The sequence below is a fragment of the Triticum aestivum genome, chromosome 5D (genome assembly GCF_018294505.1).
Source record: "Triticum aestivum cultivar Chinese Spring chromosome 5D, IWGSC CS RefSeq v2.1, whole genome shotgun sequence".
Lineage (NCBI taxonomy): Eukaryota > Viridiplantae > Streptophyta > Magnoliopsida > Poales > Poaceae > Triticum > Triticum aestivum.
The window spans coordinates 348,750,812-348,894,990 of NC_057808.1; the positions used below are offsets into that span (position 1 = coordinate 348,750,812).

General features: G+C 47.4%; 1 protein-coding gene across 1 annotated transcript; it reads right to left on the minus strand.

The window, feature by feature from the left end:
* Positions 1–109,973: 109,973 nt before the first annotated feature.
* LOC123121672 (transcription factor bHLH30) lies at positions 109,974–112,619 on the minus strand. The gene is made up of 2 exons (XM_044541686.1): positions 112,011–112,619; positions 109,974–110,760 (listed from the first exon to the last, which is right to left on the minus strand). The coding sequence occupies exons 1-2, from the start codon at positions 112,452–112,454 to the stop codon at positions 110,191–110,193; spliced, it is 1,014 nt and encodes a 337-aa protein (XP_044397621.1). The 5' UTR covers positions 112,455–112,619; the 3' UTR covers positions 109,974–110,190.
* Between the last annotated feature and the right edge of the window lie 31,560 nt (positions 112,620–144,179).

A 144,179-nucleotide genomic window follows, 5' to 3' on the forward strand; every position in this document is an offset into this window, starting at 1 on the left:
GAAAAGCTCGAACCCAAATCAGAAAAATGCGTCTTCATAGGATACCCTAAGGAAACTATTGGGTATACCTTCTACCTCAGATCCGAAGGCAAGATCTTCGTTGCCAAGAACGGGTCCTTTCTAGAGAAGGAGTTTCTCTCGAAAGAATTGAGTGGGAGGAAAGTGGAACTTGATGAGGTGATAGTCACCCCTTCCGAACCGGAAAGTAGCGCAGCGCGGGAAAATGTTCCTGTGGTGCCTACACCGACTGGGGAGGAAGTTAATGATGATGATCATGAAGCTTCAGATCAAGTTACTGAACTTCGTAGGTCCACAAGGACACGTTCCGCACCAGAGTGGTACGGCAACCCTGTCTTGGAAATCATGTTGTTAGACAACGGTGAACCTTCGAACTATGAAGAAGCGATGGCGGGCCCGGATTCCGACAAATGGCTAGAAGCCATGAAATCCGAGATAGAATCCATGTATGAAAGCAAAGTATGGACTTTGACTGACTTGCCCGATGAGCGGCGAGCCATAGAAAACAAATGGATCTTTAAGAAGAAGACGGACGCAGATGGTAATGTGACCATCTACAAAGCTCAACTTGTCGCTAAGGGTTATCGACAAGTTCAAGGGGTTGACTACGATGAGACTTTCTCACCCGTAGCGAAGCTGAAGTCCGTCCGAATCATGTTAGCAATTGCCGCATACTATGATTATGAGATATGGCAGATGGACGTCAAAACGGCATTCCTTAACGGCTTCCTTAAGGAAGAGTTGTATATGATGCAGCCGGAAGGTTTTGTCGATCCTAAGAATGCTAACAAAGTATGCAAGCTCCAGCGCTCAATCTATGGGCTGGTGCAAGCATCTCGGAGTTGGAACATTCGCTTTGATGAGATGATCAAAGCGTTTGGGTTTACACAGACTTATGGAGAAGCGTGTGTTTACAAGAAAGTGAGTGGGAGCTCTGTAGCATTTCTCATATTATATGTGGATGACATATTATTGATGGGAAATGATATAGAATTCTTGGAAAGTATAAAGGCCTATTTGAATAAGTGTTTTTCAATGAAGGACCTTGGAGAAGCTGCTTATATATTAGGCATCAAGATCTATAGAGATAGATCAAGACGCCTCATTGGTCTTTCACAGAGTACATACCTTGACAAGATATTGAAGAAGTTCAGTATGGATCAGTCCAAGAAGGGGTTCTTGCCTGTATTGCAAGGTGTGCAATTGAGCACGGCTCAATGCCCGACCACGGCAGAAGATATAGAAGAGATGAGTGTCATCCCCTATGCCTCGGCCATAGGGTCTATTATGTATGCCATGCTGTGTACCAGACCTGATGTAAACCTTGCCGTAAGTTTGGTAGGAAGGTACCAAAGTAATCCCGGCAAGGAAAACTGGACAGCGGTCAAGAATATCCTGAAGTACCTGAAGAGGACTAAGGATATGTTTCTCGTTTATGGAGGTGACGAAGAGCTCGTCGTAAAGGGTTACGTCGACGCTAGCTTCGACACAGATCTGGATGACTCGACGTCGTGGCGGGATCTACATGTGAAGCGGAGTACATGGCAGCCTCGGAGGCAGCACAGGAAGCAGTCTGGATGAAGGAGTTCATTACCGACCTTGGGGTGATTCCCAATGCGTCGGGCCCAATGACTCTCTTCTGTGACAACACTGGAGCTATTGCCCTTGCGAAGGAGCCCAGGTTTCACAGGAAGACCAAGCATATCAAGCATCGCTTAAACTCCATTCGTGAAAGTGTTCAAAATGGAGACATAGATATTTGTAAAGTACACACGGACCTGAATGTAGCAGATCCGTTGACTAAACCTCTCCCTAGGGTAAAACATGATCAACACCAGGACGCAATGGGTGTTCGATTCATCACAATGTAACTAGATTATTGACTCTAGTGCAAGTGGGAGACTGTTGGAAATATGCCCTAGAGGCAATAATAAATGGTTATTATTATATTTCTTTGTTCATGGTAATTGTCTATTATTCATGCTATAATTGTATTGTCCGGAAATCGTAATACATGTGTGAATACATAGACCACAAAGTGTCCCTAGTAAGCCTCTAGTTGACTAGCTCGTTGATCAACAGATAGTCATGGTTTCCTGACTATGGACATTGGATGTCATTGATAACGGGATCACATCATTAGGAGAATGATGTGATGGACAAGACCCAATCCTAAGCATAGCATAAAAGATCGTGTAGTTTCGTTTGCTAGAGCTTTTCCAATGTCAAGTATCTTTTCCTTAGACCATGAGATCGTGCAACTCCCGGATACCGTAGGAGTGCTTTGGGTGTGCCAAACGTCACAACGTAACTGGGTGACTATAAAGGTGCATTACGGGTATCTCCGAAAGTGTCTGTTTGGTTGGCACGGATCGAGACTGGGATTTGTCACTCCGTGTGACGGAGAGGTATCTCTGGGCCCACTCGGTAATGCATCATCATAATGAGCTCAATGTGACTAAGGCGTTAGTCACGGGATCATGCATTGCGGTACGAGTAAAGAGACTTGCCGGTAACGAGATTGAACAAGGTATTGGGGTACCGACGATCGAATCTCGGGCAAGTAACATACCGATTGACAAAGGGAATTGCATACGGATTGATTGAATCCTCGACACCGTGGTTCATCCGATGAGATCATCGTGGAACATGTGGGAGCCAACATGGGTATCCAGATCCCGCTGTTGGTTATTGACCGGAGAGGCGTCTCGGTCATGTCTGCATGTCTCCCGAACCCATAGGGTCTACACACTTAAGGTCCGGTGACGCTAGGGTTGTAGAGATATATGTATGCGGAAACCCGAAAGTTGTTCGGAGTCCCGGATGAGATCCCGAATGTAACGAGAGGTTCCGGAATGGTCCGGAGGTGAAGAATTATATATAGGAAGTCAAGTTTCGGCGACCGGGAAAGTTTTGGGGGTTACCGGTATTGTACGGGGACCACCGGAAGGGTCCCGGGGGTCCACCGGGTGGGGCCACCTATCCCGAAGGGCCCCGTGGGCTGAAAGTGGAAGGGAACCAGCCCTTAGTGGGCTGGGGCGCCCCCCTTGGGCCTCCCCCCATGCGCCTAGGGTTGGGAACCCTAGGGGGGAGCTTCCCCCTTGCCTTGGGGGGCAAGGCAACCCCTTCCCCCCTTGGCCGCCGCCCCCCCTTGGAGATCCCATCTCCCAGGGCTGGCGCACCCCCCCAGGGGCCTATATAAAGGGGGGGAGGGAGGGCAAGAACCTACAGCCATGGGCTCCTCCCTCCTCCCCTGCAACACCTCTCTCTCTCTCGCAGAAGCTCGGCGAAGCCCTGCCGGAGAACCGCTACATCCACCACCACGCCGTCGTGCTGTTGGATCTCCATCAACCTCTCCTTCCCCCTTGCTGGATCAAGAAGGAGGAGACATCACTGCACCGTACGTGTGTTGAACGCGGAGGTGCCGTCCGTTCGGCACTCGATCATCGGTGATTTGGATCACGGCGAGTACGACTCCGTCATCCACGTTCATTGGAACGCTTCCGCTCGCGATCTACAAGGGTATGTAGATGCACTCCTTTCCCCTAGTTGCTAGTAGACTCCATAGATGCATCTTGGTGAGCGTAGGAAAATTTTAAAATTATGCTACGATACCCCAACACCTAGTGCATCGGGTCCTATGAAAATCTTTTGTGACAATACTGGTGCAATTGCCTTGGCAAAGGAATCCAGATTTCACAAGAGAACCAAGCACATCAAGAGACGCTTCAACTCCATCCGGGATCTAGTCCAGGTGGGAGACATAGAAATTTGGAAGATACATACGGATCTGAATGTTGCAGACCCGTTGACTCAGCCTCTTCCACGAGCAAAACATGATCAGCACGAAGGCTCCATGGGTGTTAGAATCATTACTATGTAATCTAGATTATTGACTCTAGTGCAAGTGGGAGACTGAAGGAAATATGCCCTAGAGGCAATAATAAAGTTATTATTTATTTCCTTATATCATGATAAATGTTTATTATTCATGCTAGAATCGTATTAACCGGAAACATAATACTTGTGTGAATACATAGACAAACAGAGTGTCACTAGTATGCCTCTACTTGACTAGCTCGTTAATCAAAGATGGTTATGTTTCCTAGCTATTGACATGAGTTGTCATTTGATTAACGGGATCACATCATTAGGAGAATGATGTGATTGACTTGACCCATTCCATTAGCTTAGCACTTGATCGTTTAGTATGTTGCTATTGCTTTCTTCATGACTTATACATGTTCCTATGACTATGAGATTATGCAACTCCCGTTTACCTGAGGAACACTTTGTGTGCTACCAAACGTCACAACGTAACTGGGTGATTATAAAGGTGCTCTACAGGTGTCTCCGAAGGTACTTGTTGGGTTGGCGTATTTCGAGATTAGAATTTGTCACTCCGATTGTCGGAGAGGTATCTCTGTGCCCACTCGGTAATGCACATCACTATAAGCCTTGCAAGCATTGCAACTAATGAGTTAGTTGCGGGATGATGTATTACAGAACGAGTAAAGAGACTTGCCGGTAACGAGATTGAACTAGGTATTGAGATACCGACGATCGAATCTCGGGCAAGTAACATACGGATGACAAAGGGAACAACGTATGTTGTTATGCGGTCTGACCGATAAAGATCTTCGTAGAATATGTAGGAGCCAATATGGGCATCCAGGTCCCGCTATTGGTTATTGACCAGAGAGGTGTCTCGGTCATGTCTACATAGTTCTCGAACACATAGGGTCCGCACGCTTAACGTTCGTTGACAATATAGTACTATGAGTTATGTATGTTGGTGACTGAATGTTGTTCAGAGTTTTGGATGAGATCACGGATATGACGAGGAACTCCGGAATGGTCCGGAAGTAAATATTGATATGTGGATAGTAGTGTTTGATCTCCGCAAAGGTTCCGGAATCCATCGGAAGGGGCTCCGGATGTTTCCCGAAATGTTTGGGCACAAGAACACTTTATCTGGGCCAAAGGGGAAAGCCCACGAGGTTTTTGGAAAGCGCAAAAGGAAGTTTTGCGGAGTCCAGGGGCCAGACGCCAGGGTCCCTGGTGTCTGGGTCCAGACGCTGGGAACCCTGGCGTCTGGCCCTGGAGTCCGAGAAGGACTCTTGCCTTTCGGGTGAAACCGACTTTGTGGAGGCTTTTACTCCAAGTTTCGACCCAAAGGCTCAACATATAAATAGAGGGGTAGGGCTAGCACCCAAGACACATCAAGAAACACCAAGCCGTGTGCCAGCAAATCCGTCTCCTCTAGTTTATCCTCCGTCATAGCTTTCGTAGTGCTTAGCCGAAGCCTTGCAAAGATTGTTCTTCACCAACACCGTCACCACGCCGTTGTGCTGCCGGAACTCATCTACTACTTCGCCCCTCTTGCTGGATCGAGAAGGCGAGGATGTGACCGAGCCGAACGTGTGCAGAACTCGGAGGTGCTGTGCTTTCGGTACTTGGATCGGTTGGATCGTGAAGACGTACGACTACATCAACCGCGTTGATATAACGCTTCCGCTTACGGTCTACGAGGGTACGTAGACAACACTCTCCCCTCTCGTTGCTATGCATCACCATGATCTTGCGTGTGCGTAGGAATTTTTTTGAAATTACTACGTTCCCCAACAAGAAGGGGTGTAGCTGGTTCTCTGTCCAACTAGGTAGGGGTACAATCTGCGAGAGTCTGGGTTATGTGTGGTAGGGCTGGTTCTTGGGCATGTACAACCGTGGTTCTATCTGCATCAACTGGTAGCACTATCTTTTCTGAAGACCGTGTTGTTACTCCCTTAGATACTGCGATCACCCTCTCCAATTCAAATGGCTGATAAACAAGAAAAGTAATTGAATGTACAGACATTGTATGATAGACAGGTGCAATGGATAGTGGGGAATAAAAGAGGGCATGAAATAATTCACATTTATGTTGTCTAACCAAACAGGATATCATGACACAATTTCACATATATGATGGCTAACTAAACAAGATAGCATGGCACAATTTCACATATATGATGGCTAACTAAAAAAGATGGAAAGACATAGTTCAAAATATGATGACTATGTAAACAGGATGACATGATATAACTATATAATGTGTTTATTAAATAGGTTGGCATGCCATAATTCAAATACATGCCGCCTGTGGAAACATGATAGCATGATATAATTCACGGATAGAATGACATAATTCAAAATATGATGATTGTAAACACTAAACAGGATGAGATGATATAACTATATGATGTCTTTATTAAATGGGTTGGCATGCCATAACTCAGATAGATGCTGTCTATGTAAACATGATGGCATGATATAATTCAAATATATGTTTTATATAGTAAGCAAGTAAGCAGATGGCAATCGCATATATGATGTAAAAACTAAGCAATGCAAGACAACATGCATGCCATGGGTAATATAACCCTGCCAAGTTTGAGCATAGACCTCGGGTGGGAAATTGGACTGGTCATCAGTCTCTGAATCCTCCTTTGAGGAGCTATCTGTAACCAGCAAGATGTCTGCTTCAGCAGGTAGCAATGTCTGTTCTGAATACCTTGTTTTCACTCTAGATACTTCCATCACCGCATCAAATGGCTGATGCACAGGAAGAGTAGTTGAACATACAAACATTGTCGACAAATGGAACACGTAATACAAAAAAAGGATAGCATGATATAATTCACATATATGATGATTGGCTAAACAACATGGCATTGCATAATTCACATATATAATGCCTTGCAACAAGATATCATTGCATAATTCACATATATAATGTCTTGCAACAAGATGGCATTGCATAATTCACATATATGGTAATTAGACACTCAACAGGTGGCATTCACACAAAGCATGTCTAAACTAATCAAATGACATAGCAATGCAAGACACCATACGCACGATATGAGCAACATAACCTTGCCAAGTTAGAGCATACACCTCGGGGGGGGGGGGAATAGGACTGGTCATCTGTCTCTGAATCCTCCTCTGAGGAGCTATCCGTAACCAGCGAGATATGCGCTTCGTCAGATAGCATAGTCTGCTCTGAAGACCTTGTTTTCACTCCAGAATTTTCCATCACCGTGTCAAATGGCTGATGCACACGAAGAGTAGTTGAATGTACTAACATTGTTGACAAATGTAACACATAATGAAAAAAAAGGATGGCCTGATATAATTCACATATAAGATGACTGGCTAAGCAGGATGGCATTGCAAAATTCACATATATGATGCCTGGCTAAACAAGATGGCGTTGCATAATTCACATATACGATGAAGAAACTAAACAGATGGCATTCACACAAAGCATGTCTAAACTAAGCGGATGACATATTTGATGTATAAAGTAAGCAATGCAAGGCACCATATGCATGATATTACCAACATCAGCATGCCAAGTTAGAGCAAAGACCTCAAGGGGTAAATAGGAGTTGTCTTCTCCTTCTGAATCCCCCTTAGAACAATTATCTTCCTCTTGATTACAATCCGAAATGGGTGGAGGGGAGCTGCCTTTGCGCCTACCATGGAGCGACGTCTGCATGAAATTTTATTGCCACGCAAGGCTCGTCTCTTTTGCTCTACATGTTCAGTTCCATTGTGTACAATAACTGACATGCATAGGAATAAAACGTAGTGAGATTCTGTAAGGAGTGCATGCAGAAATCCAGAGTGATGGTAGCAACCTATGGATAGACCCAAAACCATTGATAACAGGCAGATAATGGCTTCAGTTAAAAAATACAGATAATGGCTTCTTTACTGTTTGTTTCCCACCCAACATGAAACTCATAGTAGACACCAGAGATTAACCAGATAGTAGATAGATACTATTGATTGCGGCCCCGATATCTACCACACAACCATTTAAAAACTCAAGTTTGACCATTAGTTTGGAGCTGACTCAGAGTCTAATCGGTGAACAGGATGATAAATTAGCATGTAATATTAAGCGATGCATAACGTAAGCAGACACGAAAGAGTGCGACCTCTCTTGCGGACCCGTGTAGTCCTCGAGGTCATCTGCTCGGTTGATGATGGTAATGCAGTTGTCGTGACTGCCGGCGGCAGGGAAGAAGATCTGAGGCGGCGAATGACAGTCTGGAGGCCGGATCCCTACTGTGCTGGACCCTTCTGTCGTTGGAGCAGCTGAGCTGGGGTGGACGACGACACAGCAGGAGCGGGACAAACCACACAAGGTTTTCTTTGACAACTATCTGTGAGAGAAGTAATTCTGTAAGGGCTCATTTGAATTGTAGGATTCTAACAACGCAGGGATTGGAAATACACAGTAATAGGATAGGAATGCACGTGCAAAATAGAGAAGTTAAAAACACAGGATTTCTGCCAATCTGGGTGTTTGGTTCACAAGAATTGGAAGATCACAGGATGCAAAGAAGCATGGTGAGATTAAGTCAAACCACAAGAAAATGTACGGTTATAATGCTATTATGCTACTATCTCTTAGTCTTGTGCTTCATGAATAGGAATTTGAAAAGGAGGACAAGTGGATATTAAAATTCCTATGGTTTTTCTTTCAAGGAGACACTAAAGGAACCAATGCTACAGTTTTCCTTTGCTCCATTCCTTTGTCCAAATGCATGAATAGTAGTACCATAGAAAACTTTCCAATTCCTATGTTTTTCCTTCGGTTTTCCTTTCAAGCACTGGCGTTTCTGGTAGGCAGGCATGAGCAGGGAAAAGCCTACACTCGAAAAATGTTTCTATGCTACTTCTACTACTTTGGACCCAGGCCACTGCCCTACTAGCTCAACTCCCAGGCCCATCTACAAATGCACAGCTCAAACGCGCAGAGATAAATAATGATGGCATTCAAGAGAGTCCATCACGGATAGCTAAGTTGCCTGGTACCTCACTGCTTGTCATATAGTAGGAGAAACTAATCGTATTTCACGTTATTACATGTGCTGAGTGGACAATATATATATAACACATAGAGTAAAAAGCGATGCAACAAGTGTACAACCTCTTTGGTGAAGCCATGTCGATCTCAGCGTGATTGGGTTGGTCGGTGAGGATGCTCCGGCTGATTTGGCTGTTGGAGGAGGGGAAGAAGATGTTAGGCATTTGGAGATGGAGCCCGGGGTACTGCTCCACTGTGATGGAGGGTTTCGTTGTTGGAGCAGCTCCGGTGAGTTGTACGACGGCGAGGCTGAAGTAGGACAAGAGAGACAACGTTAACCTGAGTGGAATTCTAATAGCATCTCCAATAGATGACGTAAAATACATAACCACAAAGTGCTAGATGTAAAATACATCAGCCGCTCATCTCTGAACTTAACTGTCGAAACTAAATTTAACTGTCGAAACTGAATTTTGCTGTTGAAACTGAATTTTACTATCAAAACTGAACGCACTAGTAGCAGAAAAGCAGTAGCAGCAGTAGCGCCCGGTGCAGCAGCGCGTGCAAGAGTAGGGGCAGCTAGTCGTGTCGCAGCATCTTGGGTAGCAGCTGCAGGGGCTCTAGGGAGAGCAAGATCTGCTGCTCGTGCAGCAGCAGCGCGCGCAAGAGTAGAGCAGCAGCGCAAGCAAGAGCAAGAGCGAGAGCAGCAGCGCGAGCAAGAGCAAGAGCAGATCAGGCAGGGGACTGAGAGCAAGAGCAGAGCAGCAGCGCGAGCGAGAGCCAAAGCAGCAGCAGCTCCTACTGATGTGGACGTCGCCACCGAGGGAGCGACGTCGTGGAGGAAGTGGCTAGCGACGCCGCCGTGGATGGAGCCGCGCCATGTCGGCTCGGGACCGAGCGCCGGCAGCACCGTGAGATCGAATCAAGAAGAAAATGCGGCGATTAGGGTAACAACCTCTTTGGTGGCGCCGATTAGGCCTCAGCTTCATCCGAGGAAACGGTGATGATGCTCCTCTTCCGGTGGTGCAGGTGAAGACGGCGGTGTGGGAATGGAGGTGGCGCGAAAGACGAGGGGAACGTCGGGGCAGCTCCTTGGAGGTGGAGGACGGGGTGGCTGAACCGGCGGGAGGACGAGATCGATGACGGATCCTCATCCGGTATGGTGGATGAGGGACGTCGAGGTGTTGCTGTGGACGACGTCGTCGGGGAAGAGGCTCCGGCTAGGTGACGGACGAAGGAGGGTCTGGGGCTTCGTGGCTTTTCGCGGCCTCGGTGTACGAATGGGTGGGCGGATGGGATGGGAGGGGGGAACCATGGCTTAGGGACGCGCTTGCCCGAAATGTGGGGTAAGTTATGAAAGTACCCCCACCGGTTTGAGCTAGGCGATTCTTTTGGTTCAGGGGTATCACGGGCATTTTCCGTGTCGGGATTTCGCAGGAGGTGGGAGTTTTCGCGCGTGTTGTAATTTTGGGATAGCAAGGCGCGGGTTGAGATGGAGGGACTTTTCGGAGCACAACGAGACAAAGATATATCTTAAATATTTCGGGGTAACAAGGCGCGGGTTGAAATTTCTGGACAAGCCTAACGTGTACTGTACCAAATCTATTCGCATTTCCGTCGATGAAAAACAAAAAGAATTCAATTCGCACCACAGAAGAGAGTCTAGTCCCGCGTACTGTACCAAATCAATTCGCACTACAAATGCCATTCAAAACTTTGAATTCATGTTATGTTCAATTAAAATATTTTGCTACGTGTATAATGCATGCCAACCTGCTACTCAAATGAACGTTTTAGTGCATTCCAAACGTATATACTACCGCTTCAACATGAACTAAATTTGAATTCGTTTCTCTACTTGAATAAGATCTACAATCATGATTGTTGTGAAGTTAAACCATTCGAATTTGTTTCTCTATTTTAATAAGATCTACAATCATCATTATTGTAAAGTTAAACCATCCTTTGTGTATTATCTTCACAGCACACCACATGATTACTGGCGAGTTACATATGAACTTTGTGTACTATATGAACTCGAACTCGATTTTTGGAATCAACTTTATGTTGATTTGAAATCATAGTACATTTCAAGCTCTGGCTAGATCTTCATAATCTAAACCATGTCTCATCTGTATAATGTGTTTATCACATAATGTATGGTGCCCCGCCCCCTACGCCTACAAGTATTTAGATGTGAGTTGCAAACATCGCACATTACCAGTAATTCAAATAAAATGTGAGATTGTTTGATATATAGTATGGTTTAGATTGTTCGATATTTAGTTGTGAGCTACAAACGCCACACATTATCACAAATTCAAATAAAATGTGAGATTGTTCGATGTATAGTATGGTTTAGATTGTTCGATATTTAGCTGTGAGTTGCAAACACCACGCATTATCACATTATGGTATAACATGTTGTCACGGGATATCCGCGGCCACCTATGGGACCGGGTGGCCCCTTGCTAGTTCGGCAGGGGGACGTCGCGTTGCACAAAGAGCAGACCAGTGCACGGCAGCACGACAGAGAGCACACAAGCAATTTACCCAGGTTCGGGTCGCCGCGAGGCGTAAGACCCTACTCCTGCTTTGGTGGATTGATGGTGGAATGAGCGTGGTGGTGCGTAGTACAACTTCCCGGCAGGATTTGCCTCGGGGCTGTTGCGACTACGCGCGTATGATGGCTTGGGTTCATCAACTTTCCAACCCCTCCTACGAGTGCCATGGACCTCCTTTCATAGATTAAGGGGTCACCACAATGTGAAAGTGGTCATTATCCACTGATATGATAGCGAACAGGGCTATCATACCTAACTCTGCGGCCTGACAGGGTGCATTAAATGCACCGCTTAGTGTCACATCACTGGTCGCCCGGCAAGGCTTGTCGGGCTATCTTGCCAGCTCCGCGCCTGTCCCCTTGACACGTCGCAGGACGGGTGTCATCTGTGGGTTTCTTCTATAGGAAATGGCTGCCATGTGGCGAATGGCTGGCACTTAATCATCTTGCGGCTTGACACCGCACTGATTGACGACGTGGGTCGTGCTTGAGTGGTTGGTGGGGTGGTTCTGCCCCCGCGAGCCCCGGCAGACCTTGCCGGGGGGCCTTGGTTGCCTGCCTCTGGCAGTGCCCTGCCCCTTGCCGGGCTCGCCTGCCCGGCAAGGGAGGTCCTTCTCTTGCCAATATCTTGCTCCCCTGTCTTGACCTTGGTCTCTCTGGACGCCGTGTTGGTTCTTCAAATCTCTTGGTCCTTCAATCTCTGACTTCGGTTGGTGCTTCAATCTTGTCCTTGTTCCTGTGCATAGTCTGGGCAACAGACCCAGGGTTTGTTGCACCGACAGAAGCCCCCGGGGCTGCCCCGAACGCGCTGCTGAGCATCGTCGGGGTAGGGCCCAATAAGTGCACACACTGAAGGGGTTGGACCCTTGAGTTTTCCATTGCTGCTTCATTAGCCTTGATTCCGGGCCAGTTTCTGGTTTCCCCGCGCGTGGAGTAAAGCCAACAATGGTAGGACCGCTCCAGTGGTGGCCCGTGAATGGCTTTAACGCACGGGGTGGAAACTGCCAATTTATTCTTCCCACAGCGCGCCCTTATCCTTGGCCACGTACACCGCATGCATCGTGCGGGGTCACGTGGCACGGGAGAGTATCTTCGAAAGGGCCCGCCCATCTTGAATTGGCGGAGGAGGGCGGTGGTCACCCGTTGATGGAGCAGCGGCCCTTCCTCGCCCGGCCTATAAAAGGGAGGGGCAGAGGAGGGCAGAGTCATCCATTTTTGCATTCTCCGTCTTCTCCCCTTGTTCTCTGTTTCCGCCGGTGATGCTGAACAGAAGAGCCTGGGGCCAGCCCCCGGGCTCTTGCTTGGGGCTATTGTTGCCTCATGTTGGCACAGATGCTTGGGGAGTGAGTCTGGTCCTTGGTGTGGCGAGTCCTTTGGTTTCTTCGAGGCTCGACCGGGAGGCGGGGCTGGAGATCGTTGGTAATCTCAGCATCGCCTCTCCTAGAGGCCTTGGGGCTGTTGTCGATGAGACGCGCGCCTTCCTGCCTGCCAAGGCGGGGTGCGGCGCGCCTCGGGCCTCCTGGCTGTCCTGGCTGCTTGTTGTTCCTTCGCTGGGGGCATTGGACCGGGGCCCCATTGCTTTATGGGAGTAGCGGTGGTGAGGAGAAAGTGAGGGAAGACGGAGAAGGCGGGTGGCAGGAGGTCAGGTCGGAGTATGATGGCGTGGATGCCTTCACCTCCGACCGTCATCCTACCGCCCCGTCTTTCCGCTCTTCCCGTCCCTCCCCGGCACCATCGTCACCAGCCTCTTCGGGTGGTAGCCGGGGAGGGATGTTCTCTTGGTGCCTTCTCCTCGCTTCCAGTATTCTTTCGGGTGAGTCTTGGTGGATGAACCCACTAACACTCAGCCGGGGCTTCTTGCTGGTTCTGGAGGTGGCGACCAGGAGGCGTCACCCCGTCCTCCGCAATCCTCCTTCGCAGCCTCGCCACTCCCGGTCTTGTCAGGCCGCACCTAACGAGCCCTGACGGGATCGGGGTGGGCTCCTGCTTGAGTGCTCTTTTTCTCGTTTTTTCCTCCTTCCACCACAGTGCCTGAAGGAGGGAAAACGAAAAGAGGGGATCACAGGGCAATTATCTTTTTTCAATCTTAAATCTGCAGGCAATCGCCAAATTTTAATTCAAATAATGTAAAGCATTCATGCATGCTTGTGTTCTGTAATGCTTGTACGTGTATCTGCATGTCAATGAAAAAGATAAACCTTGCCGGGAATCCGTGCATGTATATGTCCATGCAGAGGTGGAATGCCTCTTTATTGTAATTAAACGAGCTTTCCCCGGCAGGATATCCTGCCGGCACCCTTTTCGTCTACCAGAGAACCATGTCTGCCGGGGAACAGACTGAAGCGCCAGCCCCCTGCCCATTCTCTTTTCACCAAGGGCCACTGTGACCATTCAATCCGAAGCAGCGTTCGAGCCAATGATGGGAGCACCCTGGTTCCAAGAGAGGGGCGAGGTTTCTCTATGCACAAGTTATAGCTTACAAAGCACTAATGGATAAAAGGTAGAACTTATCTGTTTTGGCTCGCCGGGGATTGCTGCGCCGTGCAATCTTCTCGTCCCTTGTCGGAGTCAAGTGCACAGCAGGAACCTGCAACTCCATGTAGATGAGAATGAATGCAGGATGCAATCCTATCTATATGCATATGCGAATGCTCATGAAATGTTTATGCAGTGATCTGGGTGTGCTCGTGCATGCATGCAATCTTGATCAGGGGCCCCCCACAGCGATTCTTTATTTTCTCTTGCACGGGGTCATCGCCCCGGCTTTGTACAAGGGGTTACATGCAGCTGAGGCAAGGCCTATACAAAAGGGTGGCTGCCGAGCAGTGCCTGGCAGCCTTGCACCTTACGGGTAGTACTTACGAAGATGCTCAATATTCCATGAGTTTTGCAACTGAGTGCCATCCCCGGTCTCCAGACGGACTGCGCCAGATCTGGTGACTCGTACCACCCGGTAAGGGCCTTCCCACTTCGGTGGCAGCTTGTTTGTACCCTTGACAGACTGAACGCACCTAAGGACAAGGTCACCTTCCTCAAAACACCGGGCATGAACCCTGCGGCTATGATAGCGACGCAGGGCTTGCTGGTAGCGTGCAGCACGCGTAGCAGCCCGGAGATAGTTTTCCTCGAGTAGCACGGCGTCATCACGCCGGTGCTGATCTTGCGCTACTTCATCGTAGGCAAGCACTCAAGGGGACCCGTAAATGAGTTCCATGGGGATAACTGCTTCTGCCCCGTAGACCAGGGAGAAGGGAGTCTGCCCGGTAGCTTGGTTAGGTGTCGTTCTGCGGGACCAAAGAACTACCGGCAGCTCCTCGATCCACCGCCTGCTGTGCTTCTGTAGCGTATCAAAAGTTCGTGTCTTGAGTCCACGAAGCACTTAAGTGTTCGCCCTCTCAGCTTTTCTATTGCTCCGGGGGTGTGCCACAGAAGCGAATGAGATCTTGCATCCGAGGGTATGAACATATTGCATGAAGGCGTGGCTCGTGAACTGGGTGCCGTTGTCAGTGATGATCCTTGCCAGAACTCCGAAATGACACACCAATTCTTTCAAGAACTTGATAGCTGACCGAGTAGTCACCTTTCTCACGACAGTCACTTCCGGCCACTTTGTAAACTTGTCGATGGCAACGAACAAGAATTCAAAGCCCCCGATTGCTCGGGGGAAGGGGCCGAGGATATCGAGCCCCCAGATCGAAAATGGCCATGATAAAGGGATTGTCTGAAGGGCTTCGGCAGGCAGGTGTATTCTCTTGGAATGGAACTGGCAGGCTTCACATGTCGTGATGTAACAGCCTGGTTTTTGGCCCTTTCCTTTTTCTTTTGATTTATTTGGTTTTTGCTCTGTTTTTCTTTTTGGAGTGGTTCTGTGGCCTTGTCACCTACGAAATCATCTTCATTTCTTCTCCCAAGTGACTCATCATCCTCCAATCTACTCCAAGATCATGCCACTTCACTGCTTGACCAAACCCTAAATTCTTTTTCTCAGGAATATTCCTTTTCCTATTTGGGGAATAACCCTGTCTGCCCTAGGTCGTGAAGCAACCTATATTTCTGTCCATCCAAAAATCCCCAAATAATTCTCATAATTCCTTTGGGTCATATTTTGCTCAAATATGCCCAAACTTTCCTGTCCTAGCCCAAGAATAATTCCCCAATAATTATTCTTCATTTCTGTCCAGAGTGGCATTTTGTGAAGGAAGTGCCACCTATCCAATCTTGTTTCTTCCCAAACTTGTTGGGCACTGTTTTATGTCCAAATAATTGCCTCATGCCAAAATTCAACTTTATTTTCCTAGCCAATCTTCCTCAGTGATTTTTCAAAGTTTCTGTCAGACAGAAGCCATTGTGAAGGAAGTACTAGCTAGGGATATTCAAATGAGTTGAAATTTTGCACACTCCTTCATGGGCTCATATAATTACCTTCCTCCAAATTGCAGCCCCATCTAATCATCTATGTGAGCACAGGACCAAATCTTTGATTCTGGCAATATTTTCAGGTTGTGAAGCAAGTGCATTTTATATTGCTTCAAAAATCCTGATAAATTACCAGATTGTGCTTCTACCCTTGTAACATCTCTCCACCAATTTGGCAGCATTTCACTTAGCCAATATTTCGCTAAAATTATTTCAAGTTTCTGGTCAGCAAGGATGTTTGTGAAGCAAGTACCATTTTGGTTAATCCAAATGGTATGAAATTTTTACAGCATCATTGTATGATCAAATCCCTAAGCCTGGCCAAATTTGAGCTCAAGTTGATGCTTCATGAGAGTGCACCATCTTGATGTAGTTTCTGACCAGATTTGGCAGTTGCAAAGCAACTATATTAAATCTTGGTCCAAATCTTCTCAAAGTTACCAGGATGAAAGTCCTTCTTAACCTAAACCTCGCAGACAACTCCATTGCTCCCAATCACTTCCCTGTTGATCAGCAGTACACGACCAAGTTTATTGCAGTAAACTTCAGAGGTTGATTACCATTTAACCACTTCGTCTTTAACCAAGTTACCACCTCAGTTGCAACCTACCCAGGAAGGACTAAACCCCAGACATCGTTTGGCCGACTGTGTGGCACTGTGTGCACCAGTGCACGCGGTGATCACGAGCTTTGGCATGCAATGCGCGCGCTCTGCTGGCGTTGGCCGCGTCCAGGACGTCTTCTAGCTCGGGCCCCTTCCCCTCTCATCGTCTTTGCGCTCATGAGCATGTCTAACAGGTTTACCGAGTCCTCGCCGTCCTCCTGGAGCTATCTTCCCCCTCCGTAAGCCCTCCGTCAGCGCTCGTCGCCGCGCGCCCACGGGCGAGCTGTAGCCGACTGGCTCTGTTCGCACCGCGGCCTCTTCCTCCTCTTGTCACCGAGCTCCGCTCGTCCCTGTGCATCTCTGTAGCTCATCTGTGTTGGAAATATGCCCTAGAGGCAATAATAAATTGGTTATTATTATATTTCCTTATTCATGATAATCGTTTATTATCCATGCTAGAATTGTATTGATAGGAAACTCAGATACATGTGTGGATACATAGACAACACCATGTCCCTAGTAAGCTTCTAGTTGACTAGCTCGTTGATCAATAGATGGTTATGGTTTCCTGACCATGGACATTGGATGTCATTGATAACGGGATCACATCATTAGGAGAATGATGTGATGGACAAGACCCAATCCTAAGCCTAGCACAAGATCGTGTAGTTCGTTTGCTAAGAGCTTTTCTAATGTCAAGTATCATTTCCTTAGACCATGAGATTGTGCAACTCCCGGATATCGTAGGAATGCTTTGGGTGTACCAAATGTCACAACATAACTGGGTGTCTATAAAGGTGCACTACAGGTATCTCCGAAAGTGTCTGTTGGGTTGGCACGAATTGAGACTGGGATTTGTCACTCCGTGTAAACGGAGAGGTATCTCTGGGCCCACTCGATAGGACATCCTCATAATGTGCACAATGTGAACAAGGAGTTGATCACGGGATGATGTGTTACGGAACGAGTAAAGAGACTTGCCGGTAACGAGATTGAACAAGGTATCGGGATACCGACGATCGAATCTCGGGCAAGTAACATACCGATTGACAAAGGGAATTGTATACGGGATTGATTGAATCCCCGACATCGTGGTTCATCCGATGAGATCATCGTGGAACATGTGGGAGCCAACATGGGTATCCAGATCCCGCTGTTGGTTATTGACCGGAGAACGTCTCGGTCATGTCTGCATGGTTCCCGAACCCGTAGGGTCTACACACTTAAGGTTCGATGACGCTAGGGTTACTGAATGTTGTTCGGAGTCACGGATGAGATCCCGGACGTCACGAGGAGTTCCGGAATGGTCCGGAGGTAAAGATTTATATATGGGAAGTCCTATTTTGGTCACCAGAAAAGTTTCGGGTGCTATCGGTAACGTACCGGGACCACCGGGAGGGTCCCGGGGGTCCACCAGGTGGGACCACCAGCCCCAGAGGCCTACATGGGACAATAGTGGGAAGGGACCTGCCCCTAGGTGGGCTGGGGCGCCTCCCACCAAGGCCCAAGGCGCCCTCAAGAGGAGAGGGGGCAAACCCTAGGAGCAGATGGGCCCTAAGGCCCACCCTAGGTGCGCCCCCCCTCTCTCCCCCTTGGCCGCCACCCAAATGGGATCTGGGGGCTGCCGCCACCCCTGGGGAGGGAACCCTAGGTGGGGGCTCAGCCCCTCCTCTTCCCCTATATATACTTGAGGTATGGGGGCCGCCCAACACATGATTTGCTCTCCCTATTGGCGCAGCCCTACCTCCCTCCCTCCTCGTCTCTCGTAGTGCTTGGCGAAGCCCTGCTGGAGTACCGCGCTCCTCCACCACCACCACGCCGTCGTGCTGCTGCTGGACGGAGTCTTCCCCAACCTCTCCCTCTCTCCTTGTTGGATCAAGGCGTGGGAGACATCACCGGGCTGCACGTGTGTTGAACGTGGAGGCGCCGTGGTTCGGCGCTTAGATCGGAATCAACCGCGATCTGAATCGCTACGAGTACGACTCCTTCATCCGCGTTGTTGCAACGCTTCCGCATCGTGATCTACAAGGGTATGTAGATGCACTCCCCTTCCCCTCGTTGCTAGATTACTCCATAGATTAATCTTGGTGTTGCGTAGAAAATTTTGAATTTCTGCTACGTTCCCCAACAGTGGCATCATGAGCTAGGTCTATGCGTAGTTTCTATGCATGAGTAGAACACAAAGTAGTTGTGGGCGTCGATTTTGTCAATTTACTTGCCGTTACTAGTCTTATCTTGATTCGGCGGCATCATGGGATGAAGCGGCCCGGACCGACCTTACACGTACACTTACGTGAGACAGGTTCCACCGACTGACATGCACTAGTTGCATAAGGTGGCTAGCGGGTGTCTGTCTCTCCCACTTTAGTCGGATCGGATTCAATGAAAAGGGTCCTTATGAAGGGTAAATAGAAATTGGCATATCACGTTGTGGTTTTTGCGTAGGTAAGAAACGTTCTTGCTAGAAACCCATAGTAGCCACGTAAAACATGCAACAACAATTAGAGGACGTCTAACTTGTTTTTGCAGGGTATGCTATGTGATGTGATATGGCCAAAAGGATGTGATGAATGATATACGTGATGTATGAGATTGATCATGTTCTTGTAATAGGAATCACGACTTGCATGTCGATGAGTATGACAACCGGCAGGAGCCATAGGAGTTGTCTTAATTTATTGTATGACCTGCGTGTCAATGAAAAACGCCATGTAATTACTTTACTTTATTGCTAACTGTTAGCCATAGTAGTAGAAGTAATAGTTGGCGAGACAACTTCATGAAGACACGATGATGGAGATCATGATGATGGAGATCATGGTGTCATGCCGGTGACGAAGGTGATCATGCCGCGCCTCGAAGATGGAGATCAAAGGCGCAAGATGATATTGGCCATATCACGTCACTTTATGATTTGCATGTGATGTTTATCATGTTTACATCTTATTTTCTTAGAACGACGATAGCATAAATAAGATGATCCCTCACTAAAATTTCAAGAGACGTGTTCCCCCTAACTGTGCACCGTTGCGAAGGTTCATTGTTTCGATGCACCACGTGATGATCGGGTGTGATAGATTCTAACGTTCGAATACAACGGGTGTTGACGAGCCTAGCATGTACAGACATGGCCTCGGAACACATGCGAAACACTTAGGTTGACTTGACGAGCCTAGCATCTACAGACATGGCCTCGGAACACAAGTGATCGAAAGGTCGAACATGAGTCGTATAGTAGATGCGATCAACATGGAGATGTTCACCGATGATGACTAGTCCGTCTCACGTGATGATCGGACACGGCCTAGTTTGACTCGGATCATGTATCACTTAGATGACTAGAGGGATGTCTATCTGAGTGGGAGTTCATTAAATAATCAGATGAACTTAATTATCATGAACATAGTCAAAAGGTCTTTGCAAATTATGTCATAGCTTACGCTTTAGTTCTACTGTTTAAGATATGTTCCTAGAGAAAATTTAGTTGAAAGTTGATAGTAGCAATTATGCGGACTGGATCCGTAAACTGAGGATTGTCCTCATTGCTGCACAGAAGGCTTATGTCCTTAATGCACCGCTCGATGTGCTGAACCTCGAGCGTCGTCTGTAGATCTTACGAAACATCTGACATACACGTTTTTATGACTACGTGATAGTTCAGTGTGTGATGCTAACGGTTTAAAATTGTGGCGACAAGACGTTTTTGAAACGTCGCAGAACATATGAGATGTTCCAAAGACTGAAATTGGGATTTCAGACTAATGCCCACGTCAAGAGGTATGAGACCTCTGACAAGTTTCTTAAGCCTGCAAACAAAGGGAGAAAAGCTCAATCGTTGAGCATGTGCTCAGATTGTCTGAGTACTACAATCACTTGAATCGAGTGGGAGTTAATCTTCCAGATGAGATAGTGATGGTTCTCCATAGTCACTGCCACCAAGCTATTAGAGCTTCGTGATGAACTATAACATATCAGGGATAGACATGATGATCCTTGAGCAACTCGCGATGTTTGACACCGCGAAAGTAGAAATCAAGAAGGAGCATCAATTGTTGATGGTTAGTAAAACCACTAGTTTCTAGAAGGGAAAGGGCAAAAGGGATACTTCATGAAACAACAAATCATTTGCTGCTCTAGTGAAGAATACCAAGGTTGAACCCAAACCCGAGACTAAGTGCTTCTGTAATGAGGGGAACGGTCATTGAAGCAGAACTACCCTAGATACTTGGTAGATGAGAAGGCAGGCAAGGTCGACAGAAGTATATTGGATATACATTATATGAATGTGTACTTTACTAGTACTCCTAGCAGCACCAGGGTATTAGATACCGGTTCGGTTGCTAAGTGTTAGTAACTCGAAATAAAGCTGCGGAACAAACGGAGACTAGCTAAAGGTGAGATGACGATAAGTGTTGGAAGTGTTTCCAAGGTTGATGTGATCAAGCATCGCATGCTCCCTCTACCATCGAGATTGGTGTTAAACCCAAATAATTGTTATTTGGTGTTTGCGTTGAGCATAAACATGATTGGATTATGATTATCGCAATACGGTTATTCATTTAAGGAGAATAATGGTTACTCTGGTTATTTGAATAATACCTTGAATGGTCTTGCACCTAAAATGAATCTCGATCGTAGTAATACACATGTTCGTGCCAAAAGATACAAAATAGTAATGATAGTACCACATACTTGTGGCACTGCCATTTGAGTCATATTGGTATAGAACGCATGAAGAAGCTCCATGTAGATGGATCTTTGGACTCACTCATTTTTCAAAAGATTGAGACATGCGAACCATGTCTATTGGTATATATGCATGAAGAAACTCCATGAAGATGGATCATTTGGACTCACTTGATTTTGAATCACTTGAGACATGCAAATCATACCACATGGGCAAGATGACTGAAAGGCCTCGTTTTCAGTAAGATGGAACAAGAGAGCAACTTGTTGGAAGTAATACATTTGATGCGTGCAGTCCAATGAGTGCTGAGGCACGCAGTGGATATCGATATGTTCTTACTTCACAGATGATTTGAGTAGATGCTGAGAATATTTACTTGATGAAACACAAGTCTGAATTATTGAAAGGTTCAAGTAATTTCAGAGTGAAGTTGAAGATCGTCGTGACAAGAGGATAAAATGTCTATGATATGATCATAGAGATATCTGAGTTACGAGTTTGGCACACAATTAAGACATTGTGGAAAGTGTTTCACAATTAATACCGCCTGAAACACCACAGTGTGATGGTGTGTCCGAACATCATGACTGCACCCTATTGGATATGGTGCATACCATGATGTCTCTTATCGAATTACCACTATCGTTTATGGGTTAGGCATTAGAGACAACCGCATTCACTTTAAAAAGGGCACCACACAATTATGTTGAGGCGACACCGTTTAGAGAAACCTAAGTGGCCGTTTCTTAAAAGTCTGGGGCTGGGATGCTTATGTGAAAAAGTTTCAGGCTAATAAGCTCGAACCCAAAGCGGATAAATGCATCTTCATAGAATACCCAAAACAGTTGGGTATACCTCCTATTTCAGATCTGGAAGCAAAAGTAATTGCTTCTAGAAACGAGTCCTTTCTCGAGGAAAAGTTTCTCTCGAAAGAATTGAGTGGGAGGATGGTGGAGACTTGATAAGGTTATTGAACCATCACTTCAACTAGTGTGTAGCAGGGCACAGGAAGTTGTTCCTGTGGCACCTACACCAATTGAAGTGGAAGCTTATGATAGTGATCATGAAACTTCGGATCAAGTCACTACCAAACCTCGTAGGTCGACAAGGATATGTACTACTCCTGAGTGGTACGGTAATCCTGTCTTAGATATCATGTTGTTAGACAATACTGAACCTGCGAGCTATGGAGAAGCGATGGTGGGCCCATATTCCGACAAATGGTTAGAAGCCATGAAATCCGAGATAGGATCCATGTATCAGAACAAAGCATGGACTTTGGTGAACTTGCCCGATGGTCGGCAAGCCATTGAGATAAATGGATCTTTAAGAAGAAGACGGACGTGGACGGTAATGTTACCGTCTATGAAGCTCGACTTGTGGCAAAGAGTATTTTCACAAGTTCAAGGAGTTGACTACGATGAGATTTTCTCATCCGTAGCGATGCTTTGGTCCGTCGGAATCATGTTAGCATTAGCTGCATTTATGAAATCTGGCAGATGGATGTCAAAACAAGTTTCCTTACCAGTTTTCATAAGGAAAGGTTGTATGTGATACAATCAGAAAGGTTTTGTCGATCCTAAGGATGCTAAAAGGTATGCTAGCTCCAGCGATCCTTCCATGGACTAGAGCAAGCATCTCGGAGTCAGAATATACGCTTTGATGGAGTGATCAAAGTTTTTGGGTTTATACAAAGTTTGTTAGAAACTTGTATTTACAATAAAGTGAGTGGGAGCGCTACAACATTTCTGATAAGTATATGTGAATGACATATTGTTGATCCGAAATGATGTAGAATTTCTGGAAAGCATAAAAGGTTGTTTGAAAGGAATTTTTCAAAGGAAGACCTGGATAAAGCTGCTTACATATTGGGCATCAAGATCTATAGAGATAGATCAAGACGCCTGATGATACTTTCAAAGAACGCACACCTTGACATGATTTTGAAAGAGTTCAAAATAGATCAGCAAAGAAGGAGTTCTTGGCTGTGTTACAAGGTGTGAGTATTGAGTAAGACTCATGACCTGACCACAGCAGAAGAGAGAGAAAGGACGAAGGTCGTCCCCTATGCTTTAGACGTAGGCTCTACAGTATGCTATGTTGTGTACCGCACATGAAGTGTGCCTGGCCATGAGTTGGTCAAGGGGTACAATGGTGATCCGGGAAAGGATCACATGACAGCGGTCGAACTTATCCTTAGTATCTAGTGGACTAAGGAATTTTCTTGATTATGGAGGTGAAAAGGAGTTCGTCGTAAAGGGTTACGTCGATGCGAACTTTGACACTAATCCGGATGACTCTGAGTAGTAAACCGGATTCGTATAGTAGAGCAGTTATTTGAAATGGCTCCAAGTAGCGCGTGGTAGCATCCACAAGATGACATAGATATTCGTAAAGCACACACGGATCTGAAAGGTTCAGACCCGTTGACTAATAACCTCTCTCACAAGCATAACATGATCAAACCAGAACTCATTGAGTGTTAATCACATAGTGATGTGAACTAGATTGTTGACTCTAGTAAACTCTTTGGATGTTGGTCACATGGTGATGTGACCTGTGAGTGTTAATCACATGGTGATGTGAACTAGATTATTGACTCTAGTGCAAGTGGGAGACTGTTGGAAATATGCCCTAGAGGCAATAATAAATTGGTTATTATTATATTTCCTTGTTCATGATAATCTTTTATTATCCATGCTAGAATTGTATTGATAGGAAACTCAGATACATGTGTGGATACATAGACAACACCATGTCCCTAGTAAGCCTCTAGTTGACTAGCTCGTTGATCAATAGATGGTTATGGTTTCCTGACCATGGACATTGGATGTCATTGATAACGGGATCACATCATTAGGAGAATGATGTGATGGACAAGACCCAATCCTAAGCCTAGCACAAGATCGTGTAGTTCGTTTGCTAAGAGCTTTTCTAATGTCAAGTATCATTTCCTTAGACCATGAGATTGTGCAACTCCCTGATACCGTAGGAATGCTTTGGGTGTACCAAACGTCACAACGTAACTGGGTGGCTATAAAGGTGCACTACAGGTATCTCCAAAAGTGTCTGTTGGGTTGGCACGAATTGAGACTGGGATTTGTCACTCCGTGTAAACGGAGAGGTATCTCTGGGCCCACTCGGTAGGACATCATCATAATGTGCACAATGAGACCAAGGAGTTGATCACGGGATGATGTGTTACGGAACGAGTAAAGAGACTTGCCGGTAACGAGATTGAACAGGGTACCGGGATACCGACGATCGAATCTCGGGCAAGTAACATACCAATTGACAAAGGGAATTGTATACGGGATTGATTGAATCCCCGACATCGTGGTTCATCCGATGAGATCATCGTGGAACATGTGGGAGCCAACATGGGTATCCAGATCCCGCTGTTGGTTATTGACCGGAGAACGTCTCGGCCATGTCTGCATGGTTCCCGAACCCGTAGGGTCTACACACTTAAGGTTCGATGACGCTAGGGTTATAGGGAATAGATATACGTGGTTACCGAATGTTGTTCGGAGTCCCGGATGAGATCCCGGACGTCACGAGGAGTTCCGAAATGGTCCGAAGGTAAAGATTTATATATGGGAAGTCCTGTTTTGGTCACCAGAAAACTTTCGGGTGCTATCGGTAACGTACCGGGACCACCGGGAGGGTCCCGGGGGTCCACCAGGTGGGGCCACCAGCCCCAGAGGCCTACATGGGCCAATAGTGGGAAGGGACCAGCCCCTAGGTGGGCTGGGGCGCCTCCCACCAAGGCCCAAGGCGCCCTCAAGAGGAGAGGGGGCAAACCCTAGGAGCAGATGGGCCCTAAGGCCCACCCTAGGTGCGCCCCCCTCTCTCCCCCTTGGCCGCCACCCAGATGGGATCTGGGGGCTGCCGCCACCCCTGGGGAGGGAACCCTAGGTGGGGGCGCAGCCCCTCCTCTTCCCCTATATATACTTGAGGTATGGGGGCTGCCCAACACATGATTTGCTCTCCCTCTTGGCGCAGCCCTACCTCCTCGTCTCTCGTAGTGCTTGGCGAAGCCCTGCTGGAGTACCGCGCTCCTCCACCACCACCACGCCGTCGTGCTGCTGCTTGACGGAGTCTTCCCCAACCTCTCCTTCTCTCCTTGCTAGATCAAGGCGTGGGAGACGTCACTGGGCTGCACGTGTGTTGAACGCGGAGGCGCCGTGGTTCGGCGCTTAGATCGGAATCAACCGTGATCTGAATCGCAACGAGTACGACTCCTTCATCCGCGTTCTTGCAACGCTTCCGCGTCGCGATCTACAAGGGTATGTAGATGCACTCCCCTTCCCCTCGTTGCTAGATTACTCCATAGATTAATCTTGGTGTTGCGTTGAAAATTTTGAATTTCTGCTACGTTCCCCAACAGTCTGCACCTCCCTCGTCGCCTTCTCGTGCCACCCCGTGATCGCTGCCGTCGCCAGGGCCTCGGCCGGACGTGCCAGGCGGCATCCGAGCCGTGCCTCTCGCCCCAGCTATATATAGCCCCCCTGAGCCATTCGACCTCACCACCAGCCTTGCCTCGCTCCACTACCCCTCCCCAGCCTCTCAAACGAGCTCGAGAAGCTCTCCTGCCCCTCCAATGGCCGAAGCCTCGCCGCAGTGCTCCGCTCAAATTCGGTCGACCCGAGCCACCCCTCCACTCCCTGACCTCACCAAAGTCTTCCCCGTGCTCCGTTGACCCTCCCCAGCCCCTCCGTTCTTTGCCGGAGTCTGTGTGGCCGCGACTCCAAGGATCGGCCGAGCCGCCCGAGGCCCCTGCTTCGCGAGCCGCCTGAGGCCCGTCCCCTCTCCGGCGCTGTTGCTGCTTCAGGCGGGAGCGGCGCACTGCCCCACGTCCTCCGGTGGCCTCTGCCTAGCCAGAGCCAGCCGGAGCAGGCCGGCCCGTCGCCGGTAGCGCCCTCCCCTGCTCCCTCCTCTGTTTCCATCGGGGGCGAGGCGAGAAGGAAGAAGACAGGGCCAGGCGGGCCCCGCTCCTCTTCCCTGACCCCACCCGTCAGCCGCACAAACCCCGGTCCCGCCTCTGCGCGCGTTGACCCGGTCGGCCGACATGGATAAGTGATGGGCCCCACCCCGCGGGACCCGCACGTCAGCGACCCCAAGCCCGGCCCCGCCACTGTCCACGTGGATAAGTGGAAGCGTACTTCAGAAAGTACGTTTTCACGTGAAGTAAGCGTATTCCGCCTCTGCTTTATCCAAAAAAGTGCTTTCTCTGTTCTGAAGACGTATTTTCTGAGAATACATTTCCTGTTTTTCAGCTCAGCGGCCTGTTTGTAGAGATTCTTTTTACAGATTGGTCCCTGAACTTCGTCGGGCTATAACTTTTTGCTCGCAACTCCGTTTGAGGTGAATCCAAAGCCCACGTCTTTGTTTCGTCGAGCCCGTTCTGTTGGTATCATTTTCACCATGTTTTGATATTCTGAAAATGACCACTTTGCCCTTGCCCGTAAACAGCCCCCTTAGAGAGAGAACTGTTTCCGGTGATTCTTTCCGCGAGCTTCTCGCACGTCTTCCCGGTGATTTCTTCCACCCTAGGCAAGCCACAGCCACCATTTGCATGATAGCCATGCAGTAGCTTTGGTTTTCAACTTGAATCTTTAATAACTATATGATTGTTTTGCTACTTTTGTCGTTGTTTCGGTTATGCTTATGGATCGGTGACTACCCTCATGCTATGATTATTGCACTCTATTATCATGTTCTACATGCTAGTATTACTTTCATATTGGTCATGCTTGATAGTAGTACATGTTGGGTTGGTCATGTTCTTCGGTGCATGGCTAACGTCGGTTACCGAGTACCGTTTAATATGCATGGTTCCTTTGTTGTTAGTTGGATAAGTGTTTACTCGGTAATGTTATTGATGTGTTCTTGCATGGTATTCATTGTTGATGCTAGTGATCATGTTATGCTATGAGTAGTGTTATACTTGTGATATTCATGCTCATCATTATGCCATGCTCAGTTGGATATGATTCATTGTTGATATGGTTGATAGTTATGTTGTACCCTCATGCTTATGTTGATATCATGCTCATGCATTATATTTGCATCATGTTATTTTATCATGGCTCGGCATATTGCATTCAAGTTTAATCGGATTAAATTGAACTTGAACTACTGTTGGCTGAGTCATGGTGCCACCATATCGAGCTGACTAGTGCAACCACACTTACCTTTATGGGAAGGTCCTAACTGGGTCTATTGTCGTGCCTCTCGCCGGTGCCTCCAACGAGGTAAGGTTATGGGTGTGCGCTACCCTGATCAGGTAGGCAGACATAAGCCTTGTGTGCCCATTGTTGTTGTTGTTGTTGTTATGGATCCTTGTCCCCATAAGGGACCACTTATGTTTTGCCACGACGGGGGCCGTTGGTGCCTTTGGTAGGATGATGAGATAAGCTGGTTATGTGATCCGTGAATGATCACCGTTTGGTTACGAGGTAACCCATTGAGCCCAGAGTGGTTCCGTTTGTGATCCGTGAATGATCACCGTGGTATCGAGGATACCGAGTTGTTGGATATTCGTGATGTTGTGCGAGAATCGCGGGTAAAGATCAAGCTCCTTGTGGTCATTTAATGATTACTACGGTATTGTTTATACCAAGCTTGATTTGATCCTGAGATGATCATGTGATGTCTGAGGTTGGTAAGTGATGCATGGGATGGTTACGAAGTAACCCGAGCAGAATAAGTGGTGCATATAGTGTCATCTTGTTGCATGCTAGTATCGTCAGAATTTATATGTTCATGCCATGCTATCCTAATGATCTCATGATAATTCCTGCTTAACCTGTCATTGCCATGCTGTTGTTTGTCTTGAATGCTTCTGGTTATTGTGAGCTTGCAAGTACATTCAATGTACTGACCTAGCGTGTCATGCCAGTTTGCAGGTCATGTCGTGATCGCTTGATTGCTTGTTGTGGTTTCCGTTCGTGCGAGCTAGGATAAGCGTTCCACCCAGAGTCCCTGCGGAGTGGAGTTCATCACTGTCATCGTTGTTCCGCTGCTTCATGTTGTTCTGCTGCTTGCATAGAGCAACCGTGGCAGGCGTAGTGTCGCCGTGTCAATGTAACCCTTGTACCCAAATAGATTGTAATAAAGAGCTGATTTGTTCTATGCTAAGCAGTGCCGTATTCCAGAAGACTTCACCTCGATCTCTGGGCTGGAATATGGGGCGTTCCGGTTTCTCTGAGCCGGGGTGCCACAGGCTTGGTATCAGAGCAGGTCTGGCTGTAAGACGCCCTAGTCAGCGCGAGCAATAGAAACCGGTATAAATCGGTAGTATAGAGCCTGTCTTGTTTGTTGCCTTTGGTTGCTGCATTTGTTTGTTGCATAGCATGCATATAGCCTTAGTATCTGTTGCTAACAGTTTATGTGGTGAGTGTAGCTGGCATCGGTTCGGATCCACTAACACTCAGCTCCTGCATTTTCTTCCAGTTTCTTTTCTTACTCGTTCTTCGGTGTTTGGCGTCATTTCTGTCCCAGCAGAGTGATGCCAAGTGACCCCGGCACTATTTGCAAAAATGGTGCTCAGGTATCTCGCCGATATCCTCCTTTCAGCCCCGCCTATCGTTTCGGTGATGGATATGCTTCTATCCCGAATCGCTCTTTCATTTTGTCATGTTGGCCACCCTTAATGATCTTAGTTATCAAGAAAGGGCAATGTCAGCAGCCTCAGTTTTCCCCCGCTATCCTATTTCTTGGACGAGTACGAATCTTTTACCGTCCACTTGATAATAATGTGGTTGCGACCTTCGTGTCCCACTACATGATTACCGAGTGCGTCCTCGCCTCCGAGCTAGTCCAGGTTGCTACCTGGCTAAGCTAGCACTTGGTGTAGCGCTGTTTACACCAATTCTTCCACACATTTATTCATCCTCGTGCACATGTCACAGCATGCTAGATCGTAGAACCGGAGATCCCGCGAGATTTGTGTGCTGAAGTAGGCATACATATTGTGTGACTAGCAGTACTTTGTGACATTGATTGTGTGTGAATTGATGGTTGTTGTGTGATTGTGTTTAGTTGAGTTTTCTTTTGCTTCTTTCTTTTTGGGCCCCGGTGTTGCATTATTTTTTCCCTATAAAGAGTTGCTCATCAACTGACACCAGACTCGAAGAAGTGATAAGGAGTTCAAATATTTGGAAACTCAGCTAAACAGAATGAAATTCTCAACCGTCTGCAGTGAAATGGGGAAAATCTGATCTTGAGGCTGGTAATCAATTTTGCATTAGTGGGCACTCCTCACAACCGTACGAATAACTCAAGTCTACATCAGTACAAAATCCTCACAGCAGTAATGATCAAGTAAGCAGTAAGACAAGTCAGGTGCAAGCTCAACGATATATTTTCAGTCAAAGGTATGGATCATATACAAATTTTTTGGCTCAACAATGCATGATGCTTGAAATATGTTATCATCCGAAATAAAGTCAGAATGTGATATGCTCAAGGAAGACAGTTAAACAAATTTTTCCATGCAAATAATCAGCCACCGAATATTATGGGCGTGTGTGTAGATTTCAGTCTGCATATTAGTATGAAGCTTTGGATGTAAGAAACTTGGTCTTCTTCCACACGTTATTAGAAGAAAGTATGATGCAAGGCTCCTCGATTTTCCGAAGCATGATATGTGAACAGTTTCCGATCCAAGATACCCGGTCTTTCTCAGCAAGATAGCTTGGTAAAAACTTCTGACAGACGGCAATGAATTTTTCACTATAAGCAAATCCGAGGAGACACTTCCCAAGTACGGAACTCAGGCTTCTCCAACACAATAATCAGACCAAGTTCCGTGTGTAAGCTATAGAGCCTTCTTCTGCACGATACCCAGACAAAAGATTTGAGCAGAAGTTAACAAGTCTTCCTCAGCAAGCTACTCGGATGGCTTCTCTCGTAAGCCACTCAACTCCCGTCAGTACAACACTATGTACCATCCTTAGATCACGTGTTTGGTCGCATATGGTTCTTATATATGGTGAGCATGCATCCCCAGTCAGATCAGTCATTCATACGAGATGCGGCAAGGATCCAGCAGAATATACCTAAGGAAAGTAAGGATCCCACAACCTCATGAGTCAGGCAAAGGAAAATATTGCGCTAATCACGCCCATGGTCATACGAAGAATCAAGGACAGGTGTGACCAAGTTATTTCAGTAAGGTATCCTAACAAAGAAAATCATGACCGTTAAAGGGTGAGACTATCAGCAAAGGTATGATGATTTTTGCATGACCATCAGGGTCCAGATACCCAAATTAGTTGGCGGCCATAATTCCATATGGATCCACAAAGGTATACTCTCAGCGGCCTACTCTGTTTTACAAGGATTTCATATCCCGCTGACCCGCTTGGAATGGTTAGTGTGGAAAATCCAAATGGTATACCGATAAAATGAGAAAAATCAAAATCGGAACAATGAGCTCAGACCCGGTATACTTACCGACGGAATCATGTACATGGTCAGTCTGTCAGGAAAAGCATTTGTCCGGCAGCCCCTGTCAGGCCAGTCTCAAGATGTAAATATTTGAGGAGGCCTGCATTTATTTGAAGCAACCCCATGACAGAAGTAAAAAGGTTTTCATGACCAAAAGAAAATTTATGCTCAGATCCATGGGATATCACCACAGGTATGGAGAATCAACGTCAGTAAAAGGGAATTTGTATATGAGCAAAGACCCGTCAGAATTTGGGGAAAGGTGAAGCAAGCCACCCCAGAGCAAGGTAAGTTGATCATCTAAACTTCTTGGGGGAACATTAAATAAAGGAAAAAGGATACCCGAATTGGAAACGGTGTCCTCAAGTCATACTTGTTCCCTGAGCAACCAAATCTCGAGGACAAGATTTCTTTAAGGGGGTAAGAGTTGTAACAGCCTGGTTTTTGGCCCTTTTCTTTTTCTTTTGATTTATTTGGTTTTTGATCTGTTTTTCTTTTTCGAGTGGTTCTGTGGCCTGTCACCTGGGAAATTATCTTCATTTCTTCTCCCAAGTGACTCATCATCCTCCAATCTACTCCAAGATCATGCCACTTCACTGCTTGACCAAACCCTAAATTATTTTTCTCAGGAATATTCCTTTTCCTATTAAGGGAATAACCCTGTCTGCCCTAGGTCGTGAAGCAACCTATATTTCTGTCCATCCAAAAATCCCCAAATAATTCTCATAATTCCTTTGGGTCATATGTTGCTCAAATATGCCCAAACTTTCCTGTCCTAGCCCAAGAATAATTCCCCAATAACTGTTCTGCATTTCTGTCCAAAGTGGCATTTTGTGAAGGAAGTGCCACCTATCCAATCTTGTTTCTTCCCAAACTTGTTGGGCATTCTTTTATGTCCAAATAATTGCCTCGTGCCAAAATTCAGCTTTAGTTGCCTAGCCAATCTTCCTCAGTGATTTTTTAAAGTTTCTGTCAGACAGAAGCCATTGTGAAGGAAGTACTAGCTAGGGTTATCCAAATGATTTGAAATTTTGCACACTCCTTCATGTGCTCATATAATTACCCTCCTCCAAATTGCAGCCCCATCTAATCATCTATGTGAGCACAGGACCAAATCTTTGATTCTGGCAATATTTTCAGGTTGTGAAGCAAGTGCATTTTATATTGCTTCAAAAATCCTGATAAATTACCAGATTGTGCTTCTACCCTTGTAACATCTCTCCACCAAATTTGGCACCATTTCACTTAGCCAATATTTCTCTAAAATTATTTCAAGTTTCTGGTCAGCAAGGATGTTTGTGAAGCAGGTACCATTTTGGTTAATCCAAATGGTATGAAATGTTTACAGCATCATTGTATGATCAAATCCCTAAGCCTGGCCAAATTTGAGCTCAAGTTGATGCTTCATGAGAGTGCACCATCTTTATGTAGTTTCTGACTAGATTTGGCAGTTGCAAAGCAACTATATTAAATCTTGGTCCAAATCTTCTCAAAGTTACCAGGATGAAAGTCCTTCTTAACCTAAACCTGACACACAACTCCATTGCTCCCAATCACTTCCCTATTGATCAGCAGTACACGACCAAGTTTACTGCAATAAACTTTAGAGGTTGATTACCATTTAACCACTGCGTCTTTAACCAAGTTACCACCTCAGTTGCAACCTACCCAGGAAGGACTAAACCCCAGACATCGTTTGGTCGACTGTGTGGCACTGTGTGCACCAGTGCACGCGGTGATCATGAGCTTTGGCATGCAATGCGCGCGCTTTGCTGGCGTTGGCCGCGTTCAGGACGTCTTCTAGCTCGGGCCCCTTCCCCTCTCGTCGTCTTTGCGCTCATGAGCATGTCTAACAGTTTTACCGCGTCGTAGCCGTCCTCCTGGAGCTATCTTCCCCACCGTAAGCCCTCCATCAGCGCTCGTCGCCGCGCGCCACGGGCGAGCTCTAGCCGACCGGCTCTGTTCCCGCCGCGGCCTCTTCCTCCTCTTGTCCCCAAGCTCTGCTCGTCCCTGTGCATCTCTGTAGCTCGTCTGCACCTCCCTCGTCGCCTTCTTGGGCCACCCCATGATTGCTGCCGTCGCCAGGGCCTCGGCCGGACGTGCCCGGCGGCACCCGAGCCGTGCCTCTCGCCCTGGCTATATAAAGCCCCCCCCGAGCCATTCGACCTCACCACCAGCCTTGCCTTGCTCCACTACCCTCCCCAGCCTCTCAAACGAGCTCGAGAAGCTCTCCTGCCCCTCCCATGGCCGAAGCCTCGCCGCGGTGCTCCACTCAAATTCGGTCGACCCGAGCCACCCTCCACTCCCTGACCTCACCCAAGTCTTCCCCGTGCTCCGGTGACCCTCCCCAGCCCCTTCATTCTTTGTCAGAGTCCATGTGGCCGCGACCCCAAGGATCGGCCGAGCCGCCCGAGCCCCCAGCTCCGCAAACCGCCGCCGTCCCGTCCCCTCTCCGGCGCTGCTGCTGCTCCAGGTGGGAGCGGCGCACTGCCCCGCGTCCTCCGGTGGCCTCCGCCTAGCCGGAGACAGCCGAAGCAGGCCGACCCGTCACCGGCAGCGCCCTCCCCTGCTCCCTCCTCTGTTTCCATCAAGGGCGGGGCGAGAAGGAAGAAGATAGGGCCAGGCAGGCCCCGCTCCTCTTCCCTGATCCCACATGTCAGCCGCTCGAACCCTGGTGCCGCCTCTGCGCGCGTTGACCCAGTCGGCCGACGTGGATAAGTGACGGGCCCCACCCCGCGGGACCCGCACGTCAGCGACCCCAAGCCCGGCCCCGCCACTGTCCACGTGGATAAGTGGAAGCGTATTTCAGAAAGTATGTTTTCACGTGAAGTAAGCGTATTCCGCCTCTGCTTTATCCAAAAATGCGCTTTCTCCGTTCTGAAGACGTATTTTCTAAGAATACGTTTTCTGTTTTTCAGCTCAGGGGCCTGTTTGTAGAGATTCTTTTTACAGATTGGTCCCTGAACTTCGTCGGGCTATAACGTTTTGCTCGCAACTCCGTTTGAGGTGAATCCAAAGCCCACGTCTTCGTTTTGTCGAGCCCGTTCTGTTGGTATCATTTTCACCATGTTTTGACATTCTGAAAATGATCACTTTGGCATTGCCCGTAAACAGCCCCCTCAGAGAGAGAACTGTTTCCGGTGATTCTTTCCGCGAGCTTCTCGCATGTCTTCCCAGTGATTTCTTCCACCCCAGGGAAGCCATAACCACCATATGCATGATAGCCATGTAGTAGCTTTGGTTTTGAACTTGAATCTTTAGTAACTATATGATTGTTTTGCTACTGTTGTCGTTGTTTCGGTTATGCTTATGGATCGGTGGCTACCGTCATGCTATGATTCTTGCACTCTATTATCATGTTCTACCCGCTAGTATTACTTTCATATTGGTCATTCTTGTAGTAGTACATGTTGGGTTGGTCATGTTCTTTGGTGCATGCCTAACGTCGGTTACCGAGTACCGTTTAATATGCATGGTTCCTTTGCTGTTAGTTGGATAAGTATTTACTCGGTAATGTTACTGATGTGTTCTTGCATGGTATTCATTGTTGATGCTAGTGATCATGTTATGATATGAGTAGTGTTATACTTGTGATATTCATGCTCGTCATTATGCCATGCTCAGTTGGATATGATTCATTGTTGATATGGTTGATAGTTATGTTGTACCCTCATGCTTATGTTGATATCATGCTCATGCATTATATTTGCATCATGTTATTTTATCATGGCTCAGCATTTTTCATTCAAGTTTAACCGGATTAAATTGTACTTGAACAACTGTTGGCTGAGTCATGGTGCCACCATATCGAGCTGACCAGTGCAACCACACTTACCTTTATGGGAAGGTCCTAACTGGGTCTATTGTCATGCCTCTCGCCGGTGCCTCCAACGACGGAAGGTTATGGGCGTGCGCTACCCTGATCAGGTAGGCGGACATAAGCCTTGTGTGCCCATTGTTTTTGTTATGGATCCTTGTCCCCGTTTGGGACCGCTTATGTTTTGCCACGACGGTGGCCGTTGGTGCCTTTGGTAGGCACGGGGCCACCCAGGACTTATCCCAGAGGGGAGTTTCTCGGAGTGGCCGGGAAGGTGTCATGGCAGTAGGACGGTTTTGTCGGAACGCCGTTGGTCCACCCGAATGGGAGTGCGAGGCCATGGGTTCCGTGGTGTGGGTACAGTGTACTAACCTCTGTAGTGTATATTAAATCTACCGATAGCCGCGCCCGTTGATAAGGGCCCAGTTCGTAGTTGGTCACACTCTGGGTCAACAGTATTAATAATAACTTGATTAATAACAACCCTGGTTCGATGATGAGATAAGCTGGTTATGTGATCTGTGAATGATCACCGTTTGGTTACGAGGTAACCCATTGAGCCCAGAGTGGTTCCGTTTGTGATCCGTGAATGATCACCGTGGTATCGAGGATACCGAGTTGTTGGATATTCGTGATGTTGTGCGAGAATTGCAGGTAAAGATCAAGCTCCTTGTGGTCATTTAATGATTACTATGGTATTGTTTATACCAAGCTTGATTTGATCCTGAGATGATCGTGTGATGTCCGAGGTTGGTAAGTGATGCATGGGATGGTTACGAAGTAACCCAAGCAGAATAAGTGGTGCATATAGTGTCATCTTGTTGCATGCTAGTATCGTCAGAATTTATATGTTCATGCCATGCTATCCTGATGATGTCATGATAATTCATGCTTAACCTGTAATTGCCATGCTGTTGTTTGTCTTGAATGCTTCTGGTTATTGTGAGCTTGCAAGTACATTCAATGTACTAACCTGGCGTGTCATGCCAGTTTGCAGGTCATGCCGTGATAGCTTGATTTCTTGTCGTGGTGTCCGTTCGTGCGAGCTAGGATAAGTGTTCCAGCCAGAGTCACTGTAGAGTGGAGTTCATCACTGTCATCGCTGTTCCGCTGCTAGAAGTTTCCGCTGCTTCATGTTGTTTTGCTGCTTGCATAGAGCAACCGTGGCAGGCATAGACCAACCGTGGCAGGCATAGTGTCACCGTGCCGATGTAACCCTTGTACCCAAATAGATTGTAATAAAGAGCTGATTTGTTCTATGCTAAGCAGTGTCGTATTCCAGAAGACTTCACCTTGATCTCTGGGCTGGAATACGGGGCGTTCCCGTTTCTCTGAGCCGGGGTGCCACACCTGACGAGCTCGACAGCATCTTGGAGGGCTGTGGGCCAATAGAATCCTTGCCGGAATGCTTTCCCAACTAATGCCCTTGATCCAATGTGTGAGCCGCACAATCCTCTATGAATCTCAGCCAGGAGTTCCTTTCCATCCTCCCGGCAAACATACTTCAATTTCACACCATTTTGCCTCCTTCTGTATAGAGTGTCATTGACAAACTGATACATACTGGCCCTCCGGGCTACTCTTTCAGCTTCATCTTCGTCGCCAGGGAGTTCTCCGGTTTGGAGGAAGTGGACAATGTGCCTTGCCCAAGTTGGAGCTTGGGGCTCGGCAACGAGGACTAGCGGCACCTCCTCTACTACGGGAGCACCAGCCTCGTTCGCGGGGTCCATAGGGCCGGCTGGAGGGGGTGGTCCGGCAGGCTGTGAGGAGTTGTTTCCGGTAGGGTCTCTGCTGGGAGCGGATGGCTCTGCCGGGAGAGGCTTACCGTAGTCCAACTTTCTCCTCTTTTGGGCCATTGTGGCTGGTGATACGGACGGCTGGCACTGAGAGAGACGGAGAACAAAAGTTCCTGGTTCCACAGGAAGCTTCTGTGCAACACACTTTGACAGGTGATCAGCTATGTTATTTTCCGCACGGGGTACGTGCTCTGTTTGCAACCCATCAAAGTGCTCCTCCAATCTCCTCACTTCCTCAACGTATGCTTCCATCAATGGGCTTTGATAATCCTTGTTGACTTGTCTCACTAATAGCTGTGAATCTCCTCGAATGATCAACTTCTTAATTCCCAATTCTGCTGCAATCCTGAGCCTGGCAAGGAGCCCTTCATACTCAGCTGTATTGTTGGTGGCTTCTTCCCGGGCAAAGTGCATTTGGACGACATACTTCAAGTGCTCCCCGGAGGGGGCAGTGAGAAGCATGCCAGCCCCTGCACCTTGTAGGGAAAAGCACCATCAAAATACATAATCCATTCTTGGGGTGATTCCTTGCCGGGGAGAACTGTTTCTGTCGCTTCCTCATCAGAATTTGGCGTCCATTCTGCAATAAACTCTGCCAGTGCCCTGCTCTGAATAGTTGATGTTCTCTCAAACTTCAAACGAAAGCTGGATAACTCCAAAGCCCACTCCACTATTCTGCCGGTGGCCTCAGGGTTTCAGAGTATTCGTTGCAACGGGAAACGTGTGACAACTGTGATCTCATGGGCTTGGAAGTAGTGGCGCAGTTTCCTTGAGGCCATGATAAGGCCAAAGATCAACTTTTGCACGCCAGAGTACCTCGATCTAGCCCCCTGTAACAAGGAGCTGATGAAGTACACTGGGCGCTGCACCACTTTCTTCCTTGCCGCGTCCTTGGGGTTGCTCTCGTTGCTGTGCTCATTGATGTTCTTATCCTTTTCTGACTCTGACGTGATCTGCCCACTTTCTGCCTCATCCACTTCTCGCTGTGCTACCAGTGCCGCACTGACCACTTGGTTGGTTGCCGCCAAGTAACGCAGCAAAGGCTCTTGGGGTTTGGGTGCAACCAAGGTGGGTATGGACGACAGGTATGCCTTTAACTCTTGCAGAGCTGCATCTGCTTTCGGGGTCCACTTCATAGGCCCTGCCTTCTTCAAAACCTTGAAGAACGGCAGGGCACGCTCGGCAGACTTGGAGATGAATCTGCTTAGCGCGGCAATGCATCCCGTCAAGCGCCTCACATCCTTAACTGTCCTTGGCGCTTGGATCTGCTCAATGGCCTTGATCTTGTCGGGGTTGGCTTCGATCCCCCGATGGGACACGAAGAATCCAAGTAGCTTGCCGGAGGGAACACCGAAAAGACACTTCTCCGGATTGAGCTTCAGATTGATCTTGCGTAGATTAGCAAATGTCTCTTCCAAATCCCGGATAAGGGTGGCCTTATCCTTGGTTTTGACCACGATATCATCATATAGGCTTCATGTTTCTGTGCAACTGTGACTCAAAACCAATCTGGACTGCTCTTGCAAAAGTGGACCCAACACTTTTTAATCCGAATGGCATGCAGACAAAGCAGTACATACCACATGGAGTGATGAATGATGTCTTCTCCTCATCTTCTTTGGACATGAAGATCTGGTGATATCCGGAGTATGCATCCAGAAAGGAGAGCAGATCACAACCTGAAGTGGAATCCACAATCTGTTCGATGCGCGGCAAGGGAAATGGGTCCTTCGGGCAGGCCTTGTTGAGATCTGTGAAATCAATGCAAAGCCTCCACTTCCCATTAGCCTTCCGGACCACTACTGGATTTGCCAATCATATAGGATGCAGTACCTCTCTAACCAAACCAGCTGCCTCCAATTTCTTGATCTCTTCGGCAATGAACTGCTGCCTCTCCAATGCCTGCTTCCGTACTTTCTGCTTGACGGGTCGGGCATGTGGGCAGACAGCAAGGTGGTGCTCGATTACCTCCCTGGGAACATCGGGGATATCAGATGGTTGCCAGGCAAACACATTGATATTCACCCACAGGAAGGCAACGAGCGCGCTTTCCTATTTGTCATCAAGGGTGGCGCTGATAGTGAAAGTACCATCAACGCCAGCCAGGCCTGCCGGGACCTTCTTCACTTGGGGTGCAGTAACCTTGGATCTCTTGTTGTTGGAACACTCCGACACGTCGTCAACGGGTGCCGTGCACTCGGAGGGGGCACGCTTCCCGGAATCCTTGCCGGAGGTCCTACAAGTCTTCCTCTTTCCTTTGCTTTCCTTGGCGGGAGCTGTTGTTGCCGCAGCCTCTGCCGCGACTGCATCCGGGTACATCTTGTCCATGCAGATAATTGCATCCTCATCTGATGGGATAGTGAGGACCCCCAGTGGCCCAGGCATTTTCAAGGTGTTGTAAGCATAGTGGGATGCTGCCATGAACTTAGCCAGAGCCGGGCGTCCCAGAATCCCATTGTACGGCAGGGGGAGATCAACCACATCAAACACAATCTTCCTAGTCTGATAGTTTAGTTCTCCCCCAAACGTCACCGACAACGTAATCTTCCCTTTAGGATGGCTCCTGCCGGGGTTAACTCCTTGAAACGTGCCGGTGACCTCTAGCTCTTCTTCTCCTATCTGAAGCTTGCTGATAACTGTTGGGGAGATCAGATTCAACCCGGCGCCGCTATCCACTAGCATCTTTGTAACCTTGAGGTTGCGAATTGTCGGGGAGACCAACAATGGCAAGCACCCTACCGCAGTGGTGCGACTAGGGTGATCCTCTTCGTCAAAGATGATGGGCGTGCGGGGCCATTTGAGCGGTTTCCGGGCCTTTGGTGCTGGTTCCATAGCATTGACCTCTCATGCCCATCGCTTGAGTTGGCGATGAGAGGTGTGCAAAGATGCACCTCCATCAATGCATAGGGCGTCAGTGGCCTTCTGAAATTCCTGCTCACTAGTTTCCTCTTCATCCCCTCCATCACTGGCATCATCACAGATTTCCTTCTCTTGGCCCCTGGTGGTCTTTCCTTGGTTCCGAAAGGGTCTGCCGGGGCGATTTGCTTCACCACCCCGGCTCTTACCACCACCAGCATTCTGACCTTTCTCCTTATCACGCTTATCATACTCTGCCCTCTGTTTCTTGACAAGCTTCTCAACCTAATAACACTCCTGAAGGTCGTGGCCTTTGGTCCGGTGGATCTTGCAGTACGGCCCATCGCCTTTCCCAACTTTTTCAGCGGCAGCGGCTTCCCGGCAGGCAGCGCACGCGGCAGCTTCCTTGACGGGGGCCTCAACCTTGGCCTTCTTGCTGGTACTAGGCATGCCCGATCCTTCCACAGTCATCACTGCCTTATCCCTTGGCTTCTTATTATGCTTCTTGCCCTTTTTCTGACTAGTTGATTCATCCTCATCCTCTGAATCAATATTAATGCAATCTTCCTCTCCAGGCAACTTCCTTCCTTCCTCCATCCGGGCACATTTATGCACCAGCGTATATAGCTCTTTCACAGTCTTGGGCAACCGCACATTCATTTTGGAATGAATGCGGCAGTTGCGCATATTGGACTGGAAAACTGCTGTAACGGCTGCCGGATGGATATTTGGAATATTTCTATGAACTTTACTGAATCTCTGTAAATACTTATGGAGGGTTTCTCCTTCCTTCTGTTGGAGAAGCTGCAGGTCGCTGGGCCTGCCGGGCACTTGGTGGCCACCGGTGAAGGCACCGATGAACTCGTGGCACATATCTGTGAAGGAAATATGCCCTAGAGGCAATAATAAAGTTATTATTTATTTCCTTATATCATGATAAATGTTTATTATTCATGCTAGAATTGTATTAACCGGAAACATAATACATGTGTGAATACATAGACAAACAGTGTGTCACTAGTATGCCTCTACTTGACTAGCTCGTTAATCAAAGATGGTTATGTTTCCTAGCCATAGACATAAGTTGTCATTTGATTAACGAGATCACCTCATTAGGAGAATGACGTGATTGACTTGACCCATTCCGTTAGCTTAGCATCCGATCGTTTAGTATGTTGCTATTGCTTTCTTCATGACTTATACATGTTCCTCTGACTATGAGATTATGCAACTCCCGTTTACCGGAGGAACACTTTGTGTGCTACCAAACGTCAGAACGTAAATGGGTGATTATAAAGGGTGCTCTACAGGTGTCTCCAAAGGTACTTGTTGGGTTGGCGTATTTCGAGATTAGGATTTGCCACTCCGATTGTCGGAGAGGTACCTCTGGGCCCACTCGGTAATGCACATCACTATAAGCCTTGCAAGCATTGTGACTAATAAGTTAGTTGCGGGATGATGTGTTACGGAACGAGTAAAGAGACTTGCCGGTAACGAGATTGAACTAGGTATCGAGATACCGACGATCGAATCTCGGGCAAGTAACATACTGATGACAAAGGGAACAACGTATGTTGTTATGCGGTCTGACCGATAAAGATCTTTGTAGAATATGTGGGAGCCAATATGGGCATCCAGGTCCCGCTATTGGTTATTGACCGGAGACGTGTCTCGGTCATGTCTACATAGTTCTCGAACCCGTAGGGTCCGCACGCTTAAAGTTACGATGACAGTTTTATTATGAGTTTATGTATGTTGATGTACCGAAGGAGTTCGGAGTCCCGGATGAGATCGGGGACATGACGAGGAGTCTCGAAATGGTCGAGACGTAAAGATCGATATATTGGACGACTATATTCGGACTTCGGAAAGGTTCCGAGTGATTCGGGTATTTTTCGGAGTACCGGACAGTTACGGGAATACGTATTGGGCCTTATTGGGCCATACGGGAAAGAAGAAAAAGGGCCTCAAGGGTGGCCGCACCCCTCCCCTTGGTCTGGTCCGAATTGGTCTAGGGAAGGGGGGCGCCCCCTTCCTTCCTTCTCTTTTTCCCTTCCTCTTTTCCTATTCCATATGGGAGGTGGAATCCTACTAGGACTAGGGAGTCCTAGTAGGACTCCACACTTGGTGCGCCCCCTCCTTGGGCCGGCGTCCTCCTCCCTTGCTCCTTTATATACGGGGGCAGGGGGGCACCCCAGAGACACAACAATTGATCCTTGAGATCTCTTAGCCGTGTGCGGTGCCCCCTCCACCATATTACACCTCGATAATACCGTTGCGGAGCTTAAGCGAAGCCCTGCGTCGGTGGAACATCATCATCGTCACCACGCCGTCGTGCTAACGAAACTCTCCCTCAACACTCGGCTGGATCGGAGTTCGAGGGACGTCATCGAGCTGAACGTGTGTAGAACTCGGAGGTGCCGTGCGTTCGGTACTTGATCGGTCGGATCGTGAAGACGTACGACTACATCAACCGCGTTGTGATAACGCTTCCGCTGTCGGTCTACGAGGGTACGTGGACAACACTCTCCCCTCTCGTTGCTATGCATCACCATGATCTTGCGTGTGCGTAGGAATTTTTTTGAAATTACTACGTTCCCCAACAATCTGCCCATGACGAAATGGAGTTCTCTGGCAGGTGCATCAGCCAAGACCTCACATTGGACTTGAGGGCCAAAGGGAAGTAGTTGGCGAACACCTTCTCATCTCTTCCCCCGGCAACCTGAACATCGATGGTGTAGATGCTCAGGAACTCTCCCGGGTTCAGCCTCCCGTCGTATTTCTCAGGTATCTCTGGCTTGAACGTGCGAACGGACGGCCAACGGACTTGCCGCAGCTCTCGTGTAAAGGCAGGGCAGCCAACCTCGAAAGGCAGGCACCCGCCAACACCGAGTGCAGGCTCATCGACGTTGAAGTCGTCACACCCGTCAGTCTGGTGGGGGTCGTTGTGGTGTCGTTCGGCAACGACGCGCGCATCTCCCTGCCGCCTATCTTCCGGGGTTCGACGCTGGCCTGGACGTGCTCGAGCGTTAGAAGAGGCCATCGAGACGTTGTCGGGGTCCTGATCCTGCCGCGCCCTCCGGCTGCCGTGGTGGGGACTGAACCATGGGGACGGCCCCCTCCGATGACCAGCAGTGCGGGCGGTGGTAGTCGCTTGGGGAGGTTGTAATGGGCCAGCTCGTCGTGATCCCCCAGCTTCGGCGAAACCGAGCAGGCTTTGGATGGTGGCACGCCATTCATCCGTATGCTCGGCCGTTGGCAGGAACCTCAGTAGTAGTTGAGCTCGCGCCATAGCCTCCGTTGCTATGCTGGGCATGGATGTCGATGACGACGACCGCACCGTCGCCTGGTTCCTGACGGTGCGGCGCGCCCTGATACGTCTCCAACATATCTATAATTTATGAAGTATTCATGTTGTTATTTTTTCATTCTTGGGTGTTTTACAATCAGTTTATGGCAACTTTATATCATTTTTTGGGACTAACCTATTGACCCAGTGCCCAGTGCTAGTTGCTGCTTTTGCTTGCTTTTTACACCGCAGGAAATCAATATCAAACGGAGTCCAAACGCAATGAAACTTTACGGAGATTTTTCTGGACCAGAAGGAACCCAATGGATCTGAGCTGCACCTAGGGGGTGCCCCGAGGGGGGCACAACCCACCAGGGCGCGCCAGGGCCCCCTGGCGCGCCTAGGTGGGTTGTGCCCACCTCGGTGGCCTCCAGCACCCCCTCTTTGCACTATAAATTCCCAAATATTCCGAAACCTTTCGGGGTAGCCCTAGACAAGAAGTTCCGCCGCGGCAAGGCTCTGTAGCCACCGAAAACCAATCTAGACCCCGTTCTCGCACCCTGCCGGAGGGGGAATCATCTCTGGTGGCCATCTTCATCATCCCAGCAGCCACCACGATGAGGAGGGAGTAGTCCACCCTCGGGGCTGAGGGTTTGTACCAGTAGCTATGTGTTTGATCTGTCTCTCTCTCTCTCTCTCGTGATCTATATCATGGGCTTTGTTAATATAGTCGGATCATATGATGTTTCTCCCCTCTATACTTTGTTATGATGAATTGAATCTTTACCCTTCAAAGTTTTGTCTTGTCGAATTGAATATTCAGAGATGAGAACACATGATATATGTCTTGCAATATGAATACTTGAGGTGACAATGAGGTATCCTATTGATTCACTTGATATGTGTTATGGCATTCAACTCGCGGATTCCCGCGGTGATATTGGGGTAATCTATGCATAGGGGTTGATGCACGTTTTTCTCCGACGGAAACTTTGGGGTCTCTTTATAGTTCTTTGTGTGGATTGAGTATTATGAATATGAATTTGCTTTGGTGTTATTCTAGTACAAACTCTAGGATAGATCGAACGGAAAAATAACTTTGTGTTATTTTAGTACGAACTCTTGAATATATCGAACGGAAAGAATAGCTTTGAGGGAGTGTCGTGCCCTACAAGAAATTCCTATCTTTTGTTCTCCGCTAATAGGAACTCGGGAGTGATTCTTTATTGCACTTTGAGGGATAATCATATGATCCAACTATGTTAGCATTGTTGAGAGGTTGCACTAGTGAAAGTACGGACCCTAGGCCTCATTTTTAAGCATTGCAAAACCGTTTTTGTGCCCGTTTACTATTTGCTACCTTGCTATTTTTATTTATTCAGATTATAAAAATATATTTCTACCATCAATATTACACTTGTATCACCATCTCTTCGCCGAACTAGTGCACCTATACAATTTGCCATTGTATTGGGTGTGTTGGGGACAGAAGAGATTTCTTATATTTGGTTGCAGGGTTGTTTGAGAGAGACCATCTTCATCCTACAACTCCCACGGATTGATAAACCTTAGGTCATCCACTTAGGGAAAATTTCTACTGTCCTACAAAACTCTGCGCTTTGAGGCCCAACACGAGTCGACAAGAACAAAGTTGCGTAGTAGACATCAAGCTCTTTTCTGGCGCCGTTGCTGGGGAGGTTGGTGCTTGAAGGTATATCTTTAGATCTTGCAATTGAATCTTTTAGTTTCTTGTTTTATCACTAGTTTGGTTTATAAAAGAAAACTACATAAAAAATGGAATTGAGGTTGCATCATATTATTGATCATCTTTATAATATCTTTCTTGAAAATGATGGATCGGAAAGTTGTGCTCAATTGTTAGAAGAAGAAGTCAATAAAATGCTTGGCACAAAATATTTGGATGATGAGGATGATTGCAATGTTGTTAGTATGAATTCTTTGAATATCCAAAATGCTAATGATGATTGCACAAGTCATGATAAAAATGTTTCTTATAAGCATGTCACTTTTTGTGGAGTGAATTGGGAGTGCCTTTGCACACCAAAAAGGGAAGATAGATTTTGTAAGAAGCATAAATATTTAGAAACGAAAAAGTTGCAATAGAGGCTAGATGATTGGACTGAAAGATTTAGTTTTTTTCGCCATCCTTGTGAACTTTGCAATGAACATGGTCATTTAAATCTTCAATGCAGATTCTTTCATGATCAAATAGTGTCCAAAAATTGTAGTAACTTTATTACCCTTGAGCATCATAAAGAGCTTAGTCTTCTTTTGGGATATGAAGAAATGAAACGTATAACTAAGGGTATTCCAAAATTTAATCTTGAGTGATTTTTCGATTTTGATCTAGAGGTAATTTATATGTTTTGTGTGGGAAATTGCATTGAGAATCCTTATATTGCCAACTATCTAAAGACAAGAGCACAAATAGAATATGACGAGAGCACTAATGAAAGGGAAAATATTTCCCAATACCCTCCTAGTGTTTATTATGATGAATCAGGTAACGAGGAGGAGCTTCCTATCCAATCAATCTCTTCAACAAGAAGCTTGAAAAAATTAATAAACCCACACATGATGTGGTGAAGAAGAAGAAAATAAGAAAGAGTAGAGGTAAAAAGGTATCTCTTCCAAATAATGTTGCTCCTATCACCATTGTGCCTCATGAAAGTGAATCAAATATGTTGATGGAGGATGATGATATTGAGTATGATTTTGTGATACATGTTGCTTGTTGTGATGATTACGATTGGGAAGATAATGATACTTCTTACAATCTTGGAAATCTTTTTGGCACTTGCTTGGAAGAATATGATAATATTGTTTATTATACTATTGGTGCCATTCATGCTATTGATAAGAATAATTGTGATGATATGCAAAACCACTAGCTTGGGGATGCTATGTTTAATGAGTATGAAATGTTTGAAGATTTATTTGCTAGAAATAGTGCTTATCCTAAGCTTGGGGATGCTTTGCATATTGAATATGATCCTTTGATTCCTTCTACTTTCGATAAGAGAATTTATTATGATGATAGCATGCCTCCTATTTATGATGATTACATTGATGAAAGTGGGTTTGGAAGAGTGTCAACTCTAGGTAGTAGTGATCCCATTATTTTGGAGGGTGTTGAATCTTATTAAAATATTGATGAAAGTGGATTTGGAGAGGTCATGACTTTATTTAGTGATACATCCACTATTTTGGAAGAGGTTTCAATTGACTATGATAATAAAGTTGCTATCTATGATGATTATTATGATGACATGTATGCCATAAAGAGTAATAAATCTTCTATGCTTGTGCATCATGAAAATAGTGATGTATGTGATAGTTATATTGTTGAATCCATTCATGATGCCTTTGAAAATTATTATGAGAGAGGAACTTATGCTCTTACTTATCTCAATAATATCAAGTTTCTTCTCTATGTGTTGACTGTTTTGAAGTTGCACTTGTTTTGCCTTCATATGCTAGTTGATTCTTGCTCCCATAAGTTGTTTGCTCACAAAATCCCTATGTATAGGAAGTGGGTTAGACCTAAATTTGCTAGTCATATGCTTCATGATTCTTTCTTTATGTTTCAATTCTTATCCTTTATGTGAGCATCATTGAAATCATCATGCCTAGCTTAAAAGGCATTAAAGAAAAGCGCTTGTTGGGAGACAACCCAACACTTTTACCTACTGTTTTTGTGTGTTCACGTGATTATTCTACTGTAGTAACAATTTTTTATTGCTTTTATTTCAATAAAGTGCCAAGTAAAGCCTTTGGGATAGTGTGGATGATAGTTGACTTCGATCTGTGCAAAAACAGAAACTTTTGCGCTCAGTCCAGGAAATTTGAAAATTCACTGGAATGTGCTTTTGATCTAAAATTTTTACAGGTTATAGATATAAAAATTCTCTACGTTGTCCTAATTGTTCAGAATTTTTGGAGTAGCATAAGTATGGTTGGAGTACAGATAACTACAGACTGTTCTGTTTTTGACAGATTTTGTTTTCAATGCATAGTTTGCTTGCTTTCTAGTTTCTATGGCTTATATTGCTCAATATAAATTGTATAAATGATATGCTACAGTAGGCATTGTATGGAAACAATTATGAATCTTGTCTTTTACAGTACCAAAGTGAAATGGTTTGCTCTTTATCATAGTAACCTATCTCACAAAGTTCCGTTAAGTTTTGTGTGATTGAAGTTTTCAAGTTTTGGGTGAGATATCGATATGAGGAGAATAAGGAGTGACAAGACTCTAAGCTTTGGGATGCCCAAGGCACCCCCAAGATAATATTCAAGTAAGATCCAAGCAACTAAGCTTGGGGATGCCCCGAAAGGCATCCCCTCTTTCGTCTCCAACATTATCGGTAACCTCACATGGAGCTTTGTTTTCATTCGTCACATGATATGTGTTTTGCTTGGAGCGTCATTTTATTTTGTTAGGATTTTCTTGCTGTTATTTAGAATAATGTTTTGCATCTTTATTTTCAATAAAAATGTCAAGGATAGCCTTCAAATAGCTTATTATACAAGTCTACATGTTGCTGTTTGAAAACAGAAAGTTTACCGCTGTTGCAAATTCCCCAGAAAAGTCGGAGTATGATAAAATGTTGAAACTTTTTGCACAGTAAGCTCTGATAAATTTTCTATAGTGTGGTAAATTTTCGTAGTTTTTGGAGTTAGCAGTAGCGCCTGTCGTCCCATGCTACTGCTATACATGGATAGCAGTAACGCGCTTTAATGAAGAGCGCTGCTGATAATATCTGCAGCGCTTTTTACAGGGAAGCGCTACTAGTAAGGCAGCGCTACTGCTAACTTTGTTCCCCTTGCTACTGCTAGTTTTATTAGTTTTTTTCTGCATATTTGTTTTGTATTTGAATAGGCTTTATACAATAATCTTTAGCATATCATACACATACAAATGTAATCATAGCATATACATACAACTAGTCTCATCAAATCATGTCATCATCATAATCATCATCCGACACAAAGTGGTCTCTCGCCATCATCTTGAAAATAGCGATACAAGTCTCGATTACTTGCAACTACATCGTCATCCATCTAAAAAATGATATACGCGGGAAGAACTATCACTTTGAGTGAGAGCGGAACTATGCAGTACATGAGTTCGTATCCCTCTCTAGCGTGAACCTAAACTAACTACTGCCTCTCGCTCGGAAACCAGAAACCTGTACACCTGGGCCTGACACTCCGGCCACTCGTCGTATATATAGTCCTGGCATAGCACTTCTTCGCCATCAATGATCTATGCACCTGCATCGTCACATGAGTCGATGATATGCAACATATATAGTTGAGCAACAGAAAGAGATAGACTTGGCAAAAATAGAAGCAACATATCATAAGCATAAATAACAAAGTTGATCGTACCCAAAATGCCCTAACTAGAGTGATCGTCGCTAGTCGAGGAGGACGGTTTAATTACATCACAAATAAAGTTTCGTCATGCATAACTCAAAGTTTCGTCATACAGAAAGTATGGACTAAACGGACACATTGTCATATATCGACAATCACTCCAACATGTCCTGCCATCCATCCAAGTCAGGGAGATAGTCCCTGAGCCTAGTGAAAGGCTTCATGTCGAGACGTTGAGAGGCTACCCGTGTTCGGACGTCTTCCCGCGACATTTGTCCTTCTTCGTAGAACATCCCTATTTTTTCGACGACCTCCTTCATGATGATTTGGGCAAGTTCGCGCTGGATGTGATAGAACTCAACTCGAAGTCGATGATCCTTGATATCTCCTACGTTCTTTGCCCATTGCAGAATATGGAATCGCCGGATGTAGGTGACATGCGAAGGTTCTGGTGATCCCGTCTGTACTCCAGCATGTGGTGTAGGACATAGAATCCATCATTAAGAGAATCACTCGGTTGCGGGATGCAGCAGAAGTCGGTCTTATGGCCTAAGGCGGGCCTGCCGCCCCTTCTCTTCTTGTCCTTGACCTCTCCACCCCCTGTGTCGTAGTAAAACATAGCACTGTCGAGAACATCCTTAATGTGGGTGTAATCCTTTTTGTTAATGTTCTTCGACGAGTCTAAGTAAAGAGCGTGGGAGTATCGGGGGTAGAGGATGATGAGGACGGCGCGCGCGCCGCTGCGCAAAATAAGTACAGCTCAAATTAATTAGCCTCCACCTTGCAAATGAATGATTGAAATCGAAGGAAGGATATCCGCGCGGATGACTTACAGGGGATGATAAGGCACGAGAATCGGCTCGTCCTTATTGGCGAGCATTAAATTGACGATGTATTCCCTCGCGTATTCACGGTGCTTTGCGCAGACTCCTAAGAAGCCCTCGTGCATGAAGTACGGGTCAGCGACATAGATATGAGGTATCTGCTCAACCCCGATGATGTAGTTCATGTGCAAGGCATAAAGGCGGACAAACGTAAAATCCAGCTTCTTCACGTGAAACATGTCGAATATGTAATCGAATCGAAGGAAGAACTTCTCCGCGGGGAATGTGTCGACGTACGATAATTGCCGTGGAACGTTAACCACGTAGAGTGGGTATCCTGGATCTTTCGAGGCGATGAGGCCTTTCTCTATCCGCAGCACATCATCATGAAGTCTCCTTAGATCGCCATATCTGGCCCCTAGCGCTGCTGCAGGTAGGATTGGTTGACCGGGGATATGCCATTTATCCGCACCGGGGATATTTATACGGTCTTGAACCCGAGGCTGCTGAGGCGGCTGGATCATAGAATCATCCTTTTGCCTTTCCTCGATCTCTTCCTAGACTTCTTTACTACCGGAAGGTCGTCCATAATACGTTTAGCCTCCGGAGACGGCAATTCAGGCACCGACTCATGACGCTCAAACCCTAAATAGGCGCCAGTATAGACATACTGTTGAGTGCCATCGTCATCCTCATCCTCATCTCTGGCGACGTCACCAGCGACTAATGGAGCCTTTTCCTCACCCCCTCCGCTATCACCCAGCACGATAGCCGACGCTAATTGGGTAAGTGAGGTGTTGATGTTCATACCTAACTGCGTGCTCGTGGGTGTGCTCCCGGCCTCCTCCAGACGAAGCAGACTCTTTGGCCACAATAGGACCCACCCATTGCAACAATCACCAAGCCGCCGCGGGGTCTCATCATCTTCCTCCACTTGTACCAGAGGAGGCAAATTCTCGTGGCCCGGTTTGACACTGTCCACGGAAACCTTGAAGACGTTCGGGGGGATCGGTCGGCTGGGGAACAATGGTTCCTTCGGCTTCAATATCGTCGCCTTCCCCACGTCCACCTTCTGGTCGCCAATGGTGTACAATTGGTGCACGGGGTTTCGTCGGCCTGCAAAGAAAAGTCTGCGACGTGAGACATCTGAAAGGCAACGAAAATGGGAGATTATACATTTATTGAAGGGGGGCGGTGTGACAGATACCGTGAGGGCGTCAAGGTCAGCCAAAGACGAAGCACCACCGAGCACGTCTGGTGCGGGAGCAGGTGCGGGAGCCGGTGGGGGAGCTGGTGCTGCTGCAGGTGCTGGTGCAACGCTAGTCGAGCTGCTCCCAAGAAGTCAGCAAGGGGAAAGTTCGCTGCATTTTTTCTGGATTTTTCCTGGTCCAATTGTAAACGGCCGGAACCAAGGAAGTAGACATATCTACAACCATCTGTTTTGCGGCAGCTACCGCTGTTGCGGCTGTCTGAGTTGATTTCTTCTCAACCGCAATCTCAACCTTCTTGTCGATGTTTTCTTTAGTTAACCTTCGTCTTTCCTTTCTCTCCTCCGTGGTCTCACGGTAGTACTTCTTCCACGTGGCGCCGTCTCCAACACCGTGCACGCATCCATACGACGGCCGAGTCTCCACCAGGAGTCGTTTCAATATGTTCAATGCCTGATTGAATGGAGTGTCCCACTTGGGCCTCGCCGACGCCTCAGACGGCGAGTCACTTTCGGCCGCAATCCTCCGCTGCTCTCTCTGCAAAAGGCACAAGGATCGTTTACAAATATGACTAACGTGTAGTCAAATTGATTAGAAACTAAAATTACCAGCAGTCTAATGAACTCCGTCGTGACCGCGTTCGTCTCAAAAACCTTCTTCACTGGGTCCCAACGGTGCCGGGCCTTGAGGACGACACGCTCCTGCAGGACGGTGAACTCCGCAAGGGGGTCTGGGATGCCCAGACTCCCGGCTTCCACGTCCTCCTTGGCCCATATGGACCTCTTCCCGCCGTAACCACGGCTTTCGAGGTGGTGGCACCCAATGTTCCTCTGTTGAAGCCCCTTCATGTACTTCGACTTTTTTGGCAGCTTCGGCCTCGCAAGCTGACTTGAATATTTCAAAGTGCTCTGCCATGATTGTCGGATTATCCTTTACAATCTCGGAGTAGGGTTCCTTTTTGTCGATGATCCTTGCTTTCACCCTTGTTTTCCAGGCGGCCAACGCGTCGCTAAACTTGGTCATGGCGTGTTTGTTTATCTTCTTCATTGCCGGGTCCTTATCTGGATCTTTATAATCCTTTTCATTCCGGCCCGAGAACAAGAATATCTGGTGCAGCTTCTTTAGGAGGGAGGGCCTCATATTATCTATCTTCTATAGTTTCTCATCGTTGATGGTGGCGGTTGTCCGTACGATGTAGCCTATTTGATTGCCGTACCATGCGCGCGCTTCCTCGGGCGCTTTTGGCTCAAAATTGCCGTCGTCCACCTCTGTGACCACCAGTCTAGTAGTCCTGAGCTTGTTAGGAAGCCGTTGCCTCTTTGCTTTCGGTTCTACACCGGATCCGCTAGTCTCGGCGCCGGTCTCAGTCTGAGCGCCGGTCTCAGCCTCAGCACCGGTCTCAGTCTCAGCGCCGGTCTCAGTCTCAGCACCAGTCTGCATGTCGGTCTCAGTCCCCGATGCCACCGGTGGGCCCAGCAACAACATCGGTTGATCGTCGGCAAGGCTCAAAAATTCGTCTGCCGCCAGGTAGACGTCGTCGCAATCACCAGAACCCTGTCCTTCATCGTTGCTAGCCATGTTTCCTGCGATTAAATCTAATCAATTAATTCTAGGCCTAATAAAATGAATAATGACATAAAAAAGGCCTATGTTTTGCAGGAACGTTGACTCCTTCCCGGTGCGGCAAATCCCGGGCACTCGATATGTCCTAGTTTGTAGCACAAGTCATGCCGAAATTCACAGAAAATTTCGACATGACCTTTGCTAAAAAGTGGACAAATCGAGAACCTGAAATTTGCCGGAACGGAAATGAATCAACATTCCGGCAAAACATAGGCCACTCAGCTTCATTCCCTGGAAACAACAAAAGGCCACTTGGGCACAATCGAAACATGTGCAAACACAATTGGGGAATTTTCATATATCCTGACCACTTCAAATTTGCATGTCCTACCGTTTGACACTACAAGAAAATCTACACAAATCTCATGCTCTCTCAAACTCAATTAAAAAACCAAATATATATTATATTTAGTTAACTACTGAACTAAACTTCACTCTAAACTAAACCCTACTGCCCTAATTAACATCTAGTTAAACAAACTCAATTCAAAAACTAAACCCTACTGAACTAATTAACATCAACATTATCTACTACTTAACATCTATTATAACCCTAACTAAAAAACATCAACATTATCTACTACTTAATATTATCTACTACTTAACATTAACATCTATTAACTAAAAAGGATGGGTGGGGGGCTTACAGAGAGGGGAGAGACGGTGGCGGGGAGGTGCTCGGCGACGGAGGTAGGGGCGGCGAGGGCGGGCTCGGGATCGGGAGGCGGTGGTCCTGGGCGGGCTCGGGGGCGGTGAGGTCGAGGGCGGCGGCGGTGAGGTCGAGGGAGGCGACGATAAGGTCGAGGGCAGCCCGACAGGCGGCGGCGGTGAGGCTGGGCGGCCTCAGGAAGTGGCGCTGAGGATGAGCGCGGCGTCCACGCCGGCAGGAGACGGCGGTGAAGTGGGGCGACGGCGAAGTGGGGGAGACGGCGGTGAAGTGGGGCGAGGGATTTGGGGGAGAAGTGGTGGCCGGGGGGAACCATTTTTGGGTTAAGTCAAAAATAACGGTAGCGCGTTACAGAAAACGCGCTATAGCTAAGTTAGCTATAGCACGTTTCAGCGAACGCGCTACTGCTACATCTTCATCATTTTTCCCTTTTTCATTTATTTTTCTTTACATTTTATATTTTCCCTTTTTCCTTTTTCTATTTCTTTCATTTTCATTTACTTTTCTATTCGTTTTTCATTTTATTTTATTTTCATTAGCAGTAGTGCTTTACGCATAAACGCACTGCTATAAGAATATTAACGGTAGCGCGGTTTGGAAGATCGCAACTACTATGTGTAGCGCATCGGCTTAGTGGTTGGAATTTTAGTAGTAGCGAGTTTTCGATGAGGCGCGCTACTGATATATATGCATCTGCAGCGCACTTATTTTGCACGTGCTACTGCTGTCTAGCAGTAGCGGGCTTTTTTAACAAGCGCTACTGCTAAAGTTCTGTGTATAACGTTTTCCCTAGTAGTGTTGGTTTATACTAACTTATCTCACGAGTTCTTGTTGAGTTTTGTCTGGATGAAGTTTTTAAGATATGGGAAACCGTGATATAAAAGGAATTAAGGAGACACAAAAGCTCAAGCTTGGGGATGCCCAAGGCATCCCAAGATAATATTTCAAGAAGTCTCAAGCATCTAAGCTTGGGCGTGCCCCGGTAGGCATCCCACCTTTCTTCTTCCACAATTATCGGTTAGTATCGGTTGAGCCTAAGTTTTTGCTTCTTCACATGAGTTGTGCTATCCTTGGAATGTTGTTTTTTTTTGCTTGCTGTTTTAATAAAATACTTAGATATGAAAGTTTTTGAATAAGAGATAGTCCTCAAATAGCTACCTATTTACTTAACTACTCGCATGATCTTCACTTATATCTTTTTGGAGTAGTTTGTCATTTACTCTTGTGCTTCACTTATATCCTATGAGTCAATTGTTAAATAAATTGAATGTCATGAAGTTGAAATCATATCATGCCTAGTGGTAGCTTCACATTGGGTTTAGAAAGTGAAATCTTTTGAGGCTTGACAATCACAATATTGGTCATACAAGCAATTCACAAATAATTAGTATAAGGAAGAGAACTTTCACATGCAAATACACTATCATGGAAATCTTTTGTGATTGTGAGCCCCCATCAAAATATTATATGCCAAGATTGTTGACGTTGGACAAGGAAGACAACGTAATGATTTATGTTTGCTCATATTCACATAGAAGTTATATTGTCATAGATCCTTCAAGATGTTGTGCTTGCCCCCCATCTTTGCTAGCCAAAAATTCCGCACCAAGTAGAGATACTTCTTGTGCATCCAAAAACCCATAAACCCAAATATTATTTTCAAGTGTCCACCATACCTACCTAAGGATTGAGCAAGATCCTTCAAGTAAGTTGTCATCGGTGCAATAAGGCAATAAAAATTGCTTCTAAAAGTGTGAGATCATTTAGTGTAAGAGAAAATTGAGCGTTGTACGAACTTGGATGGCAAAGAATAAAAGCGACACACTGCATAATAAAGGTTGCCATCTTAAGGGGCAATACCACGTGACGTTCTTCTGCACTAACGGATTGAGCATACAAACAAATAAGCGCATGGCAACCTCTGCTTCCCTCTACGAAGGGCCTATCTTTTACTTTTATGTATTTACTTTTATGCAAGAGTCAAAGTTTTTCTCTCTATTCCTTTTTATTTTTCTCTTTTGGCAAGCATCATGTGGTGAGGAAAGATCTAGGCACATATATCCAGTTGAATATTGGTAGCATGAGTTATTATTGTTGACATCACCCTTGAGGTGAATACGTTGCGAGGCAAAACAATAAGCCCCTATCTTTCTATGTGTCCGGTTGAAACGTTTTGCTCATGTGTATGCGGTGAGTGTTAGCAATCATAGAACACTATATGATGGTTGAGTATGTGGGGCTCTTACATAAACTCTGTTGAATAAGTTGAATTGCAATTCCTTGGTGACTGAGAACATATGTTGTTGAGTTTCAAGAGAGTTCATTGTTTGAACCTTAACATGTGAATTGGTTGCTACTATAACATGAGAAGTTTTATAAGAAAGAATTGTTGTTATGATGCTAGAAAAAGTGATTGAAATTATCATCGATCAAACTTATGCACTTTGCTAGCATTCACACTTCATAAATTATTTCTTTTATCATTTACCTACTCGAGGACGAGTCGGAATTAAGCTTGGGGATGCTGATACATCTCCAACGTATCTATAATTTATGAAGTATTCTTGCTGTTATTTTGTCATTCTTGGGTGTTTTACAATCATTTTGTGGCAACTTTATATCATTTTTTGGGACTAACCTATTGACCCAGTGCCCAGTGGTAGTTGCTGTTTTTGCTTGCTTTTTACATCGCAGGAAATCAATATCAAACGGAGTCCAAACACAACGAAACTTTACGGAATTTTTTCTGGACCAGAAGGAACCCGATGGGCCTGAGCTGCACCTGGGGGGTGCCCCGAGGGGGCACAACCCACCAGGGCGCGCCAGGGCCGCCTGGCGCGCCCAGGTGGGTTGTGCCTACCTCGGTGGCCTCCCGCACCCCGTCTTTGCACTATAAATTCCCAAATATTCCGAAACCCTTCGGGGTAGCCCTAGACGAGAAGTTCCACCGCCGCAAGGCTCTGTAGCCACCGAAAACCAATCTAGACCCCGTTCCGGCACCCTGCCGGAGGGGGAATCATCTCCGGTGGCTATCTTCATCATCCCGGCGGCCACCACGATGAGGAAGGAGTAGTCCACCCTCGGGGCTGAGGGTTTGTACCAGTAGCTATGTGTTTGATCTCTCTCTCTCTCTCATGATCTATATCATGTGCTTTGTTAATATAGTCGGATCATATGATGTTTCTCCCCTCTATACTCTTGTTATGATGAATTGAATCTTTACCCTTCAAAGTTTTGTCTTGTCGGATTGAATATTCAGACATGAGAACACATGATATATGTCTTGCAATATGAATACTTGAGGTGAAAATGAGGTATCCTATTGATTCACTTGATATGTGTTATGGCATTCAACTCGCGGATTCCCACAGTGATATTGGGTAATCTATCCATAGGGCTTGATGCACGTTTTTCTCCGACGGAAACTTTGGGGTCTCTTTATAGTTCTTTATGTGGATTGAGTATTATGAATATGAATTTGCTTTGGCGTTATTCTAGTACGAACTCTAGGATAGATCGAATGGAAAAAATAGCTTTGTGTTATTTTAGTACGAACTCTTGAATAGATCGAACGGAAAGAATAGCTTTGAGGGAGTTTCATGCCTACAGGCAATTCCTATCTTTTGTTCTCCGCTAATAGGAACTCAGGAGTGATTCTTTATTGCACTTTGAGGGATAATCATATGATCCAACTATGTTAGCATTGTTGAGAGGTTGCACTAGTGAAAGTACGGACCCGGGGCCTCATTTTTAAGCATTGCAAAACCGTTTTTGTGCCAGTTTACTATTTGCTACCTTGCTGTTTTTATTTATTTAGATTATAAAAATATATTTCTACCATCAATATTACACTTGTATCACCATCTCTTCGCCAAACTAGTGCACCTATACAATTTGCCATTGTATTGGGTGTGTTGGGGACACAAGAGACTTCTTGTATTTGGTTGCAGGGTTGTTTGAGAGAGACCATCTTCATCCTACACCTCCCACGGATTGATAAACCTTAGGTCATCCACTTGAGGGAAAATTGCTACTGTCCTACAAAACTCTGCGCTTGGAGGCCCAACACGAGTCTGCAAGAATAAAGTTGCGTAGTAGACATAACGCCCACGCTGCTGTGGGATGACCACCGGGGCAACGGGGTCGCGCAGCGGCTGTGTTCGAAGATCAGCGGCTCCATTGAGCGCAGTAGTCTGGTTGGCTCGTCCGGGAGGAGGCGCATGTGCCGCGGTCGCTCCCGTGGTGGGGGCGACCGGAGGGCGATGGCTCGTCCCGGACCGAGTGCCGTTGCTGCGTCTGCGCTCGTCGATGAGAGGAGGGGCGCGGACGGAGTGACCCCCTCGCCCGCACCTTGTAGAGAATGACCATCGAGGAGTTGCTGAGGCTGTTCTCTTCTAGTAGCTCCGGCCCGCGTGTCGGCCACGGGGGAGGTGGTGATGGCGCCACCTGCTCCAACCACGTCCCTAGTGGCGTTCACGTCCTCGCCCGCGCCCGTATCCTACGAGGCGGAGGCCGCGGGCAGCGGAGCCTTCGAGGTGGACGGATGGGCCGAAGGGCCGAACTTCTTCTTAGGCGCCATGGTCGATGGCATGCTGCGCATGCTTTCAGGTTCGCACAAGCGACCCCCCTACCTGGCGCGCCAAAGATGTCGCGGGATATCCGCGGCCACCTATGGGACCGCTTGGCCCCTTGCTGGTTCGGGAGGGGGACGTCACGTTGCACAAAGAGCAAACCAGCGCACGGCAGCATGACAGAGAGCACACAAGCAATTTACCCAGGTTCGGGCCGCCGCAAGGCGTAAGACCCTACTCCTGCTTTGGTGGATTGATGGTTGAATGAGCGTGCTGGTGCGTAGTACAATTGCCCGGCAGGATTTGCCTCCGGGCTGTTGCGACTATGTGCGTATGGTGGCTTGGGTTCATCAACTTTCCAACCCCTCCTACGAGTGCCATGGGCCTCCTTTTATAGATTAAGGGGTCAGTACAATGGCAAAGTGGTCATTATCCACTGATATGATAGCGAACAGGGCTATCATACCTAACTCTGTGGGCTGACAGGGTGCATTAAATGCACCGCTTAGCGTCACATCACTGGTCTCCCAGCAAGGCTTGCCGGGCTATCTTGCCAGCTCCGTGCCTGTCCCCTTGACATGTCGCAGGACGGGTGTCATCTATGGGTTTCTTCTGTAGGGAATGGCCGCCATGTGGCGAATGGCTGCAACTTAATCATCTTGTGGCTTGACACCGCACTGATTGATGACGTGGGTCGTGCTTGAGTGGGGTGGTTCTGCCCCCGCGAGCCCCGACAGACCTTGCCGGGGGGCCTTGGTTGCCTGCCTCTGGCAGTGGTCTTGCCCCTTGCCGGGCTCGCCTGTCCGGCAAGGGAGGTCCTTCTCTTGCCGATATCTTGCTCCCTATCTTGACCTTGGTCTCTCTGGACTGCGTATTGGTTCTTCAAATCTCTTGGTCCTTCAATCTCTGACTTGGGTTGGTGCTTCAATCTTGTCCTTGTGCCTGTGCACAGTCTGGGCAACAGACCCAAGGTTTGTTGCACCGACACATGTCCAAAACCACACCACACGTATCACCGCTATATTCATGCATGCATATGTTTATAACACTATGATCTTCTATTCAAATATATGAATCCACTTTCATATCAAATTATGATCTTTGTTAGTCTCTTACACCCACACAATCCTCTAACCTTTGTAGCTAGCACCAACTTTCTCTCGTGCATGCACACGCCCACCTCGCCCTCCCCCTCCCTCAGCATTCTATCCATCGCACACATTCATTTTTTTTCTTTAGGTCGTTCTCCCACAATCTCCACAACTCCTTTCCGACACACACCGATCGATAAACCTCTCCAGCGATGTCTGCCTACAACATACACACGCACCTTCCATCTCCTCCTTTCTGTGTCCATGCCTCCTGTCTCTCATACGGTCCCACACACGTGTAAACTCTCGCCCCTCTTTTCATCAATCTCACAATCGCACACTCCTCCTCCTATCTAGCTAGTAGGCCTCTCGCACCACCTCCTAGCTCTATTCTCTCTGTCTATCCGTCTCGCTGGGCCTTATTTGCCTCTAACAAAAGGATTTACACCGACCGATCTTTTTCCCGCTATACATATAGCTAGCTAGGTTGATATAACTCGTTTTCCCCACGCGTCGATCGATCTACCTCAGTAGTTATGTCTCTCCCTTCCTCCGACAAACAACAATTGATCTACCGATCTAGTTAGGTCTGGTTACCAAACACATGGTCCCCCTACATCATCCATGCATGCGTCCTGACACATCTGTCACACACACGCACACACAAAAACACAACCCCACTATTATTGATAATATTGCAGTTCTACCCTCAGTTTGTCTAGTAGGCCTCTCCCACCATCTTCGAGAAGCAACTCCATCACCCATCCAACACTCTACCCCTCTCGCTCCCTCCCTCCCTCCCTCTCTCTCTCTCTGTGTGTGGGTGTGTATGTGTGTGTGTCCCAACCTATTTCCCGTCCTTCACTTATGTATGGATGTCGACCGATCTCCCTCAAGACATAGTTGGGTCTCTCCTTCTCAACACATATATGAGTCGATCTACCTCTCTAGTTAGGTCTCTGCTTCCCCCCTCCCCTCGCCCACACACACCGATACATCGAGCGCTCTAGTCATGTCTCCCTGCCACACACAAACTTGCCATGTGCCCTCTGACGTTCCGGTAGGTCAGTCGCCCTATATCTTTGACTTGCACACACACAATTTCGACGGCTCTCTTCATCAATCTCGCACCCACCCACTTGATCCTCTCTTCGATTCTATCGATATCTATGACCCCTCCCTCTCTTCTTGTGGATCACCCCCTCTATATATGATATAGATAGGCCTCTATTTCACACACATTGCATGTGTCAAATTTTTGTTTGAGATATCATCGACACATATTCCCACAAATACATTCACGAAATCACACCCCCCATCAAAAAATAATCACGAACGCACACGCCATCTGTATAGGTTTTTTATCTCTGTCACACACACCCACGTAGGTGGGGGACGTGCACGAAGAGAAGAGGTGCACGCATGGCGCACGTACTCCCGTCTCTTTCCCAACCACACCCCCGTGGGTACACGGTGGAGCTCATTTCTGTACGAAAAGGCAGCCCACGTGGTAATTTGACACGTGTATTGGTTGTCCACTTGATGGAGGATCGTGTACCACGGGTGAACAAACAAATTGTGACTTGACGCTTTATGTTAAAAAAGAGGCAAACCATGTGGGGCCTACCTTAGAAGCAAAGCTCTATACACTGGAGATGCTCTATACGTATTACTTTTGATGTGTCCCGTCAACTCGCAGAACGAGGAGAAGCTTGCTTAGTACGCCGTCTCCCCCGCCCACGGGCGCGGTGGCTCGCAGGACGAGGTGAATCTTGCTTACTACGCCTTTCCCCCGCTCCCTCGCCCACGTGCGCCGTGGCTCGCAGGACGAGGAGAAAATTTTACTACTCCCTCCGTTTACTCCTCGTCCCTACCTTGGTCAGAGACATTATCATATTGTTTGAAATATATGTCTTTTAGTAGATTTCAATACGAACTACTAGTACATACTCCAAACACTGATGTATATAGATGTATTTTAGAGTGTAGATTCACTCATTTTGCTCTGTATGTAGTCCATATTGAAACAGACGTAATAGTACGCACTCTCCCACGCACCTCGCCCCTCGACCCTCGCTCGACCCTCGCCCACGTACGTGATGGATGTGCAGCAATTCATTCGGTCTCAGATGGCCGGAACGATATATACTGCAGTACCATTATTGCTCAACTTCCCGAAGAGGCGAAGAGCCAAGCGCAAGGTTAATATTTTGGAGATGCCAAGCGCAAGATTTATAGGATAACGGGTAGCATTAGTACTAGTAGTACGTACCAGTGGTACGTACTGTATGAGAAAGAAGGCAACAAGATGTATGTTTTGCGTGACAGTCTCTTCTTACAGGACGTGCTAGACCTAGCGGACCTCATTGTTGCAATGGGAGTACTCCCTATCATAGATGGCACGATTCAGAGTGGTGGGCAGCGGGCATAATTCGGAGCTGCTTAGTCTTAAACCCCATGAAGAAGTCCCATCGAAAGGAATAGCCATCCTCTACACGTGCTCCTATGTAAAATGAGACAAAAAGAGAAAGAGACAAAGTAAAAAAAATCACCAGCCTTAGATCCAGCCCTATTGTATCAGTGAATGATATTTCTACGTCATGATTGACATGGCTAATATTATTAACCATGCTACGGAGGTAGAAGTAGATTTTTATTTATTTGCGGAGGTAGCAGCGGATGGATATTCAACGAGGAGTGAAATGATGGCTGCTTCCTCGGTCAAACATAGAGAAAGGTGGGCCTCGTGATTTGACGGCTTATTAGTCATTATTACTGCCTATACTCTTTGCCCATATATAATAACCGCGTGGTACAGTAGTGGGCTATACTTTTAATAACCATGCTCGAAGAGAAGAGGTGCACGCACCCATGGTTGCATTCTTGTCCTAGCATAGTTGTTCCCTCTTCATGCATGCTCATCCCACCACCCCTCTTCATGCATGCTCTCCTCATGCATGCTCCTGGTGTATTTGTGTTGAGCTAGTGTGGACTCATGCACCCTTCATACACTCTACCAAACACCGAAAAGTGGGTCGAGAAGGGAACTTTTGCTCTCATGCACCCTTCATACACCCTACCAAACACACCCGTAGTACTAGTAGCACTCTTTGTGTCTTTTGTGTCTTCCCCAACAACACACGTGACACGGTGGAGCTCATTTCTTAAGATGATGCAGCCCTCGTGATAATTTGACGCGTCTAGTAGTAGTTACTCACTTATATATAATGGAGGGTCGGTAACCACGCATGAACGGTTCCGCGTCATTTATAAATAAAGTTTTTTTCTTCAGTGGCACGTACGCAATATAATAGGTTCATATGGAGAGAAAAAGAAACCGCTCCACTATATACATAGCCAGGACGAGCCTACACGGTTGCTTGTTGGAGTTGCTCTCTTCACACTCTCTCCCACAAAACGACTATGGCCACATCTCTAACATCCGGGCGGATCACGTCCGCCGAGGGAAGGGGTGGATGCTATGTGTAGATGCGGTCGTCGTCGCCGACGGCGAAAACACTGTCGGCACGTCCCAATCAGGGGTCCCCGCCGTTCTCTCTCACAAAGCCAGTGAGGTTGCCTTCGTCCCTTGCTCACAACCGCGACGTGGGAAGTTGCCGCCTCCCGCCGCCCTCCTCTAGGTTAAGCTACATCCCGACATCCCTCAGGTACAACTTTCTTACAGCCGGCTTGCACCACTGCCCCAGCTGCCCACATCGCTCCATGTGGATATTTCTCTACTTCTTTTCCATGCACATACCTCTACTGGCTTCTACTGTATTTGTGATGAGTTTATGTCTCATCAACTACCAGTAATCTTATTCTAATCACGGTTCTTCAATTTCTTTGCCACAGGGATGCTCATCACGATTTTAGTGGAACTGCACAAAATGATCCGATGGTCAAAGGGTTGCAAACTCCATTTCTTCGGAACCTTCAACGTTGCCAGCTAATTAAAGCCTGCTTAGGGTTTAGGGTTCAAGGGCTAGGGACTGCATGGATCCTTTTTTTTCTTTAGTTGTCTCTGTTCCAAAATAAGTGTTGATAACCCACAAGTATAGGGGATCGCAACAGTTTTCGAGGGTAGAGTATTCAACCCAAATTTATTGATTCGACACAAGGGGAGCCAAAGAATATTCTCAAGTACTAGTAGCTGAGTCATCAATTCAACCACACCTGGATAACTTAATATCTTTAGCAAAGTATTTAGTAGCAAAGTAGTATGGAAGTAACGGTAACAGTGGCAAAAGTAACAGTAGCAACTTTGTAGTAATTGTAATGGTGGCAACGGTAAAGTAACTAAGCAAAGATCAATATGTGAAAAGCTCGTATGCATTGGATCAATGATGGATAATTATGTCGGATGCGATTCCTCATGCAATAGTTATAACATAGGGTGACACAGAACTAGCTCCAGTTCATCAATGTAATGTAGGCATGTATTCCGAATATAGTCATACGTGCTTATGGAAAAGAACTTGCATGACATCTTTTGTCCTACCCTCCCATGGCAGCGGGGTCCTATTGGAAACTAAGGGACATTAAGGCCTCCTTTTAATAGAGTACCGGGCCAAAGTATTAATACTTGGTGAATACATGAACTCCTCAAACTACGGTCATCACCGGGAGTGGTCCCGATTATTGTCACTTCGGGGTTGCCGGATCATAACACATAGTAGGTGACTATTGACTTGCAAGATAGGATCAAGAACTCAGATATATTCATGAAAACATAATAGGTTCAGATCTGAAATCATGGCACTCGGGCCCTAGTGACAAGCCTTAAGCATAGCAAAGTCATAGCAACATCAACCTCAGAACATAATGGATACTAGGGATCAAACCCTAACAAAACTAACTCGACTACATGGTAAATCTCATCCAACCCATTACCGTCCAGCAAGCCTACGATGGAATTACTCACGCGCGGCGGTGAGCATCATGAAATTGGTGATGGAGGATGGTTGATGATGACGACGGCAATGGATTCCCCTCTCCGGAGCCCCGAACGGACTCCAGATCAGCCCTCTCGAGAGAGATTAGGGCTTGGCGGCGGCTCCGTATCGTAAAACGTGATGAATCCTTCTCTCTGATTTTTTCTCCCCGAACGTGAATATATGGAGTTGGAGTTGAGGTCGGTGGAGCCTCAGGGGGCCCACGAGACAGGGGGCGTGCCCAGGAGGCCAGCCGCGCCCCCACCTCGTGGACAGGGTGTGGCCCCCCTGGTCTTGATTCTTTCGCCAGTATTTTTTATAAATTCCAAAAATATTCTCCGTGATGTTTCGGGTCATTCCGTGAACTTTTATTTCTGCACAAAAATAACACCATGGCAATTTTGCTGAAAACAGCGTCAGTCCGGGTTAGTTCCATTCAAATCATGCAAGTTAGAGTCCAAAAGAAGGGCAAAAGTGTTTGGAAAAGTAGATACGTTGGAGACGTATCAAGTGTCAACTTTAGAAGTAGTACAACTTTGTACTAAATTTTGCCTAAAGTTGAGACACTTATTTTGGAACGGAGGGAGTACATATTGGCTATGATCTGTCACTCATTGAGATGCAATAGCATGCATGTTATTCTCCTTTGTATTTGATGAAATGTTGCAACGGGGCAACCTTGGACGCAAGATACATGAAACAGAAGCTGGAAGCTTCATAGCATTGTACAAATTTATCTCGCTGAGAAACTACAGTGCATACTACGTACTATACTACTATGTAAAGAGTTAGGTGTCGCACGATGTCCAGAAAATATGGTGATAGCGTGAGGTGGGCCATGTCAGTGAGCCTGCATGTTTTCACTGCTTTTGCACTCCTCCGCTGTAAGAATGGAGAAAATTGTAATCTAGTACCTCCTTTCGCCGAGACGTGGGACATCCAGCAGTCGTACCACCTCAGTAATAATGACCAATGAACTGTCAAATCACATAGACCCAGCAGTAAGTTGGACGGACGAAGAAACCATCACTCTTGAATCCGCTTCTCCCTTCAACGCAGGCGCCAGTGAGAGGTCGCGTCCGCTCTGCCCGGGCACCGATTCTTTGGAGCGGCGCTGACCGTTTCGGGTGGGAAGCGCGCGCGGGCAATGGAGGAGCTTTGGGTGGGCCATGCTGGTCAGGAGCGGGCGTGGCAGCTGTCCCGACCGGATGCCCGGAAATGAGAGGATGCACTGACTGTCGCGGCTAAATCGTACACTACACACCATCACTACAAAAAAAAATACACTTCCGTGATGATACGTGTTTGTCACAGTAGGTCGCGTTTTTGTCATGCATGTACATCCATGACGATTTTATGACAGAATCAAGATAGTCATACATGTGCTGTCATAGAAGTGTTCCATGACATTACCAAAATTATAATCACGGAAGTGTACACTTCCATGACGATAAATCGCGTGTCACAGAAGTGCTTTTGTCAAGGGTGACCGACACGTGGCATCCACCGTAACGGAACGCCGTTAAGCTATCGGGTCCGGTTTTGGATCCGATAACCCGTTAACAGCCCAGACCAATGGGGATTTTCCACGTGTAAAATCATCATTGGCCGGAGGAAACACGTGTTGCCTCACTGTTGGGACAGATGTAGTTCACTCATTGGACAGGAGGCGCCTATGATAGGTCAGCATGTGGCACGGCCCAACAGTCGCCCATTCCGATGAAAAAGGTCGGCCCAGTAAAAATTAGCAGGCCGGCCCATATAAGGCCTACTTGTGTCAGGTCCATTTAAGCCCACGGCCCATACGAGATGTGCCAATCGGCCCGTCAACGGACCGTTAAAGATTTGACACCATTGCAGCCCATCGTTAGTTCGAGCCCGTTAATAGCCCGCTATATATTTGGGCTCAATATCGGCCTGATGAGATTTCGGCCTGTTAACGGCCCATTCAATGGATGGGCCAATTTTCACGATGTACATCTTTCGGCCTTTTAGCGACCCATTTAAATGTTGGGCTAATTTCTGGCCCTGTGTGTCTTTCAGCCTGTTGACGGCCCATAAATCAGTTGGGCCATTTGTAGTCGGACCTGAGTTTCGGCCTTTTAGCGACCCATTTAAGTGTTGGGCCCATTTCCGGCCCGGTGTGTCTTTCAGCCTGTTGACGACCCATATATCAGTTGGGCCATTTGTAGTCGGACCTGAGTTTTAGCCTTTTAGCGACCCATTTAAGTGTTGGGCCAATTCCCGGCCCTATGTGCCTTTCAGCCTGTTAACGGACCATAATGAGTTGGGCCATTTGTAGTCGGACCTGAGTTTTGGCCTTTTAACAGCCCATGCCCTTCATGGTCCAATACCAGCCTGGTTTCTCTTTCGGCCTGCTAAAGGCCCACAACACAGTTGGGCCATTTACAATACGACCTGACTTTCGGCCTCTTAGCGGCCCATGCTCTTCATGGTCCAGTACAAGCCCGCTGTCTCTTTCAGCCTGCTAAAGGCCCACAGTATAGTTGGGTCATATGTAGCCCGAACTTAGTAACGACATGTTAATGGCCCGTGAAATCAATTGGGCCCACCTGTTGCCCGCTTCGATGTCGGCCTGTTAACGACCCGGGAGTTAAGAGGGTCGAACATTAACTTTCGGCCTGGTAACGGCCCATTAACTTAATGGGCCCACTAAAGTTCGTACATGTCTTTAGGCCAAATTAGATAATTTGAGCCCATTACGATGAGCAATTATGCACAGGACCAAAACCGATCAAGCAAAGGTACGGCATACAGGGAAAAACGTTGCACATCCAGCATATATTACAGGAAATTACATCCACTGGGCAATCAAAGATTGATGCCAGTGCAAATAAATGAACAGAACCTAACGATCTACGACGTCACAATCTGCAACCTCAGCACGGATGACGCCCATAAGCATGTGGGGAAGTTCTTGCTGCTTTGCTACACTATCTCTAAAAACATTGATCAGTTGTTGTGTCCCACGACTCTGCACCTCTGATTCCTCCACCATTTCCATCTTTGCTTTAGCCATTAATTGGTTCACAAACATACATTTTTTCCGTTGCATTCAAGACAGAGGATACTGAACAGATTCAGATGGCGATTTTGGCAGGCTTGTATTAGTGATAGTGGAGAGTGCCTCGACCACTGCATCATAACATAAATTAGGAGGGGAACCAAACAGATTAATCATGAGTTATTGCCATATTACCTGGCCTAGATTTTTTGGAAAGAAACAATGGGGTTGCCTTGCTGTTTTCAGAGTTTGTCTTCTTATCTTCAGCAGCCTGCACCAAATTAACACACTAGCATTGCTATCATTGGCCAAGTCAGATAATAGGAAAGCAACATTGGCACAACCAACGTTTCGGCAACTAGCCAACACCAAATTAACACAATATGGCACAGCTATCATCAGCCAGGTAAGGTAATATGAAAGCAACATTGACACAATGAATGAATGGGCAACCAGAGCAGCACTACAATTCAGTAATGTGCATGATATGAGATAGTACACTCATGCAGCTCAGTATGCAAAACTACCAAGCAGTTTTCTTTACAAAAATCAACATTGGCGCCTTTAACATTTTGCTACAACTAATTTTAGATCAGATAAAGGTTGGATTCATGCCGATTAACAAAATACATGTTGATGTAAAAATATAGTGATATACAACAGGTACTTACATCAGCATTGGAGCATAGAGAATTCCCGCAAGATATTTTCCTCGAATACAATCCCAATGAAGGAAGTCTTCTATCATTTAACCTTATTTTCTAAAAGAGAGATGGGTAAGAAACATGTAGAAAATATGATCAGAATGCTATAAAATTTCATGGTGCGAGGATACGCACACGCTTCTTAGAATGGAGTTGACATTCTTTTGCTGAACTGGAGCGGACTAGTTCTTTGGCCCCTGGAATCTGCCTATTATCAGTGGGAGTTGGGTTTCTCTGTGCTGGTGCAGTATCTATGAAAAATGGAGTTGGTTTATTATCTCCTGGCGTTTGGATCTTTTGCAAAGACCTGGTTTGTAACCCTTCAGATTCTAACATAGCCGTCTTCTCCTTGCATGCCTTATATAGAAGAATGGTGCTTCAATTATAAAACATGCTACATCAGAGATGGAATAGGTACTGAAGAATATAAAGGCATGACATATTGACATGTATTCCCTCCATCCGGAAATAAATGGATGGGTCTAGGCGTATTTCAGTTCTAGATACATCCAGTTTTATCCATTTCTGCGACATGTAATCCGGACGGAGGGAGCATGATGTAAGAGCTAGGGATACGACAGGACAACACAGTAAAAAAACACTGAAAACCCACTGCAGAACCAAAGTATTCAAACCCACTGATATGAGATAGTACACTCATGCAGCTCAGGATGCAAAACTACCAGGCAGTTTTCCTTACAAAAATCAACATTGTGGCCTTTAATCATACATTTAGCTACAGCTAAATATAGATCAGATAAAGGTTGGATTCACGCAGATTAACAAAATACATGCTGATGTAAAAATATAGTGATATACAGCAGGTACTTACATCTGCATTGGAGAACAGAGAATTCCTGCAAGAATCTTTCCTCACAAACGATACCAGTGTAGAAATTCTTCTATCTGTTAAGCTTATTTTCTAAAAGAGAGATGGGTAAGAAACGTGTGGAAAATATGATCAGCATGCTATAAAATTTCATGATGCAAGGATACGCAAACGCTTCTTAGAATGGAGTTGACATATTTTCGCTGGACTGGAGCGGACTAGTTCTTTGGCCACTGGAATCTGCTTATTATCAGTAGGAGTTGGGTTTATCTGTGCTGGAGCAGTATCTATAAAAACTGGAATTGGTTTATTATCTCCTGGCATTTGGATCTTTTGCAAAGACCTGGCTTGTAACCCTTCAGATTCTAACATAGTCGTCTTCCCCTTGCATGCCTTGTATAGAAGAATGGTGCTTCAATTATAAAACATGCTACAACAGAGAGATGGAATAGGTACTGAAGAATAGAAAGGCATGACATATTGACATGTATTCCCTCCATCCAAAAAAAATGGATGGGTCTAGGCGTATTTCAGTTCTGGATACATCCTTTTTTATCTATTTCGGCAACATGTAATCCGGACGGAGGGAGTATGGTGTAAGAGCTAGGGATACGACAGGACAACACAGTAAAAAAACACTAGTTGAATGTAAAATTGCATGCTAGCGGAATACGTACAGAAAAACTAAGGCAACATACCCACGCGTATGATTGGGAAACTAAGATGGCATTGCAACAGAGCACTAGAACAACACTTCAATGTAAAAAAACATGGTATGGTAGACAGATGAAGTACATACTGATGAATAACAATGTATAAGATATTCAGAATCATGATGTCCAAATTAAGCAGATGGCATTGCGATAGAGTAGAATGACAGTACTTGAATTTGAAAACATGTTATCATGAATGGAATAGGTACTGAAAAACGGGAAGGCATGCCATATTTACATGCATGATCAGCATGCTAAGCACATGGCATTGCAACAGAGTAGATACACTCCAGGACATTATATGCATGTTGTACCCATATCACGGGCCAAGTTAGAGCAAGGACCTTGTGGGTTGAAGAGGATTCAACATATTTCTGCAAGTCTTCTGAAGAACTGCCTTTACATGTTCCATCATATTGGGTATCATTGACATCAAGTTTATTGGCCTTTACATTGCTCCGTGAGGTTCTTGTGGATATATCAGTGTGTGCAATTATATCTGACATGCATGGAAGACAACTAGTAGTTAGATTTATGTAATGAGTGCATGTAGGAGATGGCATAAATAGTAGGACTGGGGTTAACTAGCAGCAACAGGTCTCAAAAACTAAAGGGAGAACACAGATGAAAGCTACAGAATATGTATCGTTTGTACTCGAGATTAACTAGATGGCACACAAAAGTATTAAAGAACAACATAGGTAATACTAGAAGTGGTATAATACTATAATCACCAGCCTATGGGATAGCACTGGCTGATGGATGATAACTATGGAACAGCGTTACCTAAAGAACAAGTATCTTAGCTGAACTATGGAATAGCATTAACTCCTGAACAAGACCCGTAAGAGATCAGCATGAATATACAGTGACATGTGATAATCTATTTTCCATGCTTAGATGAATAACAAAGCCATAAATGTTGCACACAAGTAAGATGAGGATACAACCTATCTGGTCGCCATCCATAGGAGTGAGCATCATGTGCTGACTTGTCGATGGCGCTGCAGTTGTTGTGGCTGTCCATGTCGGGCACGCGCATTCGATGCAGGGAACTGTTGAGTGGGGACTATAGCTCCCTTTGTTGGGGATCGTAGCAGAAATTAAAATTTTCTACGCATCACCAAGATCAATCTATGGAGTTTACTAGCAACGAGAGGGGAGGAGTGCATCTACATACCCTTGTAGATCACGAGCGGAAGCGTTCAAGAGAATGGGGTTGATGGAGTCGTACTCGTCGTGATCCAAATCACCGATGATCCAAGCGCCGAACGGACGGCACCTCCGCGTTCAACACACGTACAGAGCGGTGACGTCTCCCACGCCTTGATCCAGCAAGGAGGAGGGAGAGGTTGAGGAAGAAGGCTCCAACAGCAGCACGACGGCGTGGTGGTGGTGGAGTGACAGTTCTCCGGCAGGGCTTCGCCAAGCACACGCGGAGGAGGAGAGGTGTTGGGGAGGGGAGGGGCTGCGCCTTGGATGTGGTATTGCAGCCCTCCCCTCACCCCTCTATTTATATGGAGAAGGGGGAAGGGGCCCGGCCCCTCTAGATGGGATCTAGAGGGGGGCGGCGGCCAAGGGGGAGGTGGCTTGCCCCCCAAGCAAGGGGGGGCGCCCCCCTTTAGGGTTTTCCCCAAACCCTAGGCGCATGGGCCCCAGGGGGGTTGGCGCCTAGCCCACTAAGGGCTGGTTCCCTTCCACCTACAGCCCATAAGGCCCTCCGGGGCAGGTGGACCCTCCCGGTGGACCCCCGGCACCCCTCCGGTGGTCCCGGTACAATACCGGTATACCCCCGAATATTTCCGGTGACCGTATATATGGTGACTTCCCATATATAAATCTTTACCTCCGTACCATTCCGGAACTCCTCGTGACGTCCGGGATCTCATCCGGGACTCCGAACAACATTCGTTAATCACATACAAACCTTCCTTATAACCCTAGCGTCATCGAACCTTAAGTGTGTAGACCCTACGGGTTCGGGAATCATGCAGACATGACCGAGACACCTCTCTAGCCAATAACCAACAGCGGGATCTGGATACCCATGTTGGCTCCCACATGTTCCACGATCATCTCATTGGATGAACCACGATGTCGAGGATTCAAACAATCCCGTATACAATTCCCTTTGTCAATCGGTACGTTACTTGTCCGAGATTCGATCGTCGGTATCCCAATACCTCGTTCAATCTCGTTACCGGCAACTCACTTTACTCGTTCCATAATGCATGATCCCATGACTAACTACTTAGTCACATTGAGCTCATTATGATGATGCAATACCGAGTGGGCCCAGAGATACCTCTCCGTCATACGGAGTGACAAATCCCAGTCTCGATCCGAGCCAACCCAACAGACACTTTCGGAGATACCTGTAGTGCACCTTTATAGCCACCCAGTTACGTTGTGACGTTTGGTACACCCAAAGCATTCCTACGGTATCCGGGAGTTGCACAATCTCATGGTCTAAGGAAACGATACTTGACATTAGAAAAGCTTTAGCAAACGAACTACACGATCTAGTGCTATGCTTAGGATTAGGTCTTGTCCATCACATCATTCTCCTAATGATGTGATCCCGTTATCAATGACATCCAATGTCCATGGTCAGGAAACCGTAACCATCTATTGATCAACGAGCTAGTCAACTAGAGGCTCACTAGGGACATGTTATGGTCTATGTATTCACGTATGTATTACGATTTCCGGATAACACAATTAAAGAATGAACAATAGACAATTATCATGAACAAGGAAATATAATAATAACCATTTTATTATTGCCTCTAGGGCATATTTCCAACACCCTTCTGGTGTATGCTTCCCTTGTTGGAGCAGCCGCGGTGAGTCGGAAGACGGTGTGGCTGAAGATGCAGATAACGCATAATGTTAAGAACAACACATCTCTTTGATCTGAAGAAATACACTAAGAGATCAACAGCAAGGTACGAGAGTGGTCACACGTCTGTTGGCTGAAGACTAAATTGGGGTCACATGATTTTATTTTATTTTGGTACTGTCCGATCTACGCCGGATGGCTTGATGGCCGTCTTGTGCCTCCCGGCTGACACTGTTAGGAATCTTCCCCGAAGACCTGCCTCCGCCGTCCGTGGCCCCGGCCAAAACCCCGCTCCCCGCTCCACCGCACTGCCGTGGTTGCGCCGCCCCCGGGCCAATCCACAAAGACTCCCCGTCATCCAGATTCGGCGGCGGCAGTACCTTCAACCCACGCAACTCTAAGATAGCCATCGAACCGCTGCTTCCGTGGCGAACTTGCGGCTCCGCACCCTTACGTTAGACACCAGCCAACCGGCAGCCTAGGAGCTCCGCCGCCTCGAGGGGTGCTGCTTCCCATTGGGAATCGATTGGCCCAGAATAAAAATTCAGACAACTGACGCCTAAATAAAGTGATTTGAGATGAGGGTGCGACCTATCTGGCGGCATGGTGAAGTAGGCAGGTCCAGCTGCCGAGTCGGTGAGGCCGGCGTGGTTGCGGTGGCGACCGGCGGCAGGGAAACAGCGATGTCGCGACTGTCGACGGCTACGGGGAAGCAGCGCCGGGACTCTGGACGGATCCGAAGTTGGAGCCGCTCCGGCGCCGTGAACAACGGCGGGGGTGAATCGGCTCCGGTACGGTTCACGCGGCCGTCGTCGAGGCAGCTCCAGCAGCACGGAGTAAGAGGCACACGGCCCAGTGCACGACGGCAAATGGACAGCGTCTCCGGCATTAGGGAGGAGGGCGGCTGTGAAATTGGTGCGGTGGGGGCGCCATGGAGGAGGGGCTGAGGTTTCACGGCTCGGGAGAAGGGAGCTTCCGGGGAGAAGGTGATTTGGCGCCCACGAGGTATGAATGGGGGGGTATTGGGAGGGGAGTGGAACCATGTTTTACGGACGCATTTGTCTGAAATGTGAGGGGGAGTTACAGTTCTACCCCTGCCTTTAGGCTTCTCGGCTTGGGTCTGTGTACTGAGGGTCGGGGATAGTAGAGTAACTTTGCTTCTCCCCAAATAGTGGGCGGGAGCGATTTCGGGCGAGGAGGGCGTGTTTTGAAATATAGTGGGCGCGAGCGATTTCGGGCGAGTAGAGCGTGTTTTGAAATAGTGGGCGCGAGCTATTTCGGGCGAGGAGAGCGTGTTTTGCCGACCATGGTTTATGAATTATTCGGCACATGTCATTTCGGCCGAGGAGAAGGCGCGCTTGGATGAAGTTACGAACCTACCCTCGATGTACAACGGGCCAATTGATGCGTGTCCCACATAGGACGGTAATTTCGCGTCTCCCATTTATTTGCTCGGGCGAATTCCACCGAGCAGAGGATGTTTAACGGTTCGTTCAAATTTGGGAGAACGAGCATCCACGTCTACCTTACCAAGTCGATTCGAATCAAATTTTGAAATATTAGCTTGCCACTTCTTTTTTAGATGGAGAGATGATGCTCGGGAGTAATGTGTTTTTACATGCTCGTTGCTAGCGATTTACTATATGACAAATAGTTGACCCACTCAAAAACGGGAATCAAACCCAAAATGAAATATCTCGATTCAATGAAATAGCTCGTTCACCAGGTCAAAATAGTGAACTAAATCCAAAATTGAACACCTCAATCGAGTAGCATGTTGTACAGTATTATAGTACTCCATGAACATGTTGAAAGTCAAATTAATGAACTTGTTTGATATACGCATATATCCGTTCATGTGTGGATTGCAGACAACATGTTCTCCAATTTAAATATTTGAATGCAAGTTTATATCGAAACATGGTTTATATCAGTCTTTGATGCATAAAACGCGACCTCCCCCTCTCCCGGACTCCTGCTCTCTCTCTCTCTCTCTCGCCGACAATCTTCAATTCTGTCGCACGCATCCAACACACAAACCTTGTTGGTCCCTCTCGCTTTCTCTCCATCTCTCTCTCTCTCTTTGTGTGTGTGTGGGGGGGGGGTCTTTCTAGTTTGCATGCATATATACTCCATCTATAGGTCTCTCTCGCACACTATGTATGATTCTCTAGTCCAAGCTAGATATCTTGGGTGCACTCATCGTACGCACACAAATTCCTTGGCTCGTTGCCCGTAACTCTCTCACGCACCACTCTGTCGTCTCGGAGCTCTTCCCCCTCTCTCTCAAACTCTCCATCTACCTGGGTCACACATACACATGCATATCTCACTCGCACTCGATAGGCCCATCTAAAACTCTATCTCTCTCCCTCGTTCTCTCTCCATCTCACACGCACACACACACAATCTCATGCCTAGCTAGCCAAGTATGATGGTCTCTCACTCAATTGTAGGCACACGCAGTCCCCCCTATATGTATATGACTAGCTAATCTTAGTCTCCATCACAAACATGTGCATGGTCTATCTCGATTTCTCTCGGGGCATCTTTCTATCGCGCACGCACCTCCCTCGATCTCCCACCCATATAGTCCCCTCACGATCTCGAGGGGATCTCTCTATCACAAACACACCCTCTCGCCCTCCCCATGCGTCCATGTTCTCCATGTGTCCCTCTCGACCTTTGTTCCTTGTTGGCCAGACCTCTATTGGACATGTGCTATAGGGGTGTCTCTCTCCGTTGCAAACAATCACACACTAGCTATCTTCGTGTATCTCCTCGCCTCGCTTTTCTATCTCGGAGATGCATGCGTGATATGTTCGCCTAAGAAACGAAAAAACACACTCTCTCTCTAATTTATCGTTTGTTGTCACTTTCTCTTTCACACACATACTCTTTTTGCACACTTACTCATTCTCCTTCACACGCACTTGATCTCTCTCGACTTAGGCACTCTCCTCGGTCCATAGCATATTGATTTATTGAAAAGTCAAACATCACAAAGTTTGACCATGTACGTGGAGAAAAACAATTACATCTAGAACGGCAAACATATACCATTAGATTCACCATGAGATGTAGTTTCGTATGATGTATCTTTGGTATTGTAGATATAAATAACATTTGCGTAAACCTGATCAAAGTTTCCAAAGTTTGACTTCTAAAAAATTTACATGCACTGCATTATCGAGCGGATGGAATATCTCTTTCCCCCTCTCAGCTATCTGACGCACCACTCAGCCTTATCGGGGCTCCTCAATCTCTCTCAAACTTTATATCTCCCTGGTTCACACATACACATGTCTCGCTCGCGCTATACATATAGACCCATCCAACACTCTCCGCCCTTGTTCTCTCTCTATGTGACACGCACCCCCCTAATAAGTACCATAATCCCTCACTCCATCATAGGCGCAAGCACTCCCCCCCTAAGTATGATTATCTCTCACTAGCCATCAGGAACACACGTATTGTCTCCTTCCATCCATACGTCTATCTCGATATCTCTCGGGGTATCTTCTATCGCGCACACACCTTGTCACTCGATCTCCCACCCATGTAGTCCCATCACGATCTCCAGGGGATCTCTCTATGACAAACATACACTCTCTCCTCCCCATGTCTGCATTTTCTCCGTACGTCTCTCTCGACCTCTCTCCCTTGTTTGTCAGACCCCTCTTGGCCACGTGCTAGGGGTCTTGCTCTCTCGGTTGCAAACAACCACACACTATCTCCTCACCTTGCTTCCGTTGTCGAAGATGCATGTGTGATATGTTTGCATAAGACACACACGTTTTTTCTCGACTTTTATCGAGTGTTGTCCATGTCTCTTTCACACACGCACACACACTTTTTTCACTCACTCTTTCTATTTCACTCTCTCTCTCTCTAGTTAGGGACTCTCTCACGTCCATAAGCATATGGATGTTTTGAAAAGTCAAACCTCAGAAAAGTTTGACCAGGTATATGTGGAGAAAAACATTTACATCTGGAACGATCATTAGATTCATCACAACATGTACTTACTTCATACTATCATTTATCTTTGGTATTGTAGATATAAGTAATTTCTTTATAAACTTGGTCAAAGTTTCAAAAGTTTGACTTTAAAAAAATGTTGGAACTACATTATCGAACGGAGGGAGTAGCTCTTTCTCTCTCTCTCTGCTATCTCTCACGGGCCTCCCCTCTCACTCGAACACTCTATACCGACGGATTATACGCTCACTGTGTCAGCGTATAGCTCCGTATATTGTTTAGTTGACCGGTCAACCAGTCCACATGCTGCCTTGTCAGCTCGTGTTCTGTATCTTCGTGTGCTGGCCCATGTGGCAGTGGGTGAAAATAAGTAAACTAGAGGCCCATCTGACACGCGGTGAAGTAAACAAAGTTGAAACCACTCGGGGTAGCACCCCGCACGCTAGTAAATTGAGGGCGCATTGAGGACACACTTCTTCCGCGTGAAGGACGCACTCGCGCACAATTCACCACTGCGCGGCGGCATGCACAGAAGGACGCACTCGCGCACACCCAGCACACAACACACACCAGCACACGTGTACACCGGCGTCGCCGCCGGTTGAGATGGACGGCGAGGCAGCCAACAAGCGGAGGCGGCTCGAGCCAAAACCGCATCCGGCGAGCCTGGACTTCATCAGCAGCCTCCCCGACGACATGCTGCTCGTCATCATCGGCCTCCTCCCCACCAAATCTGCCGTGCGGACCGCCCTGCTCTCCCGGCGGTGGCGCCCCCTCTGGCGCCGCGTCCCCCTCAACCTCACCGTCGACAGCTGCCTCTGCGACGGGGATTGCAAACGCATGGCCGCAGTCTCCAAGATCCTTTCATCGCACCCTGGGCCAGCCAGACGCCTTGACATCCGCATGTTCAGTACCAACTGCAAGGTCCAACCCAAGTTCGACGAGTGGTTCTTATCCCCCGCCCTAGATCAGCTCGAGGAGCTCAGCTTTGAAGCTGGACGATGTCGCTCTCTGCCGCCGTCCGCGCTCCGCCTCGCGCCAACGCTGCGCCGCGCCAGCTTCAGCTCCTGCTATCTTCCCCAGATTAATGCCGCGCCCGCCCTTCTTCTCCCTCAACTCAAGCAGCTCGACCTCTTCGACGTTGTCATCTCGAAGAAGGCTATGGAGCACCTGCTCCGCAGCTGTACTGCGCTCGAGTACCTTCGTCTTGAGCAGATCCACGGGTTCATTAGCCTCCACATCGCCTCGACGAATCTCCGATGGATTTATGTGTCTTGCTGGCCCCGCAACAAGACATCAATTGGGAAGAGATCACTCCAGCTGTTCCACGTTATGGTCATTGAGAATGCGCCTTTCCTTGAGAGATTGCTTGTATCGGATCTAGAAGGTCCAACAAAAATCAGGGTCATTGACGCGCCGAAATTGACAGCGTTGGTGCACTCGTCTGCCAAATTCTCCGAACTCTTTATTGGATCCGTAATCGTTCAGGTACAACACTCATCTTCTTCTCCGTCTTCTTGAAATTCACATTTTTAAATTTCTTCTTGATGTATTTACGACCGTCTTCCAGAAAATGATTCCCACAAGCTTGACCCAGTCTATGCGCACAGTGAAGATCTTGGCAATAAAATCTATCGGCCCCAATCTGGATCAAGTTGTTGGATTCCTTACATGCTTTCCGTGCACGGAGAAGCTACTCATCGAGGTGAAACTTCTTTCCTATTAGTAAACGGTAATCACAACGTAGCTCAATTTTTTCGTAATTTTCCCAAATTACGATGACAAGTGTAGTGTTCAAAACTGCATCTACGCACTGCACCGAAAGAAATGTTTTTAGTATTTTTTCTCACGTGATCACCTGCATCGTTTTTTGTTGTACTACTATAGTAGCCTAGGCTAGTCATAGTGGAAAGTAACTTAGACTACTCCAGTAACTCTATGGTTACCCTAAGAGCAAGTACTACCTCCGTCCTGGTTTACTCTTCCTATTTTGTAGTATCAAAATTTGACCATAGATTTAACTGACAAAATGTTAATGCATGTCACTAAGAACTATATCGTTGGATTCGTATTTGAACATAATTTCAAATGGTGTAATTTTTAGTGACATGCATTGGCATTTTCTTACGTAAATCTATGGTCAAAATTTTATACTAAATAAGAGGTAGTACAAAAGTGGGCTATAACGGCCCTCCACTATGTAGGCCAAAACACGTGCCAAATTCACTTGTGATGCATTTGGCATCGATGCCCCTCCATTGCTCACCTGGTGCCCCAATCTGGATCACCTACTTTGCTCCGGTGCCAAATTAACTCACGCAATGAAAAAACACTTGCGTGGGAGAGAGAGAGGACTGAGGCAATAAAAAACACTTGTTTGGGAGAGTGAGAGGCTGGTGTAGTTGGTTTGATTGATTTGTTTATACATGTGGGTCTGTGTGCACAGCGGTGCCAACTCTCTCACATCGCGAGAGCGGTGCCAAAATCTTTTGATTTGACATCGATGCGTATTATGTGGCATACTTTTGCGAAATATGGCATCGGCCACATAGTGGAAGGCAACAAATGCCCAAGCTCTTCACGTACTCCTAGGTAAATGAGAGGAAAGAGAAGAGAGAGAGAGAGAGAGTGAAAAAATATCACTAGCCAGCCAACCCTATCGTATGAGCGAATGATATTGGTACCTCTTGATGACACGGCAATCTTATACAGCCAGCTGCTCTAATATGTTCTCTTCTTTTGCAGATAAAAAAGACCCGAAAGTGAAAAATGTGCTGCACTATAACAATCTCATCGAATGCCTTGATCTCCATCTTACAGAAATTGATTTGATCGACTACCGAGGCAGCACATCTGAGATTAAATTGGCCAGGTTCTTTGTTCTGGAGGCAAGTGTGCTCAAGGTAATGAGGTTTGGCGTTCTCTGGCGCAACAATGAATGGCGTGCTGATCACCGCAAGCGTCTAAGCCTAAATGACAAAGTCTCCGCAGAAGCTGAATTTGTTTTTGAAACATCAAGTGGCCAGAGACTCGAAAACTTATTTGCCCATTAGTGACTTGTCAGGGCGGTGGATTTTAGTTTGTACGATAATGCTGCATCCACCTAAAGTAACGAAAGTTCTTACGTAAACTTCCTAGTAATTCCCTCTTCGTAGGTGCAGCATTACTCCTAACATTTGTAATATCAGTTTGAAACTTGTAATATTGCCGTGTCCTATTCCTGCGTTTTCAAAATCCTGCGAATCAAACAGGTCCTGAGTTGGTGATGATGTTGTGCCTGCCATCTTTCACCAATAGCCGTCGGATCTAGATCTGACGCATACAAACCAAACTTCTCCAGTTTTGCAAAAAGATGCCCGCACTTGTTCCCTATTTACAAACAACTCCTTGTCTCTCACAATCAGCCTTATCTCCTCCCCACCACATCTAGAAGGCCATGGAAAAATCTGGCGCGATGGCCGCTGCCGGCGCCGTCCACCCCCCAATCTTGGTGTTCCGTGCAATGCACGGGCATCTACGCACGGGAAATTATGTCGAACACGGCTAGTTGTAAGCAGGCTAGGTCTACAGCCATGATGATAGTGACTGCAGACGGTGAGGCTGACTATGGTATGCCGAACACGGCGCCTATACTCAGGTGTCATCTCCGGCGTAGGGTCTTGTCACTTCACTGTGAGGAGCAGCACGTAATAATTTGACCAACGGGTAGTACAGTGCTACTACATTGGTAGTACTACTACTAGTACTAGCACCACCGTCTGGATTTAGTAGTACTACCACGTCCATCTGGATTTAGTATTTGACTAGCAATATCTAGTAATGCATGTCACAAAAAATGTACTACTCCCTCTGTAAATAAATACATGGTGTATTGTTTTATTCCTATCGGCGAGATAACTTAATGTCTTTTTGCTACTTAATAGGATTACATGCAATGAACTAACCACTGCATGTGATGTTTGGTAGTCTCAAGTCATTGAAAGCATGCACGGCCCACATCTCTCATTGGTTGATATGTCACGAAATAAGAAACGAGGAGGGAGTTAATGTACCGTGCCTAAGTGTTTTGGGATTATTTGGTTTTCGTAAGGTGACTTACACAACATTTTTGGTTACATGCATTAACATTTTATTAGTTAAATCAAAGGTCAAAACTTGGCGCAAAATGCAAAGGGGACCAATAAACCAGTAAACATCAAAGTTCTCTCGTTTGGCCCCAACTAGAGGTCCGGTGAGATGACTATACTGCACCGGCACGGAGGGGGACGCAGCTTCATTGACTTACTGCACCTGCCTTTGGGTGTATGACACGTGGGCCCAACGGGTGGCTGGCCAACCTGTCATACAGCCAAAGGCAGGTGCAGTAGAGGGGCGAGGAGTAGATGGCCAACACGCACGTGAATTCAACGCAGTCTGCACTTCTCATATAAAGGCTCCCGCCAGTCCAATCTACGAAATCCTACGCACCTACGCACCCAAGGGCAAGAGTGATCACTCCAATCGCAAGATCAGTTGACTAGAAGCTAGACCCATGGAGGCGATGAGCGCGAGCATCAGCCGGCTGTGCCAGATGGTCCACGACGCCGGCCTGCGGCCCGGCACCGAGGAACGTCTCCAGGTAGTGCTTGAGGCCGCCAGGGCGAGGGGCCGCTTGGACGACAGCTTCGTCTCCTTGTTCGACGAGGTCCTCGTCGGCTTCCTCGACAAGTTCACCGTCGTCAAGAAGCTCGCGGACGACCTTGACGTACGCCTCCAGCCCACGCGCCCAGGCTCTGCGATGCCTGCCACCCTCAACGGCCTCTATGGTGACAACCTCTTCGACGCACTGGTGGCCCTGCGACTGCCCGCCGTCGCGCCGGAGAATGTCCACCTCGAGGTCGCGCTCGCCGCGCAGCGCCTGGCGCAGCAAGACACCATCGACATAATCACCCACGTCTACGCGCAAATCGTCCACAAGGACTACTACATGCAAGAGGAGGACGATAGGACGCTGGCCTTCTTGGACCGCAGGGCAACCTTGGACGGCATTGTTCAGAAGCACGTTGAGCTTGCCGCCAACGCCGCTGCTCCTCACACGTCGGTTGGTGACCCGGTGCACTAGGGCGTGAGGATGTCGTTGATGGATCCGTATGTATCTTTATCTTTCCGTCAAATCCATGTAGTAGTATATGGTACTACTAGTAATTATCTTACCTTTCGCATCAACTTCATAATTTTCGTACGTACTCCATGCATGAACCGCGCCAGAACCAAACTTCTCATTACTCTAGGGAAAATCGTTATTTCTATCTATCGGTCGCGCCATGGAGCAGAACCAAATTTTACAAGTTACAAGTTCAAAAGGAAAAGCCTGCCGTGTTCGCGTCGCACCCCCACACGGTTGGTCCGGCACGCCGCTCAAGGGGGAATGCGTGCTGTGTTGCATTTTCACTTACAAGTGGGACCGCAGTTGAGCAAACCGACTATCGGCAAACCCCCACCCCGCCCACCGCGCGATGGCTGAGAAAACAGGAGGGAGAAGAGATGGCTGTAGCACGGACTCCAAGAAAATTGGTGTCGGATGGGACTCGTGTGGGTGGCGTGTGCCGTACTGCTAGACATGAATGCTAGTTATGGCCCATGCCACCCCACTATATCGAGGTGCTGGTTACGTAGAACAAATTTCCTGGAGTCCGTGCTCAGCCCTCCTCTATCTCTCTTCTCAGCCAGCCAGCAGACGCGCGGAGCCCATCGTCTGTTTGCTCATATGCGGTCCCACATGTCAGTGAAAACGCAAGAGGACCCACTGAACCTGCACATCTTTCACCTCGACGTGCTGGTGATGAAAAACAAATCCAATAAAGATCTTCGGTGGCCGCTTTTGGAGTTACTCAAGAGTAGTAAGATTCTATTTACAGTTTAACCCAAGATGCACATCACGTGGCTTCAACTACCACTCTATTTTCTTGCATGACACGACCTGGATGCTGGATGTCCCACGTGTCGGCAAAAGGAGGAAGAACTCGACCAAATCTTCGGTTGTGCTCTCGGATTAGACTAGTTGTGCTAACTTAAAATTTTATTGTGTAGAATGGATGCAAGTTTTGGTATTGGGAAGAAGAGTACAACGATATATTGATAGAGCGCAATTTAGTAGATGTTCTAGCACTTTTAGCTAGCATAGAGGCTAGAGATGAGACTAGTGCACTTGTTGATAGAATAGAGGCTAGACACGTCTACTTCTTTACACTCGAAGAAGAAAGAAGCACGCAAGATCGAGCCTCCGCAGATCAACAATGAATGCATCGAGAAGGCACTAATCCAACTTACAGGAGCAGTTATGGAAGTTGGATATCTTCTAAAATGTATTCTTGTGGTTCTTGTTTTCTTTGGTCTTGCTTTTCTAGTCAAAATTTTGGTGATGTATTTCCATGTACCAAAAAATCAATGATGAAAAAAAGATATGTGTTTGCAAAGAAAAATGTACGCGGCCGGGATGCGTCCGCGCGTTCGGCGCACGGCCACCGCATCCGAGAAATGGCCCGGACACGACCCCATTGCCCTACCCAAACGGACAGAATCCGGGCAAAACGGAGGTCCGTTTGGGGTCGTGCGTTGGAGTTGGCCTTACAAGTGGGACCGCAGTTGAGGAAACCGACTATCGGCAAACCCCCACCTCGCCCGCCGCGCGATGGCTGAGTTAGAGAAACGACGAGGTTGAAGAGATTGTTGTAGCACGGACTCCAAGAAATATGGTGTCAGATGGAAGTCGTGCTGGTGGCGTGTGCCGTACTCCTGGACGTGAATGCTTGTTCTGGCCCATGCCACCCTACTACTCCTACTACTTATAGTAGTAGTATCGAGGATTCGAGGTGCTGGTTACGTACAGCGAACACATTAACATATGGCCCACCTCACACTGTGGCCAAATTTCCTGGAGTCTGTGCTAGGTTAAAAAGTGTTCTTTGTGAGGATGGGTGGCTGGTCTCAAGTTTAAAACTTGTTGTATTACGTACGTAGACGTAGAGATAGTGCAGCATGTGAAGCTAGTACAAATAGTGTACTATTGTTGATTGGCCTCATCCGATAACCTGTTGCAATGCACGTACAATTATGTATTCGGAAAATATTTTTTTGCCTCGTCGCAGCACCCACTCAGAGAAGCGACTCGAAAGCCATTCATAAATTTAGTAAGTTTATCACAGGCATATCATTTTATTACATACAACAGGTCATCAACCCACAACGACAACGAGGATACATTATAAATACTAAAGTTTTCATCACACAACAAATAACAAGCAATGAAATGAACTTCAACTCAACCAATCCTCGGCGTTGGAAACGCTTGCTTTGAACCACAAGTGATTCTCTGGGAAGGGCCAGCTACTGTCAATCTCGAGACCAACGCAGGACTGATCATCCAGGCTGAAGCGGCCTACTATATCACGACCAGGGTAGGGAACCACCGCAATGTCCGACGTATAGATACAGTTGCTTCTCATAAATGGTAGTAACGTTGTGTCAACAGCAGTTGGATCGCCTTTCACCATCATTGGATAGTTTTGTCCAAGGAAGAGCGAGTTTTCTCCAAGACTATCAATACTGTACCAGGGAGAAGGTGTTGGCGCTAGCACAGTAGTATCCATCCCGAATACCATGCAACGGGTGTTGGAATAGGTCCGGAGAGTGCGACCATGGGAGACAACACCTGCTTCCTTAGTAGTAACATCAGCAGTGGGCTGTATACAGACAAGAAGGGGTGATCCATCGGAATAGTTGCCAGGCGCCACTGAGTATATGGGCCCTGCTCGTCCTCATGCTCGTGATCATCACCATCGTCATCTCCCCCTTGGTTATAAAATTTTCAAGTATAGGTGGTGGAATGTTCACAGGACCTTGGAAACACAAGAAGAAGGTTAATTAGTAGAGAAGGGAAACTTGCTAACTCGCATGCATGTGGATGAAACAATTATAATTACGGTGGAAGACAAACGTACCGAAACTACGAGGATCCCATGCAAAAACAGTGCCACGAGTGGTGGCAGCAAACACAAGACCCTCGTATTGAATTGCATCACAGTACACATCCGTGTATAGAAACTGATTTTTGAGCAATATCCATCCAGTCGAACCACGAAGGACGGCAACAAGCTTGTCGAAGATAGCAACAACTCATAGTTCCTGTAATTCCAAGAGCGGTTGGGAACTCGACAAATTGCTATCTTCCGTAGACGACAGTCACCATGATCGTATTTGAACGTGCGTAGAATACTGGTGTGCTCAACCTCTGGGCAGTCTGAGATTTTTGGAACTGGAACCCGGTGACGAGTGTACACATTCACAAGTTCCCAGTCGCAGTTGTACCCAATATAAACAACCCAATCTCCATTTGCGCCTGCCCAAGCCTTACCCTCAAGCGATGGCATCTTAACATCATACGTATCATTATCAAGCGGCATCAACTTGCACAAGGCGAGGCCTCCCGTCGTCCCGCGCCATGCGACAGGGTCACAGCGAAGAAGATAGGGGAGATCAAACCGCTCCTGGACCCTTGGGTTCCTTGTAATGATGTTATTAGTTGAGTCGAGAATGGTCTTGAACGAACCTGCCATGCTAGCCGAGGTGATGACGTCGCACCGATCAATGAGTTCCCCCACCACGTCATCTTTCAGATCGGGGCAAGAATAATGGGGTCGTTTCCGGCTTGTTCCCTCCATGGAGAAGACGATCGAACAATGGCAGAAGGAAGGGTGAAGGCAAATGGAGGAGGGAGGAAGAGCGTGCGACAACAGTTCCAAATCGAGAGGGAAAGGCGAAGAGTCGGTGGACGGTTGCCAGTTTGCCACAGTACACGAAGAGGCGCCCCGGCCTACACGTCCTTTCGGAAATTGTACAAAAGGACTCGCCGTCGTCTCACTGACATGTTGGAACGGGACCACATGTCAACGAAACATGGTGTGTAATTTCTCGTGCAAAATGCGATCTGGCCGCGTTGGCCCGAGGTGCCGCATTAGTTATCGACCTTTATTTTTTAACATACAATCTGAGTGGATAGCTCCTGTGGTCATCACACGTGAGCGGATATATAGGTGGGCTAGGTGGGCAGGCGGCAACAATCTAAGTGCTAAAAGAGTTGATCTCGAAAAAAGAGTTGATCCAATGCTTGGTTTTGTTTGGATTTTCCAACTATGACCATTGGATAGAGTGAATCAATGGCTTACGTTCAAAGTTATTCTCATACTATAGAATGGTATAGGAACGTGGAGAGATTTGGTTGATTTTATATCGCTGAATAATATAAAATATTATGAGTGCAGACGCTCCACCCCGAGGTTTGTTGCTCCTTCTCGGTCGTCGGGAATCTATGTTCTTCCACTCCTTCGTTTAAGACATGAGCTTTGTTCATCCTTTTCCCGACACGCGGGACATCTATATGCCTCCATTTTACAAAATCATACTATATGCCTCCATGACACGCGGGACATCTAGCATCAAGGTGGCGTGTCATGCAAGAAAATGGAGATATGCAGTGCGTAAGTGAGTCGTGCACTTCGATGGCACCTAGTACTACGCAATATTTTTTCTCCTCGATGTCACGTGAATAGTGCATGTACTCAATGACAGAGCACGGGATGGTAGCCATGGACATGGTCGGCCCTTTTTGAAGAGAGTACTAATAAATACGTAACTTTGATGTGCCCCGTCAACTCGCAGAACGACGAGAAGCTTGCTTACTATGCCTTCTCCCGCGCCAACGCATGTGCGGTGGCTCGCAGCACGAGGAGAAACTTTTGCTTACAAGTGGTGGACATGCAGCAGTTCATTTGGTGTCAGATTGCCAGAAGTACTACTGTAGTACCATCATTATTGTTCGACTTCCGGAAGAGGAGAAGAGCCAAGCGCAAGGTCACCTACTAACCTAGTACAGTACCACTATAGCCAAAGCTGGTCCACCTTTTTAGAGCATGGTTAATTAATATAGGCGGCTCTTGCAGCGGCACATCATTTAGAGCAAGTACTATCTTCGTAGGATCAAAGGAAGTGAAACAAAAGTTGGAGTGGATGCTAGATTTCCAACTAAAACATGATTACATAGGAAAAAATCCTATAGCATTCTATCCTATGAATCAAACGACCAATGTAGGAAAATTATGAGGGGGGTCTCTCCAACAGTGTTCCTCGGCTCGCACCTAGCATCACGGTGGTCGAACTTGGAGTCATTCATCTGGTACACGTGGCATCTCAGATCTGGACACAAGGTGACGCGACCTCTCACTTCCTCCGCCATTTGAAGCGGCGCGCCGGTGGAGGACTAGCATACTCCAATATTAGGTTGGCTCTATGTGATGTGGCAACTTCATATACTAACCGGATGCTGGCTATACTACTACGGTACTCACACTCCAAGAAGTGACTCGAAAACCATTCATAAATTGAGTCTATGACATGCATTTGCAAATGTACCATTCATTACATACAACAAGTCATCAACACACAACGACAACGATGATACATGTTGGATTATAGATTATTTCCAACAAAACATTCTAGTAAATACTGAAGTTTTCATCACACAACAAATAACAAGCAATGAAATGAACTTCAACTCAACCAATCCTTGGCATTGGAAACGCTTGCTTTGAACCATAGGTGCTCTGGGAAGGGCCAGCTATTGTCAATATCGAGAGCAACGCAGGACTGATCATCCAGGCTGAAGCGGCATATATCAGGAGCAGGGTAGGGAACCACCGCAATGTCCGAGGTATAGATACAGTTGCTTCTCATAAATGGTAGTAACATTGTGTCAACAGCAGCTGGATCGCCTTTAACCATCATTGGATAGTTTGGTCCAAGGAAGAGCGAGTTTTCTCCAAGACTATCAATACTGTACCAGGGAGAAGGTGTTGGCGCTAGCACACTAGTATCCATCCCGAATACCCTGCAACGGGTGTTGGAATAGGTCCGGAGAGGGCGACCATGGGAGACAACACGTGCTCCCTCAGTAGTAACAATCTCAGTGCACTGTATACAGACAAGAAGAGGTGATCCATCGGAATTAGTTGCCAGCCGCCACTGAGTATATAAGTCCTGCTCGTCCTCATGATCGTGATCATCACCATCGTCATCTCCCCCTTGGTTATAAAATTTTCAAGTATAGGTGGTGGAATGTTCACAGGACCTTGGAAACACAAGAAGAAGGTTAATTAGTAAAGGGAAACTTGCTAACCCGCATGCATGTGGATGAAACAATTATAATTACGGTGGAAGACAAACGTACCAAAACTACGAGGATCCCATGCAAAAACAGTGCCACGAGTGGTGGAAGCAAACACAAGATCCTCATATTCAATTGCATCATAGTACTCATCATCCATGTACAGAAACTGATTGTTGAGCAATATCCATGGACGAACCGTGGAATCAGTAACGACGGCAACAAGCTTGTCAAAGATAGCAACAACTTCATAGTTCTTGTAATTCCAAGAGCGGTTGGGAACTCGAGAAATTTCTATCTTCCGTAGACGACAGACACCATGATCGTATTTGAACGTACGTAGATCATCTGTGTGCTCAACCTCAGGGCACTCTGAGATTTTTGGAAGTGGAATCCGCTGACGAGTGTACACATTCACAAGTTCCCGCTCGCAATTGTACCCAATATAAACAACCCAATCTCCATTTGTGCCAACCCAGGCCTTACCTTAAGCGATGGCATCTTGACATCACACGTATCATTATCAAGCGGCATCAACTTGCACAAGGCGAGGCCTCCGTCGTCCGCGCCCATGCGAACAGGCTTATAGCAAAGAAGATAAGGGAGATCAAACCGCTCCTGGACCCTTGGGTTCCTTGTAATGATGTTATTAGTTGAGTCGAGAATGGTCTTGAACGAACCTGCCATGCTAGCCGAGGTGATGACGTCGCACCGATCAATGAGTTCCCCCACCACGTCATCTTTCAGATCGGGGCAAGAATAACGGGGTCGTTTCCGGCTTGTTCCCTCCATGGAGAAGACGATCGAACAATGGCAGAAGGAAGGGTCAAGGCAAATGGAGGAGGGAGGAAGAGCGTGCGACAACAGTTCCAAATCGAGAGGGAAAGGCGAAGAGTCGGTGGATGGTTGCCAGTTTGCCACGGTACACGAAGAGGCGCCCCGGCCTACACGTCCTTTCGGAAATTGTACAAAAGGACTCGCTGTCGTCTCACTGACATGTTGGAACGGGACCACATGTCAATGAAACATGGTGTGTAATTTCTCGTGCAAAATGTGATCTGGCCGCGTTGGCCCAAGGTGCCGCATTATTTCTCGACCTTTATTTTTTTAATGGCGTGCCGTTCAGTTTTGAAGCACGACTAACTGGTACTGTTTGCAGAGAAAATATAAACTACTCTACCACTACTCCACCTCTAGTACTAGTAGTATAAAAAAGATATATAGGCTGGAGCTTCAGAGCTTTCTTGCTAAGGGCTGCCCACTTGCTTCTCGCACTATCACCCTCTCTCCAGATCTAAAAAGACGGCCTCTCTCTCTCCCTCCTCACCGGTGGTCACAGATCTGCCGGGGAAGAAAAGGACATGCAGCGTTGACGCACTCGTCGTCGGCGAGCGAGGTCACGCACTGACGACAAGGCCGTCCTCTCAGACCTAGCGCCCGCGCGGGATGGCCTCCGTCCCCAAGCTCGCTGCCGTAGTGCGTGCGGAGGACGACGACCATGAGCGAAGCCACTTCCCGCCGACCCTCAGGTATGCTACCTCTTTTCGAACCATACCCTTGTTCTATTGCCCCATCTGCCACGTCGCTGCATGTGGATCTTTTTCCACTCCACCATCTTCCCAATTTGCTATCCTCTGCTCTGCTGGTCACGCAGACGAAAACCTTAATTTGCACTATTAAAGGAAACCCTACTTCATGCAGACTAATCCATGTCTGGGTTGAATAAGGAAAGGAAGGGAGACTGTACTGTCCAAGAGAGTAGGCATCGAACCCGCATCTAGGTTGAAAAGGGGAAAATCAGTAGCTAAGGAACGAGTCTCGTGTCTCTTGGTTGAAGAAGGGTAGAAAGGCATGACAACGCAATAGAGAATGACCAGGTCGATCGGTTTGTTGTCCTCACATAGGAAAAAGGTGGCTAAAGAGAACAAAAAATGGGATGTAATCCACATATGCTGCCTGGATATTTGTTGCCCTGGGCAACCATACCTCCCTCACCACTCTATGCGTCCGTGGAGGTAGATGGTACTGGTGCGCCCACTGTCCGAATGGGCCTAGCATGTCCCTTAATCCAAACACATCCTTATTGTCACTTTTTTGCTGTTAGTATAACGCCAGCAGTCAAGTCAAGCAATGCTACTGCTAAAGTGATGCCACATTTAACTAATGCTGCACTCAGTCTAATGCCACCGATAAATTTAAGCAATGCCATTTAATGTCACTGGATTATTTGAGGGTTAGCTGTTGATTTTGGATGTATTAAAGATTTTTCAGCTAAGGCATTCTAATGCTGTTGCATAGCCAGTATACCAACGATGAAACTTGTTACTACCTTCAGATTTTTGCACTGTTAATGCTTATAGATTACATACCTCACTTTCATGAGATAAGTTAATTTTTTTTGTACAGTGTCACCAAAATGCCAAGGCGCTGATGTCATTTTATTTTGGTTAAACTGCACAAAAATTTATGAAGACAAGAGGAAAGGTCAGGAGTGGGCACCTCCTCCTCCGGCAGTTCTCTTGATTCGTTCGATCAAGTTTTTATGTTTGATCGATTATCAAGATTGGGATAGCAATTTTAAAGGTCCCCCTGAGTTCGAAATGATATTTACCTTGGAGGTACATGGTTTGCGTTTTTTTATACTGTCATTAGTTAATAATGCTAGTTACCTTCAGACTTTTGATTTGGTTTAATGCTCATGCACAGCTAGTATACCAATGCTGAAACTTGTTACCTTTACATTTTGTATTGTTAATTCTTATAGAAATCTTCCAGTGCTAGAGTTTATTGAAATCTGTTCAGTAAAATCATTGTACTGTACCCTGTAATAAAAGAACTACTCTACTGTTGCACTAGCCACTGGATTAGTGTATATTTGTAGTATTCGAATGGTGTTGCATTAGCGTATGGACATAAATAAAGTGTGGCAAGCTTTCCCAGATATGTGCTCAAGAAAACTACTACCAGTTTTTCTAAATACTAGACGTTTGGGTACTTTAAATTGAAGCACGAAAACGTCTTATATTAAGGAACAGAGGGTGTAGAGTTCACTCAAATTATCCCGGTAAAGCTAGTCACACCTTTGTTAAATTAATGTTCATTTTATTATCGGAGGAGGTCTATATGTTTGTCTCTAATGCCTGTCGACTACATACCTGACATCATGATGTAATGTTAAGTCATTTCCTGTTGTATAGTGTCACTGAATTGTCATGGCGGTGATGGCATTTTATTTTAGTTGAACTGCACAAAATATGCTTAAAAGAAGAGGAAAGGTCAGGAATCGATCATTCTTTCAGAAAGAACTATATATGCCTTTCTGACATCAGCCATTGTTGCCTTATTTCTTCCTTCAAACAGGTGGTTAGAAACAGTCTTGCTACCTTTTCCCATTAAGAAATTGGAATGCTTATATTTGCGAGTCTATGCTTCAACTAGTGCCACTTTTATAGTAATCACACTTTCAATATCTATGCAAACAGGGATGCTCGATTTTAGTGGAACTACACAAAAAGTCCAACTGGTTCAACATTAGGAGCATGTTTTCTTCCAAACCTTTATATCCAATTGATGGCACTATGAGTTGTTCATTACGAAGGTACATTGTTTGCTACTATCTTGCTACTCTTTTTGTACTGTCATTTGATAGTAATACTAGTGGTTTGCATGTGAATTTATTGGCAGGGTGGACCTACATTGGAGGTGCAGGACAGGATTCAATGATTGGATGCTCAATTTTGGTTGCATCGATTTCACCTCTTCCATCACTGCGAACATCGATATCCTTGGTCTGATGAAGAATAGGCGCTATATTTCTGCTCTGAACCAGCAAATCAATTTAGTATGAAATTTTCCAGGGCAAAACATGACTATATCAAATTGTCCAGTGCAAAACATGACAGATGCTAAGCGGAAGAGACATGTTTAAACCAAAAATACAAGGTGGGGTATATGTTTACTAGCTGCTTGATATTTGTGCGGACAGAGATGTCTACCCATTGCTATTTGGCAAACACACAAAGTGACCGCAATTTTGATTGAACTGCACAAGAGAATAGTATAGTCACTCCATGCAGTGCCATTTGAAAATAGACACAAAAAGATTGGATAGTCACTTCATGGACTGCAGAAAAGTAGTATTGTACTATTTATTGGCCAACACTAGGTGCTTCATTGCTTTGGCTTGATTATACAATGGGCATCATTTTGCCTAAGTTAAAGTTTGTATTCCGAAAATAGTCTCGCCGTGTGATCGAGAGAAGACCAAATCATATTGCAGTGGATGTTCCTCCATCATGTGTGGTTCATTCTCATGGTTCCAGCTATTGGTGAAACCACTTACGTTTGCAAGAGGAATTGTAGACTTCACAAACAAATTTGTATTTCAGTCTATACTGAATGTTGGCCAAGAGAAGCATTCATGTTAGTAGGCAGAACAGATGTTTTTTCTAGATCTTTGCTTTTGGAGCTACATATGTATATGATCTGTGAATCATTGAGATGCATTAACATGTTGATCTTATGTATGGGAATCGTACTAGTTGGTTTTAGTTGCGGCGCAAGATCCAAAGTGGCTGATCTTTGCTTTTGGAGCTACATATTTGTATATGATCTGTGAATCATTAAGATGCATTAACAGTTCCTTATTTCTGTTCGCTTAGTGTTTACAAGTTACTGATCGATCACTAGCTAGCCTACTAATGCGCTCCTGGCAGTTTTAGTTGCGACGCAAGATCCGAAGTGGCAGTTTTTTGAATAAAAATGCCTACCTCTAAAGAAACTGACAAGCTGCTCTGAACAAAATGCCATGCGAATCTGAAGAAACTGGCAGCGAAAACGTTCGCAAATGCCTTATCTCCTAGCTAAAGTTCATCAACTAATGCGATCGTACACGTACACCATCCGACCTACTCGATCCTACACGTACACTATCCGACCTACTCGATCCTACACGGATAAATAGCGGATCATGCACGTACTACCTCCTTTCCGGTTTGCATGGCTCAATTGAAGAAATGACCTACTCGATCCTACACGAATAAATAGCGGATCACGCACGTACTAGTACCTCCTTTCCGGTTTGCAGGGCTTAATTCAAAAATCTCACCAACCAAGGTACTCCCTTCGTCCGGGTTTATTAGTCCCGTGAGCCAAAGCAGCAAGACCAAGGAACGACAATAATTAACTGCATGCAGAAGTTTAAGCCTAATTAATTCCAGCAATTTAAGTGGTTGCATGCGTGCCCTCGGCTGCGACTCGTTGCATGCTGCTCCACGTACTAGCTGCGAGCGATTCTGAGTGCCTGCATGCAGCCGGCCGTAATTAAGGCAGCTAACTGATGCGAAAAAAGATGCGCTTTAATTGTTGCGGGCCTTTAAAATCCGTGGAATCATTATTGACAAGGAGGGAGATGATTCGAGTGCACTCGTTTGACCGTCATGCCGGCATGCAACCCAGCACGGACGGGACGGGACGGCACAGTCATAATTTCAGTTTCTCTAGTTCTCCACGGCAAGCTGGCGCGCTAAGCCATGCATGCTTATGCATTGAATTCCGATGACCGTCGCGCTACCTTCCGCCCATAAGTACTGTTTCCCGGCCTTCTCCGGTGGCACCGTGACCCAACTCGCCCTATCCTCATAAGCCCCCACCGGCCCAACGTCGCTCACCACTTATCCTCGCTCTCGCCACGTCCGCCATGCCCCCGCCCGTCCGTGATAGGCGAGGCCGGAGGCGGTCACCGCCGGAACTAGTGTTCGGTTTTTCACCGGAAGGCAGACGGAGGGAGGAGGCATTCTATCGGTCTTTAGATTGCAATGCGGAGATTGAGGACTTGTTGGAGCGCGACCGCCTGGCGGAGGAGCAGCGTATCGCCGATTTGCACCGCCAGCGGGACATGGAGCAGCAGCGCACCGACGCTCTAAGTCGCGAGCAGAGCGCCCGCAACTGGGCCGACTACATGGAGGCCGGCGCCCGGCAAATAGCCCTGGAGGCTGTCGGGCACGCTCGCGTTCGCGACGCCGATTTTTACTACCATCTCGTCAAGTGGGTTTCTCGCTTTGAAGCCGAAGCTTTGGTGGACCACGCCGGCATGGAAAGGGCCAACGCGCGCGAGCAACACGCCCTATCGCACCTCTGGCAAGTCCGAGGCGAGGCGGAGGACGCTGGTGCCGGCGTTTAGCGTGTACCGCAGATGGCGGCCGGCATCGTCTAGTTAGCTAAGAGTAAGTTAGTACTTGTACGCTACTAGAGTATTAGTGGGAGTAGATGGTTAACTTGGCTATGATGGTTGTCAACGTGGAAGTTTAGTACTCTAAATGTGGATCAGACCTGTTACTTTGCTCTGAATGTTGAACTTTCTGTTTGAATGTATGGAATGGGTTGTTATTTTTTTAAATGGGTTGTATTTGTCCTCCACAGGATTAGAGTCTGACTTGTGGGCCTACCAAGTTGATGCGTACACAATCAGGAGATGATTGTACATGGAGAGGATGACAGCAGGGACCCGCCAAGGTCATGGCAGTATGCAAGCAAGTGCCTCCTTATTTCAAGCCAATAAAAAAATGCTCCTCCAAATGGATTTCTGACATCTGGGTCCCATGCCATTGTCAATGTAGTCAATAAACGAGAGAATTGCACAACGAGCGGCTGACACCAGGGACCCAACAGCTCGCCCAGTTATTTTTGTTTTGGGTTAATTTGATAAATGCCACTCCAAATCTGGTGTTTCCGAGAAATGCCACTGCAATTTCCAAACTTTGAAAAATGCCATTTCATGCATTTCTAGTGGCATTTTTCAAAGTCTGGAGTGGCATTTTTTAAAGTTTGCAAATTGCAGTGGCGTTTTCCAAAGTTTGCAAAAATTGCAGTGGCATTTTTATGAATCGCCATAATTGGAGTGGCATTTATCTAATTTGTTTTTGAGACGGAAGCAGGGTGTCAACTGGGCTGTGCGGGGCACTCTGGCCTGTCTAGACAGCCTTCTCTTTTATGTTTACCACAGACCAGCCCAGTAGTTGTTTTTTTTTCTAAAAATGCCTAGCCCGGTTTTTTTGTGATTTGCCAAGTAAGTCGCTTTGTCAGGCCTGTTGGGCTGCAAATCTTTCAAGACGAGGAGAGCTTCATTCGGCTGGCCGAGAAAATGGCCTATCAGTAATGAGAAATGGGTTGTACATTTTTAAAACACATCAACCCGGCAATTAGGTTCAAATTACTTTTTTTCATTTCAAGATTTTAAATTTCATTGATTTTTATGCGTGGACAATTTGTTGGATTTTATATTGATATACATTTATTTTTAAAATCAGTTTGAATGTGACTCGAAATTTCGGGATTAAAAATAGTTCGGACCGCACCGAAATATGCAAAATTTTGTATAATTTTTTAACCGTGGCCACAATATGGGCTGTAATGCTAACAAAAAGAATATGGGCTCCAAAAAAACCTTAAGAATTAGCAAATGCTGTAAATTATTAGAAATAATGGCAAATGGGTTGTATGCTGTTTTCCACAGATTTGAGGCTTTCCTAAAAAAAAGGTTGATGCACAAGCAGTGACTGTTGTATGTCCATCCAACGGCCGTCGTGCTTCTTCAATCTCTGCTCTTCCTGCTCCAGCCGCTCAAACAAGCGTCGGCGGGACTGCCTGCTCCCTCCTCCCCGTGGCCGGCTGTGCTGCCGCGCAGGCCTCACCGCCCCACCGTACTCCCATCGCTGGCCTAGCCATCCCTCTACTCACCCACACCTGCTGTTATTCTCTGGCAACGGCAGACGAACCAGTAAACCCTCGTACAGTCGTACAACCCTCCGCGTGGGAAACAACTGCCGAGTCTTCCCTGGCTCCGTGTAGTTCCCTTGCTAGGCCTCGCCGTCGTCCACCGCCCTGGTGCGCTCGGCGCGGCCTGGTCAACGTGGTCGACGACCGACATGCATCTGAAGTGGACTGTACGTGGAACGGCTGACAGCTGGGTCCACGGCCGCACGCAAGGAAATGCCTCCTTATTACGTGCAAAATAATGATTCCTCCACCTGACATCTGGGACCCACTAAAAGAGCCTCTGTATTTCGCGAAAAACGTTACCGCCGCTGACAGCTTGGACCCACCATCTATATCTTCGCACGCAAGGAAGTGCCTCCTTATTACGCACAAAAAAATGAATACTCCCCCTCCTAGCTGGGACCCAGTATAGTGGGAGGCTGGCTTATGGGCCTACTAAGTTGACGGGGGGCGGAGGGCTTTGTCAACTTAGTCAATATGCACGATTCTAGCTCCAGTGACCGTATGATGTCCATCCAACGGCCGTAGTGCTTCTTCAACCTCTGGTCTTCTTGCTCCAGCCGCCCAAACCAGTGCCGTTCGTGCCTCGTGCTCCTGCCTCCCGTGGCCAGCTGCGATGTCGCGGAGGCCTCACCGCCCCTACTACTCCCACCGCTGGCCAGGCCATCCCTCTACTCACCCACACCCCCTGTTATTCTGCGGCGACGACAGCCTCACACCGTAGCGAACCAGTGAACCCTCATACTCCTCTATGTGTGGGCATCCACTTTCGCATCTTCCCCGGCTCCGAGTCGTCCACTTCCAAGGCCTCGCCGTCGTCCACCGCCTTGGTGCTCTCGGCGCGGTGTGGTCAACATGGTCAAGGAACGGCTTCCATCGGACGTGGACTGTACGTGGAGAGGCTGACAGCTGGGTCCACGGCCGCAGCAAGGAAGTGCCTTCTTATTACGCGGAAAATAATGATTCCTCCACCTGACAGCAGGGACCCACCGGACGGGCAACCGTATTTTGCGAAAAAAATGTTTCCCCCCTGACTGCTGGGACCAACCAGCTACATCTTCGCATGCAAGGAAGTGCGTCCGGGCAAAAAAACGCCTCCCTGACTGCTGGGACCCACCAGCTACATCTTCGCACGCAAGGAAGTGCCTGACAGTCGGGACCCACCTGGTCGAAGCGTACGTAGCATTGTCATTCTGGTCGCGAACGTGTACGTACATACTAGTCGATGTAGAGGTGCGCACGTGTCGTAGTAGAGGCGCGCACGTAGCATGTACACGTACGTACAGTGGCCAGTGTGCAAGAAAGAAAATACGGCCACGTACGTACATACGGGCGGGGTCTCGAACGCCTACTCGCGCATACGTACGGGCAGGGCTCGTGTACATGGCTGGGTCGGAACAGAGAAACTGCGTCATCGTCGTGTTCATGGGGAGGCAATGGAATGCGTCGTGTTCATCGGGAGGCAATGGAACGCGTGGGAGCCAACCGTCTTGGACGAAACAGCCAATGGAAACGAGGCCTGGCGTATTGCACAACGGAGGAAACGACCTTGTGTTCGACCGACCACGTTCGAGACGGGATCCTGTTCATCGGGAGTGCTCTGGCGTACCGCAAAACGGAGGAAACAGACTTGTGTTGGACCTCCTATGGTCGAAACGGGGTCCAGTTGATCGAGAGGGGTGTGGCGTACCGCAAAACGGAGGAAACAGACTTGTGTTGGAGCGCTACGGTCGCAACGGGGGTCCTGTTCATCGGGAGGGGTGTGGCGTAGCACAAAACGGGACTCCGCGGGATACTGTTCATCTCCACCGTCGACCCCCTCCAGCCTCCACGGGCTACTGTTCATCCACCGTCGACCTCCTCCAGCCTCCACCTGCGACTGTTCATCCACGGGCTCCTGTTCATCCAGCCTCCACCGTGCGCTACTCCACCGGCTACTGTTCAACCAACCCTCTCCACGGGCTCCTGTCAACCACCCCTCCACGGGCTACTGTTCATCCAGCCCTCCACCGTCTACTGTTCATCCAGCCCTCCACGGGGTCGTCCTGCTCATCCAGCCCTCCACGGGGGTCCTGTTCATTCAGCCCCAACCGGCTCGATTGATCGGGGTCCTGTTCATCCAGAGGCAACACCATGGGGTCCTGTTCAGCCACCCCACCGGGAACTGTTCATTCAAACCCCCCAGCAACGCTCACTGTTCATCCACAGGCAGCATCGATCGGCTTCAGTTAGCAGCAGTAGCGAAGGAATCGCTCGATTGGGTTCAGTTAACAGCCGTCGATCGATCGCTCGGGTTCAGTAACGCGTAGCCTGCAGTGCAATCGCTCGGGTTCAGTAGGCGAACGCCTCGCTCGGGTTCAGTTAGAGCCCAATGCCTCGCACCCACGCGCGTGCGTGTACGAGAGATACGCGCAAACCTCCGTGCATCGCTCGGCCCCGACCACCCACCATAACCGGGAACACCCCGATATTTTCCTTGCCCTCGCTTCTACCATGGTTTTTTCCGTCATGGACGGCCCAAAGAATGTCATGCAGCTGCGTCTCCGGCCCGCCCAGGATGAAAAGCCCATTTTTTCATGATTTTTTGTCATAGAAGTAGGAGCCCACCACATCTATGATGATACCGGGTTTTGTCACAATTATCATCATAGAAGTGTCATAAGTATGACAGAAAAAAATTTCGTTCAGCCCAAAATGTCACGGATGTGTCTTTTTTTGTAGTGCATCTCTTTGAAGGAGTAGGTAGATGTGTCGCTCTCTCTAACACACACACGCTGTTAAACACACACACACACACACACACAGGTTCATAGAATAGGAATATCGTGCGAGTGCGAAGCCACAGGAAGTGAGATACAAATGGAGTACGTACAAGAAGAGAAGAGGTGACAAATATTCCATCAAACCTGGACTGAGGAGTAGTACTCCCTCCGTCTAGGTGTTAAGTCATCTTAAGAAAATCAAATATTCCCAAAATGGTTAGGCGTCGTCCATTAACTTCGCATCCCAATCCCCTCCTGGCCTCATTGCCAGCGAGCGTTGTTACTTACTCTTCCTTGTTATCTCCCCCGGAAACCCAATGCATGGAGCGCAACTATGCGTTGATCAGTCAAGAAATCAAAGTCGGCTTGCATGCGAGTTAATACGTGGCCCTGCATGGTAGCTAAAACGGCATCTCTTAATTGTTGTGATTAATTGTTGCGTTTAGAGACAGAAATCAGGGCTTTGATTGGAGGAATGACCGGTCAAGTTTCTCCTTCTCCTCCAATCTGCTTGCACCTTGGTCTCGCTTCACCTTCTAACATGAGTTACACCTAAATGGAGGGAGTAGTACGAGATACTGTGGCACACTGACTTAGGTCGAATACAAGTGCCAAATTATTGGAAGAGAGCAAAGTGTACAAACTAAATAATTAAAATTGAATTTCTCATTTATTTTTCTGAAACGGAGGCAAAAGATTTGCCTCATCCACTAAATAAGAGGAGAATAGAGTTTCACAATTTGCAAGTGACCCTACAAATAAACGCCATGGCAATTACTCTCAATACGCCCTAGTTTCTTAGCACCCGCTGTAACCCTTAGTATATACGGTAGCACACTGACTTAGGTCGAATACAAGTGCCCAAAATATTTAAAATTGGAGGATGGTGCAGCCCACCTTTCCGATATTTTGACCGTGTGTGGTTCAATTGTTGTTCACTTCCGAGGGTCGTGTACCACATGTGAACGTTAGTAACCATGACAGGGAGGCGTGCAGCGTTAATTGCGAGTTGACTCCTTCGAGCGTTAAATTTTCTTCACGTATTAGCATTGCCCCTAGTATTTTTCTTCACTATGTTAAATAAAGAGTTCTGTTTCATGCACAATTTAAAACGATTTTATGGAGAGAAAAAGAAAACCACTCCATCTATATACGATGCAGCCTCGATGCTTGTTTTCTAGGGTTTGCACTCTTCACACTCTCTCTCTCTCCACTATATATATACACGTTGGAGCCTCAGCGCTTGTAGTTGCTCTCTTCACACTCCTCGCCCTCTCCAGATCTAAACAAGACTTCGTAGGCCTGTCTCTCTCTCTCTCACTCTCTCTCTCTCTCTCTCTCTCTCTCCCCTCACTGCTGGTCAAAAGAGCCCGCAGGATCCGTCCGCCGGGAAGGGAAGGAGGCTTAACGATGTCGTCGTCGGCAAGGGAGGGAATCCACTACCTGCGCAGCTGTTCTCTTTCACCCAGCGGCGGCGCGGGAGGGCCTCCGACCCCTTCTTCCTTGCTGCCGTACATAGTGTGGGCAGATCGGCCTTCGGCCGCCCACTGAGCCACACCCCGAGAAACATAAGGTATAATTTACTTATTCCACATGCATTGCTCTAGCTGCATGTGGGCTTTTTCCGCTTCTGCACTCGAATCTAGGTGTTGGATCAAACAGGAAAGTGGTGGGGAAAGTTGTATAGCATGAATCTAGGACGTGGTTCAAAGAGGAAAGGAAGGGGGAAAGTAGTGGAGAAAGTTGTATAGCATGAATCTAGGACGTGGTTCAAATAGGAAAGGAAGGGGGAAAGTAGTACAGACTGGCTATCCAGCACCTACGTTGGTCGAAAAGGGAAAACAATGACAAACGCAATACGCACATCTGTAACGAACTGGTCTTTTTGTTTTGCGGGACAAGGCTGTAGAGTTTGAGCATGACTGGATTTGTTGCCCTCACATAAGGAAAGGTGTCTAAAGATAACAAAACTGGGACCAACACAAATATGCTCGTTGGTTATTTGTTCTTTGTTGCAACAGACTGTGCATCACCCCTTTATACATCGGTAGATGCACATGGTGCTAGTGCGTCCACTGTCCGGTGCAACTCTTTAGCTGTTGTTAATCTAAGGCCCTATTTGGTTAAAAAGTCCTAGGACATTTTTTAGCCCCAACTAAAAAGTCCCTAGTCCCTACCTGCTTGGTTCCAGGGACTAAACATGGACTAGAGGTTATTAAATGACATGCTAAAAGACCATGTTACCCCTAGTAATGAACTAGTAGAGATAAGGTGCGATGCGGGGGAGGGGAAACTGTTGGAAAAAGTCCCAAAAAGACTCTCCCTCGGGGTCTTCTTTCTTTAGTCCCAAATCCCAGTTTTAGTCCCTAAAAGTCCCTCCTTCTTGGTTTAGATGGGACCAAAAGGGACTTTTTTTTAGTCCCTACACCAAAAAGTCCCTGTAAACAAACACCCTCTAATAATGCCGCTGGAAAATTGAAGCAATGCCACAGTTAAAAGCAAATTACATGTTTAACAGATTTTATTGTTAATATAATATCTCTGTTAATATGAATCAATGCCACTATTTGAGAAATGCTACTGTCTTGCTTTCTTTCCCATTTAGATAAGTTAGATGCTTCTTTTTGTTTGCTTCTGTGTCATCCACCGTTATTGACCACTAGTTGTTTCCTTTGCGCCTCTGTGTAAATAGGGTTATCTACTTCACCTCGTTGCTATTGTGACCTTTTGTTGCACTGCACAAAACACTTTTGTTTTAAGAGTGTTTTGTGCAGTTCAACCAAAATGTCACACCGACAACATTGCTTGATTGCTTGATCTTAGTGGAACTGCACAAGAAGAGATCTGACTTCCTATCTGTGTTGGCAAATTTGTTTCAGATCTTCTTCTTGTGAGTTGTTTGAATTCCGCATCATGAGAGGTCAGTACTAGCCTTCTTTCACATGATTGTGCAATGTGCTTTCATATGTTGTGCTACTTATACGGTAATGTTGCTTGATTTTAGTGAACTGCACAAATGGAGACAAGACTTCCAATCTGTATGTGCACCGTAATATCCCATATTTCACAACTGTTGGCCTGTATTTTGCCACTTTCATCAGAAAACTAATGTCGTTGTTTAGTGTTATACTGGTGCTCCCTAATTGACATGCCAAATCTTACATTGAACGCTAAGCTTGTCTGTTATTGAACCAAGTAATGAAGGGGAAGAACAAGCGGAAGAAGAACAAAAATCAACTCCTGGTGCTGTAATGAAGCACTGGAACTGTGATGACACAAGTAATGATATAGTTTTGCATCTTAATTTATTGCTATGGCTGGAACGAGCAATTTTTTTGCCACTATGATTTTATGCCACTCCTAATGTAATATGTAAGTATCTCTACTTGTGCAAACAGGGATCTTGTTTGAATATAACATATATTTTAGTGGAACTGCAGAAGAAGATGTTGGAAACATTAAACTAATCGAGGAGTTTATAGTAAGCTTGGCAACCACAGTAGATAATAACGGATGGTTCCGGAGAAGTGCTTCACCAGTTCATCTGCTAGCTCTACACAATATGCCTCCTGACAAAGGTTGGTACTGACCCACGGATTTCATCCATATGATTGAGCTTTGTCATCTCTATTGGTGTTGTGCTACTGTTTAGCTACTCTCATGATAAAGTGGTATTGTTTCGCATGTTAATCTAAGGCTGCTAATAAATTGATCCACCAGTTTGCCACTGTTATAGCCACTGCTAAAATTAAGTAATAATACAGTTCAAGTTGGGCTGTTGTGTTTGCTATCATATCATTTCCTATGAGGATAATGAGGAGATGCATCTCTTTGTGATTATACATTTCATCAGTTACTCCCTTTGTTAATGTAATGGTTGTTTTAAGTATTTCCTTTCCCTTTTTTTCGAGCAAACAGATGCTAGCATTCAGTTGTTCTCTTGTCTTTGCACAACAGGATCATCCTCCTCTGAAGAAGAATATGGAGTACGTGAAGTGACTAGTTCCGATTTGCCAGGATGATGAAGCCCAGTCTATCTTCTCATCAGAAGGAGCAGTTGAAGGACGGTTACATTACTCCCCACAAGACCAAACTAACTTCAGCTCAGAGGGACTCACCGATTTCCATCTTTTTTGCTGTGATGGGCAAGTACAATGTTGTTCTAGGATTCTTTCCGGTGAGTTCCATTTTTTTTAAGTGTGCTCTACAGGACCATGTAGGTGCCTGTTTAAACTGTAAATTCATAATACAGTTTGCTTTACTAATCATTTTTTGTATTTATGCAAACAGGGGTGCTCAGCTTGATTTCAATGGGAATCATTAATTTCCACCACAAGAAAGGAGGTGTTGATATGTTCAAGGCGTTACAACATATAAAGGCGAAATCATACAAGCTACACGTGAATTTGGTTGATTTTGGTGGAACTGCACAAAAAGAACAGTTGGTTTATTTAGCACGAGGTGCCATGTCAATGTCCGAACTGATGGCAAACCCTACCCATTCCATAATCGTAGGCATTTGATATTTTGGAATGGAAAAACCTTGTCAAAGTTTGCTCATTGATGTACGCAAAACAACAGGCATTTGACATTTTGGAATGGGACAACCTTGTCAAATTTTGCTCATTGAGGCAAGAAGACATGGGTTTGATATTGTCGAATGGGACGCCCTTTGCTGTCAGCAGCATCGATCGATTTTTCTTTATTCTTTAGTTGTGAAGTAAATATTGGCTCTGACATGTGAATCGCTGAGATGCATAATCATCGATTCTTTTGAATGTTCTCTATGAATTGCCAGGCCTGTGTGTTTGATTGCAATGTACAGGAACGCTAAAAAGCTGCTCAAACTCTTTATACTCCCTCTGTTCCTTTTTACTTCGCATATTAGATTTCTTTCAAGTCAGTTGATTTTACATTGTGAATGTTCATACTTTTTTCTATAAGATTGGTCAAAGTAGAGATACTTTGACTTCAAACAAAACTTATATGCATACAAAAAATGACCGGAGTACATGTGAAACTGCTGCAAACGAGGTGATCACCCTGGGAATAATGCCAGTACGTATTGTTTTGCATGTTCATCCAATGCCAGTGATACAAGAATTCAAACTAATCGAACTAGATTCATTCATACACGGTCGGATTTCATATAAACATGCCGGATTTTATTACATTTCATACATTCTTCAACTAAAAAGGGGTGCGTTGGAGGTATAATTAATTAACCGAAACTACCAACCCATGTCCGGCTAAGCCGAACAGAAGCTTCTTCTCCAGCGAACTGAGCTTCAGTGACTTAACTGTAGGTGCAGTTGCGTAACTGAGATGTGGCCCAGATGCCTGTTGGGCCCATGTGTCAGTGACCCAACTGCACCTGCAGTTAAGTAACTGAAGCAGCGTCCTTCCCCAACACAGCTCTCCGACTCCACGTCGCCGCCAAGAAGCTAATTGGCCGTTAATGGTCAACCCACCTAGCTTGGCTTCAACCGGAGGGTAGCAGCGGTGGCCTTACTTGGACCCGAGCGGCGGCGACCTGCCGTGTTCTACTCTTCCTTGTTTTCTGTGTGGCGCAGCCTCGTTGGCAGCGGGAAGGGGCCTCGACGGAGCCGGCGATGTCCTCTATCTCGTTGCCGGCGGGGCGGCGCCTCGGTGGAGCGGAGGAAATCCTCCCCCTCGGTGCAGGCGGGGCGGGGCATCGGCGGAGCCGACGGTGTCCTTTGCCTCGTTGTTGGTGTGGCGAGGCCTCGGCGGAGCAGGGCCTCGTCGACGCCAGCGGACCCGGCATTGTCCTCCGCCTCATCCTCGGTCTCGCCCAACAGCGCCTCGCCCGCTTCATCGCCCTCTTTGTAGGCGGCCACAACCTCCGCCACCCGCAAGCGATACCGCCAGCACGCGAGGCGGCTCCCACGGGCGGAGCGGTACGAGTCGAGCAGCGCCTCGTACTCCGCCCGCTCCACGTCGATCTGCTCCTCCGCCTGCAGGTGCTCCTGGAGGAGATGGTGGTTGTAGGCGGCGTCGGCCTGCACCTCCCGGAACTGCTCCTGACACTTCTGCCTCACCATGTCCATGTATTGGGCACGGGCCTCGCTGATGGTCATGGTGCAATGCGCCGGCGAGGATGGCGCGGAGGAGGGGGTTGGCGCCGGATCGTCGACTACCATGTGCTCCATTGGGACGTCGTCGTCCTCCGGCTGCCTGCCGGCCAGCCAGTCGGCAGCACAATGGCTGCCATCTCCTTGTGGTCCGTCGTCTACCCGTCCCGAAGAGCGTTGGAGCGCGAGGAAGCCATGGTGGGCAGTAGTGGTGTGGACAGGAGAAAGGGAACGGAGGCAGATGACTGCGGCTATGGCTGGCGCAACAGTTTATATAGCAATGGTGGGCGGCGGAGGGACGGACGGGTGGCGCCGGAGTAGCTGCCTCGGCAACCGCGTATCATTAATGTGGGCGGCAGACGGACGGACGCACGTCACTTGTGTTGTTTGAACGCGGAGCAATCGCCTGCACCGGGAAGCGGCGCGAGCGGCGCTGACCATTTCAGGCGGAAAGAGCCCGCGGGCGAGGGAGGCAGTCTGGGTGGGCCAGGGCAGTCAGACTCGTGCTTGGCAGTGGGTCGGTCCAGCAGTCGGACATGCTGGCTCGCCAGCGAGCTCGCCGAGCTGAGCGACGACAATCAGACGATGGGCATAGCTTCCGACCAGGAGCCGGCGCCACTGTCCAAGCCGGTTCATGCCGTGTTCACCATAGAGCTGGTGCGGCCGCACTTCGACGCCCTAATGGCGGAAGAGCTACCAGCACAGGAGGACATGTGCTGCAACCTCCATCTCCTCAACGAGCACCGGCGAACAAGCGAACGACAAGGCTGTCGCGGACATGTGGCCCTATGATCCTGGCTTCCTGAATGAGTAGCGGGCGCTGTATCAGACCCGCGAGGCCCTCTCCGTCGTCCTTCGAGTTGTTGCGCTCGTCGTGGCGCCGCCGTCTCGCATTCTCAACATGGTCAACATACATGAGGAATGAGGAGATGACTTTACAAGGAGAGGATAACAGTGGGGACCCACCAGGGCCATAGCCGCACGTACGCAAGTGCCTCCTTATTATATACAACTATAATTTTTTTTGCTTCCTCCTTGTTTCCTGACAACACGGTCCCACACCATTGTCAACCTATGTAGTCAATAAATGAGAGAATTTCACAAGGAGCGCCCGACAGCTGGGACCAAGCAGCTCGAGCAGTATTTGTGTTTTTGAGGTATGAGCACTGCAAAGTTTTTCTTGAGTGATGTTTTTGTTGTTGTTCAGAGGAGAGCAGGGTATTAACTGTGCGGGCTGTGGCCCGTCTAGCCCAGGCCAGATATCCGGCCCAGATATTAATTTTTTTTCAAGTTGAAAATGGCTAGCCCAGCTATACTTTTTTTGAGGAATACCCAGGCAAGGTCAACTTGTTATTCTCCACCCCGCTGGGCTGCAACTCTTTCCTAGGAAGGATGCATTAGGCTTACCAAGAAAATGGGCTTTAAAAAATAATAAATGAGGTGTAATTATAAAACCTGGGCAGTAACTATAAAAAAATGCACCAAACACGTAATTAGTTTTAAAAAATATTATTTTTGGATTTTGAAAATTTTAATTTCATTTATCGTTGTGCGCGCAATATTTCTTTGCATTTTTACGTAATACAAATTTATTTTGAAATTATATTTGATCTGACTAGAAATTTCGGGATAAAAATATTTTAGATCCCATCAAAATGTGGGAAATTTTATTGAATTCTGTTTTGAGCGGTTGGTTGAAATTATTAATCGTTGTCCAAGCTAGAAATTGGGTTGTACTTTTAACAAACTGTAAATAGGCTGTAGTAAATTCCATTAGAATTCAAAAATGGGTTGTACATTCTTGCAAATCGCAAATGAGCTATATATTCTCTGCCACACACTTGTGGGCCTACTAAGTTGACGCGTCCCTTAAAAAAACTAAGTTGACGTGTATGCAAGGCTTTGTCAACTTATAGTCAAAACACGGTTCTAGCAGCAGTGACCGTTGGATGTCCATCCAACGGATGCGTGCTTCTTCTTCAATCTCGAATAGTCTTGCTTCAGCCGCCCAAAAAATGATTCCTCCCCCTAACATCTGGGGCGCACCGTTTCGGAGGCTGACCCATGGGCCTACTAAGCTGACGCGTACCAAGGGCTTTGTCAACTTAGTCAATATAAACGATTCTAGCTGCAGTGGCCGTACGATGTCCATCCAACGGTTTTCATGCTTCTTCAACCTCTGGTCTTCTTGCTCCAGCCACCCAAACCAGCGCCGGCTGTGCCGCCTGCTCCTCCCTCTCGTGTCCGGCTGCGCTGCCACCGCTGGCCATGCCGTCCCTCTATACTCACCCACACCTCCTGTTGTTCTCCGGCGACGGCAGCCTCACACCGCAGCCGAAGCAGTCAACCCACGTACTCCCCTCCGAGCGGACATCCACTATCGCATCTTCCCCTGCTCCGTGTCGTTCCCTTCCTAGGCCTCGCCATCGTCCACCGCCTTGGTGCTCTCGGCGCGGCGTGGTCAACATGGTCAACGAAGGACAGCCATCGAAAGAGGACTTTAGGCGGTGAGGCTGACAGCTGGACCCACCAGCTACATCTTCGAACACAAGGAAGTGTCTCCTTTTTACTTGGAAAATAAAAACGATTCCTCCCCCTGATAGCTGGGACCGAGCAGCTATATCTTTACACGCACGGAAGTGCGTCCTTATCCTCCCTGACCGCTGGGACCCACCCGGTCAAAGCATACGTAGCGTTGTCTGTCTGGTCGCAAACATGTATGTACATACTGGTCGATCGGTCTCTCTGCAAGTATGAACCATGGCCGAGTAAGTAGTGGCACGTGTCATTGTAGAGCACCCGACATAGCAGTTCACGCAATCCTGTCTAAGTCCTGTACACGTACATACAGCCACAGGGCAAAAAATACGGCCACGTACGTACATACGGGCGGGGTCTCGAGCGCGTACTCATGCATATACACGGACGGCCAGGGCTTGTGTACATGGAGAGGCAACGGAAGGCAGCAACGACGTCCTGTTCATCGGGCAGCGAACCGGCTGGGTCGAAACGGAGAAACAGCGTCTTATTCATCGGGAGGCAACCGACTGGGTCGGAATGCGTCCTATTCAACGGGAGCCAACCAGCTTGGACGGAACAGCTGAAACGGGGTCTAGCGTACCACAGAACGGAGGAAACGGGCTTCTTTTGGACCTCCTACGGTCGAAACGGGGTCCTGTTGATCGGGAGGGGTGTGGCATACCGCAAAACGGAGGAAACATACTTAAGTTGGAGCGCTACGGTCGAAACGGGGGTCCTCATCGGGAGGGGTGTGGTGTACCGCAAAACGGGACTCCACAGGCTACTGTTCATCTCCACCGTCGACCTCCTCCAGCCTCCATGGGCTACTGTTCATCCACTGTCGACCTCCTCCAGCCTCCACATGCGAATGTTCATCCACGGGCTCCTGTTAATCCAGCCTCCACCGCTCCTCCACCGGCTACTGTTCAACCAGCCCTCTCCACGGGGTCCTGTTCAACCACCCCTCCATGGGCTACTGTTCATCCAGCCCTCCACCGTCTACTGTTCAACCAGCCCTCCACGGGGTCATGTTCATCCAGCCCCCCACGGGGTCATGTTCATCCAGCCCTCCACGGGGTCCTGTTCATCCACCCCCAACCGGCTCGATCAGGGTCCTGTTCATCCAGCGGCAACGGTCTCTACTACCACGGGGTCCTGTTCATCCAACCCCCCCCAACAACGCTCACTGTTCATCAAGGGAAGGAGGCAACAGGTTCGATCAGCTTCAGTTAGCAGCAGTAGCGAAGGAATCGCTCGATCGGGTTCAGTTAACAGCCAGATCGATCGATCGCTCGGGTTCAGTAATGCGTAGCCTGCAATGCAATCGCTCGAGTTCAGTAGGCGAACGCCTCGCTCGGGTTAAGTTAGAGCCCAACGCCTCGCACCCACGCGCGTACGTGTACGAGAGAAACACGCATCGCTCGGCCCCCGACCACCCACCGTAACCGGGAACTCCCCGATATTTTCCTCGCCCTCGCTTCTACCATGGTTTTTTTCCGTCATGGATGGCCCAAAGAATGTCATGCAGCTGCATCTCCGGCCCGCCCAGGACGAAAAGCCCATTTTCTGTCATGATTTTTTTTCATAGAAGTAGGAGCCCACCACATCTATGATGATACCGGGTTTTTTCACAATTATCGTCATAGAAGTGTGATAAGCATGACACAAAAAAATTCATTTGGCCCAAAATGTCACGGATGTGTTTTTTTTGTAGTGTTGCCCAAGTGATCATGAAGCAGGTCCTCGAACCAACAGGGATGTTCTACCATGGGCCAATCATGCGGGATGATGTACGAGCACTGCTACTCGCTCAGTGTCTGGACCTGAAGCTTTTCAAGAAGCTCGGGTGCTTCCTCCCTAACTATGAAGATTGGACCGCCGACATGGAGGACAGATTGTCGATGACAATGTGTCACTACTGTCTTTCTATGGCAAAACTTTGAATTTATGCACGGCGAAACTCTGTGATGTAATTAAACCGTCCTCCTGAACTAACGTAGATCGCTCTAGTTAATTAGTTTGGGTATGAGGAACTTTGTTATTTATGTTTACTGTAGGTTGCTTGTATTTTGCTAATTATGCCTCTTTGTTTTCTTAAGTACATTATGTTGCATATTATCGTTGAATTCATCAACTGACAATGCAGGTACATAGATCAGAGATGGCGAAGGACTGCTACACCGTGTTCGTTGGGAGGGTTCCAGGAGTATATGACCACTGGCCAGACGCTCAGGCCCAGGTGGACAAGTACCCGGGTGCTAGCCACAGAGGGTTCGACAGCAGAGCTGAAGCGAAAAGTAGTTACTTGAGGTGGACGCTCCGGCAAGAGCGGGAGCGAAACCCCTGGTGCCTCAAGAAGTACTACATAGTCGCCCTCTTGCTCATGCTGATCGCTCTTCTCTTCTACATCATGGTTTAGATAGAGATGATGAAACTTGTGTGTGTGCAATGACCATGCAGTTGCACTTATTCGAGACATGACATGACTTGTGTATCGCTATTTTTGAGATGTGATGATATTTGTGTTGAATGATGATGATGATGATGATGATGATGATGGTATGACGAGACTATTGTATGTGTATGATGTGATGAGAATAGTGTATGTTTATTATGATCTGATGAAATTACTGTATAGAGTATGCACAAATACATCACAAATACGTAGAGGGGGAACAAATCTGTGAAAGCAGGAATACTAGCAGTAGCGCTGGAAGGCATCTAGCGGCAGCGCTGGATTAGCGGCATCGCTTGCTTTGTTGCAGCGCTACAGATAGGTAGCAGTAGCGCTCGTTCTGGCAGCGCTACTGCTAACCATACTTACCAGTAGTGCTCGTCAGGGCAGCGCTACTGCTACAACTTAGCTGTAGCGCGTTAGTAGTAGCGCTGGACCCAGCACTGCTGCTATAGGTATTTCACAAGCGCTACTAGTAGGCTTTCTCGCATGAGTATCAAAATAGCATGATTGCAAAAAGCTAAACATGATAAAAACGATAAAGATGCAATGTCTTATGGAGGCCCCTCCAAGCTTGAAATAGGCTAGAGGGGACCCATGCATGTACCTATATTTTTTCCTCGCCATTGAAGGAGCAATCTCGACGGAAGAAACCCTACACATCAGCTAGTAGGAACTTAATGTCGTATTATTGTCTTATGTTGGATATAACTTGTGTCTTATTATCACATTATTTATTTTTTGCAAAAAGAACTCAGATCTATTATTGATCAAAAGTACAAAGCACACAAACATAATAAAAGATTACATTGAGGGCCCTGGACCACCAAACAACCACCGCCGTGAAACGAGTCGTCGATGTGCCACTATCGACGCTCCCATACCGGAGCCAGCCTGATCATGTCGGTGAAAGCCGGAAAGTCTTCGTGCTCGTGTCCCTAAGGACCAGCGTCCCAAAGCCACAGTGGTCATCGTTGCACCCTTGAACCGATCTACAGAACATGACCACCAAATCTTGTCATTGTGTACGCACGATGAGAAATTGTAACCTCGCCACCCCAAAGAGAATCTATGCTGGAGCTTCGTTTAATATGTCCCGGTAGACGAACTTGAGGAGGATCAGAATCCAGAAGATTGACTCAAAGAGAAGCGGCTCCATCCGTCTGAGTGTCGCTCCTGCGAGGACTAAAAGCCTATCATATCTACTAGTCCGAGCCAAGGCACGCCGATTCCCTTCCCCATCACTGGCTTTCGGAGCGGCAGACGTAGGGGAGATGAATCCACCGCTCTCCAGCGAAGATCGATGGTACGAAGGTTGTGCCTAGTCACCTTGCGAGAGGAGAACGAAAGATAAACAGGTATGTTAGTCAGATATATGTTAGACACAAAGATCTTACTATGGCCAAGAAGGAGACATATGTATACAGAGGTAGACACAGACTTTTGGAATAAGAGCATAGGACTGACAAGTTCCTCTCTGCCTCAACTAGCTATAACCAGCTCGTTCTCCGTCTCAGTGTATAAGTCATTCGCCTAGTTCTAGGTCATCGATTTGAGAATTAAATATGTATTATATGTCATGAAAAGTATATCACTAGATTTCTACACGAATGTAGTTTCAAAATATAAATTTTTTGTCACATATAATACACATTTAGATAGTTAAATTGTCGGTCTAGAACTACGCGAATGACTTATACACCGAGACGGAGGTTCTTAGGCTGGTTGTGATGGTAGTATCATAAGCGGTATCATGCATGCCAACTAGACTTTATAAATGATGTGGCACACAATTAAATGAGGAAAGAGAGGATGTGGTATCATATCATGATACCGTATCATATTAAATGTTGTACTACTTTGTGTGATGCATCACAATTATAAGGCAACCTAAGTACTAACTTAGGATACTATGCATTACGGAAGTAGTATCATACATGATAGTCCTCGTTACAACCAGCCTAATATAAAGGGAGAACACAAAAAGGTTTTACAGGTGAACACAAACACGACAGCCTTTAACTAGCACAGGACTCAACGGAGACCTAGAAACTCCACGAGCCTTAAATAGCACACAGTAGTTCAAAGTGACTCAATAACGCATGCATTTGCTCAACTAAAATCAAGATTTTAACCAAAATGCAACGTTTCTGAATCTGTGAATCAACCGTGATCAGCTAGAGCTAGCACACAACTGCTAATCATAAATAATCCTGCATGACACAACTCCAACTCCAGATGCAAACATGTAAGCCAATACCACCTTCCATTATACCCCAGAGATAGCACATTTGTACACCCACAATCACCCTCCCCGTATGAAGGCTGACTTGAAAGAGCTCTCACCCCCCCCCCCCCCCCCCCCCCCCTCTCCCAAGGTATACATTTGCGTAGCATCCATGCATCCATGCACAAGAACATAAAAGGGATGCATAAAACTCTCCCTCTCTTGCAGTTTCACGTTTTTACCCCATCATGCACACCATTATACCCAAAGGACCGCACCCCAAAGCTTGCGACGACTAAAACTTTAGCTAGCTACGCTAATCGCCAAGGCGCATGCGCAATGCATGCAGCTTCTGCGATCTTGGATAATGCCGGTGCGCGGCTAAACCGAGCACTGCTCATGCGCCCCGTAGTTCATGCGCTGCCTCTTGATGCTCCCGCCGCCGCCGCCACCGCCGGACGATGACGTGTCGTTGCTGCACGCTGCCCTGCGGTCCATGACGCCGCGCAGAGCCTCCTGGACCGACGCGATGCACTCGTGCCTCCGGTGAGATGCGACGCACTCCTCGTCGATGCCGTCACCGCCCTCGTCGGCGCCCTCCTCGCCCTCTTCCGCCGTGATGAGGAGCACGCTCCTGACGCGCCCGCCCAGCGTGGTGATCTCAGCCCGGTGCGCACGTAGCCGGAGCGCCGCGAGCGCCCGGATGATGTCGGGGATGAGGTCCGGGCGGTCCTCGCAGCATAGCGACGCCCGCACCACGAGCCGCCCCTCCCCGTCCTCCGCCGCGTCGACGCCCAGCTCGTCGGCCTCCGTCGGCAGCATCTGCACCGGCGCGGCGTCGTCGTCTTCGTCGCCCCCAACAGCAGCCGCCATCATCGTCATCGCCGATGTCTGCCGCTTCAGCTCCTTCACGTGCTCCAGCACCTCGGCAAGCAGCGACGCCTTGTCCGTCTGCACGCACACGACCGCAAACCACATGCGATTACAAGCTGTTAATACAATAGTGGGAGAACGGAGCACTGCCCACGCTAGCTATAATTGGTCGATTAAAATGATGATCAGGCTGGTGTGAGCGTGGGGAAAAAGGTGGCAAGAAATGCGGTCGCGGTGCAGCTTTCCGCTGCATTCTCATGTCTTTTGGGGCTTTAGCTTAGCTAGGCGCGCGCATGGGTGTAGGTGCGCGTGGTGCCGTGACTGGTGTCATGTATCTATGGAGTTCATTATTGTCTCTCTCACTTTGCTCTTTTTTTTCTCCTGCTCTCCGAGCAGAAGCAGCGGTTTCTCCGGCGTATGAAAGATTTCTTGCCCTGGCGGCCCCTCAAGTCTTGTCACGAGTACGGGAGCACATACGGCGTGCGGCGCGTGGGTGCGTCCTGCCCCATTGCCACTAATGGAGATCACCCCTGGTTAATGAAAGATTTTTCCCTCCTAACTGTTACGTCCACCTTTGTATCACTCAGATAACACCATGTACGTACCTTTTAATCCCATCTCCAAGATAAAACATTAGCACACTGCTAGATCGAGTAGAACCAAAGGATGAAGAACATGTCTAATTGACTAGAAGCAAGGATCGATGCAATGCAAACTGCAACATTTAACACAGGTTATTTTGCATTGTGATTTTTACCACAGGTTAGTATGCGTTCCTTTTTTTTTCTCGATAATGAAAATCTTCCTAGCAAGCTACCTAGAGGCTACATCATGCAGGCTAGTGAAATTGATCGAGCCTAGTATGGCTATATGCATATTGGTGCAAGACCTAGCAAAATGAAGGTTAGCACCAGCTGCCGGTTTACAAGCCATGATTCTTGTTTCATTGTGTTTTGGTACTACGGTGATCACAGACTTCACAGTAGTAGCCTGTAGGCAAGATCGCAAGATCCGTGCTGGAACTGTTCCATTGTGGATCGATCTTGCACGTCTTTGCCATTATAGGCGCAACACCTAGCTTAGCTAGGACTGCCACCATGCACATAAAAAGGAATCAAATTAACAGCTTGGTAGTAGTAATTTGCGGCAGCAAGATCGAAGATCAAACGAGTAGCAGCAGCTAGGACGAGGAGCCTAGGACAAGACCACCAATCGCGAGATGAGGGAGATAATTAGGGATCACGAAGAATTCATGGTTTTAGACGATCGAGAAGGCGTCCGTGCGTAAATACATACGATGATCGGCTCATCGAATCACGTAGTATTACCTTGGTGGTGTTGGGGAGGAGGCTGCGGAGCCTGGCGAGGTGGCCGTTGATCCGCTGCCGGCGGCGGCGCTCGGCCTCGCTGTGGCTCCGCGAGGCGGCCAGCGCCTTGGCGTCCATGATCTCGCCGGCGTTCATCCGGCCGAGCTCCGCCTGCAGGCTCCCGAGCAGCCCGGACACGACGGCCTTGCTGCCCCCGGCCGCCGCCGCCGCAGCCTCGGCCGCGCGCTGCTGCTGATGCTGCTGCTGCGCCGCGACGACGGCCGCCTCGAACCCGAACCCGAACACCCCGCCTGCCTGCCCGACGACGTCGCACGCGTAGCCGCCGAAGCCGGCCCCAACCGCGGCGCCGACCGGGTCGGCGAACGCGGCCGGGCCGCCCCCGAGCCAGGGGGGCAGCAGGCGGGCGGCGTCCTGGTGGCTCCCGTGCACGCCCCCTTCCCACATGTCGCCGTCGGCCGCTCCCGGCTGGCTTCGTGGAGGTGGGTGGAGGGGGTGGTGGTGGAGGAGGGACGGTAGTGGCTGCTCCGATCGATCCGCTGCTTTCTTTCCCGGTCAAACTGGGGGTTCTCGGTCGCCTTTTAAGCCCGCTCGCTCGCCGCCCGTGGCCACGGCGCATCAAGACGGGGCCTTTTTATCGCGCCCTTTTGGCTCCGCGGGGCGGGCAGTGGTGGAGACGGCAAGCAAGCAGGCAAGCGAGCCTGTACGGCGCTGTGCATGCGAGCGGAGCGGCATGTGGGCCCGGCCTTTTCGCCTCTGCAAAGAGTTGTTTTTTCGGCTCGTGTCTGCTTCGTGTCGTGCGGTCTGTGTACAGTGGTCGCACGCATGCACCGCCGCACCAGCCCCAGCGGGGTGGCCGGCTGGCTGGTGAGGGGGAGTGCTCGTGAGTGAGAATGATCGCCGGGCTGTAGCATGCTTCAGGCCTACGATTTGGTGTTGTTTGTTGTTTTTTATGATATATACACTTTTTTTCGCGGGCTTATGATACACTTTGTTAGGGCTCTTTGATTGGTAGAAGTGTAATCTATACGATTTTTTTCTTACGATTCATCTGCACTGATAGATAGTTTCCATATAATTTTTTTCTCAAGGACTTTCTTACTACTTATGATACTAGTACTTTGTTGGGACCTCTTTCATTGGTAGGATTGTAATACATAAGTATTTTTTTTTCTTGTGATGATTCATATGCCATAGATTCTAGCAGGAAAAAAAATCCATCCACTTCAAATTTACGTGAAGAATCATGTTTTCTCCATAGACAATCAAGTAGGATTCAATGTGTGACGACAGTAGGTTGTCAGAATCGCGATTCTGTTATACGATTCTACGACTTTGAGATCTAAACTAACCCCTATGATTCTACGATTTTAGTTCTTAGAATCTACATTTCTACGATTCTGATAGTGAAGATTCTATGATTCGCGATCCTACAACCGAAGCTCCGATCCGATTCAAAATCGTGATTCTGACAACCTTCACGACGCCCTGTTCTTGCGTTTTTCTTTTCTTATGCATGCGTTTTGCACATACTGTGAATCAAAGATGCTCGTAGTATAACCCCGCAAAAAAGATGCTCTTAATATAAAGTCACATATTGACATGTGTGCTTTGCGTAGATGCACTTCAAAGTTTTCAGTAAGTATGAAAGAAAGAGAAAGGAAGAACTTACAAATTTCATTCAAAAATATGAGCAAGTATGGTCCAGTACAAAAAAACAAGTACTAAATAATAATGCAGTTGAAAATGTCTATTTCTATTATTTTTTCAGGTCATAGATGGTGAAATTATTGGTTGAGATTTTACAAGTTCACATGTTATAGCATGAAATGGGCGCTCACATTTTTTTTGATAATTCTTAAACAAACCCAAGGTGCTTCCAGGTGTACTAACACCCCCCCCCCCCCCCCCACACACACACACACACCCACCGGCGCGGTTCCAAAATGTGGTGCATATTTTGTTTTTCAAAAGTCAAACATGTCTATGGATGACCAAGTTCGTAGAACAAACTATCGACATCTAAAATAGTAATAAATAAAATAGAAAAGTACAGTTCATGATGAATCTAATGATACTAAATATGTGTTGTGTGTATTGATATATATCCTTTAAACATGAAAAATAGTGGATGTAACTTCATGACCATATAGATTTTTGTTCTAAAAAATGAGTAAGTACAGTCTGTTAGAAATAACATAAGTAAAATAATGCAATTAAAAGTGTTCATTTATTTTCATTTTGCAGGCCCTAGGTGATGAAATTTTCGCTCAAATTTTTACAAGTTCACATGTTATATAGTATGACATATGTTCACAAATTTATATCTATATCCATATCTATATACCAATATAAAAAGACACAAAGAGGCAGATCCAACTAATCTCGGCCATCAAATCAGGTAACTATAACAACCTAGATTGCTCCAATGGCGAGGGCTCAGCATGTTTAACGTGCAATTAATATCATACAAAATATAGCGCTTACATAATTAACACGCAAATAATATCATATGTACCTAGTACCCACGTGCAATTAATATACTGCCTTATATACACGTGCATTGCATGTACACACTAGTTATAAACAAGCCCAAGGTGCTTCCATGTATGTGGTATTAAGGATTTTTTTAGAAACACATCTTTTCGTGAATACGCAAAGCTTGTGTATCATGTCATTGATAGAAGAAGTGAGAGCGAGTACAGGGGAGGATAAGATGTACAACACGAGCGCAAGATGATGTGAATATGGAGCCCGGAGGAGAGAAACATGGGATGCTCAACCCAAGAAGGAGATACAACACAACACGAAGTAGCCCAGACAAACATGATGCGCAAAAACTCCAAATCCAACACTGGGGACACCGCAAGCCACCAAGACAATGCCTTCATGTAGGGGAACGATGTCGTGACAACGGCGTGATCCGATTCGAAGAACCGTACCCGGGGGTTTCCCCCGGTGCTCGAAGAATGGCATGGAAAGAAAGCCATGACAATGCCTCCAAGAAGGGACGACATCCGTAGGTGTCGCCACTTTCAGCATCGGCGTCGAGCGGGGATTTTTCCCTGGCCTATGTCCAAGCAATCCCACGTTTGCCGGATCAGGATTCGGAGTCAAGGACATGCCATTGGTTGGAACCTGCCATCATAGGAGGGGTGGAGAGCGCCTGTCACCGAAGAAGGATGTGACACTAAGCACCGCAGGAACCGCGAGCTTTAGATCTAGTAGGGGAAGGACGAGGCATGGAGGTGGACCGAGTAGGCGAGCTAGGTATCTGGAGGCGAGCATGAGCCGCCGGGATGCGGGCGAGCCAGAGAAGCTGGAGGAACGCAGCTTCAAGATCGTCGAGGCCGGAGCCGCGCCAGCACAAGACATCGACTAGCCATGGACATTGGAGAGGACGCAGAGCCAATGTCGCCTAGGTCGGGGCTGAACCAGCGAGGAAGCCGCCACATAGCCAGTCGCGGACCGCATTGCCCGAGCTTCATCTCCAAGACAGAGGTGCCCCAACCAGCAGACCGGAGGAAAGGCCAGCCCAAGAAGAGGAAGAACCGTTGAGGAGAAAGCTTGGACAGAGGACTCGCGCAGGTAACCCATGTTGTTTAGTGAATCTGTGACCTTGAGGTGACGGGTGTTAGTATCTATGAACAATGAAGATGATATGAGATAACGGGAATACATGAAACCTATGCATTGTTTCGGCCATGCGACCTTAATTGTGTAAACAATCATGTCATGGCAACGTCAAAGTAGGACTGTTGGGGAGAATTTTTTTGGCATGGAGGAGTTCGATGACTCAAGGGTGAACTGCATACAGAACAAACAATATACGCACTAGAATCACAATACAAGGCAACTGGTATTACCGTCGCATTGGCACACTTGTTGTACACCGTAATCCGGAGTTTCTGCGTGCCTAACCTCTCTATTACGGACCATAATCTGTTATTTTCAGCCGCTATACTTTATGGTATTTACATTCAAGCTCTTTATTATTCTCGCTGCAACAATCAACTCTTGTACCATCATGGTATATTTATTTCATGGGACAATAATACATTTTGCAAAATTTTAGACATTTACTTCGCACAATACATGTGACAACTTGTGTGTGACCAAGACGCCACTCACAATACTCCCCTCTGCTCTTCGTTGGGACGATAACTATTGGGATACTTACGTAAATGCGTTACGCTACACTGCGTGTTTTGCAGGCCATCATAGCCCGTAGATGATAAGCAAAATTTGTGGACCTCTTTTCTTTTGCTCATAGGGTCACCTTGAAGCAAAAGGAAACTTAGTGCTTCCTTAAACTTGTGTGTGACCGAAACACCACTCACAATAGTCCGATTTGCTCTTCATTGGGACAATAACTGTTAGGATATACGACACGAATGTGTTACGCTATACTGTGTGTTTTGTAGGCCATCACAGTTCGTAGCTAACAAGCAAAATTTGTGGTCCTTTTCTCTTTTGTTCATATGGTTACCTTGAAGCAAAAGGAAACTTAGTGCTTCCTTAGACTTGAAGGTTAGCCTACTGAAAAATCTGTATGAAGCCCATTCATGCAACTATTGTCAATTTCGTTGGGAAGTCAAAAGGTATGCAACTATGCAAGGATCTCGAGCATAAAAGAAAAGGATGGAGGATCTAGTATCACTGACCAGGGCACCAACTATCTTGTGTGACCCTAATAGCTCCACGAAATGTATGCAAAAGAAAAACGAACGTATGCAAGGATCTAAACCGTCTCCGCCCGAGACATGCACCAAGAAAAAGAGAGCCCCGGGGAGTACATTTGTAAGCACATTATTATTATTATTATCGAAAAGAAAAGAAACCAATGGAAGTTGGAGCAGGGCTGCGACTTGACAATTCAGGGCGCAGTTTGAAACCTAGGCGCATCACCGGCGGCAGGCAGGCCAACCGTGGCGGGCCCGGGCGCGCCGAGTATAAAGCCGACCAGCGCTGCGGGGCAGTCATTAGAAAAAGGGCCCGGTGTGCCCTGCGCCAGGGAACACGACCTCTGCGCTGCATGCCATGCCATGCCATGCCATGCCGACCCCCGTTTGGCCCAAGCTCCTCATTGACGCCCCTCACGTAAAGCACGGAGTGAAGGAAGGACCCACGCAACAACGGAGCAGACCTACTGCTGCTGCCGCTGCTGTGATCTATCCATCCTAGGCTGCGTGCGGGCGAGGCACCGATGGAACCGACGGGGAAGGAAAAGGCGCACCTGGGCGCGAGCCACGTTTTGCCCCTCCTCCTCTCGGTCCTGGGTCTGGGTGGAGTGTTCCTGCGCGCGCGTGCCGTGCCGTGCCGTGCCGAGGCGACGAGAGAGAGAGAGAGAGGAGAGGAGAGGCTGCTGCGGCGCGTGATTGTGTCCGGGGCTGGCGTGTGCGCCGCGGCTCGGCTTTTTGGCTGCCCTCGATCGATTGATCCTTCGGGTATCGCCCGCCACCTTTTCTCGCCTCGTGCCGCGCGCGCGCCGCCCGAGGCCCGACCCAGCCGAATCATTGTGTGCCGCTGCCGCGCGCACTCGTCGTCCTCAGGAAGAAGAATGTGGCCCCGTTCGTCCGTCCGAGCGCCGTAGCCCGGTACCGCTCTAGTCGGGTCTCCTCCTCCTCCGGCGGGGCGCGCGGCCGTCGGCCTGGCCGGCCGGCGGGGCCGGGTCGGCCTCGCCTCGATGGATGCGGGCCGTGCATGGTCGCGTGGACGGAAAGGGTGGTGATTGGCCGAAGTTGGCCGGGGAGGAAAAGGTGGCTTTGGCCGCGGCTCGTCGTGTTGGTTGGTCTTTTTCACGCTCCTTTTTGTCCCAACTCGTATGTGTGATGCATCATTGCGTCCCTCTGCATGTGCATTTGAAGGCACGTCAGGTACTCCTCCTAGAAAGTTTCCCGTTCAACAGGTTTTCTTTCTTTCTTTCTCAAGATCCGCCACTAGAGCAAAAGCGTGCTGCAGGCCGCTTCATTGCATGCGTGCCGCAGCGAACGCCATTTGACCATTTCTCTCGATCAACATTATGCGTCCAGTGTCCCTAAAAAAAACATTATGCGTCCAGTGCACAAAGCGAGAACGTAGTAATTATTTTACGCAGCTTTGAACGCTAACTAATGGGGTGCGGCGGGAAGGGAGAGGTGGACGTGTGACGGATCATGGACGGGCGGACGGGCGGATCACATCGTCGACGTGAATTGGAGGTGACGAAGGCGCCACCGAGGTTCTTTTTTCTCAAATCCGCCACTGGACCGGATGGGATGGGATGGGGTGGGCCCCGCGTGCGCTTGATATCATCACCACGCCATTATGACGTGAGTACCACACGCCTTTCTTGCCCCTCTGCGCCGGAACAAAAATTCCTAGAAAGCACCCTCGCCTTTCCTCGCCCAGAAAAAGGAGGAAGCATGGGAAATTATGCACGTAGGGTGTACTGGTACCTGGCTAGCCTTTGTTTCTTCTTTCATTTTGGAGGAAGAAGATTTACTTGAGCCGTGCACCGGCTAGGCTACGCAGGCCGCAATCATAATACCGATAAATCCCATCATTACTTCCACTGGGGCGGGGGCTTGGCCGCTACTACTACTTTTGAGAGCTTGTTTGATAATTCGGCATGCTTGGGTTTAAGCTTAGTGCCAAGGGGTATGTGCATTCCGTACGCTTTTATGGGCTAATCTATGGTCATGAACTAGTAAAGTTAATTTGAGAAAATACATATAGTGAAGTTACATGACCCGTACAGTCAAGGTACTTGAACTTCTTCCCCGTTGTGGAATTCATTTGACCATGCGGGATTTTTTTTCTTCCAAAAGATACGAGAATTGCGATCATTTTGTTTAGAAAACATTGAGGACAGCACACGCACGCCACACTCATATAATGTGCACCAAAAATCAGAGTCGTTGAGTTTGAAGCTGATCAGGTCAACACGGGCGACTCATTTTGAAAAACCTATATTAATTAATTAAAAAGTTTAATGCAATTGTTTCTCACTTCCTTACAACATTCGCCACACGGGGTGAAAAACTATTAGAAAGAAAAGCCATAAGACCTACTTAGCTATCTGGTGAGCCACCACATTGGCCTTCCTATTGATCTTCGCCAGCTTGAAATTTAGAAGTAGCTTTGTCATTTGCCGCCGAAGCCAATTTCCAACAGGTGATGGTCGCTTTAGATTGCTCATCTGTGTTGTCAAAGTTAATTCTCCTATGCTGGATGCTGAGGGACACGGGTCATTGTTTCTGACATCCAAAAGTTGGCGTCAAAGTTTCTCTCAGTTTCCTTTTTCCATGTTAGTCGTCTATGTATGGGGCTGCTCACGCTCTTGCTAGGTCGGTTGTGCGCGAGGCTTGTGCTGCTTGGATTAATGATGTGCCGAATGTCATTCGGCCATTGTCTGCAATGAACTTTAATCGTGATATTAATGAAGTAGTCCATTACCTCAAAAGAGACTTCCTTCTTCAAATCCACGATTGACGACCTATTAAGGTTATCACGTGTAATTAAGGAGAGAAACCACAAAAGAGCCGTCTATTTCCAAAATAATAGGCTTGTGGAAAGTGGTACCAATATCAAAGACCTGTGAGACACACCCGAAGCTTCACTTCATCGACACTGGTACGCAAACCAATGTAGTCCCAAGAGGAGATAATGATTTCGCCTGCCGAATTTCTGGCAACAATCCCCACACTCGCAGCACAAATGCTCTCTACAAATCTGAAGTCCACACTGATTTTAATATAATCCAAAGGCGAAGGCTTCCATACCTCACAGGTACTCAGAGGAGTATTAGCATGCCTTAACCTCATTCTCAACTCCGTTACCTTTGACGCCAGGGAACAACTCTGCATTGAAATGGCAAGACGAGAACGACGTCCAATAGTTATCCACAAAATTAGCAGAGTTTGAAATAGACTCCTTCCCCTTCGCGAAAATCAGATCACCGCGTAAGTGCCAAGCTCTCTAGAACATGAATAAGTTTGTCTCTTGTACTAGAGGAGTTAACTTATCTAACAAGATATGCATATAATTAGGTCCCGAGAAATTGAAAACCTCCCCCCTCAGAATATTCCGCACTTCCCTCAACTGCCTTAGGACAAGTGACCAAAGCATGAAACATACTTTCATCACTCATTCCACAAATAGAGCACATACCCGAAGTAGTCTGATGGTGCTTAACTCTATTAACCTAGACCACCAAGCTATTAGACGTGACTCATTGTTAAAGATAACAATGTGACCCATGTGTTTGGGTACCCATGGGCACCTGGGTCGTGGTCTCTAGCCATGGGTAAGGTATGGGTACAACTTAATACATGTGGGCTACCCGTAGGTTGTCTGATTATTATTAGTATAAAATTATATTTTCCGTTGTACACTTGAGAAACGTGATTAAGTAAGTCATACAAGTATGGCTATATTTACAATCCTTATTTGTCACTTGAAGTTGTTCTAATTGAAGGAAATATGCCCTAGAGGCAGTAATAAAGTTGTTATTTATATTTCCTTATATCATGATAAATGTTTATTATTCATGCTAGAATTGTATTAACCGGAAACTTAGTACATGTGTGGATACATAGACAAACAGAGTGTCCCTAGTATGCCTCTACCTGACTAGCTCGTTAATCAAAGATGGTTAAGTTTTCTTACCATAGACATGTGTTGTCATTTGATGAACGGGATCACATCATCAGAGAATGATGTGATGGACAAGACCCATCCATTAGCTTAGCACTATGATCGTTTAGTTTATTGTTATTGCTTTCTTCATGACTTATACATGTTCCTATGACTATGAGATTATGCAACTCCCGAATACCGAAGGAACACTTAGGGCGTGTTTGGTTGCTCGCATGAGGCCCAACCAGGCCCGCGCGGGAAGGGAACTGGCTGTTTGGTTGCCTGGTTTTCCTGTTGGGCCTACATAGCACGAAACTTAAAGCACCTCTGGGCCTGGCTCACTGGAAACGCTCAGATCGGCAGTTTCTCGCGAGCCAGGCCGAGCCGAGCGCAACTGAGTGGGCCCTTGCACGAGTGGAGACGGGAGGGATGCGAGGTGATTACTTTAGGTCTTCTTCAACCTCCAGTAAGCTTCTATCTAATCTCCTCCCTCTGATCTACACAACGGTGCTTCGGTTCGAGGTAAGCTCTACACGAAAAAGATGCACCTCGATGCTACGGTTCCATTCAGGCGATCGGTTCGTAGTTTCGTCGGCCGTACGTTCTTAATCTCGTCTTCCCGTTTGGAGCTATTCTGGACGAATTTTGTCAGATTCATCGCGCACGATCGATCATTTGAAATTTCTTTTGACCAGCAGCCTAATCTCGCTGTGCCTCACAACATTCGTATTGTAGTTTTTGGTTTCGACGATCGTAGCTTCATCTCTCTTTGAACAATAGTCTACTGCATTGACGCCGCCATGTTGAGCTCCTCTATCCTCTGCTCAGAGCCCTCCTATTCATCCCTCTCGACGCCGAAGACCTTCCCCTTGATCTCCTTGCCCGCGTGCTACTACACTAGAGTCGTTTCTGGTGTCGCTCATCTCGGCCTACTCTCTGTCGTCCTCCTACTACACTGACATTGCAATGGCGCACACACTGCTTTCTTGTGTCCTCTGCCTCCGTGCACACTTCAGTTCGCCACGCCGCTGACGGGGTCGATCATCTTCACCTCCTCTCTTTCGCCCTACTACACTGGAGTTTTTTCCGGCGTCGATCATCTCCACCTCCTCTCTCGTCCACTGCACTGACGATACCATGGCGCGAGCACCGCATTCTCCTCGTCTGTCCATTGTCTTTACGCGAGCACCGCAACTAGTTCGCCGACGGGGTTGCTCGCCGTTCCGCTGACGGGGTCGCTCGTCCATGACTCCATGCTTGTCATGTCGGACACGGCGCCACGGCCACTATCCACCGTAGTCGCCATTGTCCGGCGCACACTGCACTTCTTCTCCCCTTCCCTCTGCTAGCTCTTAACCCTGTCTGCTAAGTGAAGTGCTAGCTCTTAATCATACCTCATGCGTGCAACCAAACACCGAGTTCATGTGCCGCTTGGGCCAATGTAGGCAACAAAACAAAGTGCACTTGTGTATTACCTAATGCAGGGACCCTAGATGCAGGCAACCAAACAACTCGCAGATGTCGCATATGAGGCTGTTTTTCCAGAGCCAGGCTGGGTTGAGATGTGTATGCAATGCAACTACTATTCACTACGGCAACCAAACACGCCCAAAGTGTGCTATCAAACATCACAACATAACTGGGTGATCATAAAGATGCTCTACAGGTGTCTCCGATGGTGTTTGTTGAGTTGTCATAGATCGAGATTAGGATTTGTCACTCCGTGTATCGGAGAGGTATCTCTAGGCCCTCTCGGTAATGATCATCATTATAAGCCTTGCAAGCAATGTGATTAATGAGTTAGTTGCGGGATGATGCATTACGGAATGAGTAAAGAGACTTGCTGGTAACAAGATTGAACTAGGTATGAGGATACCGACGATCGAATCTCGGGCAAGTAACATACCGATGACAAAGGGAACAACGTATGTTGTTATGCGGTTTGACCGATAAAGATCTTCGTAGAATATGTAGGAGCCAATATGAGCATACAGGTTCCGCTATTGGTTATTGATTGGAGATGTGTCTCGGTCATGTCTACATAGTTCTCGAACCCGTAGGGTCCGCACGCTTAACGTTCGATGACGATTTGTACTATGAGTTATGTCTTTTGATGACCGAAGTTTGTTTGGAGTCCCGGATGAGATCGCGGACATGACGAGGAGTCTCGAAATGGTCGAGACATAAAGATTGATATATTGGACCTTGTTATTCGGACACCGGAAGTGTTCCGGATAGTTTCGGGTAAAAACGGAGTGCCGGAGGGGTTACCGGAACCCCCGGGAAGTTGATGGGCCTTAGTGGGCCTCAGTGGGAAGGGGAGGTAGCGGCCAGGAGATGGCGCACGCCCCCCAAGCCCGGTCCGATTTGGACAAGGGGTTGGGGCGCCCCTCCTCTCCCTTCCTTCCCCCTTTTCCTTTAGGTGGAAACCTACTAGGACTTGGAGTCCTAGCAGGATTCCCCTTCTCCCGGCGCGCCTAGCTAGGGCTGGCCGGCCTCCCCCTCCCTCCTTTATATACGGGGGCAGGGGGCACCCTAGAACACACAAGTTGATCTTTTAGCCGTGTGCGGTTCCCCCCTCCATAGTTACACACCTCGGTCATATCGTCGTAGTGCTTAGGCGAAGCCCTGCGCCGGAAAATTCATCATCACCGTCGCCACACTGTCGTGCTGACGGAACTCTCCCTCGGCCTCAACTGGATCAAGAGCTCGAGGGACGTCATCGATGTGAACGTGTGCTGAATGCGGAGGTGCCCTACATTCGGTACTTGGATCGGTTGGATCGCGAAGACGTTCGACTACATCAACCGCGTTACTTAACGCTTCCGCTTTCGGTCTACGATGGTACGTGGACACACTCTCCCTGCTTGTAGCTATGCTTTTCCTAGATAGATCTTGCGTGATCATAGATTTTTTTTTTGAAATACTACGTTCGCCAACAGTGGTATCAGAGCCAGGTCTATGCGTAGATGTTATATGCACGAGTAGAACACAAAGAGTTGTGGGCGATAATAGCCATACTGCTTACCAGCAGCGTCTTACTTTGATTCGGCGGTATTGTTGGATGAAGCGGCCCAGACCGACATTCATGAGACTGGTTCTACCGACGTGCTTCGCACACAGGTGGATAGTGGGTGTCTGTTTCTCCAAGTTTAGTTGAATCGAGTTTGACTACGCCCGGTCCTGGTTGAAGGTTAAAACAGCACACTTGACGAAAAATCGTTGTGGTTTTGATGCGTAGGTAAGAACGGTTCTTGCTAAGCTTGTAGCATTCACGTAAAACTTGCAACAACAAAGTAGAGTATGTCTAACTTGTTTTTGCAGAGCATGTTGTGATGTGATATGGTCAAGACGTGATGATATATAAATTGTTGTATGAGATGATCATGTTTTGGAAAAGTTATCGGCAACTGGCACGAGCCTTATGGTTGTTGCTTTATTGTATGAAATGCAATCGCCATGTAATTGCTTTACTTTGTCACTAAGCAGTAGCTATAGTCATAGAAGCAATAGTTGGCGAGGCGACAACGATGCTACGATGGAGATCAAGGTGTCAAGCCGGTGACGATGGTGATCATGACGGTGCTTTGGAGATGGAGATCAAAGGCACAAGATGATGATGGCCATATCATATCACTTATATTGATTGCATGTGATGTTTATCCTTTATGCATCTTATTCTGCTTAGTACGACAGTAGCATTATAAGATGATCTCTCACTAAATTTCAAGGTACAAGTGTTCTCCCTGAGTATGCACCATTGCTACAGTTCATCGTGCCGAGACACCACGTGATGATCGGGTGTGATAAGCTCTACGTTCACATACAATGGGTGCAAGCCAGTTTCGCACACGCAGAATACTCGGGTTAAACTTGACGAGCCTAGCATATGCAGATATGGCCTCGGAACACTGAGACCGAAAGGTCGAGCGTGAGTCATATAGTAGATATGATCAATATAGTGATGTTCACCATTGAAAGCTACTCCATATCACGTGATGATCGGACATGGTTTAGTTGATATGGATAACATGATCATTTAGATGACTCGAGGGATGTCTATCTAAGTGGGAGTTCTTAAGTAATATGATTAATTGAACTTTAGTTTATCATGAACTTAGTACCTGATAGTATTTTGCATGTCTATATTGTTGTAGATCAATGACCCATGCTACTATTCCTTATGAATTCGATATGAAGTTTTCAAAGTTGCGGTCAAACGGTCAAAGGGCAAAAGCATAAGAGGAGTAAACGAGCTTGGACAGAAACGAGGGTTTTTTTAATTTAGGGGCAAAACACACGGGTGTGACAGAACTAGGGGCTCAAATGTAATTGTCCCTAGAGAATACATGGATCTTCAAGAAGAAGACTGACGCTGACGGTAATGTTACTGTCTACAAAGCTCGACTTGTTGCGAAAGGTTTTCGACAAGTTCAAGGAATTGACTACGATGGGACCTTCTCACCTGTAGCGATGCTTAAGTCTGTCCGAATCATGTTAGCAATTGCCACATTTTATGATTATGAAATTTGGCAAATGGATGTCAAAACTTCATTCCTTAATGGATATCTTAAAGAAGAGTTGTATATGATGCAACCAGAAGGTTTTGTCGATCCAAAAGGTGCTAACAAAGTGTGCAAGCACCAGCAATCCATTTATGGACTGGTGCAAGCCTCTCGGAGTTGGAATATACGCTTTGATAGTGTGATCAAAGCATATGGTTTTATACAGACTTTTGGAGAAGCATGTATTTACAAGAAAGTGAGTGGGAGCTCTGTAGCATTTCTGATCTTATATGTGGATGACATATTGTTGATCGGAAATGATACATAATTTCTGGATAGCATAAAAGGTTACTTGAATAAGGATTTTTCAATAAAAATACCTCGGTGAAGCTGCTTATATATTGGGCATCAAAATCTATAGAGATAGATCAAGACGCTTAATTGGACTTTCACAAAGCACATACCTTGATAAAGTTTTGAAGAAGTTCAAAATGGATCAAGAAAAGAAAGGGTTCTTGCCTGTGTTACAAGGTGTGAAGTTGAGTCAGACTCAATGCCCGACCACTGTAGAAGACAGAGAGAAAATGAAAGTCATTCCCTATGCTTCAGCCATAGGTTCTATCATGTATGCAATGCTGTGTACCAGACCTGATGTGTGCTTTGCTATTAGTTTAGCAGGGAGGTACGAAAGTAATCTAGGAGTGGATCACTAGACATCGGTCAAGAACATCCTGAAATACCTGAAAAGGACTAAGGATATGTTTCTCGTTTATGGAGGTGACAAAGAGCTTGTCGTAAATGGTTACGTCGATGCAAGCTTTGACACTGATCCGGATGACTCTAAGTCACAAACCGGATACGTATTTATATTGAATGGTGGAGCAGTCAGTTGGTGCAGTTCTAAGCAAAGCGTCGTGGCGGGATCTACGTGTGAAGCGGAGTACATAGTTGCTTCGGAAGCAGCAAATGAAGGAGTCTGGATGAAGGAGTTCATATCCGATCTAGGTGTCATACCTAGTGCATCGGGTCCAATGAAAATCTTTTGTGACAATACTGGAGCAATAGCCTTGGCGATGGAATTTAGATTTCACAAGAGAACCAAACACATCAAGAGATGCTTCTATTCCATCCATGATCAAGTCAAGGAGGGAGACATAGAGATTTGAAAAATACATACGGATCTGAATATTGCAGACCCGTTGGCTAAGCCTCTCTCACGAGCAAAACATGATCAGCACCAAGAATCCATGGGTGTTAGAATCATTACTATGTAATCTAGATTATTGACTCAAGTGCAAGTGGGAGACTGAAGGAAATATGCCCCAGAGGCAATAATAAAGTTGTTATTCATATTTCGTTATATCATGAAAAATGTTTATTATTCATGCTAGAATTGTATTAACCGAAAACTTAGTACATGTGTGGATACATAGACAAACACTGTGTCCCTAGTATGCCTCTACCTGACTAGCTCGTTAATCAAAGATGGTTAAGTTTCGTAGCCATAGACATGTGTTGTCATTTGATGAATGGGATCACATCATTAGAGAATGATGTGATGGACAAGACCCATCCGTTAGCTTAGCACTATGATCGTTTAGTTTATTGCTATTGCTTTCTTCATGACTTATACATGTTCCTATGACTATGAGATTATGCAACTCCCTAATACCGGAGGAACACTTAGTGTGCTATCAAACGTCACAACATAACTGGGTGATTATAAAGATGCTCTACAGGTGTCTTCGATGGTGTTTGTTGAGTTGGCATAGATCGAGATTAGGCACTACAAAAAAAAGACACATCCGTGACATTTTGGGCCGAACGAATTTTTTTTCTGTCATACTTATGACTCTTCTATGACAATAATTGTGACAAAACACGGTATCATCATAGATGTGGTGGGGTCCTACTTCTATGACAAAAAATATGACAGAAAATGGGATTTTCGTCCTGGGCGGGCCGAAGACGCAGCTGCATGACATTCTTTGGGCCGCCCATGACGGAAAAAACCATGGTAGAAGCGAGGGCGAGGAAAATATCGGGGTGTTCCCGGTTACGGTGGGTGGTCGGGGCCGAGCGATGCGTGTTTCTCTCGTACACGCACGCGCGTGGGTGCGAGGCGTTGGGCTCTAACTGAACCCGAGCGAGGCGTTGGGCTCTAACTGAACCCGAGCGATTGCACTGCAGGCTACGCGTTACTGAACCCGAGCGATCGATCGATGGCTGTTAACTGAACCCGATTGAGCGATTCCTTCGCTACTGCTGCTAACTGAAGCCGATCGATGCTGCCTCTGGATGAACAGTGAGCGTTGCTGGGGGGTTTGGATGAACAGGACCCCATGGTGTTGCCTCTGGATGAACAGTGAGCGTTGCTGGGGGGTTTGGATGAACAGGACCCCATGGTGTTGCCTCTGGATGAACAGTGAGCGTTGCTGGGGGGGTTTGGATGAACAGTTCCCGGTGGGGGTGGATGAACAGGACCCCGTGGTGTTGCCTCTGGATGAACAGGACCCCGATCAATCGAGCCGGTTGGGGCTGGATGAACAGGACCCCGTGGTGGGCTGGATGAACAGGACCGCCCCGTGGAGGGCTGGATGAACAGTAGACGGTGGAGGGTTGGATGAACAGTAGCCTGTGGAGGGGTGGTTGAACAGGAGCCCGTGGAGAGGGCTGGTTGAACATTAGCCGATGGAGTAGCGCGCGGTGGAGGCTGGATGAACAGGAGCCTGTGGATGAACAGTCGCAGGTGGAGGCTGGAGGAGGTCGACGGTGGATGAACAGTAGCCCGTGGAGGCTGGAGGGGGTCGACGGTGGAGATGAACAGTATCCCGTGGAGTCCCGTTTTGCGGTACGCCACACCCCTCCCGATGAACAGGACCCCCGTTTTGACCGTAGCGCTCCAACACAAGTCCGTTTCCTCCGTTTTGCGGTACGCCACACCCCTCCCGTTCAACAGGACCCCCGTTTCGACCGTAGGAGGTCTGTTTCCTCCGTTTTGCGGTACGCCAAACCCCTCCCGATGAACAAGATCCCGTTTCGAACGTGGTCGGTCGAACACAAGGCCGTTTCCTCCGTTCTGCGGTACGCCAAGCCTCGTTTCCATCGGCTGTTCCGTCGAAGCCCTCCCGATGAACACGACGACGCATTTCGTTCCGACCCAGCCGGTTGGCTCCCCATGAACACGACGATGGCGCAGTTTCTCCGTTCCGACCCAGCCATGTACACGAGCCCTGGCCGTACGTATGCGCGAGTAGGCATTCGAGACCCTGCCCGTATGTACGTACGTGGCCGTATTTTTTTTCTTGCACACTGGCCATTGTACGTACGTGTAGATGCTACGTGCGCGCCTCTACTACGACACGTGCGCGCCTCTACATCGACCAGTGGGTCCCGACTGTCACGCACTTCCTTGCGTGCGAAGATGTAGCTGGTGGGTCCCAGCAGTCATGGGGGCGAATCGTTTTATTTCTTGCCCGGACGCACTTCCTTGCATGCGGAGATGTAGCTGGTGGGTCCCAGCAGTCAGGGGGAAACGTTTTTTTTCGCGAAATACGGTGGCCCGTGATACGTCCATTTTGCATCATGCTTTTATATCGATACTTATTACATTATGGGTTGTTATTACACATTATGTCACAATACTTATGCCTATTCTCTCTTATTTTACAAAGTTTACATAAGGAGGGAGAATGCCGGCAGCTGGAATTCTGGGCTGGAAAAGGAGCAAATATTAGAGACCTATTCTGCACAACTCCAAAAGTCCTGAAACTCCACGAAAGGTATTTTTGCAAATAATAAAAAATACTGGAAGAAGAATCCACGTCAGGGGGGCCTCCACCTGTCCACGAGCGTGGGGGGCGCGCCCTACCCCCCTGGGCGCGCCCCTGCCTCGTGGGCCCCCTGTTGGCCCTCCGGTGCCCATATTCTGCTATATGAAGTCTTTCGTCCGAAGAAAAATCATAAGCAAGCTTTCGGGACGAGACTCTGCCGCCACGAGGCGGAACCTTGGCGGAACCAATCTAGGGCTCCAGCAGAGCTGTTCTGCTGGGGACACTTCTCTCCGGGAGGGGGAAATCATCGCCATCGTCATCACCAACGCTCCTCTCATCGGGAGAGGGCAATCTCCATCAAGATCTTCACCAGCACCATCTCCTCTCAAACCCTAGTCCATCTCTTGTATCCAATTCTTGTCTCTAAGTCTGGGATTGGTACCTGTAGGTTGCTAGTAGTGTTGATTACTCCTTGTAGTTGATGCTAGTTGGTTTATTTGGTGGAAGATCATATGTTCGGATCCTATATGCATATTAATACTCCTCTGATTATGAACATGAATATGCTTTGTGAGTAGTTACGTTTGTTCTTGAGGACATGGGAGAAGTCTTGCTATTAGTAGTCATGTGAATTTGGTATTTGTTCGATATTTTGATGAGATGTATGTTGTCTTTCCTCTAGTGGTGTTATGTGAACGTCGACTACATGACACTTCACCATTATTTGGGCCTAGAGGAAGGCATTGGGAAGTAATAAGTAGATGATGGGTTGCTAGAGTGACAGAAGCTTAAACCCTAGTTTATGCGTTGCTTCGTAAGGGGCTGATTTGGATCCACATGTTTCATGCTATGGTTAGGTTTACCTTAATACTTCTTTTGTAGTTGCGGATGCTTTCAATAGGGGTTAATCATAAGTGGGATGCTTGTTCAAGTAAGGGCAGCACCCAAGCACTGGTCCACCCACATATCAAATTATCAAAGTACCGAACGCGAATCATATGAACGTGATGAAAACTAGCTTGACGATAATTCCCATGTGTCCTCGGGAGCGCTTTTCTCTATATAAGAGTTTGTCCAGGCTTGTCCTTTGCTACAAAAAGGATTGGGCCACCTTGCTGCACTTTATTAACTTTTGTTACTTGTTGCTCGTTACAAATTAAACTTTCACAAAACTATATGTGACCTATAATTTCAGTGCTTGCAGAGAATACCTTGTTGAAAACTGCTTATCATTTCCTTCTGCTCCTCGTTGGGTTGATACTCTTACTTATCGAAAGGACTACGATAGATCCCCTATACTTGTGGGTCATCAGCCCGTCCGGTGGGACCCCGCTGTCAGGTGGAGGAATAATTATTTTGCGCGTAATAAGGAGGCACTTCCTTGCTGCGGCCGTGGACCCAGCTGTCAGCCTCTCCACGTACAGTCCACGTCCGATGGAAGCCGTTCCTTGACCACGTTGACCACGCCGCACCGAGAGCACCAGGGCGGTGGACGACGGCGAGGCCTAGGAAGGGGACGACACGGAGCCGGGGAAGATGCGCCAGTGGAAGCCCGCGCGGAGAGGAGTACGAGGGTTCACTGGTTCGGCTGCGGTATGAGGCTGTCGTCGCCACAGAATAACAGGGGGTGTGGGTGAGTAGAGGGATGGCCTGGCCAGCGGTGGGAGTAGTAGGGGGCGGTGAGGCCTCCGCGGCATCACAGCCAGCCACAGGAGGCAGGAGCACGCGGCATGACCGGCGCTGCTTTGGGCGGCTGGACCAAGAAGACCAGAGGTTGAAGAAGCACTACGGCCGTTGGATGGACATCGTACGGTCACTGCAGCTAGAATCGTTTATATTAACTAAGTTGACAAAGCCCTTAGTACGCGTCAACTTAGTAGGCCCACAGGTCATCCTCCGAAACGGTGCACCCCAGATGTCAGGAGGAGGAATCAGTTTTTTGGGCGGCTGAAGCAAGAATATCCGAGATTGAAGAAGAAGCACGACATCCGTTGGATGGACATCCAATGGCCACAGCTGCCAGAACCGTGTGTTGTTGACAAAGCCTTGCATACGCGTCAACTTAGGTTTTTTAGGGGACGCGTCAACTTAGAAGGCCCACAAGTGTGTGGCAGAGAACATATAGCCCATTTGCGATTTGTAAGAATGTACAACCCATTTTTTAATTCTAATGGAATTTACTACAACCCATTTACAGTTTGTTAAAAGTACAACCCATTTTTTTAATTCTAATGGAATTTACTACAGCCCATTTACAGTTTGTTAAAATTACAGCCCATTTTCTAGCTAGGACAACGATTAATAATTTCAACCAACCGCTCAAAACAGAATTCAAAAAAAATTCCCACATTTTTATGGGATCCGAAATATTTTTATCCCAAATTTCTAGTCAGATTAAATATAAATTCAAAATAAAGTTGTATTACGTTAAAATCCAATGAAATATTGCGCGCGCAACAAGTAATGAAATTAAAATTTTCAAATTCAAATAATAATATTTTTTTTAACTAATTACGTGTTTGGTGCATTTTTTATAGTTACTGCCCAGTTATTATAATTACATCCCATTTATTATTTATTCAAGTCCATTTTCTTGTTAAGCCTAATGCATACCTCCTAAGAAAGTTTGCAGCCCAGCGGGGCGGAGAATAACAAGTTGACTCGGATATTGTGTACAACTGTCGGCCCAGCTGCATTGCTGATGTTGAAGAAAAAGGCATGTGTAGTACAGTACAACCTAACATGGCTACTCAGCCCACATTCAGCGACGCCGGAAAGGCCCAAACAAGGCTTCTGTACAACTTTTTGAAGTCACTGAGCTCAATTAAGAACTTAAGAAAAAAGTTAGATTACACTGGAACCTAATTAAAAGCTGTCACGAGCAAAGAAATAATTCAACGGGTCCCACTTGTGTGTGTGTGCATGTGTGTGTGTGTGTGAGAGAGAGAGACCCATCGGTCGATGCTCGTAAATACATCTTTCAGCCATATGCATTGCTGATGCTCAGTAAAAACTTATATAGTTGACACAATCATATAGAACATCATAGCACACTGAACTTGCATAAAACAAATTCACGCAGGCGGCATAATCAGGATGGAAGCAGTGGATCGCTACGGGTAGGGCTATGTTGAAACCAACGAACTCGTACATAACGGTTCATCGTCTTTATCAATGACAGGGAAATATCTTGAATGTTGTGCAAAGAAAACAGACAGACAACACAATAAGTTCTGCTAGCACATTAAGTTGACATACAGCCCTTTCTAAAAAAAGTTCAGGTACAAAATTAGAACAGGTCACAATCAAATGTACTGGCACATCAGTGCTTCACACCCATAGCTCAGATTTAACTAGTATCTGACAAGATTCAGTTGTTACCTCAAATTAGAGCACATCCAGGCAGCCAGCCCTGCCTCTTCTCTCAAAGAAGCAGTGGCCTCCGCCGCGTGATGGAGTAGGCCCTATGCTATCCATTGTTCCGAGCAACACGGAGAAAGTCTGACGTTGACTCTTGTAATGGACGTCGTCGACGGACCCTGGCACCAGCGGCGGCGGCAGGACTTCGATTGATGGATTGACCACTTCTTCGACATGCACGAACACTCGATACAGGTACATCCCTAACGTGGTCCGCGGCGGCCTTGGTGGCGACGAATAGTACAACCCCGGTTCCTGCACCGGTATCTCAACACCAATCACCTTCGTATGGTGGACGGCTTCTTCATCCATGCCATAACCGTCAGAGCCCAGCTGTCTGGAGGAACAAACATACTTACGAGCTCGCCTCCAAGGTCGTTGATAAGCTCATTCATGGACTCGCTGTTCCAAGCACGTCGAGGCATGCCGTGGAAGGTAAGCTTTGTTAAAAACTCAAGCTCAGAGGGCACCGAGCCCCATCCTGGGTGCCACCGATCAAAGCTCACCAGCGCGCCATCGCAGAACAAACGCCGGGAAGATTCGAACACACGACTGCAGTCGAAAGTTGTCCGGAACCTGACGAAGAAATCAGCCGGTGGCGGACAGACTTCGACGAGCAAGTCACTTATTTGGATGCCGTGCACAATGCCAAGAGCTTTGACAAGGTCGTCCGGCGAGACGGGAGGCCGGTCGCCGTTGATGGTTACCATCAGCACTTTGCCGGCAAACTGGTCGTCAAGCGCCGCCATGCCACTGTTGAGCGACAGCATGCAGCGACCGAAGGCAGGACGGACCTCAGGATCTCCGGCTCGGAGATCCGCGTTGACCGGCGACATGATAGTGAGCTTGAGTACAGGGAGTACAGGAGGGGGATTTGGGGGAACTGGAGTAGGAATCGAGATTCCAGAGGTGGGGGAGGGGCGGGAGATTGGGGATGAAAAGGTAGCTTGAATTTCGAACACGCGCCAATATGCTCTCGGCGCGCAAGCGCACGAAAACACCGGTGGCGCCCACATGTCGGCCTAAGAGTCCTTATTCTTTCTTTTTTGGAGAGCCCGACCTTTTTTGAGGATCTTTTGAGAGCCCGGCCTGAGAGTCATAATTGACCTGTTTGGCATTGCGTTACTACTCGGCCCATATTCAACGACACCTCACTGCCCCAAACAAGTGTACATCATCGAAAATACACTGAGCTCAAATTATATAACTTGAAAAAAGGAGATATACTCTGAACACTGGAGAATGGTGATGCCCTCATTTAGCCCACCAGTAGTTCGAGACAATAAACAGTTCGAAACAACGATATATACAACATTCAAACACTAACTAGTGACTACTACTGACATAAACAGCAAGACATGATAGTTCATAAGAAGTCTTGCTACACCACCAAAACGCACGCATCTGTAGCGCTCAGACTCTCATGATCCAGACGAGAATGACATTCTAAATAGAGGCAACTATTACATAGTAAGACTGACATAGACGAGGATGACCAAATGACAAGGAATATGCATAACAAAAGAAAGAACTACCCATCCAGAACAAGCAGCAAAGACAACAAAGTCATTCGAAGAGATGATCCAACACCATCATAATTTGCAGCCCCGCTTCAGCGACCAATGATCCGGAGACACCAGTACTCCACCCTTTCGACGCAACAGCCCAATTACCTATCAACCTGAAGGCTTGAACCACATCACTGCCTGTCGTAATTGAGACATCCAAGGATCAAAGTTAATCCGGATGCCTTTGTCATTCTCACCTTCTTTTGGCTGCAGGCTGTATCGTTGACAATCAGGGGAGTTTGCTCCCGAACTCCTAGGGCTCGCCGTGTAGACACAGTTTTCCATAGCAAACAGAGCCTCTCTGCCATCAAGGTCCTTGCCAACGGTGATCTCCTGGTTAATCGGATAATTGAGTCCGAGAAACAGAGAGTGTGAACCAAGGCTGTTTACCCGCCTCCAACTAAAAAATCCTGAAGGCCCCAACAAGCTGGTATCCTGCTCATAGACGTAACAACCACTGTCCGGATACTCACGTATTTCACGGTGCTTGTATACAGTGGGGTTTTTGCAATATAACTTTTCCGGCTCATGTGTCCGAATGATCATCAGTCTTTTGCCGTCGTCTGATCGAGCGAGGAACCAGTTGTGCTTCCCTGTTTTTGGCAAAGGTGGTGTGATTACAAAGGGCAGTAACTGTAGGGACACTGCATCATATCAAAAAGGACAGGCATTGTTAATGTAAGATCAGCATTGTTCAGAGTATGAGTAGGATAATGCAAGAAACAACATTGATATGTCCCTATTGGAACTGGGAGGAAAATACAGGGAAATGTATACTGGGTTCGAAAATATAGAAGTGCCATGCATGGTTATACTCATGTTATCTCGCAATCGATTCTTCACAGGAAACTACCATGTCATGCATGTTATGTAATCATGTTCTGTCCTCACAAACAAATTCTTCAAGGTAACTAACAGACCATGCATTGTTATATACTCGTGTTCTGTGGGCAAATTTTTGTGAGGATATTATTCTAGCCATTGATTGCTGAAGGGCGAATATAGGTATGTACACATGGTAAGCATTACAGGATTTCACTACTTCCAAATATAGAGTTCTCCATATGCACATTTACTTCCCTAATGTATGGTTAGATGAAACCAACAGTGTGGTGCATGTTTCTACATCATGAAAATGAGGAAACTAACATGGCCATTGATACACACTCATATTTAGTAGTAGTATATAGATTACTGTAAAATAAGGAGAATATCCATATATTCCTAACCGTTTGATTATTCAGGGGTACAAATTGGCTGTAATGACATGATCACAATCGCATGAATTAACTCATTCCAAATATAGCTGATTTACGGCGTCTCTAATACATTGCCATAGTTCTACTCAAATTCTGCTCAAACAGGGATATGCCAATCATCACAAAAAGTTCAAACAGTGTCATGGCGTCATCATTAACATGAGACGGAAACAACTTACACGCGCCGTCCCAGCAATACGTGGTGCCATCTGCTTTGTCGATCGCGTAGATGATGCCATTGTGTTCAATAGCATCACAGAAGTGTGTATCAGCTTTGACGATGATCCACTGCGAGCTGAGTTGTCTCCAGCTAAAGAAGGCACCGGCGTAAAGATAGGCGAGTCCGCGGTCGAACAAGGCAATTAGCTTGAAGTCTGCGTAATTCGCATGTCGTGTGGGCACTTGGCAGATTACAATCTTCTGCAAAACAAGGTCCGTCCAACTGACGTGGTAATCTAGATGACTAGGACCGCGATGGTAAAACTCTATATAATCCAACGGAGGAAGGATAATCTCATGGGAGGTCTGGAAGTTCACGAGCACCAACTTTTTACCGTCTTCTCTGAAGGCAGCCATCCAGTGGGAGTTCATGCCGACCCAGTACATACCTGCCAAGAAGTTTCGGGCGATGGTGATCGGATCGAAGTCGAGGGAAATGATGTACGGCGACCCACTACATACCTGCAAAGAAGTTTCGGCTAATGGAGATCGGATTGAAGTCGAGGGGCATCATGTACGCCTCCGTATCATGGTGAGCCAATCTCGCAAGACCAGATAGCAGCAAGCAGGGTGTCTTGAAAAGCTTTGGCCTCGCTTCGATGATGGCCGTGTGCATGCCCCTCGAGCATGCAGCCAGCCGCAGGGCGCTCAACATATCCATACACGAACAACATAGGTCGAGGACGTCACTGGGGAGATTTCTCCAATCGCTGCTCATATGGATCCTGCGCGGTTCGTGTTCGGCCATGGTGGAGTTTGGAAGGTGGGGTTTTGGGGGGCTTGATTTACGGGGGAGAAGGCTGTCGGTGCTGGAGCGGCTAGCGAGGGAATAGTGGTACTGGGGGAGGCGAGCGAGGCGAGGGTATGCGGGGGCACAGTGAGATAATGAAGAGTGACCTCAGGATCTCCGGCGAGATGGAGATGGAGATGGAGTGGTGCTAGGGGAGAGGGAGACGAGGCGAGGCATGCTATACAGCGGCGGTGACAGTGACTGCACAGTGCACAAGGTGAGGCTGACTTTGGTAACCCGGACACGCCGCCTGGACTGGTGTCACCTCGGGCGCAGGGTCTTGTCACTTCACTGTGAGGACCGGATGAATAATAGTATTTTGACCATCAAGTGTACCACAGTTGTACTACTACTACTAGTAGGAGTAGTAGGAACATGAGTACACTCCCGTGCTAGCATGCCTCTGGGTTCACTTCATCCTCCAGCTATCATCCATATTGCGAGCAGAACCAAATTCTCGTGCATGCGGAAGCGCGAAGAAGGACTTTTCTTTTTTGAGGATAACCGCATATTCCTTAACCGTAGTAGGAACATGAGTAGTACTCCCTCCGGTCCTCTTTTGTCTGCGCATAACTTTTTTCAGTATTTCTCTAATTAGTCTGCGTATATACCCTTTTGCATGCGCCCATTTCCCTCCATGCCCCGCATTCACAGCATTAATTAGCGTACGCATGAGCAGCTGCAGCCAGACTCCAGCCAATAAACTGCAGCATGCAAGTGGGCCATTCTGTGCGCGTGGGAGAGAGAAAAGGCAACCGAAGAGCCCGTCCAATCCATTGCATACAGCACTCAAACCACCGCAGCTCTCCTCATGCATGCGCATAACTTCTCCCATTTACTTCTCCATCGGGAACCGATTTTCCTCAGCTTTTTCACTACTCCTTGATCTTCATTTGCATCCAAACCACACTGCATTCACATTGTTTTAACCTCTTCACATCCTCCTGGAGTAATTCCGAAGCCCCTATAAATAATCATCTTCTTCAGTTAGACTAGCCATCTAATCCTAATTCTCCAAACCATAGCCCTCCGGTCCAGCGGTTCCAAATGGCGAAAGAGATCGAGATGCAGGTTTTTAGCGTCCAACATGTCCTCGTCGAAGGCTCGTTGAGCATAGTTGCCACAGTCACCGACCACCCAAGGGTTGTTCGGAAGTGGATCAACAATGTATCCAACTCCCTCCAAAAGGTGGAGATGAATGTCATCGGTCTCGACGCAGAGTACACGGAGCGTGCCACTGGGAAGATCCAACGCGCCGCTGTCCTTCAGCTGTGCCTCGAAGATGATGTTTTGGTGTACCACATCATACACGCGCCCTCCATACCAGGTGAGCTTCACGATTTCTTGTCTCGGGAGGACATATACTTCTGTGGGGCAGCCATCGCAGGGGACAAACAGAAGTTGGAGCCGTACAACCTTGATTTGAAAAGCATCGCTGACCTACAAACCAAAATAAAAATTCCTGTAGAAGATTGTGATAAACCGACACCATCCCTATTCGACGTAGCAAATTTTGTGCTAGGAACAAATCTTCAGAAGGGTGACGAGACGCTGGCATTAAGGTCGTCTGGATGGGAGAATTATCCCTTGACGTACGAGCGGATAAAATATGCTGCCCTCGATGCCCGTGTGAGTTTCGAGATAGCTGCAAGGTCCAGAGAGCTTGTTGCGAAGCCGTCTCCCACAGAAAATGAGAACAAGAAGAAGAAGATGCTGCACCAGCAGCAGGGCATTATGGATGGATGAACTATTTCCTCTCTTGTAAAAAAATTCCCCTCTCTATGTATATTGATATAGATGGACTATTTCGATGGTGTGCATGTCTTTGGAACAAGTAGTAGCGTGGGTCCGCTTGACTATAAGGAACTATTTATCCGCCTAGCTTTCTCTACTACTCCTTCCAGTGATCGGTATGCAATGCATGTGTCCGTAGACATGACAGCTTGTCCATGGAAGTTCAACTACGGCGACCATCACGTTTGATCCACTGCCACTCGCGATTCCCACGACGCCGCTCCAACCCACGGCACCACGTCCCCCGACGTGCGCCTCACCCCTCTCGGCCGCACCACCCATCTGCCTTTGTGTGCATGACATGTGGGCCACCTTAAATGCGGCGAGCATCAAGTTTCTACCATAGCCACATGTGATTCCCACGACGCCGCACGAACCCATGACACCACACATCCCCGACCTGCGGCTCACCCCTCTCGGCCCCACTGCCCCTCTAAATTTGAATTTGAAACTTATAAAATGAAAAGATTCAAAACAAATAAACTGGGAGAGAGGGAGTATATCGTAGGATGTGTCCCATACGAAACAAGTCCCCTGGGTTGTCACCGCGAAGATGCGGTTAGAAAGGAGCACAACGTCTTCGTACTCGTACGGCAACAAATCGGCCGCAGACAGCATGGTCCACCTTTGACCGCCATGTGCAAGGTTCGTGCTATCTTATTCAATCTCACCGTGGTTCTATCATACCAATTCATGCGGTGGCCCGTTGCATGGCTGATCCCAATGTTGGACAAAGGTTCTACGGGAACGGTGTCACCGTTGTAAATGTTGTGCAAATTGATGTTGGTACCCTCCCGTACATATGCAAGCCAATCTCCACTCGCACCGAGCCTAACCTGTGAAACAGTGGGCAGGGGGAGAATTAGGAAATGGACACGGAAGTAGTCTTTAGAATGCATTTACTACGTGATCAAACTCATCTTACCTGCTCATCGGAGGAAATCCGAGTGCCCCTCAACGTCGGCATCTCAAGGGGCGTCAACTTGCAACTACGGCCACGCCGCGCTGGAGAGACCCCCAAGGAAACATCCTCGTGCGTTCCACGGAACATCAAGATGCATTTGTATGAGTAGTTTATCTTGTGAGAAGAAAGGATGAACGAGGGAAGGCCTCTAGAGATAGAGATAGACACTACTACTACCAATGTGCTGGCCCGTGCGTTGCAATGGATCCAAAGTAGTAGAATAATACTTGTTCACGTGCTTGAAATATAAACACTCTAGTTTTGATATACATGTGTCAGCAGACATGACAGCTTGTCCATGGAAGTTGAACCACGGCGACCATCACGTTTCTTGTTTCTACCACTGCCACACCCACACGCGATTCCCACGACGCCGCTCCAACCCTACCTGTAAGCACGACGTCCCCGACGTGGACATGGATCCTCTGACGTGGCTATCACTGCCTTACCCTGCCTTTCCTTCGCTGACTGGTGGGACCCACACTTGCGGGTCCCACATGTCAGTGATAGAATGGTAGGATTGTTCACGTCAGGGGATCCTCATCCCCCCGACGTGCGCCTCATCCCTCTCGGCCCCACCGCTCCTCTGCCTTTGTGTGCATGACATGCGGGCCAGCTGAACTGCGGCGACCATCAACTTTCTACCACAGCCACACCCGATTGGACGCGGTTTGCCTGCTCCGCTGCTGTGCTCCGATCCGTACTCCCGCACCATCGAATTTTCATCCAGCGGCTGTGACACATTTCGTCCCGGGCATCAATCCTCAGCTGGAGTACTTCTGTACTACAGGTAGTACCCGTCGGTGTGGCCATCTACGCCTCATAACGCCCCGACGCCCAGCTGTGGCACCCTCGCCACGGCCACGCCACCACCGGACGGTTCATCTCGAACGAGTGAGTCGCGAACCACACCACCACCATGAGAATGACATGTGGGCCAGCCGCATTTAAGGTCCGCATGTCATTGACTCATAGGCCGGGCACTAAGCCACTGAAGTTCGGTCTCGTGGGCCCCGAGAGGGAAATGTAACTCCTACGGCAGGCCTTGTGGTGCTCCCGCAGTACGAGCACGTGCCAAACCCGGAATTTGTTTCTTACTGTCTACCAGCTACTACTAGTAAGGTACACATGCATTGCACGCATGAGATTCCGGTGGTTTGTGCATTATGCTTCTACATGTGGAGTCTTCTAGATTCTACATGTGGCAAAATCTGGTGGAATGTAGATGATATCCAACGGCCAGTAGTGCTCGGATTTGCCATCTTTGTACCGTCGGATTGCCTTCATCCAACGACCAACTTTCAAAGTTATGGTTTGGTTTGCAGCCTAAGGTTGCCGCGCCTAAGCTTAGGCGTGCCACAAGTGTGTTTGGTTGCGTTCTCGTCTTAGCATAGTTGTTCCCTCTTCATGCATGCTCAACTCAACACCCCTCTTCATGTATGCTCTCTTCATGCATGCTTCTAGTGTATTTGTGCTAATCTAGTGTGGACTCATGCACCCTCCATACACTCTACCAAACACCCAAAAGTGGGTCGAGAAGGGAACTCTTGGGATCATGCACCCTTCATACACCCTACCAAACACACCAGGCATGTGTTTGGTTCATTGCTACACTTGTGGCTTGCCACACTTTTCTAGCTACATGGTCCACATGTCATAGACTCAACTTCTTGCCAAATCTTGCCACACTTGTGGTGACCATTTTGTTAGCCACATTTTTTGTGGCAGACACACTTTGCCTAAGCTTAGTTGTGGCAAAGTTAGTCATGAATGAATTTCAACCATGGAGTCTTCTAGATTCTACATGTGGCAGAATCTGGTGGAATGTAGATGATATCCAACGGCCAGTAGTGCTCGGATTTGCCATGTTTGTACCGTCGGATTGGCTTCATCCAACGACCAACTTTCAAAGTTATTCACACACTATATAGGGGGTATAGATATAGATGTGACGGCCCGTTGCAATGGATCCAAAGTATATCTGTTTAGTGGAGTGCACTCTAAACACATTATCTATTTATTTTTCTCTAAGCTTTCGTAGCCATGCAACCAAGCCACATAAGCTTCATTTGTGCCCCCCCATCATATTATTCATACTACGTTGACTGAAAAAAAGATAAATCACCCAAAACAAGATCTTCCCATTTTTTGTTCCTACGATGATGTGCCGTGCACGTACCTACTAGTTGTATAGTGGTAGTACTAGTTGTATAGTACAAACTTGGTACTAGTAGGAGTAGAGTAGTACGGAATGCTCCTACTCTATCAACGAGCCCCATCTGACACCAAATTTCTTGGCTTCCGTGCTACAGCTAGATCTTCCCCTCGTTTCTGTTTTCCAACCCGGCGGCGGGCAGGGTGCCGTTTGCCAATAGTCAGTTTGCTCAACGGCGGTCCCACATGAAAGTGAAAATGCTAGGCAACACGCCTTCCCTAAGCTATGTGTCATGCGGGACGGGCCGTGGAGTACTCCCGATTCCCGGGCGTGGGGGGGGGGGAGTGCGACGCGAACGCGACAGGCCTTTTCCTTTTACTAGCAATGTGCCCGTGCGTTGCGACGGATCCAAAGTAGTAGAATAGTAGTACTTGTTCACAAACTTGAAAGAAATCACTCTTGTTTTGATATACTCCTAATATATTACTCCCTCCATTCCTAAATATTTGTCTTTTTAGAGATTTCAAATGGACTATCACATACGGATTATATAGACATATTTTGAAGTGTAGATTCACTCATTTGCTCCGTATGTAGTCACTTATTGAAATCTCTAGAAAGACAAATATTTAGGAACGGAGGGAGTACTTTTCACTCAAAATATATTTCTCAGGCTGTTTTGATGAGGTGAGGGAGGGATGTGGTTGCTTTCAAGATAATAAGGGGTTTTCTGCAAATTGGAGCAGAGAAGTGGGCTATTGTTGCAAAAATGCCACAACTTACCTCACAGCCGTTAGATGCAGATCTAATGGTCAGAAACGACGGATGGCAGACACACCACCATCACCAACTGAGTCTTTTATAGGAGTAGGAGTAGAGAAACATGTATAAATTGTAACATTTTGGTTCTGCTCCTTGGCACGATCGATAGATAGAAATAACGATTGGAAACGCTAGGGCGGGGCTATTTCCGCCAGATAAGCAGGGTACGTAGTAGCTAGGTTGGCGCATCGTCGGTTTGGTCACACGCGGTCCGACATGTTCTAGTGTTTCTAGCAAGATGCCCGCGCGTTGCACGAAGTTGATGGAAAAGGTAAGCACAACTTATAAATTGACGGATGGAGTACTAGTTACAGTGATGCATATAATTAAGCAAAGGGATCGCACATGTCGGTATTGACTGGAACGAGAATGCAACAACACAATAAGAATTAAGGCCACGATGATGATGCGATCGCAGTGGTGGTTACAGAAGGCAAGAAGAAAGATGCATCCATCAACGTACGACCTCCTCCTCCTCAACTTAGTGCGCCGGGCCACCGACCGGCGGCTAAGGAGCGGCGGCTTTTGTGGCGAGGTCGAGGTGCTTCTCAGCAAAGGCATCCAAGGCTTCCAGCCGGTTGAGGAAGGCCAACGTCGTAGCGTCCTCACTGGCCTTGTAGATACCTATGTACACGATTTGCTCGTACACGTGGATGTGTAGGTCGATGAATTCTTGCAGGGCGAGGCGCCTCGCGGCGAGCGCGACCTCCAGGTGGACATTCTTCGTGGCGTCGGTGGGCAGTCGCAGGGCCACCAGTGCTTGAAAGAGGTTCCGGCCATGGAGGCCGATTAGGGTGGCAGGCAATGAGGAGCCCGGGCGCGCGGGCTAGAGGAGTACGACGATGTCGTCCGCGAGCTTCTTGAGGATGGTGAACTTGTTGGTGGTGGCAACGATCATCTGGTCCAACTGAGAGTCGTAGTTAGCGTCGACGGCGGCCATCCACCAGCCGGTCTCCAACACCGTCTGGAGACGATCCTCGGCGCCATGCCGCAGGCCGACGTCGTGGACCATCTGGCACAGCCGTTGGCCGCTCGCGTGCATCGCCGCCATGGGTCTGGAGTGAGCTCTTTTGCGCTTAGTGTAGGTGCTTAGGCAAATGCTTAGGTGTGTACGATGTGGTAGATGCATTGGAATGGAGGGGCGCCTTTATATGAGGGCAAACTGCGTTGCATTCACATTGTGCAGCCTCTTTTCCCGGTCCTCCTCCCATTACTTCTCTCATGCATTAATTGAAGGAGGATGCATTGGCCGTTCAACATTTCGGGAACCGCTACTCCCTCCCTCGTCTGCATTAAAGCCGTATCGGGAACCGCGCCGCCCGTTGTCAAATCGAATAGTACTGCGCCGCCCGCTGCACGCCCGGCTAAACATGCCTCCTCGCCTCCATCAAACCCCTCTGTTAAACCCGCATGCAAACCGAGAAACCTACTCCGGCCACACGTCCGTTCATGAGCGGGCCGGAATTAAACGCAACACCGACCGAGCTCGTCCCGTCCACCCTCAGTTTAAACGAAGCCAGATGATATGTCTCCAACGTATCTATAATTTTTGATTGTTCCATGCTATTATATATTCTGCTTTGGATGATTAATGGGCTTTATTATACACTTTTATATTATTTTTGGGGCTAACCTATTAACCGGAGGCCCATCCCAAATTGCTGTTTTTTTGCCTATTTCAGTGTTTCGCAGAAAAGGAATATCAAACGGAGTCCAAATGGAATGAAACCTTCGGCAACGTGATTTTCGGAACAAACGTGATCCAGAGGACTTGAAGTGGACGTCAAGCAATCAACAAGGAGGCCACGAGGCAGGGGGCGCGCCTACCCCCCTGGGCGCGCCCTCCACCCTCGTAGGCCCCTCGTAGCTCCACCGACCTACTTCTTCCTCCTATATATACCTACGTACCCCCAAACCATCAGCAGAGGAGCCAAAATTCTATTTCCACTGCCGCAACCTTCTGCACCCGTGAGATCCCATCTTGGGGCCTTTTCCGGCGCTCCGTTGGAGGGGGCATTGATCACGCAGGGCTTCTACATCAACACCATAGCCTCTCCGATGATGTGTGAGTAGTTTACTTCAGACCTTCGGGTCCATAGTTATTAGCTAGATGGCTTCTTCTCTCTCTTTGGATCTCAATACAAAGTTCTCCTCGATTCTCTTGGAGATCTATTTGATGTAACTCTTCTTTTTGCGGTGTGTTTGTCGAGATCCGATAATTGTGGGTTTATGATCAAGATTATCTATGAACAATATTTGAATCTTCTCTGAATTCTTTTATGTA

What these genes read in the sequence shown, in the direction of transcription:
- LOC123121672 (XM_044541686.1), bottom strand. Translation starts at nt 112,454, where the DNA reads ATGTGGGAAGGGGGCGTGCACGGGAGCCACCAGGACGCCGCCCGCCTG. An exon ending in TCCTCCCCAACACCACCAAG is followed by an intron (nt 110,761 to 112,010) that starts GTAATACTACGT and finishes GTGTGCGTGCAG; the next exon opens with ACGGACAAGGCGTCGCTGCT.